This window comes from Rosa chinensis, chromosome 2 (assembly GCF_002994745.2).
Source record: "Rosa chinensis cultivar Old Blush chromosome 2, RchiOBHm-V2, whole genome shotgun sequence".
NCBI classification, from domain to species: Eukaryota; Viridiplantae; Streptophyta; class Magnoliopsida; order Rosales; family Rosaceae; genus Rosa; species Rosa chinensis.
Window position 1 is genome coordinate 24,107,083 of NC_037089.1, and position 144,179 is coordinate 24,251,261.

A 144,179-nucleotide genomic window follows, 5' to 3' on the forward strand; every position below is an offset into this window, starting at 1 on the left:
ATTATTTTTGACTAGCAGGGCTAGTCCTATTTCCCTTAACCAACAGGGTTGGCTTGTATTTACAAGGTTCTCGATTTTAAAGGCAAATGTTTTACTATTGTCGCATGCATTGAGTTTTTAAAGGAATAAATGTGGGAAAGTATAAAATCCCTTTTTGTCCACTCACGCTAACGGTTTTTATGTACTTTCCCTTGGGCCATTTGGTTTCAAATGGCCAGTTTGCAGGCGAAATTAGTTGAGGTCAGGCGTACATGGAGTTGAGGCATAGTCAACAGCATGGCTTCCGTGTTTGCCTTTGAATTAGGTTTTCCTTGTTTACCTTTCTATTAGAATTGCTCTGATTACCTGTGGGATTAATGTTATTCAAGTTGCGTTTTGTGTTATGTGAATTGGACGATGTTGTGATTTGGGGAGCAGGGTGGCTCCAGGAGAATAAGGTTGGGTGATTTAGAAGTGTAAATTTCATTTCTACATGTTTTGGGTAGTCCATTTTAGGGGAAGTTCTGCCAAATTTTTTGAAGAATTTATTCTAAGGTGGACCCCGTAGGGCCACTTCTGATTTCAGGGTGAAATCCGGGGGCGGGTCCTGTCAAGTGGCGGAAATTGGGGTGGTCCTGATGGCCCAGAGCACTTCCGGGAGTTTCTCTGCCCATAAACTCTTGGCGTCGTCGAGCTTTATTTTTAGCAGCTTCTTGATTATTTTGTTTGCTGCTTCGACTTGGCCGTTGGTTTGGGGGTGAGCGACAGATGCAAAACTCAACTTGGTGCCCAGGTTGGTGGCGAAAGATATGAGTTCCTTGTTGTTGAACTATGTGCCGTTGTCTGTGATGATTGTGTGGGGGACGCCGTAGCGGCATTAGATGTTCTTCCAGAGGAAATGACTTACCTTGGTGGTAGTTATTGCCGTTAGCGGTTTTGCCTCAATCCATTTACTGTTGTAGTCGATGGCGACAATGATGTATTTGAAGTGGCCCTTAGCGGTTGGGAATTTTCCAAGCAAGTCCAGACCCCACGTGGAGTGAATCCATGGGCCAATAATAATTGATAATGGTTCCGCTGGGGCATAGGGCAGGTCAGCATATTGTTAACATCTGTGGCAAGACCTTGACACCCTTCTAGCGTCGTGGCCGAGTGTGGGCCAAAAGTAGCCTTGCCGCATTGTGCGATTGGCTAGAGATCTGGTGCTCGAGTGGTTTCCACATTCCCCAGCGTGTATCATGGTAAGAATGACTTTTCCCTCCTCTGGGGTCAGACACCGGAGGTTGGGATGGCTGAACCCTTGGCGATAAAGCATGCCATTCTGGATGTTATAGCGGGTTGCCCTTCGCTTAAGTTGCCTTGCTTCGATCTTATCAATGGGCAGAGTTCCATTGCTCTTGTACTCTATGATTTCATCCATCCAGCTGGGATTGACCTCAATGTTGAAGATCTCCGCCAGGGTTTTGGTGAATCCCAAGGCATTCCACCCTTGTGTTCGTTGGACTTTGGTGTGGTTGGGCGATTGCTAGTCTTGCCAGTGAGTCAGTCTTGGCATTCTTTTCCCTGGGAATCTGTGTGATGGTGTGAAATTTGAATTTTTTAAGTAGTGTCTTGACATACCCTAAGTATGCCGCTAACTGCTGGTCTTTGGCCTGGAATCTGTCGTTGACCTGGTTAACGACTAGTTGAGAGTCGCTGAATATGTTGACACTGTCAGCTCCTGAGTCGATGGCGAGGAGTGAGCCGGCAATGAGCGCTTCATACTCCGTCATGTTGTTTGAGGCTTTGAAGTTGAATTTTAACGCGTATTCCACGTTTAGTCCCCCTGGTCCAGTCAAGATGACTCCGGCGCCCCAGGCCTTGGCGCAAGCGGAGCCGTCTGCTGCGGGGCTGGTTCCTCAGCGGTTACCATTTCTGTGCTGGCCTCTTGTGCCCCTAGGTTGGGTTCATCCTGACGCTCGGTGAGGCCAGCGATGAAATCTACCACTGCCTGGCCTTTCATGGCGGCCCTTGGCTTATAGTCAATGTCGAACTCGTTGAACTCGATGGCCCACTTGCTGAGGCGCCCAGAGTGCTCAGGGTTTTGCGTTACCTGCTTCAGCTGTTGGTTTGTTAAGACATGAATGGTGTGGGCCTGAAAGTATTGGCGGAGGCGTCTAGCGGAGACAATGGGTGCGAGAGCTAGCTACTCCAGGGGGGTATATCTTATCTCCGCCCCATTCATGCCCCTGCCGGTGTATAATATGGGGAGCTCCTCTTAGCCCTCTCTTCGTACAATGGCGCAACTTACCGCTGATGGGGATACCGCCAAGAAGATGTACAGTACCTCCCTGGTACAGGAATGGAAAGAATTGGGACTGATGCTAAGTATTCCTTCAAGCTCTGGAATGCCGCCTCACAATCTGGTGTCCAGTCAATTACCTTCTTGTGGGTCCTCTTCAGAAATTTGAAAAATGGGAGGCACCTGTCAGTGAGCCTGGAGATGAACCAAGAGAGGACGGTTAGTTTGCCCTAGAGGCTTTGAACGTGCACTTTCCATTCTAGAGCCTTCATATTGAGGATGGCTTGCACATTGTCAAGATTGGCCTCTGTGTCCCGTTCACTGACGACATAGCCTATAAATTTGCTAGCGGTGACGCCAAAGAAACATTTTTATGGGTTGAGGCGCATGTCATAAGCCAAGAGAATGGCGCATATGATTATGAGGTTTGCCACTTGTCCGTTGGCCTTGATGCTTTTGACTAACATGTCGTCCATGTATACCTCTATTATCTTGCCGAGATGCTCCGCGAACATGGCATTCATCAACCGCTGATAAGTTGCACCAGGTTCTTCAAACCGAAAGGCATGACATTGTAGCAGTATAGGCCCCTGTCGATGGTGAAGGTGGTCCATTCCTGCTCTCCGGGGTGCATCTTGATCTGATTATAGCAGGAGAAGGCGTCCATCATGCTGAGAGCTCATGTCCAGCGGTTGCATCGACCATTTGATCAATGCGGGGTAGCGGGAAGCTATCCTTTGGGCATGCCTTGTTAAGACCCTTGAAGTCGACACACATCCGCCACTTTCCGTTGGGCTTCTTGACCATGACCAAGTTGGAAATCCACTGAGGGTAATTAACTTGGCGGATGAACCCAATGTTCTGAAGTTTGGCGACTTCTTCCCTTATTGCAAGATATCTCTCTTCATAGAAGGCCCTTCGCCGCTGCTTGATAGGATAGAAAGACGGTTTTATGCTCAACATGTGTGTGATAATCTCAGGGGAGATGCCCGACATATCAGCGTAGGACCATGCAAAGACGGCGGCGTTGTCACGTAGAAACTGGGTGAGTTCAGTCGCTATCTCTGGGGCTAGTTGAGCGCCGATGCAGACTGTCCGCTTAGGGTGTTCGTCGGAGATGCTGATAACCTTCAAGGGTGTTTCTGGGTTGATAGGCTCCTTTTTGACGTACTTCTCCTCGTCATCCCTAGGATCCTTGAAAATACTTTCTGACGGTACTCTGTTTCCTACCGTTAGGATCTCATGGCGGCGCGTCGACAGGGCCATAGTTGTTGAGTAGCATTCTCGTGCTAGCGGCCGACTTCCTTTCACACATCCCGTCCTGTTGGGTGTGGGGAACTTTATGAGAAGCATGTATCCGGCTATGATGCATTTGAGCTTGTTGAGTGTCGGTCCACCGATGATGGCATTATATGAACTGAAGCAATCGACAACGATGAACTCTGTATGTATCTCCGCTGTGCATGGACTAGCAACGATAACTAGTCGCATGTAGTCAGAACCGAGTGGTTGCGTGACGTCACCGGAGAAGCTGAGCAGCGGCTCATGATCTTGGAGTAATTTTTGTTCCACTGGAGTTGGTTGTAGCAACCATTGAAGATGACATTGACAGCAGATCCGCTGTCAACAAGGACCCTTCCCACTGACCATTTGTCGAGTATGGCGTCGATCAAAAATGGGTCGTCGTGGGCAAATGTACTCCACGCTCCTCCTCCTCCGAGAAGGTGATGGGTTCCTAACCAGACCTTGGGAGTTTAGCGGATCTGTCATAGCGGATGTTGCAAACCTCTTTGGGGTGGTTAGCACGTGCATAGTGCTTTCTTGCCCTATGAGACATGTTGGTGATTGGAGCACCGCCGTAGATGGTGTTGATGCGGCACATGGGTTCGATGTTGGCAACCACATGTGGCAGTTGGCGCACCTTGAATTGTTCCATCTTGCCATCACGGTATAACGTTTCAATAGCCGTTTTGAGAGCATTGCAGTTGTTAGTGTTGTGACCGCTGTCTTCGTGGTATTTGTACCACTTACCGGTGTTCTTGGGTTTCCCCACCCTTGGGTATTTTCTTAGGGGTGGTGGCGGTATTTGGTATTTGCACTGGTCGTATATCTCCTCATACGAGGCTGTGAGGACTGTAAACACTGCGAACCGGTGGGAGGACTCTGTCTGTTTGTTGCGGTTATCCTCATGGGATGAGCGGTTGCCCTTGTTGTAATGCTGGTCCTTCTGCCGCTTGCTCTGGTAGTTGCCCTATTGCCACTCTCTCTTCTTATCAGTTGGCAGCGTAGCAGAGCTTTTGTTAGCAGTTTCCTGATGGCTGGAGGAGGCCTAGTGACAAATGCCTTCAATGTTTCCTTGGCGTCATGTTTGACGTTGAACAACTGACTTATGTTGTGATGTCCGGTGGCTAGCAGGATGAACGGAGAGAGGAAAGCATTTGATAGTGCATGGAATGAGTCGATGGATCCCGGTGGGCACTCAAAGAACCAACTCATCGCCTCACTATCCAATGTTTCGCTGAACAAGTGGCAGAGGGTGGCGTCATCAAATCCCTTGTTGTTGGTGACCTTTTTGAAGGTGTCCATGTGGACGAATGGGTCGGTCATGCCGTTGTAATGTGACATCTTTGGTGTCTTTGCATATGCTGGTCTGACGGCTGGCAAGATCCTGGCGGTGAATCGTCCTAGTCTGGACGCAAAGAGCGGATTTGGGATTGGCGCTGGGGCGCCTGCCTCTGCCCAGATTAGCCTTTGCTCTAATTGCTAGATCCTCTCTAGGATTAGGGTGGTTGTGTCGCCAGCGGGCCCTGCCTGGAGATTCCACTGAACCAGCTCCCACTTGGGGACAGGTGGATTGCCCTCAGTTCTAGCCCTAGCTGCCGAGCATTTGGTGTGCGGTTGTGACTCCGCTTCCTGTTCCATCATTAGGTGGGGCAGGGGAGGTGGGCCCATTTCCAATAGTTCTGGTGGATTCGGCGGTACCTACATCTGTATGATTGGTATAAGTACCAATCCGCCGGTATTGGGTCGACTACATTTGGTGCTCCGCGATTGCTCGCTCTACACTGGGTTAGCGTTTGCCTCCAGCGCCTTTTTCAATTCGTCGAATTTTGACATCAGTGGGGCCACCTGCTTTTGGGCCTCGGCCTTCTCTCTGCGCTCTTTTTCGTGCTCCCTATTTGCCTTGTGGAGGTCCGCCAATGCCAGCTCATACATAACTGCGAGATCCTGGCCTGGTGGGCGACTGCTGCCCGATCGTGCCTCTGCTGCAGTTTGGGTCAGCGGGACCTGGGATGAGCCCTGGGGTTCCACGCTAGGGTTGACTGGAGTGCTGAATAGTGCTCGGTTAACGTTAACCGTTGGGTTATTGTTAGCCGCAGGGTTGGTAGGATGAGGGTTGGCAGATTGATCCGCTTGCTCCTCAGCGTTTCCCACGCTACCGTTAGTCATGGTGATTGTCGTGGTGGGATGGCCTTTTGTCCAAGGATTCTCACAGATGGCGCCAATGTTAATGTTTAAGATTGAGTGGTGGCCCAAGTCTTGATTAACGCTTGTCCGATGGGCGGACCGCTACCTGCAACGTTCTCAGAGCTTCCGCTACCTGTCAAGTAAAATACAAAGTGGCGTCAGAGGGAGACCGCGTTGGGCGGTCTTCTCTTCTCTGATGCCTAAGTTAGTCAATGTATTTATGTTGACAAAATAATAGTACGTAAGTAGTGAAAGCGTAATTAATGAGGAGAGATGAAAGAACCTTTTATATGTGGAAAAAAGGCTAATCTCTTTCGTGTTTTCGATGTGGGACTGATATGCTTAAGTTCCCAGCTTCTAGAGCTTCTGATGCTATCTTGACGCGGCGAATGGCGGCGAGTCAGCGGTGATCTGGGCATGAGCCGGGACTCAGGCGGTAGCCTGGTTGGCTGTGCTTCCGTAGGTCACTCCGCTGGTGAGAGTTGGTACCACTGGCAGTAGCATGAGCGTGAGTCATTATAGCTAATTATGTTTGGCAAATGCTCATGTAAGTACACATGATAAAATTAATATTAGACCAAAAGATATGTAAGTACTTAGTATTGTAAAGAGGTTCTCTATTTGATAATTAATGTTCTCCATTTGATCAAAGTTGTCCAACTATGATATTTACATCTTTGACCACTAAATTACAATAACCACAATAAGTGTGGTCATAAGTCGTAATTTTAGTTCTACTAGTTGTAATTTATTATTTTGACAATATTTGTTATATATTTTTGAACAGTATTGCATATCAAGATAGAATGTGTTGTTAATATGGTAAATTTTAGTTTTTAAAATGACACATGTGAACATTTAAGTGGATAACCTGTTAACCAGTTCAATAGGTTTTCATTACATTAATTTATTAAAAATATAAAAAATAAAAAATAAAGGTATGACATACATCAAGGTACCCTAGACGACCTCTTAATATATGGTAATAAAGTAATGCTATTGATTAGATATATATAGTACTTTCGTTGAGTATCTTTGCTCTTTGCTTAAAAAAAAGAGAGAGACATAAAATACAGTATTTAACTCCGACAAGGTATGATCAGATAATCAGGACATGATTAAAATGAATAACTCATTATGATACATTGATAAATAACATGATATGGTAGTTCACTACTATTGGCCAATCATTGATATTATCTCTAACGTAACTGCTTGCATAGCACCGGATGTAGCGTTTTTTCCTTTGTTTCTTCAATGCCAAAAAAAAAAAAAAAAAAAGAGAGAGACATAAAATACGGTATTTAACTCTGGCAAGTAAGGTATGATCAGATAATCAGGACATGATACGGTAGTTCACCCGTTGAGTTGATATTATCTCTAACGTAAGAGCAAGTCCGCCTGTTGAGCTTGACGGGTCAAGACTATTCACTGCTTTTTTGCCTTGTATTTCCACTATTGAGGTTGGCTGGTCAAACACTGTTCACAAAATGTCAAGAATTGTCACTTTTACGAAAGTGACAATTCTTGACATTTTGTGAACAGTGTTTGACCAGCCAACCTCAATAGTGGAAATACAAGGCAAAAAAGCAGTGAATAGTCTTGACCCGTCAAGCTCAACAGGCGGACTTGCTCTAACTGCTTGCATAGCACCGGATGTAGCTTTTTTTCCCAAAATATTTTGATGCTAGTAGTGAAACAAATCTATACTATTATTAAGAAAAGAAGTTTTATTAGCCAAAACTGAAAATTTTAACTGGTTTAACCCTGAAAAATTAAAAAAAATTGAAAATAAAATAAATTACAAGCATAACTTGTGAATAGATTGATCACAATTTCAAGACCTCAGTTTCTGTGTAATGTGATCGAAACTTGCTTATTATCAATTAAAATAATTAGAACATAATAGCTAACCGTATTATACAAATACCTTGACTCCACGATCAAATATACTCTCCTATCACCCAATATACATGCACGTACTTAGCTAAAATCACCTTACATCATCTATTACCGATTCGTTTTAGATGGAACTCCAATATTTATTGCCCAAAGCGTAAAAACTATAAACTTAACGTGGGGAGTCCTAGACAACTTGTACATCTTTGCCAAATTGCGCGGAGTCGTAGCTTTATCACAAAATGCCCAGAAACCTACAATCCTGACCTCCGTTCGGCCCGATTCGAGCCACCGTCACCGCCTGAAACACTGCAGAAGATCGACGTCCGCACTTTAGCGAAAGTGCGGACGTCCACTTTGGAATGGGCCTCTATATATATATATATATATATATATATATATATATATATCATGCATACGTGGTCTTTTGATAGATCAATAATTCATAACAAGCATTCAAAGTACTGTTTTCTTGAATGCGTAGGAGGTGGAGAGAGGGATTATGAGATTAAGTAACCTGACTAGACAATCTCAAACATGTTATGCATGTGATGATAGAATTTAATCTTCAGAGCAGTGTAGAGTGATAGATTGAAGATTATGGAAGTCGATCACCAGTAGTTAGTGGCGGATCTAGGATCTAAAAATGGGTTGGCCTACATTTTTAGATTTTTTTTTGGGCGAAGGCCAAAATTTTTTTTTAGTACAACTATACATAAGTGTAGGAATTGAGTATGTATCATTGAAATTGGAATAGCAATCACAATCCCAATTAGTGTAGCAAGAGTAGGTTTGATTAGTGTATGTATATTGTGGAAATGATAGAAGAGTAGGATTGATTTGTCTTCTCAACCATAATTCATTTCCGCCAATACGTTAAAACTTCATACCAAATTACTCATTTTTGCTCCATCTAAATCAACCCAGATAAAGAACCAACACAACGGAAGATGAAGATGAAAGATGAAGGCTGATTCACGCATAATTTTTTTCCTTTCTCGTAGTAACCTGATTTGACTGGATATGGGATTGCACTATAGGTATACTTGAGAGATTTTTGATCGAAATTTGTTTGGGCTATAGCCCAACCAGCCCTTGACTTAGTTACGCTCTGCCGGCAGTGAGATTTAATTAATACATCTGATTATTTGAATGATGTATTATTACGACAATTAATATCGATCATATACAAACTGTTCGTCCTATTAAAGCTACATGCTAACTTGAGTTTGATTAAAGCACCACCGGTATCTGAATGTTAATGCACATCTAGGCTTAAACATCTTATCGGGAGACTATCTAATTAAGTCATCTTCTCTGTTCAGGATTTGGATCCTTCCTTTTTGTTTCTTATGGCCAAAGTTATTCTAAAAGATAAAAGACATGACCTGAAAAGCCAACATCAGGGAGATTCGACTTTCACCAGAAGCTCAGAGTTCAGCGCAAGTACGTACATATGGGAGAGCAACAGAGTTGAAAAGAGAAGCAATTAAGTATAGAACAGCCACACATTATACATATTGGTGAGGTCAAGTACAAGCCAGGGCGCCATGAGAAGCCTCAGAAGGTCTACATTTCAATAAATACATGCAGAAACGATACCTGCACCAAGCCTTTATTCATCAGAGACTTGGTATACAAATACATGATGGGGGTAAATCGAAAGAATATTTTTGCCAGTACCATGCATATAAATTAGTATAGCTATCAATAATTTGAAAATTGAAAATTGAAAATTGAAAGTATGTAACCAGTTGTGGGAGTGATCAAATATTTTTGCCCTACAATTAAGACAAATATAAATGTGGAAATGAATGTAGCAGGAAGTGCTACAATCATTATAGCAGTAAGTACGTTAATCATTGCAACATTGAGTATGGCAATGATCGTAGCCATAAGAGGTGATAATTACTGGAATAACTACAATGTTAATCGTGACTTGCCGCATAAGTTATCGATGACTTCCCATGCAAGTTTACTTGCAGCGCAAGCCGTGATGCACCTATAAACAGGGATAAGACGACCAGGTATGACATCGAACGCTAGTTGAGACTTATACACTCAACTCAAAAATATACTGACTTAGACATCGGAGAGTCTTTTACAGATACACCCATCATCGCACCGACAACGAAGAGGAGTCTCCGCTTCCTCATCAGAGCTACGGAGCAAAGAGAGGTTACAAAGTGGAGAGATTAAGTAGCGGAGAGAGGCTAGAGGAGATGAAGCAAAGCGAAGTTACGGAGCGGCGAGCGGTTACGAAAAGAGGAGACAAATCGAAGGGAGGTTACGGAACAGAGAGAGGTTACAGAGAGATGTGACGAAGCGTAGAGAGGATACAGAGCAGAGAGAGGTTGAGGAGCGAAGAGAGGTGACGAAGTGAAGGGCGGTTAAGTAGCGAAGAGAGGTTATAGAGAGAGAAGATGAAGCAAAGAGAGGTTATGGAGTGGAGAGAGGTGATGAAGCAAAGGGAGATTACGGAGAGAAGACAGGTCACGAAGCGAAGAGAGGTCTTTGCTTCGTCATCGTCAGGTCAACAACGAATCGAAACTTCTCAATTGTCCTCGGTTCAGCTCTCGATCCAGTCCGTATTAATTGTTGGATCAAATTTCTAATCGGAATTTTTCACTACCAACAAGTGGTGCCGTTTGTGGGAAAACTTTTCCCTGAAAATATTGATGGCGGGAGCTGCACCTGACGAGATTCTCTTTTTGTCACTAAGGACTGGGAGTGACGAAAACCAACCACCAAATGGACCTCCCCCAATCCCAATCAGAGACCTAAACGTGCCACCAATCGATGAGACATAAAGGTTGCGGCAAGTGGTCGAGCAACTCTGGAAGGAAAAATAGGACAGAGAGGCCCGCCGAAGCTGAAAGCTCAAAAAAATTCTACAGCTCGACGATGAGGCCCTCAACATTGTCACAAGTGCAGGCATCAGTGGAGCAACCAATGGAGGCTTTGGAAGATCTATCGCCGAGGGGGTGGTAGGCACTCTAAATGTAGGACTAAATGGAGGAACCGGTGCGAGGCAATCCAAGAGAGCACGTAATGAATTGTGGAGCGAGAAAATGGAGAAATTGATCGACGAATGCAAACGGGCCGGCCCTCGAGAGCTTGCCACTAAGACCGCACGAGATGTCGGTAAATCCCCATTCACCGATGACATCTTGAATACAGCAAAACCGCAAAGATTCACCATCCCTACGTTTCGATTATACGATGGAACCACTGACTCGGCAGATCACATTAAAGGATATAAATAGCAGATGTCAACTGAAACAACCGACGAGAAGCTGATGTGAAAAATCTTGCCGTCAAGCCTCACGGGGCCGACGTCGACGTGGTTCCAAGATCTCAAGGCTCACTCCATTCTGAACTATGACATGTTGAGCCGCGTTTTCCTTTCGCAATACTTTTGTAGCCGTAAACAGAAGAAAGATATGGCAACTTTATTCAGCACAAAGCAAAACACAGGAAAAAAGATAGGACAGTTTTTTGAGCGGTTCAAGGCCGAGATGCGACACGTTAATTGTGAGCCTCAATTTGCTATGATTGCATTTAGAGAAGGACTCCTCCCAGGCACACCTTTATACGAGAGTTTGTTGCGCGAACCCTCAAGAGACATGGATGACATCATTACAAGAGTCAAGGGTGAAATATGAATCGAAAAGGCAAAGTAGGCACAAGAGTCCCAAGTTACTGCTGTCATCGCCTCGAGAGAGGTTGAATGGAATAACACGAAGAAGGAAATCCAAAGTGAAAGCGGGGGGATACATCGAGATTGTCCCCCTGAACAATGGTTTACGATTGACCCCATGACCATATACAAAACACATAGACATGAATGAATATTTAAAAAGCCACCCCCTCAACCGGAGGCTAGTGACGAGCATGAGAGAAGTCGATATTATCCGCTCCACGAGGCAAGGGGGCACAGAATATATAAGTGTGAGGGAGTGAGACCAGCAATCCTTGCAGCAATGAAGACTGGTAAACTCCTTCAATATAAAATGACATAAATCAAAGCAACCAGAGGGGTCATAGAAATGTCCATGTGCTAAAATTTGTCTTGAGTAATGGAGAATGTACGATAATATTGCGGCTTCCTTTTGACAAAAAGATTAGTGCAGCTAGTAAAAATTAGATAAGAAAAAGGGCTAAATATTGTTTAGTACCCTGTGGTATCGTCCCAACATCGATTTAGTCCCTCGACTTTCAATTTCATCAAAAACACCCCTGGAATATCATCTTCTCGTCCAATAGGTCCCTCTGTCGGGATTCCGTTAATTTTAGACATTAAGCTGCTGATATGGCATTCCAACTCAGCAAAAGTGGGGCCCACATAGAAGTCAGATTCCCAAAATGACCCAGGCTCTTTAATAATTAATTCCCTCTATTCCTTATTCCTATAGACCAACTTCAACCCTCTCTCTCTCTACTCTGTAAGCTCTGAACCCAAACCATATCCACCATTCCTTTCCCTCTCCTTACTCATGGCGGAGGCTGCAAAGAGAGACCTCCAAACACCCAAGAGATCCTCCAAGTCTCCACCGCCGAACCTCCCTACACTTCGACGCCCTCCTTCCTCCACCTCCGACGACTACACTATTAGAAGGTCTGGCAAAGAAAACAAAGAAGACGAGGAAAACCCCCAAATCTGTTGTCGAAGACAAGAAATCGAAGCAATAAAAAATATCGAAGAAATCGAAGCACAAGGAGGAGGATAAGTTAAGTACAGCTGAAGTCGAGTTCTCACCGGAGCGATCAGAGAAGAAGAAAAGGAAGAGAGGCTATGAGAGGAAGAAGGGAGAGAAGGGGGGAAGGCGAAGACGGTGGTGAGCCAAACCAGACCTTTAAAACTTGACCCCAGAACGGTCACCGACTTTGCTAAAGCTAGGTGAGCCCAGCCATGAACGATGAGGTAGTGGCTCTTGTACTTCTCTAATGGGAGCTTGAACTCCATGTCGGTAAATAATGTGTCCGAGTCAACCCACTAGATCCACTTGGCCTCTTGAGAAATAGTCAAGGGTTCTCCACCGAGTTTCACCACCGGCTTCCCCTACTCGGCCACCATGCGCTTCACTTCATCAAGGTGACTACCTATCATTGACTCCGCGGCCGCTCCCCAATTAAGCGAGTCCAAAATAGAGAGCTCTACTTTGAGGGACTCTGTTTTGACGCAGAAATCGTCTAAAGAACCTTTTTGGATCCCATTCTGGTGGTTTCCATTCTGGGTTATGGTCTCCATGTCAGTGAGAATATAAACTAGAAGTGATAGCAGAAATGAGATATAGGTTTTGAGAGAGAAAGGGAAGATGAAAGCTTGGGAGTTGTGGACAGGAATAGAAGGAATTAATTATTAAAGAGCTAGGGTCATTTTGGGAATTTGACTTTCATGTAGGACCCACTTTTGTTGAGTTGGAACGCCATGTCAGCAGCTTAATGTCTGAAATTGACGAAATCCCGACGGAGGGACATATTGGACGAGAATATGATATTGCAGGGGTGTTTTTTGATGAAATTAAAAATTAAGGGACTGAATCGATATTGGGTTGATACCACAGGGTACTAAACAATATTTAGCTCTAAGAAAAATAAAGTGCTTAGTGATTTTTGATCATGTTAGTATCATTTAGGAGACTATCGAAAGTATGTATTTTACGTTTCTCGCGTGAATAATATCATTGGGACCGGCTTCTCCAGTAGGACATCACCTTTAATTTGTATGACTGGTTCCTTGAGTAGGACAGTTACATTTGACATGTAAGAGCTGGTTCCTCGAGTAGGACAGTTGCCTCATTGATTTGGAACTGGTTCCTCAAGTAGGACATTTGCTTTGATTGATAGGAGTTGGTTCCTCAAGTAGGATAGTTGTTTTAATGATACGAAACTGGTTCCTTGAGTAGGACAATTGCATTTGACACAGAAAAGCTGGTTCCTCAAGTAGGACAGTGTTGCCTCATTACTTCGGAATTGGTTCCTCGAGTAGGACAATTGCCTCATTGCTTCGGAACTGGCTCCTCAAGTAGGACAATTGCTTTGATTGATAGGATATGGTTCCTCGAGTAGGACAGTTGCCTTAATGCTACAAAACTGGTTCCTTGAGTAGGACAGTTGCATTTGACATGGAGAATCTAGTTCCTCGAGTAGGACAATTGCCTCATTTCTTCAGAATTGGCTCCTCGAGTAGGACAATTGCTTTGATTGATAGGAGATGGTTCCTCAAGTAGGACAGTTGCCTTAATGCTACAAAACTGGTTCCTCGCGTATGACAAATGCATTTGACATGGAGAAGATGGTTCCTCGAGTAGGACATTTGCTTTGATTCATAGGAGCTGGTTCCTCGAGTAGGACAGTTGCCTTAATTGCTTCGAAATTGGTTCCTCGAGGTTCGAGGAGAAAACCCCATTAAGGCTAAAGGAAGAAGGAGATCGTGCAGCATCAAAAGATAGGGAAACTCCAAGACGAGCCCAAGTCAGAGCTAGGCATTGAAAATTTTCTCTTATGAATATCCATAGAGAAAATTTGGGGGCATTGTGGGAGTGGTCAAATATTTTTTCCCTACAATTAAGATTCGCGACTTGCCATGCAAGTTTACTTACAGCCCAAGCCGTGATGTACCTAAAAATAGGGGCAAGACGACCATGTATGACATCGAACGCTAGTTGAGACTTATACACTCAACTCAAAACTATGCTGACTTAGGCATCGGAGGGCCTTTTGCAGGTAGCCCCCCCTCCTCCTCCTCTCACCAACGATGAAGAAGAGTCTCCGCTTCCTCATCAGAGCTACGGAGCAAAGAGAGGTTACAAAGCGGAGAGAGGCTATGGAGATAGGAGATGAAACGAAGGGAGGTTGCGGAGGGAAGAGAGGTTACGGAGAGAGGTGACGAAGCGAAGGGCGGTTACGGAGTGGAGAGATGTGATGAAGTGTAGAGAGAGATTGCGGAGCGAAGAGAGGTTATCTCATAAGAGTAGCTTTTATTACTAGTGACAGTAACTTTTGTTGCTGGTGACAGTAGTTTTTATGACCTCGCCGGAGGTTGTTGGAACTCTTACCAGAGTAGTTTTTGTTGCTAGTGACAGTAGCTTGTGTTGCTAGTGATAGTAGCTTTTGTGACCTCGCCGGAGGTTGCCGGAAATCTCATCAGAGTAGCTTTTGTTGCTAGTTACAGTAACTTTTGGTGTTAGTGACAGTAGCTTTTGTGGTCGCCGGAGGTCAGCCGAAGACACGTCGAAGTTCGCTGGAGAGGAAAGAGAGAATGACTGTTGATTTTGTACTCTAGTGGTATTTATGTAAATATATTGATTGTTAATATCCAAAATATAACACACTTTTTAATCTAGTGGCCTTATGAGAGAAAAAACTAGTTGGTGGCCTTATGGCTAAAAAAACATTCAAAAGTGCACTTATGTGTAATTAATCCAAATTGTAATAGCAATAGGCGCAATTGTAAATCCAACTACAATTAAAGTATCATCTTGACTATACAAAAAGTGAATGGCTAGGTTTTCGATAGGAAAATCATTCAATACGAGAAAAGAATTCCAAGTGAACTTGAAATAGGCCATGGACTTGGATCTACCAAATGATAAGAATGCCTCTCAGATTCAATCATGAAAAGAATTCCATCCGGCCTGTGATTTTTCGAACAAATAGACAAATAGATAGGAATCCTGGTGAGGAAATAAAGTAGCTAGAAGAGTCACTACCCTTTTATGGTGTCCGAATCATATTCTGATTGCGAGAAGGAGGAACTACGATTTCTAAAAAAAATATATGAAAATTCAAAAGCAAAGAAAGAAGAGTGAACAAGGTAGAACATTAGAAGCGAAACTATTGCAAAAGGGAGACTGGGGACTCTTTGCCCCTTCACCTACAAAAGGATTCTTTATTGGAGTGTTGAGCTTCTCAAGCTTTTAAAAAAAATTTGAAGTCCAGCCACAAGGTCTGACTATTAAGTATGGATCATAGTTCTAATACTTTAGTAATCTATAGTAATATATTTCATATATTCCATGCTCCAAATATTAAAACGAATATCCGAAAAAGTGAAACCATCTCCATCAAGATGACAGATCTATTCTCTATACTAGCCATAGGATCAATTAGAAAAGGGCGATTATGGAGCGTAGAGGAGGTTGCAGAGACAGGAGACAAAGTGAAGAGAGGTTATGGAGCATAGAGAGGTGACGAAGCGAAGGGAGATTACAGAGCGGAGAGAGGTTACGAAGCGAAGAGAGGCCTCCGCTTCATCATCGTCAGGTTCAGCTCCCCGGTTCAGCTCCTGCTTCAGTCCGCATTAATTGTTGGGTCAAATTCCTAATCGAAATTTTTCACAAACAACACCAGTCAGGCGGAGTCCTCCACAAATTTGTAATGATGGGAGGTGACCAAAGGGATTCACTGTGTAATTATACCTTCAAATTTCACAAGCTAAGTTTAGAAAAATTCTATTTTTTTTTTTAAATAAAAGATTGGTGCGGCTATCCTCAAATTTTGATAAATGAAACAACTAAATACAAAGGGGGGACATTGAGCCAAAACCCTTATTACAATAAGCATCTAGAACACATCCTAAAATGATATCAGGGATCTCTACCAAATAAATGTATCTAAACAAGTACCAACTAGGAAAGAGTGCTCTAGTAGCTACTCCATTTGCTTTGATATAGCGGTGACATAACGGAAAGATAACTCGATTACAGCGAAGCATAGTTACCAAAAGTACAGCTTTTCTACTATGTTGCTATCGGAGGATGAATCTGATGACACTTAGTTTCACCCTACCACTAAGGGGTTGCGACAATTTGACCAAGCAAGAAACTCACGGCCTACCCAGAGAAGATAAGGCACACAAGGTGTGCTTTGGACACAGCCCGCTTCACCCTACGCCCCCAACCCCAATTCAAGAAGGCCTTATTGCCGGCATAAAGCCACATTCTACTTATAAAAAACAAGAGTTAATTTGATCCAAGTTCAAAATTCACACCTCGTATTGGATGTAGTCTGGATGAATTTTTTTTGTTTAATCGCAGTCCTATGACTCAGCTGCCACATTGGATTTGTTTCCATTTCTATTTTGCTGACTCAACACTACCAATTTTCATTTTCTTGCATTCCAAATACACACTGATTAAATATCTTTAGTGTAGAAAATAATAATTTTGAATACATTGATTTGTGGGAAGAAATCAGCTGTCCCCAAATCCCCTATACCAACACTGTCACCTCCTTAAAATAGTGACATCTATTCCACTAAACAGAAGATTAACACCATTTACTTTATTTAACTTACATTGACAACAAAAATAATTTATAATACAAGTATATAACCCCTTATGCCGATCCAGTTCTACCATCATTAACACTACCATGATTCCCATTTCAACCTCCATGTATGGACCCATTTTACCCATCACCATCAACAAACCTTATATCTAAAACCCGTAAAGATGAAGATATAAGCACCGAAATTAGTCTTCTTGAAAAAGTAGTCTTCTGGACGAATTATAAAGATAAAAGATCTGAGCCTTTTTATTTCTCTGATTTGATCGTCCTCTCGAATTCATATTGAATCCCAAACCAAAATTAGTCATTACATACTAAATCTCTTTTTTTTTCTCTGACCCAGAACAATTTCACACTCATCTAGTGGTTTTGGTGATGGGAAAAACAGAAAAACAAAATTTTGGAATTGATCTGGGTATTCTGGAGGTCTTTGTTTAAAAAGAAGAAGAGAGAATAAGACATAGAAACTAGACAAGTGTCAAATTGTTCTAGGTCTTTGAAGGTTTTTGGAATTGATTTGGGTTTTTTGGAGATCCTTTCTCTCCAAAACATTATGAGATCTCAATTTCTGTGACTAGGTTTTACTGGGTTGTTACTGATTTTGACCAAATTCAAAACAAAGGCTATGCAATTGAGCTTTAATTTTGATAGGAAACAAGTTTTTTTTTATAATTGAAATAGGTTAGCCCAGTTTTATAATTTAGCAAGCAGCTTAGCTCAGTTTTATAATTCAGCAAGTAGTACCAAACAACACACCCGAATGGGGTCGACAGAAAGAGCCGTCATTTAGGACATACAGAGATTCTATTCTAGAAAATAGAACTCCGTAAATCCATAGTACACTGACCTTTTAGGAAGTCCGCGCATCATTATTTTAACAAAAATTAGATGCTCAAAAGCTAAGTAAATAAATGTTTTCAACTGAGCATTAGTGTTTGTGACTGATACAGAATTTAAATATTACTAATAGTTGAGGATGCCATATCACCCTCTGTACCTCCTCCATCATTTGGAAGCTCTTCCATGTGCACATACCCAGAGCCATCTCCAGTTTTCTCCTCCATTGGACCGGCCTTTGCATGATCTCGCCTGCATCCTCATGGGATTTCTATTTTTTTGGTTTCTTCACTTGCAGCTCCTTGTCAAGGACCCGAGCACATTTGGGTTTATTCTTGCTGCCTTTTGGACGACCCAATTTCTTATTTCTCGGTGAAATCACCAGCCTTCCATTCTTATGTTGTAGCACTAGTTGAATCCCTTCATCCACATTAAGCATAGGTTTTGATAGAGACAAGTATCTCTTCCTAGAGCTACTAAGGTGCTCCACCATTTTTCTCTTACACCCTAAGATAGAGGGTTGCAAGCTAGCAGATTGCACCACCATTAGATCATTATTGTCGACTAGTTCGACGGTGGGACAACCGCCAAAGGCAAGTCAGACCCTGTAGCAGTCTTACTAACTTGGTTTGAATGGCCTGTCGCTACCCAGTTCTTCAAGAACTCCGCCATATTGAGCCCAGTAAAAGCCAGCTTCAATGAATTGGGAGCTCCCACGATCTTGGATAGTAGCACCTCTTGAGCTTCTACTAAGGGCCATGCTCCCTCGATGCCAGAATATGATGGTCTGAAAGACTCCAGCGCATTGTTGCTTTCCTCGACACGGAAGCCTACATTCCTAGACCCATGATTAAGGTTTTGACGCTGCGCCCCAATGTCTAACGACAACCCTGCCATGGCAGCTGCCGATGGTGTAGCCAAGAGCTCCTCCTTCTCTTTTATTATCCAGAAATCGCAGCCTCCAACATCATGTTCAAAAACACCGCAGGTCCTACAAAACCCTTTGATCTTTTCATACACAAAGGTGAGCTTCGATACCACCACAGGTGAGAATTCGAACAATTTCCAAACATGGCTATGACGTCGAACACCAAAAGCCAATTGAATACACTGTTCTTCTTCCTTTCTATGCACCGCCGTCTGTTCAAACCAGATAACACGACCAAGGGTCGATCTAACTAGATTCAAGGCTGTCTTATTGTGCAAGACCAAAGGGAGCCCTTTGACAACCACCCAAGGTTCTAGTACGTTCAGAGGCACCTCCACAGTCAATCCAATTCCATCAAACTCCCCCAGAACGAGCATGGTGTTTCGATATAACCATAGACCTCCATGCAAGATCTTATTCTTTTCAGCTTCATGATCAAACTGAAAGATGAAGTGATCTGATTACACGTATTTTTATACGTGTAATTATATCTAAAATACTAGAATTAAGCTAATCCTTAAGTCAATTAATATGTAATTAATCCACTTTTATTTATTTTGTAGGAAATAAGCAGAGTCACGGAAATCAAAAGAACATGATGCGAAAATGGAGCAATTGGAGTTTCAGACAAAAGGACGAAATAGTCGATGCCGGTCAATTGTGGTTGACGCAAACAAGAGAGCAGAACTTCACTAGTCATGATGTTGTGTGAGGAAGTATTTTAATTTCGAGGAAGAAGAGAAGAAAAAGAAGTTGGATTAATTAATCATTCGTTTGATTAATTAATATTAATCAAACCATTTGCTTAATTAACCACTGCTTCCATCACGTGCAGCAATTAAGCAATGGTGGTTCAATTAGTTTGAGCTAATTACAAGCTGACATGTAGCAAAAAAAAAAATATCTTTTCTTTCTCTCCTTTCTATCCCAGCCTCACGAGACACAGACTATATTTTTTTGTTTCCTCTTCAATTGTGGCCGTCCATGCATCATCCATCTCTCCCTTCATGACTAGCACCCCCTTTAATTGAACAATTCACTCTTCCTCACTGGAGAATAGAGACACGAACAGCACCACCAAAAGCAAGGCAGCCTTTGGGCTACTCTCATACCCACTTTGGTCTTCCATGTTTTCCATATTTTCTTCTCCTCACCAAGATCCACACTTTCTCACTAAGATCCACCTCACCAAAATTCATATTCTCATCAATTCACAACATTTAAAGAGGAAGCACTTCAAGCATAAGGGGTTTAATCACCACCTGGGTAAAAGGGAGAAATTATAATTCCAAGGCTTGTTATGTTTGCTTTTTAGCATTTGTAACTTGTCTTAGTTGTTCTCCCTCTTCTATACCTTTTCCTCTTTTATTTATATGAAATTGATGGAATTGATGATGTATATATTTATGGGTAGTGAGTAGAAATTTTGTTGGGGGTTAGGGTTGTGTGCCCTAATCCAAATTTGATGTAATGGATGCTTAATTTAATTTATATATGGAACTTGTTAATTATTGGATGCTTGTGTTTTGTGATAATTGATTAGAATGCATGCTTAGGAATTGTCAACTCTTGGGTTTGTGTTTTAATAAATCTAGATTAAAATTTAGGGGATGACATCCTTAGATTTTAGAGCTAGAACCCCGATTTAATAATCGTGGGAAGTACAAGCATGGTTCACTATATGATTAGCTTGATCGCGGTTATGGTGAGCTTAGTTGCCTAATTCCTCGATCTCTAAGCCTCTTGATGTGAATTAGTGACCATTGAACCGGCTCTAATTCATGCCAAGTGAATTCCTACGGCCCTTGAACCAGAGTAGGAATATCATAAAAGGGAATTTCGGCCCTTGAGCCTTGAAAAGCCTTGGGTACGGCATCTACCATTTTTAGTAAATTGCATGTCAATTAAATTAGCATCTAGAGCGTTGCATTATGGTTAGGAATCATCCCTAACTACCAATCCCATATTTATATCATTTCTTACTTTGCTTTCTTTATCTAGTTTAGTTGTTAGTTAAAGTTTTCATTTAAATTCTTGCAATCTAGTTTCTAGAAATTCAAATTACTATTTTCGGTAGGGTTGGGCACGGTCCCAGACCGGCACCGGTTTTACAGGGACCGGGACCGACAATGTCAATTCGGGCCGGTCTTGCAATTGAGGAAAACTGGGACCGGGCTAAACCCGGACTGGCACTAGTTTTATAGGGACCGGGACCGGGACCGATAGTCAAGAACCGGACCGATCTTGCAGCTGCAGAAAACAGGGACCGGGATAAACCCGGACTGGGAAAAAACGGCCCTGTTTTTTCGGGTTTCCGGTTCCAGTCAATCTTTGCAGCACTGCTGCTTGGTTGCTTGACCTGCTTGACCTGCTTCTGTTTGGAGACTATAAAGAGTATAAATATAATGCAATCTGCAAGGCTGCAATGCTTGGGAAAACAAAAAAAAACAAAAACCATTCTGCAATCTGTTGTAAAAGTGTAAAACAAACCATTCTGCTGCAAATAACAATCAACATTTCAACAAGAGTTACAAGACTACAAGTCTACATCAATCATGAGCTGCTGTGAAACAAGCCAAGCAAGGCTGCCAAGGCAAGAAGTTTGAAATTGAAATAATGAAAGGCTGCTAGGAATTTAATTCAACATCGTCTGATCAACATATATCTGTTCTAAGTCTGCCAAGTCTCCTGCTTTTGCAACAATCCTTTTTATGAAAACAATTTGTTCTAAGTCTCCAGGTTCCTGCAAGAAAACAAGCAACAAAACCGAGTAAAAGCTCCTTGTGGCCAAGATGAGTAAGAGTTACACCATTACTCCAAGAGACTTGAGCCAATGTACGCTAAATGAACTAACCTGTGTTGGATCTCAAAATGTTACAATATCATGCAAAGCAGGGGTTCTGAAGTAATATGAGGCCTGAAAAAGTTACCGAGTTACCACAATATTAATCAAAACTATAAGTAGAAATGGTAGTTCTTGGTAGATTAACACCTTCAAATAATCAAATATATCAATGAAAGAAAAAATTGTAATAAACATATCAGATTTTTTTATGATATTCAAGCCAATAAACATAACTTTAACATATAAGTATGATTACCTACAATGTAAGTATGATTAACTATTTACCTTCAATTCAAAAGACTTAAGGTCCCTGGCAAGCTGCTCTGTATTTAATCCCTCACGAGCAAGAAGCCTGCAATGTATTGATATGGATAAGTGAACACATATACTTTATAAAAGTACTTTATAAAAGTTAATAGCAGAAACGGCAGTTCCAATATTTAAGACAGGTCTGAACCTCAAAGCAATTCAAAGTTCCAATTTACTAGTTTTGTATGTTTTGTGAGCAACCCGATGAAGTAAAGTAAAATTATCAATAACATAAGAGCTTTATTTCGTAAAGTAAATTTGAGAAGCATAAAATATTTTGAGACAGTAATCATTCTGGTACCTCGTGGCAGCAATGGATTGTTGAGGAGCCTCATTTCGAAGAGTTTTCGCCTTGAGCTTCTTAGATAATGTTTCCAACTGGTCCAAATTTCTCTGAAACACCAAATAGAAAATGAATTCAAAGATGGCCTAGATCTCTGTTTGCATGGTGAAAGAATATCATACAACACTCTTGGATGTGTTTCATCGTTTTTGGGTTCTTGGGCTGAGGAGGAGGGGTGAAGAGGTACCATGTTCTTGGGTTTTTCTTGGGTTCACGAAGAAGATGAAATCCATGGAATTTCAAAGACAGAGAGGGTTTTTGAAGGAGGAAAGAGAGGATGAGGTACCTCAGCGCCGGCGTCGGTCCAGGCTTGCTCGGACGACGGCGAGAGCCGGATCTTCCTCGGAGGTCAGGACTATCGTTGACTCGTCGTCATTGTTGAAGGCTTGAAGCTGATATCTTTCTCTTTCTCTTTCTCTGTGCGGCCGGATCTTTCTCTCTCTCTTTCTCTGTGTAGTCGGATCTTTCTCTTCCCTGCAGAAAAAGGCAAAGAATGAGAGAGAGAGACTGAAGAGACCAAGAATGAGAGACTGAGAGCTGAGAGGCCGGACCACTGGAGGCGACGTCGTGGAGAAGACTAGAGGTGAGGAATACCGATTTTTGGAGGCTGAGGAAGACCGATTGTGAGGAACAGAGGGGCTGAGGAAGATCAATTTCTGGGAGAGACTGAGAGAGTTGGAGGCGGACTGGCGGAGTCGCAGAGATCTGAGGAAGATTGACTTGGGATTTTAGATTTTAGGTCTATTAACTAATCACATGTAATGGTGTCCATACTAACACAATATACTTCTAAAACAAACCTATAATTAGACGACACGTACATAAGCTCGGGTTTTCCGGTCCACGCAGTCACCTCTAGTCAAGAACCGAACCCGGACCGCCAAGTTCAGTTTAGGAACCGAACCGGCCCGAACACACTTATTTTCAAGAACCGGGACCGGACCGCCACGCTGAGTATAGGGACCGAACTGGCCCGAAAACACTTATTTTCCTTCTAAAACCCGACCCGAACCGGCCGGTCCGGATCGGTCCCTTCCGGTCTTTCGGTCATTTTTGCCCACCCCTAATTTTCGGTGACAATTTCTATCTCATTGTAAATAGTCATCACTAGGCTCTTAGTTTTGATTAGGCTTTGGTGAGAACCAAAGCCGAGCATTGCTAAAGCTTAGTGCCTTAGAGCAACATTTTTATTTATTTTTCTTTTGTTTGCCAAGTGTCTTTATTTCCAACTATCCAAGGATTATAGGTTAGCCACTAATCCCCGTGGTACGATAACTTTGGGCATAATATTTCCTATCTTGACAACGATACGTACACTTGCGTAAATGTGTATCAAGTCATGATCCCCCCATATCATGGATAGTGAGACCAGACTTGATGAGCCAAATGGTTGAAATTGTTCCTTTGAACCCTGGAAGCTTAGCATTGGGACCAAACAATCTTCCTACCATATATGATCTTTCAGTTTGCAGTGCCTCAAGACCCATTGATCTTAGCGAGACTCATGCAGAGTCATTCAAGTGAGTCGTTGCCATAAGTTCGGCCACAGTTTCGGCCATAGTAGCCATGAATTGTTTGGAAATTTTGTCGAAGAGTTGTCAACGAGCAAACCCTAGCAGAGAGACGGCTAGGTCAACAAAGGGAAACAAGTTGTTTTCTTTTCTTTCTTCATTATATTATTTATTTTCATAAATATAATAGTTAACAATGTTAACCTTCTGTTTAGTGAAGAGACAGATGTCACTATTTTAAGGAAGTGACATGGTTGGTATAGGGGATTTGGGGACAGGAGATTTCTTCCCTTGATTTGTAGTCTTTATTAATTGCAATGTAATCGATATTTTGAGATTTTTGGAGAAACATAACATAACAATATTTGATCAAATGTTGACTTTGTTGGATGTCTTATTAATTACTTGTTTGAAATTGATAATGTAAGTACATTAGAGCATTTTTAGCAGACTCTCTATTTTGGCTCCTTAGTTATTTTGGAGAGCATGTTTAGCTTTTTATCTATTTTAGTAGCTGCACCAGACTACTAAGAGCATCTTTAGCAATGTCAGCTATTTTTGAGTCAAATTTTAGCCAAAATAGCTAAAAAGTCATTTTAGCTAGCCACTTTAGAAACACGTCTGTATCAATGCTCTCTATTTTAGCTAATTTTGAATTTATATTACTTTCTAAATCAAGATTAAATTGTTTAAATATATTTATAATTTGTATAAATAACTCAAAATGAATGTTTTAAATTATAGAGAGCCTCATCTCACTCTCTATATTTAGGAGCGAGATAGCTAAAAGTTATAATGGAGAGTCACTTAGGAGTCTGGTGCAGCTGCTAAAATAGATAAAAAGCTAAACATGCTCTCTAAAATAGCTAAGGAGCTAAAATAGGGAGTCTACTAAAGATGTTCTAAGTGGCTTTTTATTATAACTTTTAGCTATCTCGCTCCTAAATATAGAGAGCGAGATGAGGCTTTTTATAATTCAAAACATTCCTCTTAAGTTATTTTATGTAATTTATAAATACATTTAAACTATTTAATCCTCATTTAAAAAATAATATAAATTCAAAACTAGCTAAAATAGCATTGATGCAGACGTAATTCTAAAGTGGCTAGCTAAAATGACTTTTTAGCTACTTTAGCTAAAATTTGACTAAAAAATTACTAGCATTGCTAAAAATGCTCTTACAACCATCACAAACATTCATGCTTCATTCCAAAATGTAAACTTTATAATTTTTTCCATAATTAGTGATCTGCAATTATGATTTTATATATCTAATCACAACCATTGACAAAATACCTTCATGTCATGCAACATAATACACCAATTGAAAACATAAATTTTATAATTAATTCCATGATTTTTGCATCTACAATTATGATATCATTTATCTTGCGTTTCTATATACATGTAATATATGTGTTACATATGTAAACATCTCGATAAGTAAATCTTCCAAAACCTCATTCAATTTATAGTGGCTTCATCACACCTTGATTTGAGGTAATCATTCTGTGCTCTCACAATTAATATTTGTCTACCATATAGGTATGTCTTCAATGTTAACTACCTTTTGATTAGGAACAATGTTATAACCACCTTGATTTTTTTCATTACTTTGTGCGTAGATACTTTTGTAGTTTCGATACCTAATACAAAGATATATCTTAAGGAAAAGGTACGCCATGACAGTTCTTTTTTCCTACTTTTTTATTAGGAATGATGTTATAACTATATTACGCTTTTTTTATTACTTCGTGCATAAATGCATTTGCAATTTTGATACCTAGCACAAAGGTAATATTCTAGAAATGAAGAAGCATTTTTCATCTTGTGGGCAATCTGGTCATCCTTAGAGCAAGTTCAACCATTCAGTCTCTGCGGCACTAGGGCATAAGACTATTTACTTTTTTTTTTTTTTAATGTTTGCTTCCTTCCGTCCAATCAGGGTCTCTGGGGCAAGATATTGTTTATTTACTTATTCTATTAATTTATTTATTATAAATGTAATATATGTAATGTAACAAATTTATTCTATTAATATATTTGTGCTTAAATGTCCTATATAATTTTTAGATAAATATTTTATTATAAAAAATATAAGCGACACTACATCATGTGAAAAACAACTTATATAAAAAAGCTATGAAGAAGATTTTAGAGAAAAAAAAACACTAAAAATTTATTAAAATTATTGTTAGGGAGTTTTTTTTTTAATAAACAATTTTACAATAATATATATATATATATATATAGTTTTCTTTTTTTTTAATCAAAGTATTCAAATTCATTCATCTCAATGACAAATCGAGGACATAGTAAATAGGCATAATCCAAAAACAAACTAAATTCTCTCCTTGCCATCCAAACTAGGGCTAGAAGGTTTGGTCGGGTCCATGCTCCTGAATCTCAAATACGAAAACCCATAAAATTAGATCCCAATAGTTTGGTCCACACAAAGGTCCAAGTCCAAACAGTATTCTTATTTGTTTTGGGCACCAAAAGCCCATTCGATTTCAGTACCCAACCGCCGGATTTGGGCCACCAAGTTAACTTGGGGCCATATAAGTCATCCAACCGCAATTGAGTCCACCTTCTCCTGCACCGATCACCGCCGCCGCAAGCATAGGATGCCGTTCATCGACTCTTCGACATGTCAGGCGAAGAGAATCTCTTGCAGGTTGGAGTTTCCAAAAAGCTCCGGTCATCCCTTCGTGGAGTACACAGCTTCGTATTGCAGTCGCAAAGCCTGTCAATGCTACCCATTGGGCACGTGAGTCTTTCCTCTGCCGTGATCGGACCACTGGTAGATTGTCCGCCGTCGCCCAATTAGAATCCGTCCACGCCAGCAATTCCAGATCCTCACCAGCCTTGAGCCGTGCTCTGCTTGGTCAGATTCGACCTAGATCCTGGACGGAGGTTTCCTCTGTTACCAGCCTCCATCGCAAAACTCCGGCTCCTGCAAATCCATCATTCTTTCCAAAGATTGTAGAGAGAAAATTTGGTTAAGATCCCATCGAACGAAGTCGAGGTTGGATTACCTCGAGAAGACATTGAAAAGCAGAGAGAGAGAGACTTTGCGTGTTGTTTGCACCGACTGGCGTTGCTTAGATCCCCAGCCATGGCGACTAAGGTTTGACAAAAGCTGGAAGAGGATGCGCTGCATCTCTTCCCAATTATATATATAGTCAGCAAACTACCAAAGGTGGTTTAGTTCATTCTCACTCTGTTCTTTCCAATTCTATTGTCATTTCGTTGCGAGTTCAAATATGTAAATTTGCCAAAGATTTTAAAGAGAAATTCAAATCAACATTCATGTAACATGTATTGTTCTTAAAATTAATATCTCAGCATTCAATACTTTTTCTCATTTGTCAATACTAAGTTCAATAGCGAGCTTCTATTTGCATCTCCTATATACCATCCATGTCTTCAAAAGCAAAATTCTCGATTTGTCCCCTAACCAAAAGATAGCCCACAACCCATCCCACCAAGTGTCTAGCTCTCCAAGAATCCGAGTTCAGCTCAACCATCGCTCTATCTGCACCGAGGTTGTAGGACTTCTTACTTTCTTAGCATTGATAACGATGACAGCAATGGATGGGAGTATGATGAGGTTTCAAACTCGATGTGGGAGAAAAACACAAGGGAAAGAGGAGGCGAATAAGACTCCCGTATGGATCATCACCGGTGAAAACAACTTTGCTGGTCCTATATATAGGAAGGGTATAATTGGTTGTTTCTGAAAACAGTTTGAATTGAAAACAATGCATATGCTAGATCTTGAAGTGTGATAAAACTACCAAAGTTTATTAAGGTTCAACGATATTAGTTATTTGGGACCCTTATTTCTAATAGATGCCTCTAAAGTAAATCGTAGACATGTCGCAATGAGGCCTCTAAGAAAGACTAGAAATCTGATCAAAGAAAAATAGAGATCTGGTAAAAGAAGAAGACTAGAGAATTATAACCCGCAAGTGCTTCCACGAGTGCTTGTTGCAGACGTAAATACCATTGAAAGCTATATAGTATATTGCTTACTCCATACCATAAGCAGCTATTGCCTAGTTTGCTATATTGCATATAGCTCACTTGACAACTTAAAAACCATCCAGTTGTATGCATTTGCACCGATGCCTGTTAGCATAATTCGACTGTATGATTTGAATGTCAAAAACTAAAAACACAAAGAACAATCAAAGAATGATCACAGAATGCTATGGGGTACGTAGGAGAGAAGTGTTGACAGGGAATTCGACTTCCAAAGAATATATACATTGGCATTGGAAAATGTCATGGAGTTATGCACAAGGGCAATTGACATGAACATCAAATCAGGCATTGAAGATTGGACTAATATGCAGAGAAAGCCAGAGAGACAATCTAAATATTGAAAACTTGTTTATATTGCATCACTAGCACTTGGACAACTTTTGTAATAGAAAGTAAATATTGTCTTGGAAGATTTCAGACATGCTTTCTTCGAGACACTGTTACTTTAATAAACAAAAGTAAATTCACCATAAGAAGTCATCAGACCACACTTGTTGTGGTCTATATGAGTTCTCTCTTACCCTTGAGAAACTGAAAACTTGAATTTGTCACGACATAACCTTCAAGATAAGCTTCATTACAGAACCAGCTTCAGTCTGTTGAGCTTTTAGTTTATCATGTAGGTATACACGAGGCCGCTGAGAAGGCCATCCATCTTCATAAGGGAAGGATTGAGCTAAGAGTCCTTCTGTGTTTCGATGAGAAAAGCTTCCTGCCAGAGGGGAAAGGCCTTTTCATTGCCATTGGCACCATCTGCAGAGAAAGACCATTTGAAGAACTTCTCCAATGCTTGGATAGGCTAGAACTTGCACTGTCCTGCTTCGGAACAATCCCCAGCTTTGGATTCTTTACAAGTACTAATTGGGAATTCGAACTTCCTTGTTCCGGAATAGCATTGGCCACAGCATGATATATTCTTGAAGCAGACACTGAATCCACCGACACTGACCTCCTCATTGGCTGTACATCATCTTCAGTCACTCGTCTATTATCCGCCAAATCGCTCAATGCTCTTGGATCAGAACTTCCCTCAGCCAAAATAGAATTAGGCAAAACCTTTGAACTTTCAACACTCCTTCCATCAACAGAATTTGCACCGACATTCTCATCATCTGTACCTCCAACCTCACTAGTCCCTCTTCCAATCCCTTCAACACTCTCCAAATTCTCCACCCGAATGCTCTCCCCAGAACCCGAACCACTCGCAATCGAATCCGGGACACCCACTTGATCACTAGCAGCACCACAAACAATCGGAGCGCGGCAAAGAGGGCAATTCTTATGTGATCTCAACCATGTATCAATACAAGGGATGTGAAAAGCATGACTACACTTTGGCAAAAGCCTGAGACTCTCATCTTCCTCAAACTCACTCAAGCAAACAGAACAATCCGTCCCCTCAATCAAACCCTCATCTTTTCTATACCTACAAACTGTAATGGAATCGATCAAAGCCTGAGACAGACCCACAGTGTGGATGTACCAAATGGGGTGATCAAGCACAGGCCCATGATCCTCATCAAGAAAATCTTCCGCCGTAGCAAACAGAATCGGCGGGCTTCTCCTTCTGGGATTTCTCCGCCTCGAATAGTATCTCATAATTGCAAAAACAATACAGAGAAAAAGAGAAGCCCCGATCATACAGGACCCAACTATCATACTCGTTTGGATCAGATGCTTCTGGCCAGTATAGTCTGGTCTAGAATCAACCACCTCAGGCGGCGGCGGCGGCGGCGGTGGGTCAGGAAAAGCTGGTAAATTTGGAAGACTATCATTATCACCCACAGAAAATTTACAGACTGTTGGGCAGATTTTGCGGCAAGATGCATCACACAAGCCTTGTTTATTTAGATTTGGGTCACAACTAGGTTTACAGAAGGCTTCACCTGGATCCTTAAAGATGTTTCCTGGGAGGAGCTTTCTCTGAGAAAACCCCATTGGGAAAAACAGAGCAGGAACAAGAACAGAGATGTATCAAAACAGGGGAGATGGATGGAGTTTCATACCTTGTTTACGAGAAAGCGAAAGAAAGATTGTTGCTTTTGGAGATTCCTTGGTCTGCGTCGCAGACTGAGGCTATTGGACAACAAGGGGTGAGATTTTCCACAAGAAGATAATTTGGGTGTGGATTGCTTGAGGCATTTCGCTTTCGAACGGGAGACTTGGGGGGAGTTGCTTGGCAGCTTACTTGCTACCCTTCCTTCGGTGGCAGTGGGATAGTCAACAACGATAAGCTCTGATTGGGGTAATTGCGCGTATACTGTGGAGTATGGGTCAAAGCGAAGTGAGAGGTTGGAGAAATGACTGGGAGGTGAATCGTCCCTTTCATATTAAATGGGAAGTAATGACTAATGACTTAAAGATATTCTTTTCTTGGTTAGCAATCACATATGAGTTGTAATGAACTTGAATATTGTTCTCACATTTTAATTATATCAAGATTTTTATTTTGGTTATGTTGTGAGATCATTTTAATTACAAAGAGCTACGCCGCTTTATTTTAAGAAAGTCAATTTTTGATAATATTATTTAGCTTACTAAGGTCTCCTCATTTAAGAGATAGTTTCTGAGGAATTAAGAAAATCTAAGGGATGAAAATAAATAAACAGTTTTAAGTTATACATGCGACTACAAGATGCACTTGTCCCTTATAATTCTTTAAAACTGTCATTTATGTGAGCAAAACTATTAGTATAATGACATTAAGCAAGAGATTTTATAAGTTCGATGTACAGACGTGTAAGTGTTTATATATTTTCAGTTTTAATGTGATTTAAAAAAAAAGTCCATTTTTATCCATAATGATCGTTTCATATGATAATAAGTTATCATTTAATTTTTTATTTTTTTTTTAAGATAAAGATTAGGACATTAGGTCAACTAATTTTTAGAGGTCTCACTATCTAAACCCTTGTACTGGTACCAACTTTCATCTAATTCATTGCTAGAAATCTCCATAGAATTTGATGTGTGTGGTTTCGTTGGGCAGGGCTAGGTGGGGGTGTTGCTAGTAGTTAGGCCGGAGTAGGTGGTATTTTGGAATTCTTGGGAGGCTCAGGTGTAGGATGGCAAACTGAAATTGTCCTGGTTTATCTCATACCATGTTGGGCCTGAGCCCAATACTTTTTCCTTCCTTTATGGGTCAGCTAACCCCATTCTGGACCAAACTGTTTTGGTCAAACCCTTGGAGCAGTACCATCTTATAAGACATGTTGCTTCATCCAAGATATAAATTGTTGAATCTGGACCATGATTTCCCTCCTCCTCATTTGAAACAACTCATTGTAGAATGAATCATCACATGAAGCAACATCCTTTGAGTTTTTTTTTTAGTTCCATTGTGTGTTTCTTTATGTTATTTTGAAGAATTATGTGATGACTTTTTATGCTGTACCCCTTAGAAGTAGGTTATGTGTAGTTTTTACCCTATCAATAAAATTGACGTTTTCGTTAGATACAAAAGAAATTGATTATCAAAACTTCAAAAGATCTTAAAAACCATTCCAAAAAAAAATTCTATATTCAACCAATTTGGTTAAATGCTAGATGTTCATTAAGAAAAAGAACCAAAAGACTATTTCTAGTTGACCCAATAGATATACGTTGGAGAATTATTATATGGTCCTGGACCATTGGTACATTCGGTGGTTGTACCAATGGTCCGAGTTGTTGTCATTGGTCCATATAACTTGTACTTATTCATGATTGGTAGACTATCACATGGCAATGCCACGAGGTAGTCCAAGACCATAGAATAATTACTCATTATACATCTCTCTCTGATTTTGGTCATTGGTATACAGTATTTCGCCATCGCACTTCAGTGAACCGTGATTTACATTTGTTCTTGTAATTGGTACCCAATTCCCACCCTCACAAATGAACACTAACCTGAGAACTAACTGAATTTTGTTTTTTTTGGGTGAAAATGAACTAACTTACTGAATTAAATAAACGTAATGAGCATGAAGTTAAACACCAGACCTCCTGTTTTTATGTCAACTGGGTTAGTTGGTTGCAGTCGTCATGGAAATTATTTTCTATTATACTCAATGTGCTAGATTAGATAGTAAAAAAAGCAACCAAGGTGGCGATAGGCATAACAAAAAAACGTGTTTGACAAGTTGGAAAAAATTGGTTGTGCCAACTTTATATGATGAAAATGGGGTTTGATTATACCAAAAACAAACGAAAGGAAGAAAATTAGGATGTTAAGGTCTCCAAGACTATCATCCCAGTCAGCTCTTAGCTGGTTCTTCTATTAGATTAAGGATTAAACCAAGCGCTTGTAATTAATGTATATATCTATTGTCTTACTTAATCCAACTCCAACCTTTGACAAAGGAATATAAGTAATGAAAATACTAATATAAATAGTTTTAACACGTTGGCTTGAAGCCTTAAATAGACCAAGAACTGCACAGTTGACCATGGCGCTAATGCAGAGAACCAGTCCTTTGTCTTTTGTCAATAAACAAATGCGTCTTTCATATGCATTTACCAAATCCATTATGAACTTAAATGATTACAATAATGTGTTTGGAGCCATGGACAGGAATTTCCCTGTACTTTCTTAACTTGACTGGTCTTGATCTTATTGAACCCAGATGGACTATATATATGCTTCTATCCAATTCATAAGCTTCTCATTTACAAATCTCTTAAAAAAAAAATTAGGCAACTGATCCAAGAAACCATGTCAACAATCACGTCGTCCATCGATCTTGGGAGCTCGAGAAGTCGTGTACTTGTAATTCCTCAGAGAGTTCATCGGAATTTGTTTTCTATAACGGCAATAAAACCCCCCCAGCAGGGATTCACAGCCAATCCTTTGTTGTTGTCTCTCTCAATAGGCCAGAGGAGTAGTGCTCTTAGCAGAAGCGATGCCAAGATGTAAGTATCTTGTTGAATTTCTTGAGCTTTATGAATTAATGAGATAATTTCTCGAGAGGTTGGAGCAAAAACTTTTTACAATCATCTTCATTTTTCTTGATGCAGGAACAAGATTGTATGCAATGTTTCAGGAGCTCCAACTCCTTCTGGAGCACCTTCACACTCCTGGTAATTACCAATCAAAACCTTAAAATTTCCCTATATGATTTCCTTGATATTTTATCTTTTGCAATTACTATGTATTGATGATTAACACTGTGATTTCTTAATAAAGGAGGGGCTGGATGATAGGGATGTTATTAACAGTGGTTATACCCTTTTGGAGGCACAAATGGGGGCCCTTCCAAATAATTAAAAGTAACTATACTCGGAGCTTACATCATTGTCAGCTATGGATGATTTACCTCATGTCTCAAGAGTTAAGATTTGATTTATTTGATTGTGTAGATAAGGTGGACATGGTAATGAACACAGTTGAAGTAGTGGCGGAGGTGGTCGAAACGGTGGCCCATAAAGTGGAGGAGGTGGCGGATGGAATAGCTGATAAACTTCCTGAAGATGGAAAGCTTAAAGCGGCAGTTGAAACAGTTGAAGCCATAGCTAAAGAAACAGCCAAAGATGCTCACATGGTGGATAAGCTAATTGAGAATGTCAGTCTGGAAATAAACTAGTACTTATACCAAATTGAACTAAAATAATATCTCTCCTTATAATTTATCTAAGTTTTGTATGAAACATTTGTGCAGGTTGAGGCAGCGGAAGATAAGGTTGAAGACTTCTTTGAGTCGGCCATGCATGGAGCTGGAGATCAGGTGACCAAAGTCGACGACGGTGGTGGTGAACAAGGAAATGTAGAAGAAAAGAAAATCGAATGATTTTTGGGATTGATTTTTGAAAGCAGATGAACATCCTTATAAAATCCAGATGTACATCTGTAGCTGTACAAATTAAGGATCGAGTTGGATATTGTATGATTGCTTGTAAAAATTAAATTCATTGGTTTCATTCTTTTTATAATAAGAATATAATATTATTCATTTCTATAGAGTAAAACTGCAGCAACTCTGTTTCTCATTTTCCATAAGACTTAACTAATTCATTTTCTTTTTAGAATTAAACTAACAGATCCATTATAGCTGTCTGAATACTATAGACAAATTTGGGCATATTATTGTATTTTTTTTTGTCTGAACATATTATTGTACTAGATTGTTATCTTTTTACTAAAGCCGGTCAGACCAGAGTACTAGACCATGCATGAGTACGGGCAAAGTGAAGAAGTCTTTGTTGCTACAATTGTGTGGCAAAATCTGTTGGGCAAATGTGTACATGAAGTGTAAACAGCTATGGAAATTAAAGATTTGGTGAAATGGTCAAGATATGGTTAACTTGCAAAGCAAGCATGGTGGTTTGTGCATGTGGTATTGCAAAGCAAGCATGCTGGTGCTGCTGCAGCATGGCACAAATAGTCTTTTCTCATTCAATGGAGTTTAAGCTTTAAAGCATGGTGAAGCAAGACAAGGCTTTCTTATTGACTTTCTTCTATTGTAATCAGTTTAGGTAGGATTCAAGTAGTGTGAATCCTCTTAGTCTTCCTTCTTTTTCCTTTGTAGTGTGAATCCTCTTAGTCTTCTTTCTCTTTTCTTTGTCTATATATTTACTCATTCATGTAAAGGTTACAACACAATTCAATACAAATAAAAATTGCACCATCCGTTTGTGTTTTTCTACATGGTGCATGAACATTAGTATCCTGTTTTCTGTTTCTTTGCTTCTTTTCTTGTGGATTGTTTCTTTTCTTTTCTTCAAGCTATAGATGGCTGGAGAAATTTCTTCTAGTGCTGATAATGTTAATCCTTACAGTACTAATACCAATCCCAATATGTTAGGTGTTTCTGACATTGAGGGAAATCCCAATCAACATTTGAGTTCAATTTTATTAACTGAATACAATTGTAAGAGAATTATAAGGGAAACCCTTTGTCACTTTGGCACTTGGAGGAAGATCAAAGCTGGGTTATGTCAATGGAGTTATACCAATGCCTGAAATCAACTCCACCACTTATGATGCCTGGCTTTGCAAGATCAGCTTGTTATGTCCTAGTTGCTCAACTTTATGGAGCCTAAGATTGCTGAAATTTTCAGCTACTCGGAATCATCCATACATTTCTGGAAGTGTGTCAAGGAGATGTATGGAAACCAAAACAACTTAAATCGTGTTTTTTAACTCAAGAAAGACATTGCTGGTCTCTAACAAGAGGAAAAGTCATTTGTTCAATACCTTGGAAGCCTAACAAGTATGTGAAATGAGTTAGATGTATATCAACCTCACACCACAGATGCTAATGTCCTAATGAAGAGGGCTGAAGAAGACAAAATTTTCCAGCTTCTTGCAAATCTGAGCTCGGGTTATGAAGACTTAAGAAGCCACATCCTTATGAACTTTGAGCTACTTTCCTTCAAAAATGTGTGTGGCACTGTTCAGAGAGAGGAACTTCTAAGGAAAGTGATGAACTTGGAAGTCAAGACCAACATTGCAGATACAAGGGTTTATGTTTCAAATCATAAGCAATCTGAGGAAGGAGTCTACAAGGGAAAGCGTCCAGACTTGAAGTGCATTCACTGTAGTGGCATTGGTCACACAAAGGATAGGTGCTGGATACTTCATCCAGAATTGAAGCTAAAGTTTTCTAAGGAAAACAAAGACACCCTGAAGAACTGGAGTACCAATCCTCACAAGGCCAACCTTTCTTCCTCTTCTACCTCAGATGGGATGCTGGATTTCACTTCAAATCCAACGTCTCTCATCAATGAGTTTGCTGTTTACCTTCAACAGAAGTAGGAAAAAAGGGAGGATACAAATACAACTGGAGCTGAAAACCACGTCGCCTTACTTGGCAAGTTTGCAGGCTTTCTTGTAGAAGCTGACATTGTGAATCAAAGTGATATTCCAGGTATTTTGAAAGCCTTCAACACTGCATTTAATATAGGTATTGAGCATGATTATTGGATTATAGATTCAGGAGCCACAATTCACATGACAAACCAAATTACAAACCTGCATGATTTTGAAAAATTGTCATCTCAAGTATCTATTGCTAATGGCAAAGGTGCTTCTGTGTTAGGAAAAGGAAAAATAAAATTGTTATCAAACCACATCAAATCTAAAGCTTTGTATATTCCCTCCTTTCCTTTTCAATTGTTATCTATTGGAAGGATCACAAACACTCTAAACTGTCTAGCCATTTTTTCCCCTCACAATGTGATTTTTCAGGATATCATCACCAAGAGGACGATTGGTGATGGTTTTTCTCTGAATGGACTTTATTACTTATCTAAGAAGTCCAAGGTCTTTCAAGTTAGTTCGAGTATTTCTCAAGATCACCATCTTTGGCATCAATGCTTAGCTTATCCTTCAAAGAAAGTGTTATCTATTTTGTTTCCAAATTTGAACCATGACAATCAGTTATCCAAATTTGCTAGATTACCTTTTAATTCCTCTATGTCTAGAGCTAATAGTCCTTTTGAAATCATACACTTAGATATTTGGGGTCCTGTTCTAGAATCCTTTGGTGGATATAGATATTTTGTAACATTTGTGGATGATTTTACAAGGATTACTTGGTTGTATCTTTTGCAATACAAGAGTGAAGTTGTTAATGTGTTCAAAAATTTCCACAGTCTTGTTAACACTCAATTTTCATCTAAAATTCAAGTTTTGAGATCTGATAGTGGCTCTGAATATATGTCTCAATTCTTGAACTCAAATGGTATTGTGCATCAAACAAGTTGTGTTGGTACACCATAACAAAATGGGATTGCAGAAAGAAAAAACAGAGATTTACTTGAGAAAACTAGAGCCATAATGTTCATGCAAATGTACCAAAGAAGTTCTAGTCACGAGTGCTCTCTGCAACTTACCTCATCAACAGATTGCCAAGTCAAGTATTGAATTCCAAGTCTCCTTATGAAGTTTTGAAAGGCAGGAAAATTGACCTATCTCACTTAAGAGTGTTTGGTTGTGTTTGCTATGTTCACATTCAAACTATTCATCTAGACAAGCTTGATCCTAGAGCAGCAAGATGCATTTTTTTGGGGTATTCAACTACACAAAAGGGGTATAAATGTTATAATCCAGTCAGTAGGAAAGTCATTATATCAAGGGATGTGAAGTTTGAGGAGTATTTTCCTTATTTCACAAGCGAACTCGATGTTAATGGTCAGGGGGAGTCACTCCATGATCTATTCCCTCTTTCTAATCCTACTACTGATATTGAAAGGTGCTCGACTATGCCTGTTCTTACTCCTAATCAGGAACCTCATGATATTCATCATTTTCCTCATGATCATGTGTTAGAAGAAACTCATGCACAAGAAGTGCCACATGTTCCAAATGACCAGCCTGAGCCTATCCCTCAAGTGCCTCCCAGAAGAAATCCAATTCGAGAAAGAAATCCTCCTGCAAGGTTGCTTGACTATGTTGCCTACACATCCAAGTATCCCATGACTATTTAGAGGTTCTACCCCGTGGAAACACTATTTAATGAAACTTTAGCTTTAGCTGGTCGCAACTAAGAGACCCCTGGTTTCACTTGGTGGGGCGGGAATGCCCGACTTATCGATTGTATCTGGTAAACTATTGGGGGCTCATGTCGCTGATGCCAGATTAATTGTATATTCTGGGTTGGGACAATGAATCTATTTGAAGAGGCTCATTTTGTACCAACTGAGAAGCCTAAGCCTATGTATGAACAAGGATTGAGATAGGAATAGGAATATCGACATGTTGCTTATTTAGATGGAGCATGTAAGAAACTGGTTACCGCAGATGATATAAATTTGTGGTATGAACTTTTTTATCAAAGGTTAAAACCAAGAAACTATCGAGCAACAACAACTAAAAGAAGTACTTACGGACTTACCGATGCATGTAACTTTTTTTTTTAATGTAGTTTGTTTGTTATAGATGTAGGATCTTTCTTAACTTTTGGCTGGATAATTCTTAGGTTCATCCCTGGGGTGAATGAGCATATTCGCATCTATTGCGATCAATACATCTTAACTTTATAATTTTCTAATCCAACCATTCATGTCGCATAACATCATATAAAGATTAGCTCTGTAAAAAATCAATCAAAATGAAGACCTTTTAGTTATTCATTTCTATGAAATACATGGATGGTTCATCATAATAGTAGTAAGTATTGTTAGAACCATCCATTTGTTTGATTCAATTAGATAATTACACGAATTCGAATTCGATTGATTTTTTACAGGGATGATCTTTAAAGGCTAATTTAAGATATAAATCATTGGATGATAAATTTATTAACTAGAATATGTTAATTGACAATAGAGGTGAATATACTCATTCACCCAAGGGGTGAACCTAAGAATTGTCCTTTTGGTTCCTTTATCCCACAGGCCGTCTTTCCCATGTGTTATTGCATTTGCTTGCGGTGATATTAAGAGTGGCAATTTTTTTATGGAATAATATGAGAAATTTTAAATACACGCCCCCAATTTCTCAATGCACATCCTTTATATTTTGGGATAATGACCATTTACACAATTTTAGGATAAAAATTGCCCACTTACTCAAACACTCTAAGAGATTGCCCATTTACCCAAACACTCTAAGAGATCATTTCCCTAATACCCAATTAATTATTTTTTTATTCCTTTTTATTTATTTTTGGGACATTTTTGCCCTCTCCTTCTTTGTCACTTAAAGAGAAAAGTTATCGAGACCTTGCTGAACTCCAGTGATTGGACTCTGGCGACCAGTGACCGGAATCCGGATACCGTACTGGTGGCCGGATTCCGGCGTCTGAATTTATTGCCCCCTAATAATACCCAATAGCCATATTATTGCCCCCAAATAATCTTATTATTGCCCCCCAATAATATTAGGGGGCCGGACTCCGGCGACCAGTGACCGGAATCCGGATACCGTACTGGTGGCCGGATTCCGGCATCTGAATTTATTGCCCCATAATAATACCCAATAGCCATATTATTGCCCCCAAATAATCATATTATTGCCCCCCAATAATCATATTATTACTCCCAAATAATCATATTATTGTTCCTCAATAAACATATTATTACCCCCCAATAAACATATTATTCTCCCTTCCCCCTTCAGACAATAAATTTTCCTATGTTAATTACAAGTAATAAGAAGAAAAAGTTATACAATTTGATACATTAAGGAATAAAAAGAAGAAGAGCGCCACACTACAGCCATTTTCAATGGGGCCCATTGTAAAGCTAAAAGCAGCTTGCACATGAGAGTTTAATAAGCATGAGCTTTACTGTCAAAAAAAAAAGTATGAGCTTCGAATAAGAAATTACAAGTCTATGTCAATCAACTCAATACAGCACTATGTGGGCAGCTGGAAATAGTGAAACCCAGCCATAACCCAGCCACCATCTTTAGATTTGGGAATTTGGTTGCCATTCATCATCAGCTCAAGCAACGTCAAGACACCTAGTCCCTTTCTAGAGTTGAACGGAAGCGACCTTGGGTTGTCAAGACTCTAGTCGCTCATGTCAAGAACCTAGTGACTGTGCAGCAGAGCCTCACTGTCGTCTACAGTGGCCTCCTTGCGGACATCTCCGACGTGCTTCAAAAGCTAGCTGAGCGAAGGCAACGTGCCGTGTGAGGCTTGTAGGAAAAACGACGATATCGGATTCTCTGACACCGGTCGGAATTTCACCACTCCCAAATTGAGGAGGGAGAAGGAGAGATCGGGTGGGGGGGGGGGAGAGAGGGAGAGAGAGAGAGATGTGGTTAAGTGGTTTTAGCGGCAGAATGGTGGATTTGTAATTCATTAATTGAGTGTAAGATAAAATTGTAATTTTACCCTTCAATTGGGTAAGTGGGCATGGGGGGGGGAGAGAGAGAGAGAGATGTGGTTAAGTGGTTTTAGCGGCAGAATGGTGGATTTGTAATTCATTAATTGAGTGTAAGATAAAATTGTAATTTTACCCTTCAATTGGGTAAGTGGGCATATTAATCTTTTACTGGAGTAAATGGGTTCATATTAACTCAAATCTAGGTATTTGGTCAAGATCCCTTATATTTTTTGTCTCATTTTTTCATCAACCTTCTATCTATGCCCCCCATTAAATAAATAAATGTGAAAAATTTTAAAACAAAAATTAGGTCCGCTATGTATCATAAATCTTTATTTAATACATTCTTTTACTATAATTGATTAATTGTGGAATTAATTGCTAACTATTTCGGGGACATATCAATATGGTAGTTACTAATTACTTTTTTTTTTTTTTACATCAATGAAGTTGGTATATATATCGCTAGAAGATTGAATAACTTAGGGCCCATTCGGTATCATTTTGCGATACTGTTTTTTATTTTACGAATTCAAAAACTTATGTAATTTGCATTCAGTGCATTAAATTTGAAAAACAAGGTAAACAAATTTTAGGAAACAATTCAAGAACTATGAATAAATATGGGAAATGATTTTTTGACATTTTCATTGTTTCCTGAAAACAACCTGCCCTGCAATTAGAGAAAGTGATATATATTTTTTTTACTTTTAAGCACATAGATCCACAAACTCTTCTCCTCTCTTTTGATCTTTCTCTCTTTCTTTCCTACAATTTCCACTGAGACTTATCCTCTCTTCTCATGATCTCATCTGCTGTTTGAACTTTCTTCTTCCCCGTCTTTTTCAATCAATTGAAACTTGCATAATCATGCAGTAGAGAAGAATGAAGGATTTAGAAAACTTTATATGCTATTTGAACTTTCTTCTTCCCCGTCTTTTTCACTCAATTGAAACTTGCATAATCATGCAGTAGAGAAGAATGAAGGATTTAGAAAATCTCTCTTTCACATGTTAGATCTAATTTATACGGATGATTTAGGAAGAAAGCTTCGGTATTTTATGCTTCAATATAATTGGATTATCTCATGGGCAAGAGGAATTAACAACTAAGGTTGAGACATTTGATTGAATTATCTTTTTGAACTAAAGATTCAAGAGCTTGCAACTTCATATGATATATTTTACAAACAAAATTGAGAGATTTGATTCTTCTTGTTCAATCTCCTTCATAATACTCTGTTTCTTTTTTCATAACAACCAATAAATGATTCATAATCAATACAAACAAAATAGTCAATCTTTCATGATTACTGAGGAAAAACTAAATTGAGTGTTATAGATTAAAGGGTCTGCGAAGAAGGATGCTCGAGTCAAAGTGAAAGGACAAAAGCGTTTTCTGAAGCTTCTTGAGGAGGAGGAGGAGGGGAGTGATTCCTCTCCGGGAAAGGAAATAACTACTCAAGCTGATGAGGTGATGACTTCAGTTGTGGGGAAAGCTTCAAGTGAAGAGGTGATGACTTCAATTGATGTGATGAGGAAGCCTGATGGTGAGCAGGTTTCGATGGAGGAGATGGAGGTGACTCCGGCTATTAGAGAGGACCAACTTCCAGTTGGGGAGGTGAAAACCTCAACTATGGGAAGTGTGGCGGCGTTATCTTCTGCTTGAGTAGAAGGAATCGGCAAACAACAAGTGATTTCGTAGGTAGTTTTAATTAAATTCGGAGTTTATTTGTTGTTTGTTTTTGTGCTTCATGGTTAAAAGGTGGGTGTGTTAGGGGTGTACTTAGTGGTATACCTTTTGTTGGGTGTGCTTGTTGGGTGTAGTATGTGTAATGGCTTTTTCTGATGGTCCTATGGGCAGGCCATTATTGTATTGCTTGCTGAAATGCGTAATGAGATTAACCTCTTCAACTCAAAAAAAAAAACCGAGTGTTATAGATATGTTTTTTTTTTTTTAAATGATAAATATGTTTTTAATATTTCAATTTTTGAAATACTTGTACCGAACATGTATTTACATTTTAAAAACTTATAGTTTAATTCCCCGTTTTCATTCTACAATCCATTATTACAAAAATAGTTTCATAAAACGTTACAGGACACACCCTTAACTTTCTTACATTTGTTGTTCTTCAAGTTGAAAAACTTGATACCTCTAAGATTTTAAAAGATTCAATATATGTCAATATCTTCATGATCTATATAGTCATAGCCAATATTAAAATTGGTAAAGAATGAGTCATGGTTGCTGTTTTGCAAACACGCGAAGTGATTGATGATGATGTATTCATGTATCCAAGATATATTTGATGGTTTTTTAACCTATTTCGATATGTTTCAACCAATTTGGTTGCTTGCTAATTCTTCATATGGACTCAATTATTTCATTTGTAATTGATGTTCACGTATGATGTTGAAGAAATGTCGATTCTATCTCGAAGACGAAGAGAAAATTTAACCTATAAGAATATTTAATTAATAATTTGATATATAAAGCATTTAATTCTTATTTCATTTTTGTTGAATATTCTTTATTTTTATTTATTTATTTATTAATGAGGAGGGGTATAGATGGAAGTTTGATGACAAAAAAATATAAGGGATGTATATAAAACTTCTCAATAATACACATTTCTCCTTAATATTTAGGAGAAATTTGAAATACATCCCCTCAATTACTTAGTGCACATCCTTGATATTTTTTTGCCTCATTTTTTCATCAAACTTTCATCTATGCCCCTCCTCATTAAATAAATAAATGAGGAAAATTTAAGAAAAAAATAAGTCGACTATTGTTGCCTTTGAAAATCACCTTGGCCAAGATAGCCGAGAGATCAAGGAACAAACGTCATTCTTGATGAATATATTGCGGGGCGTGCCAACACAAGGCCAAAAGGCCAAGTATGCAATTGTAGATGTAGTAGATGTAGTGTGCGTGATTCTGACTTCGTCGAGCGATTGAAAGCCTAGGAAGGAACAATCTCGGCTAAGTGTTTGATGCCTTGGAGAAGAGGACTTTCGGGTTGTTCAATGGATGAGTTGCAAATAGTGATTGTTAACTGAACAATTACATTAAACTACTCCTCAGAGCCGGCCTTGGGGTAGTTCAACTGGTGCAGCCGCACAAGGCCTCCGAGTTTTGGAGGCCTCCAATCTTATAAATAATTAGTGGATATATAATAAAAGGTCCACTGATGCCGACTATCATGCTTAGTGGAATTGGCATTGCAACTTGTTGAAATGGCTCTTAATTGTGGGTTCGATTCCATACCCGAACACTCTCATCTCAACATTGCTTACTTTTTTTTTTTCTCTCTCTCCTTTTTCATCTCAACATTGTTTACTGTTTTTTTTTTCATCTCTCATTTAGTGGGCATTTATTTTCTTCTTCTTTTTTTTCCCTTTTATCATCTCTCAGTTTCAACTCAATAAAAAAAACTTTATATTCAATATATATATTTTTTTTTGGTTACAAACTTTATATTCAATACTTTAAGGTCACTTAATAAGTTATGAAATTATTTTACTTTTTCTGGGGCACCGAAGTTGTCATAGGATTTTGATGGATACACAATTAGTAAGCCTCGTTATAATTTTCGCTCCAGGCCTCCGAAATCTCAGGACCGGCCCTGCTACTCCTAGTGCATAAATGTAGAGTACTATAACAGAAGAGCTAAGAAGTGAACTCTAGATTAAAAGCAGGAAAGTAAAGAGTCTTGAAATAAAGAATTGAAAGAGCGGTAACGTAAAGAGCGAAAAGATAAATGGCTGTACTCTGACCCTTTTTTCATTTAAGTCCCTGACATTCTCATTTAATCTAAAAAGTTCCAAACATTACAATTTCTGTACGATCGGTCCTCACCGTTAAAATTCTGTCAAATCAGACCATTAAGTTGTTAATGTGGCACTCAAAGGCACACCAGCTCAGCAGTTTGCATGCCATGTAACATGCAAATTGTCCAATATACCCTCTACCTTTTCCCCCCATTCTTAACCTAATACGCCAAAAATAGACGCTCAACTTAACCCTGCAAAATTGTAGTTGTTAGTATAGAATAAGTAGTTCAAGCCGGGAATTGAGGGTACACAAGTAATTACATAATAAATAAAGAATCAAAACAAATAAAGAATCAAAGTATGAATATAAGTATATACGAAAATAATGAAAGAATGAATGAACATGAAATCATAACAAGGGGGGTTTTAGGTTTTGTAACACAGAAAATTAAAGTAAAACATAAAAACAATGCGGGATTTACAATGATATGAATGAAGATGTTAGAGATTCGGAAATCCACCACCAAAACATGCTCAAGACAAATTTTTTATCCTAGTTTCAATTACCCAGTCATGAAAAGATTTCAATCAAGAACAAACTGTGAACGTACTGCATAAGTTCTTATTATTTCCCTAGATTGCTTAAGCAAGATGAACGCACCATTACTAAGCCTTTAGAATAAACAATCAAGGTATAGAACGCTATCCTATCAACAATTTATTCTAAGCATTAATCACATGTGGAAGTTTGATCGAAACAAGTATGCAAAACTAGTGTGGAACGCCTACCTAGCATGCAATCCTTTTTATTTGGTTTCACCTATTGTCCTATAGGTTTTACTACCATTGAAATAAGCATTATTAACCGTTTAGGAGATTAAAATACATATTTCTAGCCCCACTCACATGATCTTAATATTTTATGTGCGCATTCATAAAACATAAACATGCAAGAGTTATCTGTAAACCAAAACCAAATAAACAATTTCACAACACAGTAGTTTCAAAACTAAGAATCAAAACAATGTCAAAAATATGTCTTAGGGCTTCAAACCTCACCCCTAACAAAAGTAATTTAGTTATACATTGTAGCAAAATAACATAGTATAATAAAATAGGAAAAATAAAAAAAGATGGTGGCGGAAGAACAAGAAAGAGAGGTAGAAGAGAAGGTGGAGGGTGTGGTCCTTTTCAATGTGTTGTAGAGGCTGTTTATATAGGAGATACATAACCCTAGTGTCCTTATTCAACTCTGCTTGTAATTTGATGCACAATTTAATTACTTTCATGCCAATAAAATAATTCCATGTCATCAAGATTGAGTCATCATCTCCAATTCGTGTCCAAGTATGATTGGGGAAGCCTTTGGACAACGTAGACTCTAGAATCTTCATGTAAATATAAATTTCCGTCAAAAACCAGATTCACGCGCAGCTTGACCTTCCTATACTAAATCAGCCATAACTTCTTCTAGAAAAATGATATCGACGAACCGTAAAAAGCTGTGGAAACTAGACATTTGAGGATTTCCAACAATATAAAGATCATTATCTGGTTCGTTCTGAGCTGCTCTCAATGCTCTATCGAAGTTGACTGATCTGCACAGGCAGATTTCCTTATTTCGCTTTTCATGCATCTTTTCTCCTTTATTTTCTTCTATACTCCACAGGAATCCTAAAACAATAAAATTAACAAACATTAATACTTTCTATTAACAGCAATAGCGTGACAAAATGGAAATATTAATATAAATATCGCACATTATGCTCCTATCATAACCCCAGCTCTCTCTCTCACCTTCAACTTCGCTGTGAAACCCTATCAGAGCATAAACTATTGTCCTCCTTTCAATTTTTGCTTTCAAAAATCCTTAGCACATTTGAATCCAATGTCAGGTTAAAGATTTCATTCAACCCAAATAGAAAGATTATTAGAATAGTATCAATATAACACAAGACTAATTAATTCAAAAACCCTATTTAACAACACTAATCTAGGTTTCGATCTAGGTCATCAGGAACTGAAATTTAACAACACCAATTTCAAATGGAAACTAGGACAAGAAAGAAAATTTGAGCAAAAATTTCAAAAAGAAAAAAAAAAAAAACCTTGGGGAGTTGAGTAAGAGAGGATTTTGTGGATTTTAGAGGGCAAAGTGTCGATTTGAGAACGATCAGGCGGCAGCGGCAGCCTATTGTAACTGTTGTGGGCCTCTCTATAGTTCTTGGCTCTCCGTCTAATTCCTTTACCTCCCATCTCTCTAAAACCCTAGTGCACTGCAACCAGGTCACTTTTGGGCCCTATTAAAAGCCAACTAGGTAGCTTGGCTTGGAACGGCTTCATGCTCGGGTCTGGGCAAAGACTCCCGAATCGCCAGGACGATGATCTCGTCTTCACTTAACGGTCGACGAACTCCGATTACCCCCATGGCTCACCACCGTCACCATCACCTTCGATTCAGATCGAGGACTGGTGGACGCAGAGAGCTGCTCGCCACCGTTCTCTGGGATGATGAAGCTGAACCCTTTCTGCTTGTGTTCAGGAGGTGGCCTCAGTGACGACGGAAGCGAGGGCGGATCCTCTAAGAGACGACGAAGGGAGGTGGCCTTAGCATACTCATCAATGATGCTGGTCAAGGTCACAACCGGGAGTAAAACACCTTGGTCAGCGTATAGATCCCCAACCTCCATAGCCAAGTCCTTGTAGCCTTTTGTACCCAAATTGCCGAACATCTTGAGAAAACTCTTGAAAAAGCCTTCATTGGTGTTCCTAACCTTGTCAAAAATTTCCAGCAAGTCCTCGAGTCTCTTGGTCTGAGGCAATGGTGAAATGATGGTCGTCTTGCCAAGAAGATGATGGAATGGGGGTATCAAAGACTATGTCTCTACAATGGGGGCTGTTAATCTTGATTGTGCTAATCTTGGTGTTGGATTTGGAGCTTTTGCTTGACATAGTTAAAGAAATCTCAAGTAGCGACTGGCGAGGCGAATTGGGTTGTGGAGTTTGATCGGAATGAGATTGGTGGGTAGAGGAAGGAGAAGGTAGGTTGAACAAAAACACCAAAAAAAAAAAAAAAAAAACAGTTCTTTTTAAGATCGATATGGGTCTCGATCTAGGTGTCGAGGCGGGAGGTAGCCTCATGGAGGAGGAGTATTTGGGGGTGCTCATTTGAGAGATGAGGGAGATGAACAGAAGAAGAGAGGAGGGAGATGAACAAAAGGAGGAGAGAGATGGGGAAGAAGAAGAGATAAAATTACAAAAATAAAAAAACAAAATAATATAAGGCATGGAAAGTATGGACATTTCACAAATGGAAAGGCTTACGTGTCGCCGAGTTGGCGTTGTCTTTAATGCCACGTCAGCCTACAAATAGAGCAATTGGACGAAGTGTACCGATTAGACTGAAATTGTGACATTAGGGACTTTTCAGATTAAATGAGAATGTCAGAGACTGAAACGAAGACAGCATCAGAGTACAGGGACTAAACAAAATTTAATCCAATATAAAACTATCAACTATTACCAAAAAGTAGCAAAGGAAACAATCAAAATCAGACTAGGTTACAAGGAAAATGAAGGGAAATGACTTGAACTAGTAGAGCTAATTAACAACTAAGGAATTGAAAAGATAATGAAACTAATATGGATCAAAGAAAAATAAAAGGAAACCTATGATGGAGTTTTTGACTGGAGTTGTGCGTGTGTTCTGTCGATGCTTCTTTATATAGAGGTGGACTTGTTGGACGACCAAACAGAGGCGAAGTCTTTCTCTTGAACTCAAATTGCTTGCTTCACTCTCATTAGCACTCCTAATGCATGTCAAGTAATATACTTGATATATACCAAAGCCCCACGTCATCAGCTAACATATATGCACGATATATATATGGCTTCTCAATATTTGATCATGCAATTAAGTATTGCACCATGTCATGCAGCAGAAACTCATTCCAATTCAATAAGTATTGTGCATGACTACATTGCTTTGGAGAGTTTGATGACTACCAAAATACATTGACTTTGATTAGTTCCAACGTTCTTGCTTGCTGCATGGAATTCTCTTATCATGTCAAGAAACTCAATCTCCTCTAATACTTCTAGTTGGAACATATCTCTTCTTCTTAGCCGTATCAAGATATCCGTGCTAATAATTAAATAAATCATTAGTAATTATCTTAATTTTTGTATTTTCAACAACTGCAATGATGAAATGGAGGTTAATAAACCGGGTCTAAACAACTATGTATCATAAATTTTTATTTAATACATTCTTTTTGTTTTATTGTGGAATTAATTTTGGCACATATCAATATGGTAATTACTAATTACCTTTCTTCTTTCTCACATAAATGAGGTTGATATATCGCCAGAAGATTAAATAACTTAACTTTCTTACCTTTGTTGTTTTTCAAGTTGAAAAACTTGATGCCTCTAAGATTTTTAAATATTCAATATATGTCAATATCATCGTGATCGATATAGTCATGGTCAATATTAAAATCACTAAAGAATGAGCCATGGTGGTTGTTTTGCAAACAAAGTGATTGATCATGATGTATACATGTATCCAAGATATATTTGATGGTTTTATAACTTCTTTCAATATGTTTCAACCAATTTTGTTTTTTGTTTTTTTCGATACGTCTAACCAATTTAATTGCTTGCTAATTCTTCATGTTGGCTATAATTATTATATATGTCATTTACGTTTACGTATGATCTTGAAGAGACGTCGATTGTATTATGAAGACGAGGAGAACATTTAACATATAAGAAAATATTTAATTAATATTTTGATATATAAAGCATTTATTTATTTATTTATTTTTGTGGACTCTTCTTTGTTTTTGTTTTCATTTAGGGTGATTCTAGTTGGACCTCTAAATTTGATATTTGGACGTCCAACTTTTTTCAATCATTAATAGACTTTGTCAAGTTATATAAAAAGACAAATAAGCCGTTTCAAAAAAAAATTGAAAAGACAAATAAGGACAAAGAGAGAAAAATAAATAAATAAATACTTTTTTTTTTTGAAGAATATCATGTCGATATATTAATATTACTCAAGCCAGAAAGGACCATTACATATCCTCCCTCTACCATCTCTGGGTAGATAAAGAGTTAGTGATTAAAAACCACAACGATACATAGATCAGGTCCGATCATTTGACAGTACCCATGCTCACTTATTAAAAGAAAGCCTATAAACTATGTTACCAATGACAAGTAAATAGGCACAATTCAAATGAAAATAAAATAAAATTTTCTCCTTGCCCTTAACACCAGGGCTCGGAGGTTTGCTAGGGCAGATGACATTCAGCACATCTTCAGCAGAAACTTTCTTATTCTTGGAGGGGTTTTTGTTCTTCGACCCCAGAGGCCTTCCTTTCTTCTTCTTGATAGGTTGCATGCCTTCTTTTTTGATAACTCCTTCCTTAGGAATCATGATTCCCTCCGGAGCCTCAATCAGTCCAAGAGACTTGGCAGAGAATTTGGTGTGGAATTCAGGCACCTTCAACTTCTTTTGTAGCATGGATGGACTTGTAGCCTGGCTATTCTCACCAAAAGGAGTTTTCAGTTTTTTTTTGGGGACGTGAATGGTGAGGATGGACGCCCTCTCTTGACTGTTGCCTGGTCTGGCTCAGCAGCAGGTAAAGCTAGCACAGTATTTACGCTTCAGGCCTCACATCTTCACTTCTAATGACAATGGGACATCTAGGTTTGTGCACAGATGGAGCACCAAACAGATTTCGAGCAATAGATGGCAGTATGGGGGATTGAACTCCGTGAAACCAAAAGGTCCCATTATGAAAGCGGAGATCAGAGAGGCCTGGAAAGTAAGTATGCAGAGAGGTCCCAATTGCAACCTGTGCTTCATTGTTATACTGTAACTTTGGTGCAGCCCCAAGAGGGCAGACATCCTGTTCATGGATAATCAGATTGCAGTTCCTGCACTTTTCATGTAAATTCTCAAAGAAATATGTAATCTCCTTCACCACACCAGGGATCAGTTTCAACATACGTGTCAGAAAAAAAAAGGTTGGGATATAGCATGGGCTACATGAACCCTAATCAAGCCTTTGTGATTTAAAAGCTTCTTATCAAAGTCCAAATACTTACCTGCAATGGAAGCCACATTCATAATAGTTTTCCTATCCTCTAGGGCAGGTGGAATACCTGAAATCTTGACCCAGAAGAAGAGATGATTCATGGAAACCGCAAGAGGATCCGCAAGCCCATCATATTGTTGCAGCAATACAGGAGATCTGCTAAAGTACCATGGCCCTCCACGAATAACCTTGTTTCGGTCTCTCTTCAAATCAAAGGTAAACACAAAATGGCCTTGCATGCTGGCTTGCACTTTGAAGCCTCCATCAAGGGCCCAAATTCACTGGAAATGGCGTTGAAGGTCCACAGCTTCATATTTCTTCTTCGTCAAAGGTTTGGCTAGAAGAAAAGCTTGAGAGTTGGATCTGTTGCTGCCATCGTTTAGGTGAGAGATGTCGACAACGTCAGAGCCCGCAAGAGCGAGCGAAGCAGCAAAGCTTGCAGTAACATCCTCGATGGATGCCATGCTTTCGGTGATGGGAGGTTGGGATGTCGTGAAGAGGAGGCTAGGGTTTGGAATTTGGGAATAATAAATACTCTTCTTACCTCCTCCAACCAAATATAACATTCAATTAATTTTTTTTTAAAATTTCCTTATATTGCCTATATATTTTTATAATTTACCTAAAATAATTAAGTAAAAATAATAATTTCTATACATGGCCCATCATTTTGTACAAAAGTAAATTCAAAACAATCTGATTTGGAATTTTTTTAAACTAAATTAATTGAATATTATGATATAGTTATTACTCGATCTTCCAACCCAAAAACCTTGAAATCATTCTTTTATCAAATTCAAAGAGATTCCAACAACATATCAAGATCGAGAACCAACCCTCTGATTAATTTTTCTGGAGGAGAGACTTACTCATAAAGAGCAATATAATGTGATTTTGATTCATTCTTCTTTTCAGTACTAAAAAATAGAGTCACAGATTATTGTATCTCATGTTCAAGGGAATTTTGGTAAAAATAAAGAGATCTACTTAGCTTTTCAAGTATTCTAAAGAGTAAATTAGAGGTGTACTAAGTATGGGAGGTCCAAATAGCAAATTTGGAGGTCCAACTAAAACCACCCTTTCATTTATTTATTAATGAGGAGGGGTATAGATGGAAGTTTGATGACAAAAAGATATAGGGGGTGTGCATTGAGTAATTGGGGATGTGCACACCCAGTTCTGTCTGCAATTGTCCCGTACTAGTACATAGTACCTGCATCCACACTGTTGTAGGGGTGAGCGTTCGTCCTCGCTGCTCAATAAAAGCTTCACCCTGGCTAGGTTTAAAATCGATAAATAAAATAATTCTTTCGGCTGCCCAATATGAAAACGTACTTCAACTATTTCATTAAAAGAACGAAAAACTTTAAAATATTTTCCAACTCGAAAATAGATGCATGATTCGAAAACACGTGGGATTTACTTGATAGCTTGGTTCCGTAAAACCAATAACCAATCTTACCATTCATAGAGCGCCAAACTTAACACACAAGCTACACACACAAAAAACACAAAATTGGGCTGTCAATGCGATCGAAAATACCGGCCGACCGGTGTAGCTTACCCTCCGGAGGTTTAGGGGTGGATAATACCAAAGAAGTCATCACATTGTGTAGGAAGTGCCCCTGATCTTGATCATCCGCTAACGCTTAGACCTGAAAATGGACAGGATTTTGATCCGGATCCGTGGTTATTGGACGGGTTTGGATTGAAAATTTTGATCCGTTAATGATCCGAATCAGTTAACCTGTTTATTTAACGAATTAAATACGGATTTAGGTCGATCCAATCCGTTAATGATTCGATCAGTTTTCATAATAATAAAATATTATTTTTTATTAATACATTATTATTTTTTGAAAAATATAAAATATTAGAGTTTAAAATTTCAGGAAAGAAATTAGAGTTTAAAATTTCAATGAAGCGATCTAAGGAGACTGAAACAGAGGGTCCATCGAATAGGAATGAAGAAAGACCAATAGAAGATGTAGCGGAAGGACTTGCAGAGCGTCACTATAGCAAAACTGTAGTGAATATCAAAACTCACATACAAAGTTGAACAATTGAGATAAAGATTGAATATCGGAACTGTACTTACATAGGCATTCACAAGCATAATTAGCTATAATGAGCCACGCTCATGCTACCACTAGCGGTACTAGACCTACAGAAACACAGCTAAATAGGCTATCGCCTGAGCCCTGGCTCTCCTTCAGATCGCTGCTGACGCGCCGCCACGCGCCAACGCCAAGTTGGCATCAGTAGCTGCAGAAGCTGGGGACTAAAGCACATAAGTCCCACATCAAAAAAATGGAGAAGATCAGTTCCCTCCTCACCTATAAAAGGTTCTCTCCTCTCTCCTCATTGATTTATTCAATTAATACTTACCTACTGTTACTTTGTCAACATAAATACATTGACTAACTTAGGCATCAGAGAAGAGAAGACCGCCCAGCACGGTCTCCCTCTGACGCCCTCTGTATTTTACTTGACAAGTAGCGGGAACTCTGAGTATCATTGATGGCGGTCCACCAATCGGACCAGCGTTAGTAAAGGTTTAGTTACCGCTGAACTTTAAACATTAACAAGAACTAATAAAATAAAATTGAGGACGAATAACAAAAATTTGGCAAAGAATCGATCTACGCATAAAAGGAATTACCTGAGAGCTTTCTCGTCCCCCTCATTTTCTTTTCCCCAGCTATCGTATTCTAGATGAGAAGCCTACATTGATCCTAAGTGAGAAGCTTATATCGATGAAGCAGGGAAGCAGTGGATTTTGGCAATATTTGAGAGAGCTAAAGTCTACACTTGTAGCTGAGTTGTATATTTATGAAGCGGTAGAATGTGAGGGCAAATCCGGAAAAGTACAGGAGAAACAGTGAAGGCAAAAATGTAAAGGCTCTATTCATAAGTAGAGTTATTGTTCAACGGAACAGTAAATTGGGAGGTGAGCTTTAGTATAGTGAATTCAAGGGTTTTTGTCAATTTACCCCATTTCTAGGGATTTTTTCCCCACTTATCCCATTAAGTTTTTTTTTTAGTTCTCCCTTGCCCAAAACACTCTAAGGAAGTCTTCCTTAATACCCCATTAAGTTTTTTTTTTTGTTTTTTTTTTTTTTAATACCATTTTACCTTCACCCATTTGTTACTTAGAGAGAGAGAGAGAGAGAATGGAAGAGAGAGAAACCATAGGAGACTTCGCCGGAGTCCCGGTCACCGGTAGTCGGATTTCAGTCATCGGATTCCGGCCAACTTTTTCCGGATTTCATTCACCTGCCGCCGCCCAGCGAACTTTTCTGAAAATCTCGCCAGAGGTTCCCAAAGAGGTCGTCGAAGATCCCATAAGTCGCCGGAAATGTTTATTGCCCTCAATAGTCTATTGCCCCCCAATTGATATCTATTGCTCCCCAATAGAACTTTCAGTCACCGGAATGAGAACTAATCTTCTTAAAATTAGACAAATAAAACTTGGATTAAAGAAAAAAAACGAGGAGATTACATCAATTCAAAACCTTTTTTTTCCTTTCCTTCTGCCCCATTACTTGAAAAAAAAAATGATTTGAGCACCCAGAATTGATTTACATCATCGATTTCCAGTACCACCAGAAGGCACTCGATATTGTGGCTTGGATCCCAGACCGGCAACGAACAGAGGAGCCGTGCGGCTGTCAGCGATGAACAGAAGAGTCGCGGTTGTCTTCGACTTCGAGGAGTTCTCGAGCAGCGTCTTTGGCTTCAGTTGGGGGGGGGGGGGGGGGGGGGAAGAGGAGGCGATGAGGTTAGGAGCGACTTTGAGGTGCCTCCGGCGGTGAAGCCCAGTCCCACAGCAATGACTCCGACCATTCCTCCACCTACCACTACCAAAACGTCGTCGTCAAGCACCCTATCGACAACTTCGAGTCCGACCAAATAAAGGAGAGAGAGACGCACGGGGGAGAGAGAGAGAAAGACGCGCAGAGGGGAGAGAGATGCACGGAGGAGAGAGAGTCTGAATGAGTAGCTATAATTTTTTAATTTAACACTGAATTGGGTAGATGGGAATTAAAAACTCTTGATGGTGTATGTGGGAAAGAATTGGCCAGCTGATTATGTGCTTTGGGTCAAGAACCCTTAATTAAAAGGGGTTGGGATGAATGCAAAGAAACTTAAGCAATGTTACATGGATCTGTACCATTTGCTGTTAATCAAATAAAATGACAGTGGAAAAGCTAGAAATCTCTGTCCTGTATCTGTACGTGTCATGCGCGCATATCGTGTTGAAGTTATCAAAGAATAATATTAATGTATGAAAAAATAATATTTGTCTTCACAACATTACATGATATTTTTACATTTTAATCTTTCATTTTCAGAAATTAAAATAAAAAAAAATAAAAAAACAAGAATAACAACAACGACATGAACAAAATGATATAATGAAATTCTATGATTGAAGCAAAATTTTCTATACGTGTTCTTTAATAGTCAAATCACAAATGGGTTCCACACTCACTCTTTTAAATTAAATAATGCGCCTTTCAGAATTCAGAATTCAGAATTCAGAATTCAGAATTCAGAATTTCAGATCATCATGTATCACTCAGAAGATATCGATATTCTTTGTCCAGTAGTTACTAGTTAGGTGATGTAAAATCAACATGTGTGTTTTATGTTTAATTTCTCCACGCTTATCCTTCCCACTTATATAGGTCCAAAATGACAGTAGACATTTTTGTCTCTGTTGTAAACAGTCCCTTTATGAAACCTGGTTTAGCAAAGAAAGGCCCTTTTCAGTTTGGCTCTCAGAAAGATCCCAGTTCCCAGTTGATCCATGGCAACCATCAATGGCTTCCACCTTCACATGTCCAGCCTCAGAAGCCAAGAACACAAGTCCCAAGTCCCGCATGGTACTAATTTGCTGTGTCTCCATGAGAGTACTCCTAATCCAAGATCATCATCATTCAACAAAGTTCCAAGAAAACCCAGCCATGATTACAGACTGATCACAAAGTAAGCTAGCTTCACTCCATTTACTTAATTGTATATGTTCATCTCATCGATCTTTCTCTAACTGTGAGATTTTGGCTGGATTGAAGGGCAACGTCTCATGCATCAGATAGTTCTCCACCAGAACCTCATCAAGTTCCGGCCAAATCCCCATTCTCTGCCTGGTGACTTTTTCTTCAGCATATTATTTAGCTTATTGTTCTTGAATCTTATACATCATAGTGGGCATGGGCGGATCCAAGTAGAAGCCTGGGTGGGCTGGAGCCCGTCCGAGATTTTTAGGCTTAAAAAAAAAATTAGATGTATACTTTAATTGATGTGGGTTTAAATGTTTAATTGACGTGGGTAAGTGGGTTTAATTGATTTCAAAACTTATCAAGGTCGATCAATGGGTCTTCTTTCTGCTGTGCAATTATTGTGGGTTTAATTGATTTCAATACTTATCATTTTATCAATTGTTGTGTTATCTCAATATCTCGGCCAGGAGCTTGGCCTCATTCGAATGTCGAGTAATCAATTCAAGTTTATAGAGTTAACTTTGCAGATTGGGCTTGGGTTTATTTGCTAACTATTTCGTCCTGTCCATGGCTTTATATTCAGAACAAACTTTTGGGTTGAAAAAAAAAACCATATATATGATGTATATTTTTTGTTTATATGTATGTTTGTTTAACGAAGCCACCCGAACTCTCAAATTATCGAAGTTAAACTCCTCTCTGGCTCTTCCATTCTCTCCGTCCATCATAAATTCTTATTCTTCTTCTTCGCAAAAATGCCTAAATTACGGACTAAATTCAATCTTTGAACACTTGAACTCTCAAGTTCTTATCTCCCCACTCTTGCATTCGCACACCTGTGCATTATTGTACTAAAAAACACATAAATATGTAGCCCTCCCTATTTTCAAATCCTAGATCCGCCATTGATAGTGGGCATAGACGAGAGTTGTTCTCTTATGAGATGATGATATGTTGTTACATTGCCGATCTTAATTATTGATTAGCTGGACTATTGTTCTATACCCTGACCTGCATAATGCCAATGAATTAGCTCAAGTATCTGCCTAGTTCTCAGTGAAACTGTGCTGTTTACCTTGTATGCAGGAAACATTGGATACTGGGATTAACGTTAAGCATATTAGTACCATCTTTTAGACACAAAGGGGGACCCTTCCTAGCCCTTAAAAGTACATTTTAAGTCTTCTCATTGATTTACATTGATTTAGTATTTCAATTTGTTTTTAGTTTAACATGTAACACTCGCATCTCCACATAATAAGTCACAAAGTCCTTGAATCCCGTAGAAATTGGAATTAGCCAATATATCTGACTATGTGGAGATGTGAGTTGTTACAACTTATGAACGGCCTAAAGAAAGCTTGATCATCTGATTGGAATTGGTGTTTTAGGCAAGGTGGATGTCGCAATGGAAACGGTGGAGTCCGTGACAGAGGTTGTGGAAGAGTTAGCAGAGGAAGTAGAGAAGGTGTCTGAACAAGTAGCAGACAAGCTACCTGATGATGCTAAGCTTAAGAAAGCTATGGAGTCAGTTGAACATTTGGCCGAAGAAGCAGTGGAGAAAGCTAAGTTAGCTGAGGATATCATTCACAAGGTAAAGGAAGTGGAAGAAGAGGTGGAGGAGGCACTAATTGATGGCTCAGACAAGAAGCCTTAGACGACACTTCACTAATAAATCGAGAGATTAGAAGAAAAGAGAGTGAGTGACTTCAATTGACCCATTGGGGCATGCCTATTCTGCCTTGTATTCTCTCAAATTTTTCTCCTACTATGTCACTGAAGCCAGTGATCAAATATTTGCGAATTGTAGTCGGACAAAGGCTCATGGCCTGCCAATTACGTGCTACTTTGGACATATTTCTCTTCAGATCGTTCTTTTTATGCAATGTTATTATTTTTATAACTCATAAAAAAGTAAAAGACGAGTGTAGCACTGTAGCATGATTTTTCAGAAGTGTTAGTAATAGTTATTTATTTAAAGTGTCATATCTTCGTTAAGACATAAATAATACGAAAATTACAAGATTTATAGGGATAAATGGATGCTCATGGTATTGGCAATCGAATGTGATCCAACAATTGTCATCCATCCAACAATCTCCTTTTCTCTTATCTTTCTTAAATCTCATTCATTCAAGCTCTCCTTTAACAAAGACCCAACAACTCAATTTTCTTGATTCAATGTCTCCCCTTTAAACAAAAATTTCTCAATAAAGAAATGACTAGTGGATTCTGTGAAAATGGAATTAAAATTGTGAGGAGAGAAAAAGAGGGATATTTTAAAGGAGGATATGAGGATCATCCTCCCCATTAAAGCCTTGACAGTGATGATTGACTAGTATTTTATGGTCCATTAAAACCTAATCTTTTCCCTAATATATGTATTAAACTCCTCATAACTCTGAGTTAAGAACAAAGGTGGAGACGTCAGATTCTTGGGTGGGGGAATCTCTCCCACCATAGCTATTTGTTATTTCTGTTACGTATGGTTGTCTAAGCAATCAAGCAAGGAATTCCTCTTCAACTAAAAGCAACTTCTCTACAATTCATAGACAATTTCAATCCCCCTAAACTAGTGTAAAATCCCAAGACCCCGTTTCTTGCGGTACCATCACTCTTTAGCCCCAACCACCCCACCACCATTACCAACTTTTTTTTCTTTTTTATTTTATTTTTTTTAACCTTCCGCACCTCAAATTGTACCTTCTGTATTGTTTTTTAGCAACTTCTGATCAAACCCATTTGGCCATTTGTTGGTCTGATCAAAACCCACTTGGGGTTTCTAAGCATATGATATGAATCCCGCATCAATGGCTGGGTGGATTTCAAATAACGCAAAGATGAATCTTAAAGCTGTGGATGGGAATGAAATGTTTCAGGGTCTATCCAAGTCTGCTGGTTTGGACCTTATACAGAATTGTGATCTTCCTCCACCCATGAAAGTCTTCACAGGTTCTGCAGACAAGACTGTTGTGTCATCCATGAACAGAATTTGCAGCATGATGGCCCGAGAAGATCACGAAAACAGCCACGAGTTAATCGACATGTATAGAGGAGACGGCGATCAGAATTATGGGAAGCTGGAGCTCTTGAAAGCCTTGAGGCTTTCGCAAACAAGAGCGAGGGAGGCAGAGAAGAAGGCTGAGAAGTTGGCAAAGGAAAAGGAATGTCTTTCCAATGCTCTGCTCGCTGAGGCGAAAGAGCTTTTTGCTTACCGGCAATGGGTGAGGTTGCTTGAGCTAAAAGTTTCGAAGCTGCATTCACAATTTGCAGAACAAGAACATCAGGAATGCTGTGGCTGTGAGACTTGGATTGTAGCTTTGGCACTTTGTTTGGGGATTGCTGGTGTTGGGTTTGCATTTGGCAGCAGATATTTCATTTCAGAGTCATCATAAGTTCCTAACTCTGGTTTTTGTAAAGGTAGTAAAAGGAGGTATATATTTGATAGTATTCTGTAATAGAAAGGCTCAAGCTTTCTGAAACTGCAAGCAAATTCTGCAATTTTGCAATCAGCATGTAATGAAGAACAATCGAGTAGACCGAGATTTCGACTTTTCCATGCTTATGTATATAACTATATATAACTCATGGGATTTTGCCAGATAATTTGGATCGCGAAACTGAACTTCATATACTTTAAATCCAAATTGGATTGAAAGGACATAAACTTAGCTAGCAATCACTCTCGAGTACAAGCACAAGCACTGTACAGAAAGCAGAATACTATACCTACATATATATATGCTGTGTATTACCTATATTATATTTTTCTGCTTTTACATCGACAATATAAGCTAGCCGTTATTCAAATGATTGCCAGGTGAACACTTCTCAAGTGGCCATAACATTCATCGCTGCTTCCATAATAGGCCAAACAAACCCAGCAAATATGCTTCCCGCACCGACATTCTATATGGTTGCACCCATCTATCTTCTCAATTGTATATCTGCAAACCGGGCAGCTCTTCACATGTTCTTTTCCTTTGCACCACTCCTTCAATGAAGAATCCGGATCTTCCTTGAAATTCTTGTACTGCTTGCATGACATGTAAGGATGATGTTCTAAATGGCACATGGTACACGTCTCCGCATAACATGCACCACAAACAAATGGTTCACCTTCTGTTCCAGGAGCCGCTACCTGATAGACTGAAGCACAGTCGGGAGATGGGCAAAACCTGTAGGTGCCACAACTTGAAGCAACATATGACCCCACCGAAGCCCTAAACAGATCTTCCAGCTTCTCAATTGATAAAAGAGATCTGAGATCTGTGATCAAAATTGGAGACCTGCAACCCTCATGAGTGCAGCATAATGGAAAGCTATCATGATTATTGATTGCAGACTCGCACTGCTCCACCAAACATGAACGACAAAACAAGTGACCACAGTCCTCAAGCCGGTAACCGTCTTCAACATCACACAAGCAGATTGGACAATCAGCTTCCCTATTTATCCTCTTAGTCAAACTACCAGCCATATGTGCAGTCTCATCAATAATCTCTTCAACTTTTTGCTTCAACTCCTTGCTTCCGTGGATGAGAATGGATTGACGGCGTACATTTAGAGTAAAATCAGCCCCTGGTACCTTCTCTTTGAGCCCTCGGAGGTCTGGCCCAAACCTTCTAACAACCTCTTTCATCAACTCAGGAGGTAAAGCATTACCTTGAAGGCGGATCTCAAGCACCTTGCTTTCATGGAGGTTTAAAAGGGATTCAACCAATTTCTGCTTGACCATGTCAACTTTATGTGCTTCACCAAAGACCTGTACATTGAGTTTGTGCCTGTCAAAAATGATATATGTTCCTGTCTCTCGCTGTAACGAGTTCATTAGACTGGTGCCATCTCTGGAAAACAGAAGCTGCAAAACAGTTGCAGTGAGGCTTGGGTGGTCTATAGTCTTCCCCCTCACAAGCTCCTCCACACGTCTCCTCAGATCAGCAATCGTTTTTGTAGCATTGGCTGATATCTTAACTCTGCAGGAACCATTAGGATACTCCTCGAGATTACATTCTACACCTGTAAACGAGAAAAATTAAGCCATGCAAACAATCTTAAACTCTATTTGTAACTATATTTGATAGTCTAATTGGCAGTCAAGCACAGAAAATCATGTTTTAATCTAATGGCAGTGTAGTGGACTCTCTGAATATAGCTGAAGAGAGCATTAGACTGTGAAAAGTGGTGGTCAAAGCTCCAAGTGAACCCGAAATAGGCCATGCACTTGGATGTTGGATCTACCAAACAATAAGGATGCCTCTGAGATTCAATCAGAAACCACTTTTGCCTCAATTTGCTATAAGAAGAAAGACAGGGAGAAAACTTCAGTCGAAAGAAATCCCAAAAGCATAGCTGTTCTACTACTGAGAAAGTGAGATACCTAGTTATAGAACCAAATTCTCCAAAACAGCTTCAATAATGAATCTACAGAATAGGTTTTATATTGTAAAAAAGTGATTTACAAGACAACCAAAGATGTAACTATTCCCGAAAGCCCAACAACATGCGAAAAAGACTTGATTAAATACAAAAGAATGAAAAGCAGAACCAGAAGAATCCACAAATGATTATCTAGAAAAAAAAATTCATAAATTGGAAAAGAGAATGCAACAAGATCACGAGGAGTACCTTTTAGATGCGTAAAACTTTCAAGTAAAGGATCTAGCTGCTTCTTTATTACACGATAAACAGGGCCAGGGCAGGACAGAGAGCTATGAAATAACTGCTGACACTCCATCTTTTGCCATGGAAGGAAGCCGGGCAATACTTTCCCTTCCAATTGTTCTAAAGCCTTTGCTGCCTCCAAGTGTAATCTTCCGTCAAATGTTATCAAAGCTCTCATGAAATGACTCTTTGGTTCAGGTTGGAAAACCTGAACAGTGCAGCTACTATGGGAGTACCGTTTAGGCATATAGGGTGATATTTCCTTTAGCAGTGCTTCTTCACATGCACCACATGGCGGATTTTCTACAGCATCCCCTCTCACCAGAAAAAAATCCAGGATTGTCCTACTAGTAGCAGTCCTTAACACATCAAGGATTTCTTTCTCAGAAAGATCTCTGTTTAGTCCACTAATCACAACAGAGTCCATGTATCTTTTGCTAGGCTGACAACGAATATTTCTTCCTAAAACTACAAGGTTAGAAAAATCAGCAAGCATGGGGTAAATATCATCCATGTCACATTTAACAATTGCAAACCCGTGGCTTTGCCTGCGAGGCCATAAAATTTTAGCTCTAACAGCAAGGAGTGGATAGACCTTATGATCACCTCCAACCTGTGAAGGAACAACCTTCAGTATAGAACCATTAAACTCAGAATCATTTAATTCAACAGCTTTCTGAGCAGCATCAGGAGTAAAAAATGTCAACCTGGCCCCCTTTCCTTTGTCAACATTTTCCTGCCCAGTGCCGGGGAACTTATGATGACCACAGATACTACCAGAGGCAGACTCTTCAAGCTCAGTAAGAAACTCCTTATCATCCATGTCATCCAGTTTTGAATGAAATACATCAACAGTCAAACACCTTTTATGAAGCTCCAGATGCTTGATCTCTGCACCAGCCCCAAACAATGCTACAGGAGGCAAGCCACCAGAACCATGATACAAGCATTTCTCCAAGCATTCATTACGCAGCCATCTTTTTTCACACTCCAATGCATCGGATACAAGGTTTATAACCCTATCCATGTTATGTGGGGTAGCAAACACCATAATCTCATTCTGATAATAATCGACTTTAATGCTGATAAGTTCGTCATTGCAAATTGTCCTGACGCGAGATACAAGATGAAGCAGATAACTGTTGCCCTTCCCACAAAATCTTTTAAGCAAACAACTGCCAAAACCAGTCAACACTTTCAGTTGCAACTTTCGACCTTCCATCTTGGACACATCAAACACAGGAGGGGGATCAAGGGTAGACAAAGAGTTAAAATCAATGGTAGTGACGCAGGCCAAATACTGATTAGAACTTGAGAGGAGTTCACCAAAAACAACCCAACTAGGTTTCTGGCCGAATACCAGTAATGAACAAGAAGGGTGCAGCCGAACATGCTGCCCAGTTAATGCCACCTCATAACCAACTTGATCATATCCTGAGAACATTGCTACATTTTCTGCCAGGGAAGAAAGTATAACCTTTTTCAAGTATATATCACAATCAGTTGAAACATGCGCATTCCAACGCCAGCTACAAGGAATTATCCTATTGAGCTCATGTTTAAGGCAAGACTCCAATTCCAATACAGTGTCCTGGCATCTCCTCATAGTTTTGGCATTGATGCTGTTTTCCCAACACCATGTGTTTCTCCTCTCTCGAGGCAGAGCTTCCCATATCTTGTACACTGATAGAAGGGTAAAGAGGTCACCATCACGATGGCAAAATTGCACCTTGAAGCAGTCTGACCTAAGTTTCTCCTCGTCATTACCAACTCTGCAAAATATGCTACTTGCATTTGCCATTACAGCCGCAAGAACAAGGCCCTCCTTACGCAAGTTATGGTGATAGCAGCCAAGAATTAATTTACCAAGCCTAGGCTCAACCCCCAATTTAACCAAGTCGCGACCCTCTTGAGTTAGTTCATAGACATCATTGTTTTGCTTAACAGCTCCTAACTGAACAAGATTCCTCATTGCCATGTCTATAGCTTCAGAACAAGGTGCATCAATGAATTCAAACTCTTTTAAATTCTTGACACCCAAAGCCAGAATCCTCAGAACTGCTACACCAAGATGAACTCTACGGATCTCGGGCTCCTGACATGGAGGCATCGCCTGAAAATCATATTCTGAGTAGAGTCTATAACATATTCCAGGTTCCGTTCTTCCAGCACGCCCAGTTCTTTGCTTAGCAGAACTCTGGCTGATCCTGCAAACTCTGAGAACATTCATACCACTTCCAGGTTCAAATTTGCTTTCTTTGACCATGCCAGAATCGATCACATACTTTACCCCAGGAATTGTCAGGGATGTCTCCGCCAGATTTGTGGCGAATATAATTTTTCTTTTTCCAGGGTGATTTTGAAAAACATTAGATTGTTCTTCAAAAGAAAGTTTCCCATGCAATGGCAATGCAATTGTACCAGGTGTTATAAACTTCTCACAGACCCATTCGACTTCCATCTGAGAAGTCAAAAATGCAAGAATTGTCCCTTGTTTCTCATTCTTGTGGATCTCTCTTGCTACCCTCATCACATCAGAAACATAAGAAGCAACATTACTGGCAGTTCCGTCAGTGAAAGAGGGAGCATATTTTACATCAACTGGAAAGTTCCTCCCCACTACATGAAAGATTTTACAGTTGAAAAAATAATGTGAAAGCACTTCTGCATCAGCTGTTGCAGACATTATTATAAGCCTTAACTGATGCCTTCGACCCAGTAAATCTTTGATCAATGCTAAAAGGAGATCTGTACTCAAGGTCCTTTCATGAGCCTCATCAACTATGATGCAAGAAATCATGGTCATATTTCTATCTTTCATGTAGTACTGCAGTAAACAGTGGTCTGTCATATATGTTACCTTAGAAGTCAACTGCTGTCCAGACGATGTCTGATAACTGGTAACTGTGCTTTCTCCATAGAAACACCCACTACTTTCTTCTTTGACTCTCTTTGCCAATGAATTGGCAGCAATCTTGCGAGGCTGAGTGCATACAATGGACTTATCAGCAGCGATTCCAGAATCAGCAAGAAACTGAACCAATTGTGTACTCTTCCCTGAACCAGTCTCTCCAATCAACACCATGACCTGTGAAAATTGTACTTAGTCGTCAATACCTACTAAAGTGAAGCGGCTCAAAAGTGAGCTACAACTGTTGGTTAGTGCTTGAAAGATAAAAAAACCTACAAGACCGATAAGTCTTATCTCAATTGATCCAGTTACATTACTTACATTTCTTTGCAGATTCATAAAATGTGTCACATTGATGATTGATAGAAGTGGATAAAAGCAAATCGGCTATGATTAAATTAATTCATGTGAGGTTTAACAAAGCTATTAATGTGGCTCATTCACCAGGCATTTAAACACAGTAATAAAAACGAAATACTGAGCCTTCAAATAAACAGACATGGTTGATAAACAGAACTGGTTATACCTGCTGATTAGTAATCTGCTCAAGAATTTGCTGCCTATGAGCATAAATGGGCAATCCCTCATCGAGTCGGCGACACTCCCTCACCATTAACCTCTGAATTCGACTCCAAGGCCGAATTTCGCCGAATTTAAACAGCTTCAAGCCTTCTTCACCATACTCCTCCAACTCTTTCCCTTCAACATGAGCAAGCAAGCAGTTCATAGCAGACCTGAACTCTCTGATCCTACTCTCAACCAATTCAAGCTCAACTCTGCACCTCTTCTCCTTCTCCGGTAAGTCCTCCCAATTCCTCTGAGGCCTCTTGGCCAGCTTACGAACTCGGTCGTACTCTCTGGCCAAAATTTGGCGCTTTGCTTCACACTTCTTCACCTCGTCGCCGTCGATTAACTGCTTAATTCGGCCGGCGAACAAGGCTCTCAGGCGGTCCTCCAGCTCCACGCTATCGGACGGCGTGGAGACGGAGTCGTTGGCGTCAAGCTTGGGCATGAAATTGTGAACCCGGTCGAGCCGCGACTCCCACAGCCAGACCATCGCTTCGAGCGCGTCGTACCACTGCGCGTAGAACATCGACGCGACTGTGTTGTTCTCCGGACTCACCCGGAAATTCTCCGGCTTCGCCCTGCACTGGTTGATCACCGCCTCGATGTCCGGCCGCCGGAGGTCCCGTTTGTCGGACAGAAGATAAACGATGAAATTCGGCCGCTGAATTCGAGGCAACGGCCGTCGCGGAACGGCGGCGCGTGGGTGGGACCCTGGTTGCGGATAAAATCGTCGCTGCTCAGACATTCCGGCCGGCTTTGATCCCCTCATGGCATCGAACGGAAAATCAAATCAAGAAAACCCTAGCAAGACCAGAGAGAAAAAAGAAAGAAAAAACTGCGGAATGTGAGAAATTGATGGCACACACAAATTTCAGAGGGTTTTCAACTTTCAAAAAGCCTGGGGCTCTGAGGCTTTTTTTTTCTTTTCTTCTTGTGCTCTGTGATGTGATCCCCTTACGTGGCGCCCAACGAGGGCAGGGGGCTTAGTCACTCCAGAAGACTCTCGGGTCTTGGACCAAATACCCCAGCTTTTTCCGTTGTCGTGCTATTGACGATTACAGGGGGCAAACCAGGGGTCTCTGTGACTTGAGAATCAAGTTTGGCTCTTCCTATGCTATCTTGTTTTTCACACGAGGAACCAACACTACCTACCCCCTCTTTCACAATTTATACGCACCCCGATAGAGAGAGGGCAGGTCTGGAATTATCCATGGGAATTTTGAAATTATGTTGTTTTTATGGTAACGCCATCTCGCACGAAAACTAACCGTCGAAATAGATGTGGACGATAGATTTTTTTGTGTCACAGCATTAAAGTTCTAGGAACAATGCATATGATAGTTTATGGTAGTTTACATCTCGCCTTGCGCGCGTGAGTAAATTCTCGACCGTATATAGACGAAGGGTCTTAAATGGATGCAGTTTATGGTAACACACATCTCGCCCTTGGGCGCGTAAAATAACAACAGTTACAATTCTAAGAGGAAGAATTCCACAAATGGTCACTCAACTATGACTCATTCGACACTTTAGTCACTGAAGTTTCAAATATATCACTTTGGTCACTCAAGTATTACACTGTCAGTCACTTAAGTCACCCAAAGAGTATTTTTTATAATTTTTTTTAATGAAAAAAATTAACAAAGTGACTTAAGTGATTGATAGTGTAATAGTTGAGTGACCAAAGTGATATCTTTGAAACTTCAGTGACCAAAGTGTCGAATGAGCCATAGTTGAGTGACCATTTGTGAAATTTTTCCATTCTAAGATGTATAGTTTACATCTCGTCTTGCACGCGTGAGTTATCTGTGGACTATATATAAGAATTCAACTTTTAGGATGAATGTATACAATAATTTATGATAACATACATCTTGTCTTTCTCAAATGAGATAATTATCGACCATATAAGGCCTCGTTTGGTTCACGAAAAGAAAAGTAATTCCTTAGTCTTTCCCATGGGAAGGGAAATGAAATTTCTCAAGAACTTTTCATTCCGTTGTTTGGTAATGTAAGGAAAGTTATCAAGAAAGTTGCTAAAAAGTTTGTAAATGATGTAATAAAATAATATAGTGTAAGTAATAAATGCAAGGAAAGAAGAGGGGAAAGTGATTCCTTTGAAGTTTGAAAGGAACCACTTTCCCTCTTATTTTCCCTTCCTTCAGGAAATTATTTCTTTTCCTTTTGCATCTCAAACACAAGAAAGAAATAAGTTTCATTTCCTGATGCTTACTTTCAGCAAACCAAACGTGACCTAAGTATAACCACAACAAGTGACTGATGCACTGGGTCCCCCCCACGAGAACGCTGAGTTGTGGAACCCCCACGTCATGCGTTCAAACGCTGGGTTGGTTTAGTGTTATTTACTTAATCATAGAAGTAGCCAGGGGAAGGACTGCAATGCCTTGTTGGTCGTCCAGACCCTCATTGAATTAATCTCTTGGCTTGAAAAGTATTTGGAATACCGCGAACAGTCTGAAAGAAAGGTGTCAAAAAAATATATATAAAAAATGACCATATAAGTATATCTTAGGACGGATATATCCAATAATTTATAATATTATACATTTCAAGTATAGATGTATCCGAAAAGGTAAATATGTTTAGAAAAAGACTTTTCTTTCATTCCAAAATATCTCTGACTTAGCCGTCTCCTCTGCTAGAGTCTTTTTTGTTGATTTTCTTCTTCGAGAATCAAATCTCCATGGTTGATATCATAGCTAGTCTCACTACCGCATTCCAACTATCGGACTTTGCCCGCGTCAATTTTGGCGCGAGAGAAGCGGTAGCTCTGCAAGACAACCATTCATATCTTGTGGGTCGTCTTCTTGACCCAAAATCCAAACTTCCTGAATTCCAAAGTACCATTGCAACAATTTGGAAGGTGAAATCGAAGCTTTCTATTAATGATGTGGGAGATAGGTATGTTTTCCAATTCGTAAGGGAATCAGAGAGAAATCAAATCTTTCATGGAGGTCCATGATATTACAAGAAACATAATGGTGGTTTTGGGAGAATATGATGGGGTTGGTGTTGTGGATGCGGTCCCTCTAAGATCGATGGAGACTTAGGTCTCGATTCGTGGTCTGGAAACGGTTCTGCGCAATCTAGTGGCCATTTTCTTGTTTGGATCTTCAACGGGAAGGTTATCCAATTTGATTATACTGCTTTGAATCGCAAAGAGGATGGACAAAGGATTCAGCTTGAGATTGATACCCGATGACGAATTAGGGTTTGAAAAGTGTTCTCGTTCATGCCGGAGATGGAGCTGAAATTGAAGTTTGTTTTTGAACGGATTAAGGGTTTTTGTCGGGAGTGTGGTTTGTTTATGCATGAGGCAAGTGGGTGTGATAAGATGCTTCTAAAGGAAAAAGAGGAGTTTGTTGCGCTGTTGCAGACAGCGATGCTGGCAAACCTCACTTATTCTCTACCTCCTCGACTGTAAGGTTTAGGAGGGTTTTGCATGGGAAAGAAGTCCATGTGTTGCATAGAGGCAAGAAGGCGCTAAGAATTCAAGGGGCACGGGGAGCCAAATAGACTCCAGAGGCTGATGCATCACTAGGAGCCCAATGGTTGGGTGAATCCTTGTTGCAGGGCTGCTCTAAGACACTAGGAAGTGGTTCAACTTTGGGGGACAGCTCCAAAGGTTTGGGTGACAATCCTTTGTAGGGGTGGGGCGACTCCAAAAAGCTGGGAGTTGGCTCCTCAATTTTGGGAGGCTCTAAAATTTTAAGAAGGTCTTTGTTTTCAGACCGAATTCAATCTAGTCTTAGAGTTGCTGGTCTTCTAAAAAATTTGGTGGCTCTGCCATCTATGCCACTAGAATTGCCTTATTGGCAGTGATATCGGCTCAAGCTGATGTGGAAACTAAGATGCCAAGTTATGGTGGAGGCTAGATTGTCTGGTTGTAAGCGAAGGTTGAGGATAATAGTGTTAGGGTTAGCAAAAGGTACCTAGCTTTGCCAGCGCCTTCACTGCAGGTTGAGGACTTGAGTGTTGCTTTAAAACAGAAGAATGGAAAGGTACTTATCTCTCCAAAAAAGAAGAAACTTGGTCACCCGAAAGGGAGTAAGAATAAGACTAAGATTGCTCGTGAGTTGGCTCAAGAGATAAAAGTGAAATGACCAAAAAAAAATGGAAGAGTGCTCTAAAATATACAAATGAGGCTTATGAGATTGAGGTGACAAACATGGATGAGGAATCTTTTCTGATATAGGAGGTAGCTGCTAAAAAGGCAGATGCTTTGGTTGAGGGGAAGGAGGGTGAGGTTTAACCTTCTTCTCATATTATTACCTAGTTTATTTTTCTTGGTCGCAAAGAAATTAGATACTCTATTGATTAAGTCTATTCTACTTCAGGGTACTAGTTTTTCTTAGTCTCTAGGGGTGTACTAGGGGTGCTGGGAACTTGTTCAATAGAACAAGTTTTGGTACTCTGAGGAATGACTCTTCCTAACGACCCCTTAAGTGTTTGTCATTTTTATACTGTTTGCTGAAACTTCAATATAATTCTAACATATTTCTATCAAAAATACAAAATAAAAAGTATAGATGTGTATCTTGGTTTTAAAATGTAAGATAAATGTTTCAAAGTGTAAGATACAAGTATACAAGTTCTTATACATAAATGATTTATATATTTCAAAGATCTAGTTTTTGTTAGAGAGAGAGAGAAAGAGAGAGAGAGAGAGAGAGAGAGAGAGATAGATATATATATATATATAAGCGTTCTGAAGAGGACGTCCGCACTATTGCTAAAGTGCGGACGTCCATATTGCAACCGAGTTAAGGCCACGATGAGGCGGTGGGGCTTGCTGGACAGAGTCCAGGGGTCGAGTCGGACTAGTCTGCAGTCGGATGGAGTAGCCGGAAACCGGTTTGCAGCGCTGCCCAGAACCTTGCAGTTGTAGGTGAGGTTGCTACCCAGAACCTCCAACCTCGATCGCTGCCCAAAAGTGGTCTAGGATGCCTCCGACCTCCGTCGAGCACGATTCGCCCCACTATCGCCTCTTGAAAAGCTGCAGAAGCATCGACGTCCGTACTTTAGCGATAGTGCGGACGTCCGCTCCAGAACCCGCCTGTATGGAGAGATGATTCAGTGGTAATTTTGTAATTTATTGATTGAGTATATTATAAAATGGTAATTTTACTCAATTTTTGGAATAAATGGACCGTCCGGGAGCCTGTTTCAAAGCATAATGTAAATAAGCTCTTCCTTCTAGGCTCGTCCAGCCTACTTCCTGCTCGATAAACTCTTCGTACTTCTCTGCAAAAGATATCAAGATGAGTGGGTGAGCAAAACCATGCGGTTAGTTAGATCATGTAATATGCCACTAAAGCTATATCATTTTACACACTCTGGAAAGTAGCATATCATATACAAATCAATTCATAGCAACTCATCACATCGCATTATCCATTTTTATTTGTTATCCTTCAATTTAGTGACCACCACGGGCACCCTAATGGCCTTCTCTAGCCCTATACCACCATGTGACACATCATTTCCTCAGCATAACTGTTAATGTCTAAGATTCAGCGGTAGCCGAACCTTGGTCAACGATGGTTCGATGGGCGAACTGCTACTTATGATATTCTTATAGCCTCCTCTATTTGTCAAATAAAATACACAGGGCGTCAGAGGGAGACCACGGTTAGCGGTCTTCTCTCCTCTGATGCCTAAGTTAGCCAATGAATTTGTGTTGACAAAATAACGTTAGTAAATGCGTAATTAATAAGGAGAGAGGAGTTGACCTTTTATAGGTGGGGAAGAGACTGATCTCTTCCTTGTTTTCTATGTGGGACTGATGTGCTTCTATTCCCAGCTTCTGATAGTTCAGCGAGGTGATGTTGGCGCAGCGCTTGGCGGCGTGTCAGCGGTGATCCTGGGCTTTGCCGGAGCTCAAGCGATAGCCTGCCTGGTGGTGTTTCCGTAGGTCACACCCTTGATGGCTATCTGAAACCGCTATCGATGGCATGAGTGTGGCTCATTATAGCTAATTATGCTTTAGGCAAATGCTCATGTAAGTACAAGTCCCCAGTCAAGGAGGGCAATCTTTGCTGGGGAGTTGCCTAGTGGTTTGAAGCGTTACTTCTGCTAGTCTTGCGAAAGCATAATTAGCGTCAGTGCGTTGTCAACCATGGAATTTTTTTATCAAACGCGTTATACCCTTTCGGGTGGGCCCCTGCTTAGCCCCCAGGGAGTCTCCCACTCCCCGGCTAAGATAGACCTCTGTTTGGCCAGTGTATTGTTTGTTGAAGGGAGCTGCATTGAGCAGCGGGTGCTGGGTAGCGAGCCCAATCTTTGATACCCAAGTGATGGGGGTCAACGTGCCTGATCAGGGCAGTCGAAGACTGTGTTGACATGTCCCCTTACTTTTTCCCGGAGGAACAGAGCTTGACTGCAACGCTGCGTGACGGTCGTTGTCATTATGAGGCGTTGCCTTGGGAGCCGCCACTGGCGGGAGTTTCTCGGCTGAGAGGTAATAGTAAGAAATGCCGCTAGAGCAGTGTTTCATAGCGGGGATGAAGCGGGTGGCCCGATGTCACAAACGGCGATTAATAGGGTGAAACGAGTGTTCAAGCTTCCTGGAGTAGCAAAGCTAAGGGCACCGCTGAGGAATGAGCCAGCATCGTCTCTGCTAGCGGGGTACGCAGCTGTACACAAGGCAGTGTTTCGCCAGGGGGTTCGGTTCCCGCTGTTGCTGAACCTTCAAATACTATTGTGCGAATTTGACCTTGCTTTTGGACAAATCTATCCAAACATGTGGAAGCTTTTAATGGGGTTTAATGTGCTGTAGAGGATGTCCGGTTGTGAAGGTCCGACCGTGGCCGAGGTTCTGCACTTCTACGAGTTAGTGTACGTGAAGAGGAAAGGGTGCAGCAGTCAAGTGAACCTGAGCCAGTGTACCGGGGCACCTCGGCTTGTCGAGAATCGTTCAGACTCCATGTCCCCCTGGCGGGCAACCTACTGCGTTGCGACCGAGGGTTGGAAGTACTACACGTCCCTTAATAAAGAGGGGCCAACCCATAGGATTAAGTCGAAGTTTCAACCTATCCGAGGTTGCCGCTGTTACTTTTTTTTTTTTTTTGCATTGCTTCAATTCCGCTAGCTAAAACTAACGTTTCCCTTCTTCTTGGTGTGTGTAGATGGGTTGCGCTTTGTGTTAATGCCGGAGGAAGCGTGCCGCGTGGCTAGAATCACTGGTTGTTGGAAGAATCGCAACCTTCTTGATCTGCGACTACTGGCTGGCTGGGAGTTGTTAGCGCAGCTAAACTTGACTAAGATCCCAGGTATCTACCGCTAGGTATACTTCCTTTTTTTACTTTGTTTTATTTTTGTCTGTGTCATCATTGCCCTAGGTTTAACTTGACGCTGTCTTTGTAGATCTCGTTTCTGGCAACAAGTTGAGTCGTAATGCCTTCAACAAAGCTATGGACAGCGCCGGTCTTGACAACTACCTAGAGGGCATATTCGTGGCGGCCCTGAAGGCAAAGAAGACCATTGTCGACCCCAAGACGAAGGAGGTCAGCCCTACCGATCAAGAGGTGGTCTTAGAGATGCCTCACCACTCCTATCTCCCTATCGCCAGGGAAACTGTTGTGCGATCGATCACCACCAGATAGGAGCGCCCGGTGGCCGAGGGCAAGCAGCAGGAGTAGGTCACTGAGAGGCCTGCTGGGACGCGCTGCGTGGTTCAAAAGGAGATAACCGCACTGCGAAAAGAGGTTAGCGAGCCCGAGGTAGTAACTATAGCGGGCCTAGAGCCTGATACCTCGATGAGGCTAGTTGCCGCTGATGCTGCCTCGGGTGCCGCCCTTCAGAGGAAAAGGCAGCAAAATGATGGCGAGGATGGTGACGACGCGGTGGACAATATGCCTCTTTCGCTGCTCCAGCAGCAAAAAAAGGCAAGGAAGGATGGCAAGGCGGTCTTTGCCAACGCTGGCGGGGAGGTGCCATCTAGCAGCCTTGATTCCTTCACCTCCTATGCCGAGTTCCTCACTGATGGCGAGCGGGAGCTGCTCTTCAACATCTACCAACGGTTGGGGTTCGGGGGCATAGACGGCACCGTGCGGGACACCCCTTTGCAATAGTCCCCTTCAGCTCGGCCATCTTGCCGTTGGCCTGAATGAGTTGTTCATGGTGGTCTCCAAGCCATCCGTAGCAGAGGTGCAGCTGCGCGCCGAAGATGACAGCCTGCGCGATGAGTTAGCGAATGTGAAGAGGCAGCTCCAGGATTGTGAGCAGCAACTATCCAAGGAGGAGGTCGACTTGGTGGATGCGCGGGGAAAGCTGGAGGTTGCCGTCGACCGAGACGTGCAGCACAATGCCTAGGTGGCTAAAGATTGCCTGCATCAGCGAACAGTTGGCGGCCAAGGCGAAAAGGTTGGATAATGTACAGCAGGAGGCCACCACTCGATCGAAAGAGTCAAGCGCCTTCAATGGCGGATCAAGGGCTGGGAGGCGGAGAAGGAAAAGTTGGTTGTCGCGGCTGTTGAGGTCTTCAAGCAGTCAAGGGAGTACAAGGACGAGCTGACGAATGCTGGCATAGCAGGTGCTACCGCCAATTTCAATAAGTTGGATGATAAAGGTGTGATCAATTGGGATAAGGCAGCCCAAATGCAAATGGAGCAGAGTCAGCCACAGACTGGCGAAGGTGGTCTCAACTCCTCGCAGCCCGAAGGCGTGCGGTCTGGTAACGGTGAGTCTATCCAGCGGACTAGCGAAGGTTGTCAGCAGTCGTCGGTGCCTACTGTCTCCGATGCCTCCCACGCCAGGTTTATGGCTGCCAACACCCGCGATGACGGGACGATGATTACTCCGAGCTCTACCGCCCCCGGTTCTGACCAGACAAGTCGTTCGGTGGTGCAACCTGCTCAGGTGGATGGTGTCGCAACCCCTCAAGGAGAGTCGCAGGATGCCTAGTTTTTTGTTTTTGTGTCACCGCTGAGGCGACTTATGCTTTATAATAGAACAATATTTTGGTTGGGGAGTCCCAACTTGAGTTTTCAATGAAGTAATGTTATCTCTTTCTTTGAATTTTTCTAAGTGTGGGATTGATGCCGGCAAATACTTTCTTTGTTTGAATGTTGGTATACCGCTAGAGCTTTTCTTAAACTTTTGTCTGTCAATGAAACATTAAGGGCATTAAAAATTTTCTAAGTGCACGATGTAGCAGACGTGGTCCGATGAACGGTGTTGGCGTTGCCAGTTAACTGTTTGCGCTCTGGAGAACAATGGTTTGAATAATTTCTCGTTTCATTGATAGCTGAGATATCAGCGTTTACAAAAGAAGGAGAGTACCCGCTGGGTAGCTTCCCTTAGCTAAATATTGTACAAAAATTTAGCTAAGTCAAGATGCACATGGGTCAGTAGTATGATTACTTGTAGTAATACCGGAGGCGCTTGGTATTCCAAGGGTGGGTCGTTGTGACGTCATCCTTGTCCCTTAAGCAGAAAGTGTTAGGGCTGACGACTTCTACAATTTGGTATGGTCCTTCCCAAGTGGGACGGAGTGCGGTTGGCGGTGGAATAACTTCTTTCATTACCCAATCCCCAAGTTGGAGGTTTCGGGCCTTGACTCTAGCGTTGTAGAAACACGATACCCATTGCTTGTTTTGCAAATTGTGCAAGTAGGCCTTGTGGCGTTTTTCCTCAAGGAGATCCTTGTCGAGGTCGACGCCTTTGCCGTTGGTCTCGGAGTGGTAGCCTTCGACCATAGCGGTAGGTTGGGTGACTTCGATGAGTAGGACGGCCTCGGTTTCGAACATCATGCAAAACGGTGTTTCATCGTTAGCGGAGGTTAGGGTTGTCTTGATGGTCCATAAGACCTCCGGGAGCTTCTCTACCCATAAACCCTTGGCGTCATCGAGTTTCTTTTAGCAGCTTCTTGATTATCATATTTGCCACTTCAACCTGTCTGTTGGTTTGGGGGTGCGCCACAGATGTAAAGCTCATCTTCTCGTTGTTGAACTGTGCTCCATTATCTGTGATGATGGTATGGGGGACACCGTACCAGCAATAGATGTTCTTCTAGAGGAAGTGGGTTACCTTAGCGGTAGTGATTGCCATCAGTGGTTCTGCTTCTATCCATTTGTTGTTGTAATCGATGGCGACGATGATGTACTTGAACTGGCCCCTAGCGGTTGGTAACTTGCCAACTAGGTCGAGGCCTCAAGTGGAGTGAATCCATGGGCCGATGATTATTGAGAGGGGCTCCGCCGGGGCATGGGGGAGGTCGGCGTATTGCTGACATTTGTGGCAGGACTTGGAGACTTCTCTGGCGTCGTCGCCAAGCGTGGGTCAAAAGTACCCTTGCCGCACGGTGCGATTTGCCAAAGATCTGGCGCTTGAGTGATTTCCACATTCCTCTACGTGTATCATTACTAGAACGACATTTCCCTCCTCTGGGTTCAGGCACCGGTGGTTGGGATAGGTGAACCCCTGGTGGTAAAGTTTGTCATTTTGTATGTTATAGCGGGTTGCTCTTCACTTGAGCTGCCGTGCTTCGACCTTGTCGGTTGGCAGTGTTCCATTACGCTTGTATTCGATTATTTCATCTATCCAACTAGGATTGACCTCGATGTTGAATACTTCCGCTAGGGTTTTGGTGATGCTTGGTTTGTCAAGGCATTCCACCCTTGTGTCCGCCGAACTTTGGTGTGGTTGAGCGGTTGCCAATCTTGCCAGAGAGTCTGCCTTGGCGTTCTTTTCTCTGGGAATTTGTGTGATGGTATGGAACTTGAATTTCCTGAGCAAAGTTTTGACGTACCCTAAGTACGCCACCAACTGTTTGTCTTTGGCTTGGAAACTTTTGTTGAATTAGTTGACAACTAGTTAGTAGTCGTTGAATATTTTGACACTGTCAGCGCCTGAGTCGATGGTGAAGAGCAAGCCTGCGATGAGTGACTCACACTCCGCCATGTTGTTTGAGGATGTGAAGTTGAAATTCAGTGCGTACTACACGTTCAGTGTCCCTGGCCCTATCAAGATGATTCTTGCGCCACAGGCCTTAGCACAGACCAAGCCATCTACATGGGGGTTCCATTCTGACAGCTGCTTGGGTGTTGGTTCCTCGGTGGTTGTCATGGCTGTGTCGCCCTTTTCTGCCCCTGAATTGGGTTCATCCTGACGTTCCGTGAGCTCAACGATGAAATCCGCTACCGCTTGGCCTTTCATAGCGGTTCATGGTTTGTATTTGATGTCGAACTCGCTGAGCTCGATGGCCCACTTGCTGAGGCTTCCGAAGTGTTCGGGGCTCTGCATCACTTGCTTCAGCGGTTGATTTGTCAGGACATTGATTGTATGGGCTTGGAAGTATTGGCGGAGACGTCTAGCGGCAACGATAAGTGCGAAAGCGAGCTACTCCAGCGGGGTGTATCTTGTCTCAGCGCCGTTCATACCTCTACCGGCGTAGAATACCAGGAGCTCATCTTGTCCTCTCTTCGTACTATGGCGTAGTTTACCACCGATAGGGATACCGCTAGATATATGTAAAGTATCTCCCCTTGTACGGGAATGGAGAGGAGTGGGATTGCTGCTAAATATTCCTTCAAACTTTGGAATGCCGCCTCACTATCCAGGGTCCAATCAATTTCCTTCTTGTGGGTCCTCTTCATGGCTTTGAAGAATAGGAGACCTCTGTCGATGAGTTTGGAGATAAAACGAGAAATGGCGGTCAGCTTGCCCTGGAGGCTCTGAACGTGCGCCTTCCATACTGGGGATTTCATGTTGAGGATGACTTGCACTTTGTCGGGGTTAGCCTCTATGCCTCGTTCACTGACGATGTAGCCCAAAAATTTGCTAGCGATGACGCCTAAAAAACATTTCTCTGAGTTGGGGCACATACCGTAGGCTAAGAGAATGGTGAATATGATGCGGAGGTTTTCCATGTGTCTGCTGGCCTTGATGCTTTTGACTAGCATGTCGTCCACATATACCTCTATTATTTTGCCAAGATACTCCGAGAAAATGGCGTTCATCAACCGCTGGTACATTGCTCCAGCGTTCTTCAATCCGAAAGGCATGACATTATAGCAGTATAGGCCTTTGTCGGTTGTGAAGGTGGTGTACTCTTGGTCGCCGGGGTGCATCTTGATTTGGTTCTATCCGGAGAAAGGGTCCATCACGCTGAGCAACTCCTATCCCGTTGTTGCGTCGACCAGCTAGTCAATGCGAGATAGTGGGAATCTATCCTTGGGGCATGCCTTGTAAGGCCTTTAAAGTCTACACACATTCGCCATCTTCCTCTAGGTTTTTTCACCATGACCAAGTTAGAAATCCATTGGGGATAATTAACTTGGCGGATGAACCCAATGTCTTATATCTTTGCGACCTCTTCCACTATTGCACGATATCTTTCTTCATCCAAGGCCCTTCTCTTCTGTTTGATTAGATAGAAAGATGGTTTAATACTTAACTTGTGCGTGATTATTTCAGGGGAGATGCCTGGCATGTTGGCAAAGGACCATGTGAACACAGCGGCGTTGTCTTGCAAAAATTGTGTGAGCTCCGTCGCTATCTCGGGGGCGAGTTTAGCGTCGATGCAAACCGTCCGCTCATGGTGTTCATCAGAGATGCTGATGTTCTATAAGGATGTTTCTGAGTTGACAGGTTCATTTTTTACATACTTCTCTTCAATTGCATCCGTCAGCGGCACATGATTTCCCACCGTTAAGATATCATGGCGGCGCATTGACCGCGCCACTGTTGTTGAGTAGCATTCTCGCTCTAGCTACTGGCTGCCCTTGACGCAGCCTATGCCGTTGGGTGTAGGAAACTTCATGAGAAGCATATATCTGGCAATGATGCACTTCAGCTTGTTGAGTGCTGGTCGGCGGATAATGGCATTGTAGGAACTGAAGCAGTCGACAACAATAAATTATGTGTGTATCTCTGCCGTGCATGGGCTAGCGCCACTGGATAGGCATATGTAGTCAGAACCTAGTGGTTGTGTGACGTCGCCGGAGAAGCTGAGCAGCGGCTCTTGATCTTGGAGTAGCTTTTTGTTCTGTTGGAGTTGGTTGTAGTAGCCATTGAAAATTACATTGATAGCGAATCCTCTGTCAACGAGGACCCTTCCCACTAACCATTTATCGAGCATAGCGTTGATCAAGAATGGATTGTCGTAGGGGAGATGTATTCCACGTTCTTCTTCCTCAGAGAAGGTTATGGGCTCCTGCCCAGACCTTGGTAGCTTAGCGGATCTTTCATAGCGAATATTGCAAATTTTTTTGGGGTGGTTGAGGTGTGCATAACTCTTTCTTTCCCTATGAGACATGTTGCTGATAGGAGTGCCGTCGTCGATGATGTTGATGTGGTGCATGGGCTCGATATTGGAGACAACTGGCGATGGCTGTCGCACTTTGAATTGTTCCATCTTGCCATCACGATACAAAGTCTCGATCGCCGTTTTAAGAGCGTTGCAGTTGTTGGTGTTGTGACCGCTGTCTTCGTGCTATTTGCACCATTTGCCGGTGTTTCTTGGTTTGCCCACTCTTGGGTTATTTCTTGGAGGTGGCGGTGGGATTTGGTCCTTGCATTGATCGTATATATCTTCATATAAGGCCGTGAAGACTGTGAACACGGCATACCGCTAGGAGGACTCCGCATGCTTGTTACGGCCATCCCCGTGGGATGAATGATTGCTCCTGTTGTTGTAATGTTGGTCCTTTTGCAGCTTACTCTGGTAGTTATTTTGCTGCCACTCTCTCTTTTTGTCAGTCGGCGATGTGGCAGGGGTTTTGTTAGCAGTCTCCTGCTGGCTGGAGGAAGTCTGAGTAGACTTTACTGGCGTTGGCAGAGGTGGTAGGATTTCTCCGTATGTGATGAATTCTGCCTGCGCGTGGAGGACGGCCTCACTCATGACGTGGTCATACGCGGCGTTTGGATAATTGTAGTTGAGATGATAGAGAAATGGTCCCTTTAGGAGTCTTTACTTAAAGGTTACAAGTGCCATCGTTTTGTCAAGATCACGGCACTGAGATGTCGCTACTCTCCACCTAGTGACAAACGCTTTCAATGTTTCCTCTGCGCCCTGCTTGAAGCTGAGCAATTGGCTTGTGTTGTGATATCCTGCGGCTAACATGATAAACCGTGACAGGAAAGCATTTAATAATGCATGGAATAGGTCGATGGATCCTGGTGGGCACTCGAAGAACCAACTCATTGCCTCACTATCCAATGTCTCACTGAATAAGTGGCAGAGTGTGGCGTCATCGAATCCTTTGTTGTTAGTGACCTTCTTAAAGGTGTCCATATGGACGAAGGGGTCAGTAAGGTCGCTGTACTGTGGCATCTTTGGTATTTTTGTGTGTGCTGGCCTAACGGCCTGCAGGATCTAGCTTGTGAATGGTACTAGCCTTGACGCAAAGAGCGGATTTTGGATTGGCGCTGGGTATCTGTCTCAGCCTGGATCAGTTTTTGCTCCAGCAGCTGCATCCTTTCCAAAATTAGGAGGGTTGCGTCCGCAACGGGTCCAGCCTGGAAGTTCTGCTAAGGTAACTCTCGCCTGGGGGCAGGTGGGTTGTCCTCGATTCTTGCACTGGTTGCGGAGCGATTGGTGCCCGGGACTCCCCTTCTTGTTCTATCATCAATCGTGGTGGGGGTGGATGACTCATTCCTAACAGCTCGGATGGGTTCAACGAGACCTGCATCTGTATGACTGATGCGGGTATTAATCTTTCGCTGCTGGGTCGACTATGTCTGGTACTCTGTGATTGTTCGCTCTGCGCTAGGTTAGCGTTCGCCTCCAGTGCCTTCTTTAGCTCGTCGAATTTTGACATCAGCGTGGCCACTTGCTTCTGGGCTTCGGCGTTTTCCCTGCTCTCTTGCTCGCGCTCCCTATTTACCTTGTGAAGATCCGCCAATGCCAGCTCATACATAGCGGTGAGGTCCTAGTTCGATAGGCGGCAACTGCTACCTGGACAAGCCTCAGCTATAGTTTCAGTTTGGGGGACCTGTGGGGTGCGTCCTGGGCTCCATGCTGGGGTTGATCGGAGTATTGAATAGTGCACGGTTAACATTAGCCGCTGGGTTAACGTTAGCTCCGGGGTTGGTGGGTTGGGGGTTGACAGAGTGATCCGCTTGCTCTTCTACGATTCCCCCGCTGCCGTTAGTCATGGTGATTGTTATGGTGGGGTGACCTTTTGCTCAAAGTTTCCCATAGACGGCGTCAATGTTAATGTATAAAATTCAGCGGTAGCCGAACCTTGGTCAAAGCTGGTTCGATGGGCGAACCACTACTTATGATATTCTTGTAGCCTCTACTATCTGTCAAATAAAATACACCGGGCATCAGAAGGAGACCGCGGTTGGCGGTCTTCTCTTCTCTTATGCCTAAGTCAGTCAATGTATTTGTGTTGACAGAATAACGTTAGGTAAGTAGTAAATGCGTAATTAATAAGGAGAGAGGAGTGGACCTTTTATAGGTGGGGAAGAGATTGATCTCTTCCTTGTTTTCGATGTGAGACTGATGTACTTCTATTCCCAGCTTCTGATAGTTCAGCGAGGTGATGTTGGGGCGGCGCGTCAGCAGTGATCTTGGGCTGAGCCGGAGCTCAGGCGATAACCTGCCTGGTGGTGTTTCCATCTGTCACACCCTTGATGGCTATCTGGAACCGCTATCGATGGCATGAGCATGGCTCATTGTAGCTAATTATGCTTTAGGAAAATGCTTATGTAAGTACAATAACAAATCAAGACTTCACATGTTCCATGACTTGTCAAATAATGGATCCAACTTATAATATATATAAACCCCGTATATTTCGCAAATAGACATGTTTCACTTGAAAATTGAGAAGTATTTCGTAAAATCATGTTTTCCACCATTTTTATAGTAAGTAATAATATTTGAAATATATTACACAACTCACTCACCTCGACAATATGAATCGCCTCCCTAAGTACTGATCGTAAATCGAACCTCCTAAAATGAGCCTTATAAAAATAATAGTTAGATCTAACTCAAACCTCTACGAACATAAAGAGGACATCAAAAGTTATGATCCGCCGAAGTTTTAAGGAGAGGCAATAGAGAGATAGGAGATATAAAAAGAGAAGCTAGAGAGAGAAATTTCTCTTGGAGATTTTGAAAGAAAGTTGCTGGTCTCCCTATTCATAGTCAGAAAATTGGAGAAATTCTTGCATAGAGGCTGCCGCACCATGTGGCGGTGCGGCCCTCCAATTTAAAACAAACAACTTTTCTCCCTTTTCCGAAACTGTCCCTGCTTTTTAAAGTAAAATACCCAAAACACATCCCCTGCTGGACAGTGATTGGTCAGCCGCACCACGTGTCCGTGCGGCTGCCCCACGCAAGAACTTCTCAGAAAATTGACATGTGATGACGAAGGATTAGTGGCCTTAATGCCACGTGTCAACACCACACAAAGCCACCCAAACAAAATCTAATAATGCCATGTGTCTAATGACTAATATTTTCTTCCAATTAAACTTCAAAATTCCTTAAAAATAGCTTGGGAATCCAAAAAATTCACCAAAAAATGCTGCAAACTTGTGGCAACCTTTACTTTCCACTTCTAACCTCAAAAATAAAACTTGACCAACTTCAAAATTAGAGATCTCACAAGGAGCCTGTTTTTCTTGTTTGGCTGATGGGAAGCTAGATCAGTCTCTCTTCTTTAAATTCAAAATTCAAATGAAAAAGAATTATAAATCAATTCTTCACCATGCATTAAGTTTAAGGTAGGAGCTAGATCAGTTTCTTTTCGTTTTCATAAATCATCAATAGAGATGGAAAAACGTAGCAGACGCTCTGCTAGGGTTGGGGTTGAAACCTCATATTTTCAATCTGGAACCTCATCCATGAAAGTGGATGCCTTCCCCTTCGTTTGATTTGCTATGGTGAGCTAGGACCAGTGGCATGCTAGAGTTTTCTTCTTCTTTCTCACTGGGATGAGTCAGTAAGGTGGATGGGTGGTGGCTGCTGCAAAGGGTAGGGACATCGTTAGCGATGGTAGTAGCAAGGTGGTGAGGCTTGGACAGCAGAGTGGTGGTACTAGTTGGCCAAATGGTGTTCGCTAGGCTGCGATCTCCAATCTGGTGGATGACAAGTCTTCGATAGCGGTTGGGCCTTGTTGGAAGTTAGCGACAGTGCTCTAGAACCGGATGGGCCCAGACTGAGCTGCGAGTATGACTAGAACCAATGTTGTGGCTGGTTGGCTTCCCAGCCACGATCTGCGGATCTAGCGGTTTTCTGCAGCGGTCGATGGAGGAGGTTTCAATGCTGGCACTTCGGAAAAGTTGGAGGTGTTGGCGGTGACTATAGACTGCAGCTGCTGGAATCAATTTGGGCTAAGCTCCTTCCAATTTCATGGCTCTGTTTTTTTTTTTGGAGTGGGTTGGGGTTGTTATTTTAATGCTTTACTTTTATTTTAATTTTATTAGGATTCCTTCTTAATTTAGGAAGGAATTTGTAGACTCTCAGAGTTAAGGAATTTTGCCAGAGATACCCATAAAACATGCACTGTTAGATAAAAAAATAGGTTAAATTACTTAGATAGTGACTCTATCTGATAGCCCTATGGACGGATGGTTATATGTAATTTTGCTGAACTATAATGGAGTTGACAATTTCTCTCTAAAAAAATTATAAAAAAAAAAATCAGTTTCTCTTCTTTAAATTCAAAATTCAAATGAAAAGGAATTATAAATTAGTTCCTCTCCATGCATTAAATTTAGGGATAATGACCATTTACACAATTTGAGCCTAAAAATTGCCCACTTACTCCACTAAGAGTTTTTTACTCCCATTTACCCAATTTAACATTTAATGACAGTTTTGCCCTATCAATTAAACTGAAACTTCTCTCTCTCTCTCTCTCTCTCTCTCTCTCTCTCTCTCTCTCTCTCTCTCTCTCTCTCTCTCTCTCTCTCTCGTGTGCCGACGGTGGCTGATGGTTAGAGGGACAGAGCCATCATCGTCTCTCCCTCAACTCGGATCTACAACCTGTCATCCTTTCCCTCTTCTCTCGGTTCGACGCCGTCACCAAACGCACGCACCTGAAGCTCTCATCCAGCTGGGGTGCCGGAACCTCACGCACCTGAAGCTCCGCGCCTGCTGCAAGTTGACCGACGCAAGCATGCTGGCGTCCGCGAAGAACTGCAAGGTTTGAAGAAGCTCTCCTGTGGATCATGCACCTTCAGAGCCAAAGGAATGAACGCCATGCTGGAAAATTGCTCGACGCTAGAAGAGTTATCGGTGAAGTGGCTCCGTGGTTTTCGGCCGGACGAATCTGAGGTGGAGCCCACTGGGCTGGGCATTTCTGCTTCGTTGCTCAAGACAACTTGCCTGAAAGAGCTTTACAATGGACAGTGTTTCGGGCAGAGTCACGTCTATGGTTGAAATCCATCTAGAAAAGCTTCAGGTTAGCGAGGTTGTGCTGGCCGCAATCTCCAATTGCTTGGATCTGGAAATTTTACACCTGGCTTGGAAACGTTGGCAACCAATTTCCCCAATCTGGAGAGGTTGGCATTGTGCGGGAGCAATAATATGTTTATTGGTGGCAATAATATAATTATTGTGGGGTAATAAAATATTTATTAGGGGGCAATAAAATATTGATTAGGGTCAATAATATGATTATTGGAGGGTAATATAATGTTTATTGGGGGCAATAATATGATTATTGGGGGGCAATAAAATGTTTATTTGAAGGCAATAATATGATTATTATGCATTATTAGGGGGCAATAAAATCGGACGCCAGAATCCGGTCACCAAAGTCCGCTGCCGGCCACCAGTCACTGGAGTCCCGCGAGGTCTCCGATGACTTCTCTCTCTTAGTGACAAAGAAGGAGAGGGCAAAATTGTCCTAAAAATAAATAAAAAGTAATAAAAAAATGCTTAATTGAGTATTAGGGCAAAATATATATAAAATAGGGGTTGTGACCACTTACCCAATTTTAGCCTAAAAATTGCCTATTTACTACACTAAGAGTTTTTTAACCCCATTTACCTAATCTAACATCTATTGACAGTATTACCCTCATTTTAATTAATAAATTACACACATCTCTCTCTCTCTCTCCTCCCCCTCACCAATTTCTCTCTCTCTTTCTCTCAACTCGTCTCAGACTCCCTCCCTCCCCCCCCCCCCATCGTTTTTAATTTCTCCACCAGTTTGGAGTCTCCAGCGTTGTCCGTCCGCCAAAGACCTCGGCGGTGAGCAAAGTGCTTCCAACCGACGGGATCAAAGAGTTCTTCACAACGGCCGAGAAGCAAAAGCTGTGCCGCCACGCCGTTGATCGGAATTTCGGCAAGGTGCAAAATCAATGTCGTCGTCGTCTTCTTCTTCTCAGCCTCAGCCAGCTTAGCAAGATCGAAGACATGTTGGAACTTTCTGGCGGGTTCTTGACGACGAGACCGACGAATTTCTTCCAATTGCTTGAGGCCTCCGGCGAGAGGTGCAAGTAGCTCTCCATTTCGATATTTTGGCTTGGAGGTGAAGAAGCCAAACCAGTCAACCAGGTGAAGAAGATCTGGACTCGCTCCTTTATATATGAGGTAGTTGGAATATTGAGCTATTGAAGTGTTAGGTGTCGACCATTTATTCTTTCTTCATCTACAATAATAAAAGAAGTTAGTAGACTAGTTCTCTTTACCTACTATAATAGTAAGACAAAGAAGGGCTAGAGAGATGGGCCCTGCAATAATTACACAGAGCATGCATAGCTATGCTGGTTGATATGGAAATGCATAGATGTGTTGTTTTACTTTTGGGGGGGGGGGGGGGGGGGTGGAACTTGCAATAATAAGTTTACTGGGGGGCAACAATCATATAATTAGGGGGCAGTAATGTTTCTACCGGGGGGCAATAATATGATTACAGAGTATTATTAGGGGGCAATAAAATCAGACAAAGGTATCCGGTCACTAGTCCGGTAGTTGGATTCAGGATTCCAGTGATTACTAAGAGGCAATAATATGATTATTGGGGGGCAATAATATGGTTACTGGGTATTATTAGAAGGCAATAAATTCAGACCCCGGAATCCGGTCACTAGTCCGGTAGCCGGATTCGGGATTCCGGTGGCCGGTCGCATGTGGCCGGATTTCGGTCACCGGTCGCCGGAGTCCCCGGCCGGCCACTGGTCACTGGAGTCCTGCAATGTCTCCAATGACTTCTCTCACTATGTGACAAAGAAGGAAAGGACAAAATTGTCCCAAAAATAAATAAAAAATTTAAAAAAAAATACTGAATTGGATATTAGGGAAATAATCGATTAGAGTGTTTGGGTAAGTGGATAATCTCTTAGAGTGTTTGGGTAAGTGGGCAATTTTTTAGCTAAAATTGGGTAAATGATCATTTCCCCTATAAAATATTGTATAAGTGAGCAATCTCTTATAGTGTATGGGTAAGTGGGGTTAATTAACCCTAAATTGTGTAAATGGTCATTATCCCTTAATTTAAGGTTGGTGATTACTGACTAGTTCATTCATAGTTCGGGAAATGGAAGATAACAAATAGAACTGGAAGTGATACGTATACTTATATATTGCTCATTCTCAATACATAATTTTATTTTGCCTTTCAAAATTAAAATCTGAAGTACTGATTATTTGTGATACAAAGATTTACAATATGCACATTAATGCTCATCTGCATGAATGCATGATGTGCCCCAATAATAAGTTTACTGGGGGGCAACAATCATATTATTAGGGGGCAGTAATGTTTCTACCGGGGGGCAATAATATGATTACAGAGTATTATTAGGGGGCAATAAAATCAGACAAAGGTATCCGGTCACTAGTCCGGTAGTTGGATTCAGGATTCCAGTGATTACTAAGAGGCAATAATATGATTATTGGGGGGCAATAATATGGTTACTGGGTATTATTAGAAGGCAATAAATTCAGACCCCGGAATCCGGTCACTAGTCCGGTAGCCGGATTCGGGATTCCGGTGGCCGGTCGCATGTGGCCGGATTTCGGTCACCGGTCGCCGGAGTCCCCGGCCGGCCACTGGTCACTGGAGTCCTGCAATGTCTCCAATGACTTCTCTCACTATGTGACAAAGAAGGAAAGGACAAAATTGTTCCAAAAATAAATAAAAAATTTAAAAAAAAATACTGAATTGGATATTAGGGAAATAATCGATTAGAGTGTTTGGGTAAGTGGATAATCTCTTAGAGTGTTTGGGTAAGTGGGCAATTTTTTAGCTAAAATTGGGTAAATGATCATTTCCCCTATAAAATATTGTATAAGTGAGCAATCTCTTATAGTGTATGGGTAAGTGGGGTTAATTAACCCTAAATTGTGTAAATGGTCATTATCCCTTAATTTAAGGTTGGTGATTACTGACTAGTTCATTCATAGTTCGGGAAATGGAAGATAACAAATAGAACTGGAAGTGATACGTATACTTCATATATTGCTCATTCTCAATACATAATTTTATTTTGCCTTTCAAAATTAAAATCTGAAGTACTGATTATTTGTGATACAAAGATTTACAATATGCACATTAATGCTCATCTGCATGAATGCATGATGTGCCCCAAGCTATAGTGACCCCAATGCAAATCAATTGTTCATCACGTGCATTAAAGATGATGATGATATACGATGCGAGCTAGACACGGTTAAATATGTTGGAAGTGAAAGAGAATAAAGAACGAAGCTTGTGTGAGTTAAATTCTAGCTGATTGCTTTGCTTCATCTTAATTATTAGTTTAAATTACAAATACAAGCTGATAACCAAGAGGCAAGAGTACAATCTTCAATAATCTTAGCTAATATATATATGCCCCAACATCATATCCGTCATGCATGCATTTAAGTTAAGGTAGGGGACTACTGACCAGTTCATTCATAGCTTGGGGGTTGGTCATTATTACTACATGGATACAGACTCAAAAACCGAACTGGAGATGACTGGAGATGGGTCTCCAGGTCTCCAATAACTATAACATCTGTAGTTCTCCTCACATGTATGCAATAAAGATCATGATGTTCTTGTTTCCTATAGTGATGCAAGAGATTGTACACAACAAAAGTAACCAAACATACTTGTTATTGAGAATAACAACACAAGCCTTCAAAAATCCTGGAACCAGAATAGTTAAAACTGAAACGCCTGATTTTTTTTTTTTTTTTTTTGAAGGACTTGTTCCACATCTTCTAAATCTTATCTGTCATATTGTAAATACAAAATTTGACGATAAAAAATAACAAAACAAAAAGAATTCATGTTTGTTTACCAAAAAATCCAATTAGGATTCCCATATCCTCAACCAATGATAATTAATCTGATCCAGCCTTTATATCCAATGCGCCGCAGCAGCTTCATGTAATGACTATCAATCTACAGGGCGTTAAGCACATTTTAAATGTCATATAAACGTTTAAGCTATGTCATATATTTGAATAACTGAGGCATTCAGTTACCCGCCTGAATCTACAGGCTCCAGCAGTTGAAATGGACCTGTTTATGTCTCAGAGACACCATTAGATGGGTTACCAATGCTTGAACTGCTTTCATCACTGGTGCCATCTACATGACCATTGAGATTGGAGCCATAGACATGCCCCATTTTTATTCGTTTAGTCTCCAAATATCTCTTGTTCTCCATAGTTATTGGTGTCAATAACGGGACCCTGCCAGCAACGGCCAAACCATAACCTTTGAGCCCGCTATACTTTGCAGGATTGTTTGTCATCAGCTTCATTGTACGAACACCTAGATCTCGTAGTATCTGCAATAAGCAATCAGATATTCAAATACCAAGGCAATCTATCTGCTTTGCAAAAAGAAAGGAGGTAGATATGGAACCAGTGCCTTACAGCACTACAGTCTAAGTGCTCTACAAATGTGCAAACCAAGACTACAAAGAAATATCAACATGTGATTAGAAAAGAAAAGTTTAATAGCATCATAAAAATGACCAATTAAAAAGAGCTGAAGGATAAGATGCACAGCCTGCCACACCCAAATTTTCAAACATTAATGAGCCAAAGGAACTCTAATGTGATTTTAAAGATAAAATAGAACTTGTTACTGTAACTGTATAACCCATTTCCTAGAGATGAATCCCTATCATTTTGTATTCCCAACACCTGATGAAATATAATTAGACTGCAATCGTGCTAGTTCTCCAATATCCTAACCCAAGATTGTTATATTTCAGAATAAAGAGAGGTTCATGTGCACAAGACTAATGGCCGCATGACAATACAATAACAAAAGTAGATAGTTGCATGATGATATTAACAATAAGAATGAGATCTGATTTAAAAGTTAAACAGTACCTGTGCACCAATTCCATACTCGCGAGAATCAACAGGTAGTCCGAGCTCCTCGTTGGCTTCAACAGTGTCACGCCCATCATCCTGCAGGTTATAAGCTCGGAGCTTGTGGCCTAAACCAATTCCTCTACCTTCATGTCCACGGAGATACACTAAAACACCCCTACCCGCTGCTTCAATTTGTTTCATAGCAAGTGCCAGCTGGTTTCCACAATCACATCTGGCCGACCCAAAGATGTCACCGGTGAGACACTCTGAATGTACTCTCACAAGTATATTTTGCCCATCTCCAATATCACCCTGTTCATGTCAAGCCTAAAATTAGTTACTTAAGTAATAAATAGTGATCAATTCATCAAACACTAAATTTTGTTTTGTTTGTCAGCCAACCCCAACTAAGTGAATCTCCCAAGTAATGACAAGAAAGTGAGGTGAGTGAAGTACAAAATGCAAGCAAACATTTAAATCCAACTATGGAAGATTGATGTACGGAAAAGCTTGTTGTTGTATCAATTTAAGTAGAACAAGTAGAGTAATTAGCATAGAAGAAAGGGGAGAGATGAAGATAGAATAGACGTTGAAGAGGAGATATGCAGAGACCTAATCCTAAGTTATCAAAACAATATGCCATAGTCTAAAACCCATTACAACAAAGGAAAAAAAAAAAAACAAAAATTGACAAATTGCACACTAGCCAAATTTTGAGAAGGGGCAAAACAGAAAGCTCCCAGAGCCTGAATGGCATGCCCGAACCTTACTTTCAACTCTTCTGCTAGATTACTTGAATAAAAAGTTTCCTCATTTCCATCCAATAACATAATAGGTAATTGTGTGAATGTCCGTAATGCTAAATGACAAAACCTTCAGGAAAAAAATCACAATAATAACCACAGAAATTGCATAATTAAAGATTCTATTGCATGTAATTGATTTTACCATAATGTGGACTTGGTAAATAAAGACCATCCATTTGTAATAGGACTCAACTATACAAAATTAACTACGATTACAGCCTTGAACCCACCATTCACCATTCAAAATCTTTGCACCTCCCTACAAATAAAGGCTTAAGCAAGCTAGTTCATTAAATGATAAAAATTCCATAACAAGCAATGGATCCTTATAGTATCCAAAACTTTGACCACTAAATAATCAAAATCCCCTACAAAGTCTATTAAAATTCCAATTCAAGTTCTGTTCTTTTGTACTCAGAAATCACACAAACCCGCCTGGTGGATCCAGGCTCGAACTAGGGCCTCCTGGCGCACCTTACCATGTTTAAACAACAGTAAACTCTAGCAAACAGCTTTGTAGGCACTTTCAGGCGATTCAAACTCTAATGGGAACAGACCATAGGGGTGACATTCCAGAATATGAAGCAAGCCTCAAAAGAATGAGATATGAGCTTCATCATTAATTGACATAGCCTCTAAAACAAAAGTAACATTATCCTAGTCCTTTCACTTCCGCTTTTCTATTTTCTGCATTTTCCACAAAAACACGACACATCTAATGATTTCCTAGCAATTTATATCCAAAAGTCATCCTAAGAACAAGTCGAGCACACAAAATGTCAATGCTATGCTAGTACTTGCAACTATAACAAATGCTGTAAATGAAGACAAGAAACCTCTCTTCTTCTTTTTTGTTTTTGAGAAGAGAAAGAAAGCTCCAAAACAGAGACATTGCAAATTTATGAACTGACCATTACGCCAACTGTTATATATTATTATTGTTGCATAAAGGTCAGACAGTTTGAAGTGGAGAACATTTTAGCACAATGATTTGCTTACTTTAACCATAGCAATGTGCTCAATCCCATCTAGCAATGACCTATAACAGTAGGCTTCAAATGGCCCCCACATTGTGGGTATCCGTGCAGCTCCAGCCCGCTCCACCAACTTGTCCCTTTTTCTCCTATATCTGAAAATTATAATTGATAAATATATCAGAATTATAATTTCTTCCACTAAATCAAAGGAAAGGGCAAACATGAACCTTCAATAATCACTATGATAGCAAAGGGATACCAAGAACAAATAGTAAGATTTATTCATTGCTTCATACATTATCTCATCCCCTAAAAAAATCTGGTAGGATTTCTTGACGGCTTTGGATGATCCTTAACTGAATTAAGGCAGTAGAAAAAATCATTTTTGGCGGTACATTTAATATGGCAAATAAATAGATCACACTTAGCAAATCAAGAAACTGCAGAAAAACCCATTAGATGTTTCAGAAATATGCAATGACATTCATCAAAGCTAAAGAAACAGTTTTGTAGCATCTTTAAGATCGTCAAGCGGTACGGATTTATTTGGTAAGTACATATACTACACTTCAGACTCATATTGGGAAAAAAGGAAAAAGAAAAAAAAACTGAGAACTCACAGTACCTTATCAAATCAGCAATAGAAATAATTTTCAAGTTTTCTGCCTTTGCAAATTCACGAAGCCTCGGTAATCTAGCCATAGAACCGTCATCATCCACAATTTCACACAAAACTGCTACCGGATCTAGCCCAGCCAACATTGCGAGATCAACTGAAGCTTCTGTGTGCCCAGCTCTTTTTAGAACTCCTCCCTCCCTGTACTTTAGGGGAAAGATATGACCTGGTCGGTTGAAGTCTTCAGGTTTTGAATCCCTTGATGCAAGGGCCAAGACTGTTGCAGCTCTATCGCGAGCCGAAACACCAGTTGTCGTACCATGTTTTGCATCCTATGAAATCAAAATCATTTGAGGTCACCCATGATAGTTATTATAAGTCACAGAACAGGTTAATACCATAAAGATATAGGTCAAACCTTCTATTACAAACTACATTGACATATTTATCTTCACTACCCAGGAAGAAAAGATACGGTTGAGAATACCAACTCTATTCAGCTCCACTTCCCCTCGATTATGTCGGGCAAAATACTTGCAACAAAATGTCGCATATCTACAATACCCTTTTCACTCTCTCCCTAGCTTTTAAGAATGAAATTGGATGCAGTAGCATGACTCAACCAAAATTATAAAATAACATGGACCAAGAGGCCTCATGATCAGATCAGTGTTCCCTCTTATCTCAATATGCAACTTGCTTAATTTTATCTGGGAAAACTCACTACGTACCACTGAGACAGTGAATGCTGTACAAAGTTTTTCTTCATTCTGTGTCACCATCAACGGAAGTTGTAACCTTTCTAAGTCTTCTCCTTTCATGCTCACACAAACAATTCCAGTTCCGTGCTTGACAATAAAAGCCATAGCTTCTGGTGTTGCCAGGGATGCTGCCATTATAAGATCTCCCTCGTTTTCTCTATCTTCATCATCTACAACAATTACCATCTGCAACATTTTTTAAATTAACCATCTGTAACCTTATCCACTCCCAAAAGCAATGCACGAAGAGGAGAGTAATATTTCCATTAAAAGCAAAAAACTTTAACTCAGAAGATGACAAACCTTGCCTTGACGAATATCTTCAATGGCCTCCGCAATGGAAGAAAATCCTTCAATAGGATAATCTAGATCGTATTCATCATTATCAGAAGAGAAACCGCTACTAAGAGGAGCCATATCAGCTGCAAGTGTTCCAAAACTCAATGCGTCAGGTTGTGCTTCAACCCCATTAGTGTGAGACAGGAGATCATCTTCTCCAGATATCACCATAGCCCTTGCCTGGAAATCACCCCTCAAACCAAAGCACAACTTCCGAGTCAAACTCGGTGCAACAAAATCAGATACGCACCCATTTGGCTTAACCGAAGTCCCGGGATATAAACAATTGTTCCTTCTGAAAGTAAAGAATTCGTTAGTCATTTATATAACAATTGAACAACTCTTTTCATTTCTGAATTTGGGCAAAATATCATAACCAACAAAGTTAACCAAAAAACAAAATACATTACATAGGTACTCTCACATATCATATCAATTCGGCCATATTAACCATAGCTCTTGATTCAAATACCCAATCTTAGAAACATTTCTTCACTAAACCATGGATTCTCACATATCCAGAAACCTCTCAGATTCGCAATTTCATCTCTATCATATTCATATCCATATCCAATCGACATTCCTAGTGTTTCCGAGAGATGAAGACATCCAAAATCTCAGGGTATAACAAGACCAAATCAAATCAGGAATCGAAACAGAACAGAAAAGAAAAAACAAAAGGCTTACTGAGAAGGGAAGAGAGCCATTGGGGAGCAATAGAGGTTGATAGAAGCCATTTGCTGCGTCTGCGTTGTTTCACCAAACCTCCAAAGAAGAAGAAGAAGAAGAAGAGAAAATGAAGAACGAAGAACGAAGAAGAAGACGAGTCTGTTATAGCAGCATAGGAGGCTGCGTCAGTGCTGAGGTCACAGAGCTGAGCAGATCAGCCGCCCAGGGGGTAAGGTTGGCAGCCCAAAACCTCAACTCCTTCCTGTGTGCGCGTAAAGGATATCCCACCAGCCACCATACGAGTCGTCACCTTCTTTCTTGGTCTGAATATTCCACCCCCTATATCGAGAAACAATTAGGTGGGGCCGGTAACCAACGTCGTCATACGTAACACGTCCGATCCACCAAACTATCGATTTATTTGTTTAAATAAATAATCGGTTGTATTGTGCGTTGTCACGTGAATTTAACAAGTCAGATAAACACGTTTGATCGTGCGATCCAACAACTTTCTCTAGTATAGAAATGGTTACATTGGTTTTGATCTGAATATAAATAGTTACACCTAATATTGTGAAATTCTTTGAAGAAACTATACTTTATACAAGTACAACTCAAACTTAACACGTATGTAAGATAGGGAACTATGGAAGTGAGTGGTCATTCAAAATGTCACTCGTGGTTACAAAATTTGCTAATATCTCTTCTCTTTTGGGGTGACACTTTTTACTAAACATAGTTTAAATTAATAATTTTGTCAAATTACCGTTAAAATGAGTTGACGTGTCACACTTAAACATATTTGGCACATAAGCTTGTTAATGAAATTTTTACGAACTCATATGAGACGTATGTTTGGATTGATTTATCAATGACCTTTTGACCACAAGAAAGACATTGAGAATGACTCATTACGAATGGAACTTTCCTTGAATTAGCCATGGAGCTAATGTTGTTTTACTTTTCTTTCTATGAACTCATATAAGTCGTTTGTCTGGATTGCTTTATCAATGTCCTTTTGACCACAAGAAAAACATTGAGAATGATTCGTTACTAATGGAACTTTCTTGGAATTAGCCTGGAGCTAAGGTTGTTCTACTTTTCTTCTACGAAATATACAAGAGCGATTGAATTTTTTCACATCATTTTGTCTGTATATCAATCTGTTGGCTAACTCAAATATGATATGATTTGTAATAGGTCACATCCTGACACGACTCATTGTCATCCCTAATTGTAAAAGCTTTTTCTTTTTCTTTTTTTTTTCTTTTTTTTTCTTTTTCTTTTCTTTTTCTTTTTATTTTCTTTTTTATATTAAAAATCAAGTGAATGTCTCGACCTAGCAGAGCTCTGCTAGGGTTGGGAGAGCGCCGACTTCGGGTTTGGCCTCTCTGTACCTCTCTCCGTCATGTATGGAGTACAACTATGGCGTCCCTTTTGGGATCGCCCAAATCAAGGCAGGGTTTTGCCGTGTCTTCTCTTTCGCAGGTTTCTCCTGTGCCATCGCGGCTCATAGGACTGGGGACCTGGTCTTTTCTGGAGCGATTGCCTTATGCGGTGCAGGACTGTGCAATCTCAGGGGTGCCATCAAGTTTTGGTGGCTCGTCTAGGCCACGGTGTGCGCGGCTCAAAGGATCTGAGATGCAGGCAGATCTGTTCAAGCATGGCAGCTGCGATTGATGGGTTGGGTTTTGCAGGGGTCGGGTCCGATTTTGTTCAAGTCCCTTCATGGTTGTTTTCCGGCTGACTGACGTCTACTGGTATGGGGGCAAAGTTAACTTGCGATTCCAATTCCGTTTTGCTCGTCTGTTTTCCAGGTTGACGACGTTGGGCTCAATCTTTTGGTCCCTCGTCATCGGTTGGATGGAGGCACGGTGGGGCGGCGCTTTGAAATTACAGTCAACTTCTTTCGGGATTTTGGCAGTTTCCGACGTCGGCGCAGCTTGGGTGCAGGTGTCAGGGGTGGCAAAGTCAAAGGTTCTGTTGTTTTGGTTGCCAAGGCTAACCCTAAGTGTTGTTGGGCCTTGCTTTGGTTTTCTGATTTGGGCTTGGGACTTAATGGAATGCCTAGGGCTGCAGCATGTGGTCCATGTGGGCCTCTTCAGTTTCGGATCTGGATTTGGGATCCCGGTGGCTTTTTTATAAAAATTTGGGATCCAGGACGGTTTTTGTCTAGATACCTAATTTTTTATTGGGATCAGTACCTGCGAGGAACTGACGGGATTATTGATCTGAGGTTGTCAGCGAGTCTACTAATGGATTCTGTAAAAAAAAATTATTATCAATTTCTTATTAGTTTACTCACCCCTGAGCTTCACTCAATAAGTTGTGTGATATTGCGTTTAGCGGTGTCTCTTTCTGACGGCCCCACAGGGGCGGGTCACTGTGTAATATTGCTTCTTCCATATTGAATAAAAATGTCTGACCTCCTTCAACTCAAAAAAAAAAAAGATCCTTCTAACTTAATAATTTATGGTTAATAGTAAAATCCGCATTTCTTAAATAAATAAGAAATGGTTGAAAAATAGTAAACATAAACGTTTCAGATAACTGGGAAAACACATCAGGTTTCTTTAAATGAATCGACGAACAAATAGACAATGCCTTGAAAAGTTAAAAAACACATCAACAAGGATTTTGAGTGAAAATTGTTGAACAAAGACTGAACTAGTCCCATACTTGATTAAGCTGAGAGATACTGGTCCTCTTGCATTTGTACATAACACCCACATAAACAAGAATTTCTTACTCTTATCCCATGAAATTGGTTCCATTCCCAGGAAGTACAACATTTACATTAATAATACGAGAATTTACATTTCACAAATACTTCGAAAATACTATGTAAATCACACAAAATTTGAGGAGCACTCCTAACCCTTCAACATGTAACTAAGGAACACTGAATTGTCACTGCAAACACATACAACCAACAAAATGAAGGGAGCATTCCTAATCTCCACATAAGGAACATCAAATTTAGTTGATTGTCCCTTCATAGAACCAAAATATATATACCATAATCCTTTGCAGATATATCATTTCCAGCTGATTCGAATGACCAAACATCTACACATAATTACTGACAAAGTCCGTCCACTCGCACCTCACCTCATCCAGTTCTGTCTGTGTGTAGGCATTTAGCTTCCTCCCATCCCACTGATTCAGAAAATATTCACCAATATATAAATCACAAATATTATATATAAATATATGTACGCACAACAAATTGGATAGAGCATTAAGCTCCAACATAAATAAAGCAGGTAGTAGTTGTATTTATAACCCGTCTTTACCAAGCCACTTTTAAGGAAAATACAAGGAATTCAATTTGACCAAGGGGGAGCCAAAACTTGCAGGGCAATTGATACAAAGCTGGAAGGTTTTGAAATGAGTGAAGGAAATTACATAGTTGATAAATAATCAAATTCAATCTCTACGTCCAATTAGCTATTTATATAGCTTATGACTAGCAATTCACCTCTGATGATGTACACCAGAAAAGGCAATAAGAATCCAAAACAAGAACTAAAATGTTCTAACAAAAAGAAGCATACAAACCATGTTGACCCGTGCAACTGACAACCCAACAGAACAAAAACTGTTAACTATACCTTCGTTGCAAAGGAAAGGTCATGACCTTCTATGATTTCTTTCATATATCTCATCACATAATACCCACACTCCATGTTTGAGGGTTGTTTAGGACCCTGCAGACAAGGAGATAAGTGTGACAATTCATTACCTTCAATAAATCTTAAATTCTTATTAAGTAAAGGGATATTTACCATCAATACTTTCCATAGAGGTTGTTTACGGAATCCCCTACCCGTTTCAATGTTGAATTGTCTAATCCCACTTCAGCACAAAAGAGATGGTAACGTTATAGTCTACCAAAATTACTATAATAGTTTCTTTCTAAATAAGTCAGAAGAGGAACTTACTTGTTTACAACATATTTCCATTCTTCCTCACGCATGCTTCTTCGGAGAGGGTCCATGAAATAGCGTTGAAGAGGGTCCATGAAGTAGCATACTTCTTTGTCTTCACTGATGATGGTCAGCATCCAATGATAACTACAACATGCACAAGTTTCTTTAGCAATAGTGATGCAAACAGAACATATTTGCTTGGTTGGCATAATACTTACCCAGAATTGTAAGGTACCAAAAGTATTTGGTCAGCAGACCCTTGCTGCAACCGGGTTGCGAGCACCTGTGATCTGTGGTCAGAATTGCCTTCCCCAACTGATATGCTTGAAGGGTCCATCAAACCAACCATATTGGCCATGTTGGATTGCTTTAGCATATCATAGAGGTGCCTACAGAAAACATATCTACGTAAAGATGATTTTCACTGGGCATCCTCAGATCGCATTCCATGTTTAGTTTACAAATCATATATAATTCCTCGCAGCCCGTATAAGTTCTAGTATATGACTGTCTACTTGTCCCAAATTAAGTAGACAAGAGCAAGAAGCTTCATTCAATTCCAACCAAAACACACAGACAGGCCTTATATGAAGGCCCTTCTTGAGAGGGATTCATATTTTAAGAAGCAAAAGGGATCACATTGTTGGGCAACCCCAACATGTTTAGGCACTTCATTTTAGAGTAGAGCAGAAGTATAGAGCATATGGAGGTGCCAAATAATGAACGAAACTTAGGTGTCCATAGTATTGTCAATAATAAATATATAACCAAAACAGAGATGCTATTTACTTATTTAGATTAAGTGATAAACTGTAATAAGCATTATGAGCTTACCTCATGTACACTGTTATGCACCTAGGGGGGATTTCCTTCATTTCCATAAATTGCATAACATCTTCTTTGAAAATGTTGAGAGTCTTGGCAATACCAAATATGGCTTCTTCCATAAAGACACTGATAGGCTCACCATCCGTCATGGCACGCTCAGCATAACGGTATAGGAGCTTGAGGGACTTGGGCAGGATCACATCTTGATTGGGTAAATCTCGAGGTTTTATAGAAGAATTTCCACGTTCCTATGGTTTTGGCAACACAAAAAGAAGATTTATATGAGATCAGAGAAAAAGATTATCCATACCCGAGCTAAATTAATAAACAATAAATTTTGAAGGTAAGTACATAATAAAATGAAATACCATTGTTGGAGAATGACATCTTATATCATGGTTTTTTACCTCTTCATTCATCAACTTAACAAGATGTTTCGGCCAAGCCACATGAGAGCCTACAGCTTGCCCAACAGTTGCTAATTCCCCTGTAACTGGTATGGGAAGCAGCGCTTGTTCATCTAGGGCATTATCAATAGCAACACGTATATTGCCCTCTCCCAAAGGCACACCATGGACTTTGTGGTTCGCCACATCCATTTCAATTATTGTACCATGGGAAACAACATTGTTGATTGATCCAACAGCCAACTTGCAAGATTTTCCCTGCAAAAAAAAAAAAAAACACAGAGTGACACAGAAACTTATTGCAAATATCTAATCCAACTAAAAGCCCCAACACAAACATTCCATATGATAAAACAATGCTTTAAGTTAAGCCATGAACAATTATGTTTCAAATTTTACCTTCATGAATTCTCTTCTGCCCACAAATGAGAAAGCTTCCGAATCAATTTCATTATCCTCAACGTTTGTCTTCCCAGAACACCTGCCCTTCTTTGAAGGCTTGGCAAGCAGAGGAGTTGGAAGTGTGATACTTGTGGCTGGGCAATCACCACTGATCTTTGCCTCTAACAAAGAAATCTTGGCTTCAAACCATAACCTTTGCTGCTCTATCATCTTTCTGACCTCATCCAAGACACTTTCTCGCTCCAACTGAGGAGGTGAAACATTTGGCATGAGACACTCTCCTGCACTTCTAACCCTACTAGAATGTTCTGGAGTCCCCAACCCCATTGACCTGACATCATCACTTGATCGACTGTTAGAGTTGGAAATATCCCCTTCATTGTTCATTAAAGTATCCTGCGACAAGCAATATACACGGTTAGTAGTTCCTAGTTATAAATAAATTCCATAGACATACATTATACAAGATAAAGCATACTTACCATTTCTGCAGCCTGCTCCCCTACAGTCTCATGGGAGATATTCCCATTTTTGTCCTCACGTCCTTTCTTCCAGAGGACAGCTAGATCAAGTTCATCTTCATTCATAGTTTTTTTCTACCAACCAAGTAAAAGATATGGTTAGAGCTAGATAAATAGAAATTTAGGGAATAAAAGTGCTGAAATTACATGAGCTTACTAGTTCTGCCTCTAAACCAGCATATCCTTTTCGTGACATTCTATGAGCATTCTGCAACTTCCCCCTTCTCTCTTTCTGCTCCATGTGGAGTTTCTACAATAGGCACATAAATTATAGATGATACAATTTTAGTTTTCTAACAACAGATCCTGAGTATTATATTTCATCTCCTAGGTTCTATGAACAGAGAAATGAATATCATCAACCGAGCAATAAACGCTATGTGAGGCAATGCAAACTAAACCTAACCAATAAGAAATTCATGCTTGCCTATCATTTATGTACTTGAGATGCTGAGCAAAATTCTTCTATTTTTCTTTTTTCCATATAAGATTTGACATTTCTTCATGGATAATAAAGAAAAATTAAGAAGTGTGAAGTGTTCAAGCAGTCAATTGAAAGTTCTGTTGGTAAGAAATTGACCAAGAACCACTTCCAGAGGTGACATTAGCAAGATAATTAACTTGGATACATGATAGTTGATTTATGGGACTGCTACACTATGTAATCTTAAAAAACACAGTTAGATGATTACAATCCAATCATTTAATGTATATGATGATGATAATTGGTGCTACAAAATCCAGAAAATAAAATTTAGATGATAATAATGCTAATGCTAATGGGTGCTTTGACAGAGAAGAATACAGCAAATTGAGAGCTATCTTAATCTGAGGATTTAAGACAAATTAACAAATACATAATGCACATAAACAGGATATATTCTAAAAGGAAGACCAGCTGTATTAGTGGTTAGGGTGGACCAGCTGTATTACTGCTTTGACACAGTATGAAACTGAGCAGAATTAAGTCCTCTTGCTGGGCTGTACATAGGCCCAGCTAGTAAGTAAATGAAAAAAGTTATATTATGCACTGCTAGAGGAGCTAGCTACTGAGAAGTGCTAGGGTGGACCTCTTCCTCCATAAGTTGTTTTACACTTTTGATATGCAAAGGAAGGAAGAAAAAGAAGCCCAAAATGTATATGGAAACAATCCGGAGCTCTTCCTTTAGCGGTTCCTCTCATGCACTTAAAAAAAAAAAAGCTAGGAATGGATAAAAGTCCCTCATTGTACCTGAAAATCTGTGGTTAAGCGACTCTTTACGAATTGTTCCCAATCTTGTTGCTTAATGAAATCATATTCTTCTGGTGGGTCTTTTAAAGCATCAGGCTGATCTTTATATGGCAGTACGTATTTTGTTGTCAATTCTGACTTGAATTGCCTCCACTTATTGGCTGCAGATGATAAAACCATTTTTCTGCATCTAGGAGCTAAGACGAATGCCATCTAAAATGTCATGAGGTGAGCTATTAGTTAATAACGAAGTGAAAATTGTGAACAGGACAAGAGCACAAACTTGAGTCAAATATACCTCTACGGATTTCCAAATTTCATTTTTCAGATCCTTCTCCACCTTAGGCCAGCTCTCAACAATGATGGGAACCGTGGTACGCACAATCACCCCTATGTAAGAAGCCATCTCTGCTGCTGCCTTCCCAAATGGTACGCCCTTTGGGTTAAACTCAACTACTGATTTCTTACCTCTAAGTGCTCGGTTCACTATGCGCTCCATACTTGTTCTTCCACGTTTCCTTTTTAGCCCGATTGAGGCAGTAATATTGTCATCAGTCTCCTCCGAAGCAGAGGCATTCTTGATTTTTGGTAAACCCATCCCTGAATTTTCCAAGCTGCAAAACTCAACAATGGTTGATCTCAGTGATGTGTTACATGCAGGCATGCATAAGTTATTAAGAATACAGATATTATCATTGAATTACAACACCTAAAAAGACAAAGTTATTACTCCTATGTTATTTGAGAATCTTAGTGGGAAATAATTGCTTTATTTTAATAATTTTACAGCCAGGAAATAACCATGCTGTAAGGACACTCTGATATCCTTAGGCTCGTGATTTAAAATTTAAGGATGTTAGGCACTTAAAGTGTATCTTGTCTTGAAATTTATGGTAGGCGATAAATCATTGGAAGATTGGAAAGGACCGCCCCTGGAATGGAATTAGTTGTGAACAAAAGCTTCAGAGTTACTTGTCTCTGTTTTCTGATTGAGTAATGTCTCTAGAACCAAGCATATACTGCATGGTCTAAACATGGTATGGGAAGATGTTCTCTCAAGTTAGAAATCACATTCATGCAAGAATCACTAAGAAATAATTCATTTGATAAAACCAATGAAATCCATAAGCAAGTAACAATCAACTCACTCCAGATGAAGATATATATTAATTTTTGGAGTCAGAAAGGCGATCGATTATCTATGTTATCGATTCTACTGTAAAGCTGGAAAAATGAAAATAATCCCAAGCCACCATCCATTTTTGACAAAATGAACTGTAAAAACTCACAGCTTAAAAATAAGGCCACTCTATAAACCACCAATTCAAATGAGGCAAACATACAAACTTCCAATTACTTTAGCACCCCTTGAAAGAGGCCAACTTTATAAACCTTCTCCAACCCCTCGAAAGAGGCCAACTTTTATAAACCTTCTCCAGAACAAAACAGACATTAAGGAGACTAAACAACAACACTTATCTAAAACCCAAATCCCACACTGTTCAAATCTCATCCATACACATTTAACAAAGAAGTGTCCAAAGAGTAAAATCCAGTGTTCAGATGATACCCAAAATGGGTACTTCAAAAAGTGAACAGACACAAAATCAAGATCAATTCTTTATACAGAAAAATGGGTTCTCTTGGTCTAAAAATGAGAATAGAAAAAAAACCCATATCAGTAAATGCATGGAATTAGAGTTTAGCCCTGTAAATATTGAAGTGGGATCAAGTATACCTGACACTTTGGCTGAGATGTCTCACAACGGAAATGCTCCGGTGACCAGAGTAATGGGTTAACGGCGAATAGGTTCAATGGTGGTCGAAAGCCCTCAGCGATCAAAGCTCGAAACGGCTGGAGTTGACTGAGCAAGGAAAGAGAGAGCGGGAAAGTTAGGGCTTTTGGGTCGGAAAGTGGGAAAGCGAAGAAGAAACAGTGAAGCGTTGTTATTTTCACATCTACTGCGCTAAATTCTAAAGATGATGATGGAATTTGAAATATCCCCCTCTGAAAGTGAAAACGGACAACGTTGTGAAAATGGCGCCGTCTATTTGGTGTTGCCTATAATTTTGATCCAATGTGTCAAATTGGATGTTATACTATGAAAATGACGAAACTTCTGTAATGGTGCTACTAAAGGTTGCCTAAAGTCTTTTCTGCTAGAGTGCTGGAGACCGGCCGGTGCTGGTCGGACCGGTGTTTAGGTCGAAATCGGATACCAAATCAGCCCATTTAGTTGTAGTTTTAAAAATCACAATATCAAAATCAATAATTAGGTTGACTGATTTTAGATCTGCAACCTCAAACGCTACTTTAAATTTGCAATCCACTAATTTACTTCATCGCTGCAATAATCGTGCCTAAACTTTATTTGAAAGCGTTCAAATTCAATCACATTACGTAAATTTACCCGCAGCGCAGTGCTTCACTTCGCTAGCATCTTTTTTTCACTATTAACAATAATTTTTAACTAATCCATTAAAGATATTGTATCTAATCTTTTTTTTTTTTTTTTAAATCAATCGATCAATGATTGTAATATTCATCACAAGCCAGAATAGGCCGTTACATACTCTTCCGCTGTCATTTAAGGGCATAGGCAGACAATAAGATAATGGTAGTACCCATAGTGGTACATAGAAATAGACCTACTCATTATACAGTCAAATACATAGAGATAGCGGAATCCTCCTTTGGTACTACTCCAAAGGCGCTAGAGGTACATAGAATGCATAGAAATGCGTAGCTTCCTAATACAAGGAAATTATTGTAAATAGATAAACTAAAAACATAGGAAGGGCCTAGAGCAAAACACCCCAGCCCAAAATTAGAGCCCAAGAAAGCAGCCCCAAGAACATGGGCCCAGCTCAAGGCCCAGCAGTATAGGGATGACCCAAGCCCACCACACCATCCTCAACCTCCAGCCGTCAACCACGCCGCTCGATCCACAACTGCCATGACCTCCCCCACGGAACCCGCAGATACCCCCAGTCACGCCGCCGCCACGATCCAAACATATTCACCATAGCCACGCTGCTCCAGTCGGCCCAGAACACCAAAGCCTCGTCGCTACACCAAACCGCCCGAAACCTCCATAGCCACACGGCCACAGATCCTGGAAATTCCATGCCGAGGATGCCCACCGCTACATCCTGGAAGCTGTTGACAGCCATCATACCTGCACAATCCGGCTAACCCGGACTCCATCATAACCCATTCTGCTCAAAACCTCGATCCACAGGCACCACACTCATGAGACTGCGGGCATAGCTTTCAAATACCCGCCCGGCAGCCACCCAATACCTGCATGGTGAACCAAAGCCGATCTCGAGCGCCGCCGGACGAGAATAAAATTGCAAAACTGAGGCACCGAGTCTGAGTTTTTTGGAGAGAGAGAGAAAACCCTTTTTTATTGTATCTAATCTTTTGATCATATTTCAAACAAAATTATTTGAATGATATGCATATATATATATATATATATATATATATATATATATAAATATATATATATATATATATATATATATATACGGATCCGTTCGAGAGCGGACGTCCGCAACCCAGAAAAAGTGCGGACGTCGCTGCTCCGGCCTCGATCAAGCGGTGCCGGAGGGATGCTGGGGGTCGTGCGGAGGGGTCTGCGGTCCGATGGAGTCGCCGGCGACGGTTCTGCTGTGCTGCACAGAACCTGCAACTGCAGGTGAGGTGGCTGCCCAGAAACCGGCAAGCCCGACCTCCTCCGACCTCGAACTCCGCCCAGAAGAGGTCTGGGACGCCTCCGGCCTCCCTCCGGCCAGCCCGCGCTGCCGCCGCCGCCTGGAAGCTGCCTGCTGCATCGACGTCCGCACTTTAGCGACAGTGCGGACGTCCGCCCTTGATCGGGCCTCTATATATATATATATATATATTTGAATTCATATATATTTTATATTTGATCGTATTTTATATGATTCTACTTTCTTTTATCAAAATAATTTTTAAAAGGGTGGGAGAAGTATCAAATCATAGAGTAAAGAAACAGTTCTCGTCAAGATTCTACTTTCCCTTACTTTTGAACTTAGCCCTTGGACTGCATTTGCAAATGAGAAAAAGAAAGCCATAAAGAAGCTTGCCCACCATTTCGGGGTCTAGTACACCCTACAAAACTTACAAAGCCACCCACCTAATTTTTGTCTTGATTTTCTACCTTTATTTCTTTTTCTTTCTTTAATTTCTTTGTTTTACACTTGTGTCAGTTTCTATGGCACCGCACACTCATTCATAGGCAATTAGCCTTTGGAATTAGACGCCTCAAAACAAAAAGTGTTCTTCCTTTCTTACGCCCTAAGTCTAAGCGTAACAACACGTGTGTGAAAACGTTGCTTATTTTGTCTAGTGTTTTCGTTGGCCCAAAACATCTACTATTTTAGATTTCAATTATTTAAAAAAAGAATTATTAAAAAAAAATCTACTATCCATATACAAAATTCTTTTGTAAGTGGAAGATCTTGAGTTCAACTCACATAAAACTAGTAGTCATAATTATGAGTAATGATGAGATTAAAAAATAAATAATAAAACCTCATTTCAACATACATCAGCTACTAAAGCCCAAGCCCACAAAAAAATAGTTCAGTTTCAAAAATGTATTATTCATCGAGAAGAATTTGTAGTAATTTATCAGGTTCAACACCGTTCAACTATAATCTTTAGTCGTAGATACTTACTATCATTTGCTGACGAAGTTGTTGTTGTTAAAAGCCTTCTATAAAAAAAATTAAAAATAAAAATATATATAAAAATGAGACACATCTATGAGTACGAATTCTTCGTTAACGAAATTCTTCGATAAAAAATTTAAAATATATGCGGACACATCTTCGCTAATGAATGTTTCGTCAACAAAATTTATCCATTAAAATGGACATACTTTTGTCAGCAAATTATCCATTAATTGATTAATCCTCCAATTAAAAAAGCGTCTCATAAAAATATATAAAAGGGTCAAAACTTCGGCATTTAGCATGCGGCAATCCACCACTTAGCTTTGTTGCAGAACGTTTGTAGTGCTCTCTCACACCCACGTTTTCACCGTTTAGGCTCCTTCCTTTTCACTAGCTGCTAAAAGGTAAACCTTTATAAACAAAAGAGAATGATTAGTAGCAACCCTAATTAACCCTAGGGTTAATTTCATTTTACCTTCCAAACATTTACACCTTAAATCAGTTTTGGCCTTACACTTTTAATATCATAAGACATATACATGCTTTCTCCAATTTAATCAATCGTGTCCAAACATAAGGGTTTTCTTCAAATATTTGTAAATTGAAAATATGGCTCAAATGGGCTTCCTTGTATGATGATGATTAAATAAAGTGGTATGCAAAGTTATATCGTAAGTGACTAAATCTGAAAATATTTCACACAATATTTGGCAAAAAAAACTAAGGGTGAACAAGAATGATTGAAAATAGGTAAGTACATAAACACATGTGATGAAAATAAAAGTGTAGGGGCACAAATGATTTAATCTGTAAACCTCAGGGAGGAGGTAAAATGAAATTTTCTCGTTCTCTTATCTTCTTTATTAGTCGATATTGAAGTTTCTTCATAGGTAATTATATTGCTAAATACATCTTATAAATTTGATTTTTTATTGATGGTCTTTCATAATCTAATCTTAGTTCTCAATTGCAAAAAAAAAAAAATGATTTGAATGCATTCATATACAGTGTTATGCAATCATTTTAGGGGGGTTCTATTTATACCTCTCAAGATTTTTATATAATTTTAATTCTTGTCATACTCTAACAAAAAATAGACACAACCCTTGCCGATCAAAAATTGAGATTATTTTATGAATAATATGGGTGTTTTCATTGGCTTAACAAACTAGATGTATATATCCATTCAAATATCTAAAAGGTAAAATTTCTCCACAATTTGATGAAGTTGGCAACGAGCACGATAAGATTGTAATCCATGTTCTCTCTATATATGAATCTGAAAAAAGGGGATATTAGAAGAGAATATATTTGTATGAAAAACTGAGTGCAATCTTCATATAATGTGGTAATGAATTCAGTTCAAACTTGCTCTTGTAGCCAAGTGGTATGCTTGTAACCTCCTTCATGTCATGGGATTGAATCTAAGTATTAGGTGGTTGAATTCATACGAAATCAAATCCTAAATGGTGATAAGTTCTTTGCGAAAGTTAGGGCGCGCAATCCCGTTTACAACACTAATGAAAGAGAAACCAGATCCATGCGCACGGGCTCTAGTATGCAAACAATTTTTATTATTATTTGGTTGAATGATATGTCAATTAGTACTTGGCTTCTCAGTCCAACATGAACGTTGCTGGGCAAGAAGTTATTCTACGGCGCATGCACGATTGGGTACTCGGTTTTTTTTTTCCTATTTATTTTGGAGGGTATTATGGGAATTAAAATTATTCAAAAATCATTAGAAGTCCAAATGCCCTTTTTAGAGGTACAAATAGAACCACTCATCTTTTTGTTTTATGTTCTTTTATGAAAAAAAAAAATTATATTAGTTAGTTAAAACAAATAATTCATATTTGAGTCTTGTTGTGAAATTTTAATTAAAACTCACAAGCGCACGAATCGTCGTTAGTATAGTGTGCAAGTACGAGGTCGTTTCAACTGAGAATTGATAATTAATTTAAATCCTAACCTAATTAATCCAAACACAAAAATACATAAACAATCAAACTAAAGAAGATATGGTTTTAAGGTTTTCAACTAAAAAAATAATGTGAAAATTAAAGAAAGAAACAAACAAACAAACAAATAATGATAAAACCAACCACTAACAATCCTATTTATGTTTCGATGCAATTAACAGATTCTTTTATTTCTTTTGATGATAATTCCCTTAGACACTTAGACCATAGTTTTCCTTAAGTGTATGATTCTCTCCAGGTACGGCAGAGGTTGTATATCCTAACATGCAGTTTATCCAAGTACAACATAAATTTAATACTTAGGACTCATTACTTATTAGAAAACAAGAGAATCATGCAAACCATTACTTCAGGTACGACAATAATGTAATTCACAACTCTTAATCACAAGAAGCTAATTTGAATTATATTGCAGGTAAGCCTCAAATTCATCTTCTAATTACTAGATGGAAAGCCCTAAGGTGATCAATCAAAGAACTTAAACATAAAGCATCAATTCAAATAGTGACTAAGAATGCATCATAAAGAAACTATAAATTCATCAATAAATCATCAAAGTACATAAACAATCATGCTAAGGCATCATCCTAACCCTAGAAAAAGGTTTAGCAAAAGATAACTAAATAAAACATAGGAAAAACATAAAAAAGAATGGAAGGAGAAAAGAAGGGAAAGATTGATGAGCTATCTCCGCTCCTTAGGCGTCTTCAATGTGCTCTAGAGACCCCCATTTTCATGTAAAATTTGTGCTCCCTTATATAGGGAAGATTTATGCTCATCTTTGGCTTCATGTTTCCTTGTAAAACTTGGGTTTAGATTCCTTTCTTCATTTGGAATGGGAAAACCTTGATATATCTCTTGTAGAAGTAGGAATAAGCTCATCATTGAATCCTCATCTAAATCAACTTCCTTGAAACATTAGGATTGATGATCTTGTGCCACGGAACTTGAGTTCTCCACGAATGGTTGTAAATTCCCGTGCAGATTTCCTGTCTGACCTATCTTCACTCAAATAATCATAACTTTCTCCAAAAGTATCAAAATCAAGATCCATAAAATTCTACAGACAATAGACATCCGTAGCTTTCCAATGATATAAGGCTCATTGTCTGATTCTATCCGAACATTTCCCAGTAATTTGGAGAAATTGGATGTTCTGCACAGACAGATTCTGGAACGTGGTATTGCAATCGCCTTTCAATCCTACTTAGCTCATTTTAGCTTCTTTTCTTCTTTATATGAATCAAACCTACAAAAACATTAAAAGATGTAAATGAATCATAAATAAAGAGAACTAAACATAAAAATCAAGATTACGAGGCATAACAATATAGGATAATATGAGCACATCAAGTCTCTATATTATTAAATGTACTAAAAGGTCTCAAGCGTCTTGAATTTATGTTGTCTTGAGCTCCCGAATTTTTTATGTTGTGCATTTGCATATATTTTTCTTCAACCGGTTAAATCAAGTGATTTCATGAGTTACATTACTATGTGTGGTGTTCTTTTGTATTTTAGAAATGACTTCTTATTTTGGACTCGGAACATAAAAATAAGTAATGGTGAGGGTTTACCGTAGTCACAGACTTTTCTAGTTGGCAAATTACTGACTGCTCGGGCTTTCAACAAGAGATCCTTCATAGGAATGTTTAGATGTACATGGAGGCTGAATGGTAAGGTATAGTGTGCAGGAACACAACGATCGGTTCACCCTGATGAACCCGTTAGATCGGAATCATATTTTACGTGGCAACCCGTGGGGTTTGACCTCGTTCTAGTGGTTTTGGCTCCATATGATGGAGTTAGTCCGATCAGTGGGGTGTCGTTGTCCTCACTCACTTTCTGGATCAATATTAGAGGCATTTCTCCAACATTCCATACCGACCAGTGTCTCCATCAAGTGGGAAGAGCGTTAGAGCGTTACATTCAAAAGGACTTGGTGGAGTTTGAGGCAGCTGGTGTTTTCAGGTATTGCTTCACTGTGGAAGATGACTTGGATATAGATCTCGAGTTTTTCTTCAAAAACTTGTATAAATGTTGTTGTGACTGTAGTATGTTGGGATACCATGTGTTGGACCACCATTGGCGGAGCCATTGGGGGCAGAGACTTCATTTACACAGCGCAATCTTGAGAGCGCGTTGGCCCGAGTCGAGAAGACTCATTCTGTTGGGTCGGGGTTAGTTTTTAGAGCTTAGGTTGTTGTTGTGGATGCCTTGGGGCTAGCCAGGTTTGTTACAACACTGGTGCATCAACCTAAGACATGCAGTGTGATCCACATCAGGCCTGCGTAGACAGGTGTTGTTGTAGCAGACAATGCACATGTGGCGGAGGATGCTGGGGGCAGTGTGCTAGTGAACTAGTTGAGGGATGAGAATATGTTGGTTAGTGGTGGTAGTACTGATGATGACACTAGCGTACAGGCTAGAGAGGTCAAGGCAGTTACAAAGGTTGCGCATGCCACCAATGAAGAGCAAGGCAGTGGTTCCAAGGCTGTGCAAGTTGCAAGAGTGCCCAGAAAACACTTTGATGTTGATGGAGTTTCGCCTAAGAAACCTAGACTTAGTCTTATCATGGGCAGGACTAATGTTGATGCTGTGTCTATGGTTTTGGCTATTGTGAAGCCTCCACAAGTTGCTCCAAAGAAATTGGAGAGACCAAGAGGTGATCGAAAAGAACAAGAACAAGGTTGAAGTCAAGGTTTTCAAGAGATCACCAATGAAATTGGTCAAAGCTATAAAGAAAGTGTAAATCACTTACCGAAGTTTTCTATTTCGCCTGATGTGGACAGCTCTACCCTTTGGCATGCCTAGTTTGCTTTAGTTAGAATAATGTCTATGCTAGTAGAAAATCCTTGTTAAAAGTATTTGGCTTTATCGTACCACAATGGCATGCTTGACGTTTAGAGTCAGATAGAATAGTGTGCTTGCGGGGCGAGTTGATGTTATTAGCATAAACTACTTTGAGCTTTCATTGTTTAAACGGAGTAGTCTTTTTTGTACTATTCTATCACAAATTTACAAATTCTTTATCTCAAAACGTTTGATAATTGTTTTTAAAATATAAAAATGTAAGGGAGTTATGGACACACCGATAGACATCCCCTCCTTTGATATTTTTGTCACAAGCATCAATTTGTGCATTGAATTTTCGGGAGATTAGGCTATGGGTCATCATTTGGCCCGCAGGCCCAAAAGCCCATGGGCGCCCGCTCGACCCCTTGGGCAAAAGCCTGGCCCAGCCCACAGCAAAACCCATCTCGGCCCTGCCCATTGGGCATGAGGTAAGGCTAGGGCAGAGGGTTCAAAGCCCAGGCCCGGCCCATTAATGCCCGCCCGGTCCAGCCTTATAAGCTCAGCCCGAAAGCCCATTTAATTATAGTATTAATATTTTTTGTATAGTTATATTGAACCAATTATTGCAGTAGGCTATATTTTCCTTTAATTTTGTATTTTATTTGGTTCAATCATTAACATGTCATAATTTTTTCATAGCTTTTTGTTTTTTTTTAACAAAAGAACATGATATATAAATGTAATGGGTTTGGCCCTGCCTACCCAAAAAGCCTGACCCGACCCGTAAAACCTTGGACCCATAGGCCTTTAAGAAAAGCCGGACACCCGAAAAATAAAAAATATATATGTTGTGGCTTTGCCCGACCCAACCCGAGCTCATTAATTTTGGGCAGGAGGGCTGGCTCAGTCCTGCCCATTGACGATCCCTAGATTAGGCTATTAATTTGCTCCAAAATTAAATGGTGATTGTGTTGTGGGCCTTTCCTCCATAGCTGTCTTCCAATGGAAAGTTGGAACACTGTAGTCTCAAATATGTACATGAAGTCATATACGTACAGAGAGATTATGAAAGGCTTGACTACTCACCAATAGCTAGGTGTGAAAATTGACTAGCAAGTGTTAAAAGACGAAGACTAATTAGTGATATATAAATTGAAAAAGGGTATTCAATCTTCTAATCAAGTTGGCTTTTTACCCTATTTTAAACCAATCATCTTGTGTTCTTCATTGAAACACATCACTAATTAGCAAGTCAAGATCCATCTCACCAATTTGGTGGCTTGACCTTCGATTTGTAAATTTCCCCGTATGCTAAAAACTAAGCTATGGCAATGATCAAAGTCCTTTTGTACCAAGCACTTTGGGAAGAAGAAGAAGACGGCTAAAAATTCTGACCTGGCCAGACCCCATATGCATAGTTAGCTTATATTTTGATAGGTTGCAATGTCCGTTTCAATGATTTTTGTGTAGGCAGGAAAATTATCCTTTTTGGATGTTTCGTGGGAGTTATCATTACCCAAATCTAGCAGCTAACGTGCTTTTGAAGCTGTGTGCTGCTTGTGCTTATATCTGTTCATACAGGAAATGATGAATCAAAGAAATATAGATGTACAAATCCTAACACGTAGTACTGAAGAAGTAGATGCTTATTGTGCTTGTCAACGACACCAATAAACATGTCCCTGCCCTTACTCAATCACCATACAAACCTAGCAATAGTCTTCCCCATAATCCAGTCTAGTCTACCCTTTACCACCAATCTTGATTTCACGATGTCGCACGCCAATGCGATTCTAAATGTTGGTAAAAATCTTTTAAAATGATAATTGTTAAAGGCACTTTATGCGAATTTATCAATGCATAACCATGAGTTTTATTTTTGAATAACGTAATTTACAATTTACTTAAAAATTAATTATTTGAGATGTTTTATCTAACAATTTTATTTCAAATTATCACAGAGATATCAAATAATTAAGGAAAAATAATCAACAGTTGGTGAGGGAAAAATAGCTTAATTAACGAGGTCAACTGATTCCTCCACGCATGCAACCCTAAAGTAAAGTACACGAATATGAATTCACGCACGGTGAACCATATAGGTTATAGGATTAATTGATTATATTGAATGAACACATTGTACAATTCTTATAAATGCTTCAAATTTCTAGCTTAGTAATGCCTTCGTAGTGATAAATTCTAGTTTTCTACCTCTACTCAAATTTATACAGATCTGCATCAGTCTTCAAGTTGTCACATTCATAACTATACAAAATGATGGAACAGTATAACAAGTACTATAAATTGGTGTTGTGATGTGGCTACACATAATATATAGAACAATTTCTCTTCCTCTTTCTCCTTGAATGCGTAGGCCCTCTTCATCAATTTGAAACTTTTGTGCAAGGATTTGGGATTTCCCACATGCCCACAACTCATCTGGCTTTCCCTTAATGTCTTTCTTTTCTCTGTGTGGGGTTATATTTGTTGAAATTTGGGATCAACCCAACTCACCCGTGTTGTTGTCTCTAAAATTGATCAATAATGCAAGAGGGCTCCATCTTATACCTCTCAAGCAAACCATAGATCATGGTGGTGGGATCTCATCCATATACATGATCATCGTGAGCATACTACAGCTCAAATCCCACTTGTGCTTTGCTTATCACAGTTTTTGGGACTGCTTATAAGTTATAACCATTGTAGTTTCAGATAAAATTATTATACTTTTCTTCATTCCCTAGATTTGTGGATGTAGTGGAGTAAGTGGACAGTCCAGTCATGTAGTTAAAATTGACTGTACGCAGGATTTTGCTATGGCGCGCAGCAAGGTTAATAACTCTTCTACACCACAAGCTTTGGGCAGAAAATTGTGTAGATTAGATATATTAGATTCTCATCAATTTTGCTTGACCTAATTGTATAATTTGAGGACTTTAACGTCGTTTTCTCTGTGCAGTGAACTGGCTAGTGATGAAATGTTTGAAGTTTTTATGCCTAGCTAGGTAGCTTAGATCGATCTAGGTGGGTCAACTTTCCAAGGCCTATCTTGTCTTTGGCTGGACACCACAAATGCTGCAACATCTTCATATCATTCCTGGTGACTGGTAAAGTTTAGATACAACATTTACGTGAAACCTTTCTTAGTATGAAAGAATGTTTGCCTGCACTTATTTCGATTGTGCATGAAGAATAATAGGAAGGAAAACATGTGCAATAATGCAACTCACTCAATCATCCATGTCGTATTTGTTCGTTTTTTTTTTTTTTTGTCAACCTTGCAAGAAAATGTCGAAGCAGAAGTAATGGCCTAAAAAGAGAGTTACAGATCTTTGGGAATATCTGCAAGTTCCTTTGCACGATTATTTTGCTTTTCGATCAATGTTAAAGAGGGCGAGGGGCACAAGGCGAAATGATTGAAATTATTGATTCTTCCCAATATTTGCTGTGCTCAGAAAATGTCCAACCCATGTATATACTAGTTCATAATATTGTTAAATTTTATGCCACCCCATGCAGTACGTAAGTGAGCGCTTTGATATTTCAATAACACGAGACCCGTCATTCTGCAAAAGTTCCTGAGAAGTAAATTTAATCTGAGGGTTAAAGTACTCGAGAGAAAAGAAAACCCTAGAAGAACAGAAATAAAAAATAAAAAAAACAGTTTTGAGTATGATTATCGATTTGCTGTACTTAATGCTGAATATTGAATGAGTCATCGTTTGGGTTTAAGGGGTATATATATATATATATATATATATATATATATATATATATATATATATAATATATAAAGATAAGCTTTGCTGAGAAAGCTGCAGAGAACAAAACAGAGGATCAGTTTGTGTGTGCGCATGCAGCAAGCTTCCTGAGCGATAGATAAACTTCAAATGGCATTAGTTTATACTTTATACTGCATAGGGTTTGCTAATGAAGTTGGTATACTTGATGTACTATAGGCGAACCATCAAAATCGATCAAGGACAAATAACAAATTTTACAAGTTATACTGATACGGAGACAAAATGGATCATCATGTGCAGTCTCTAGATGGGAAAAAGTTTTAGAGGCAATATGCGGAATACAGAAGAAAATATTTAATCTCTACTTTCTACAATCACGAACAAGGTGCGACTAATATTATGATTTCCATCCTCTAAATTAACCCGACCTAATTTTGGGTTAGAGGGTGATGGAAATTCATAGTGTTGTGAATGTTTATCATTGTTGTGAATGTTTAGTCCCTATACTTGGTCTCCAATATCGTTTTAGTCACTGACATTTTAATTTAATCCATAAAGTCTCTAGCCTCACAATTTTCTTCCAATTAGTCCACTCCATTAAGGTTCCATCAAAATCTGTCATTAAGTTGCTAACGAGACCATCCATTCCACACCACCTCAGCTATTTGCATGTCACGTCATTGGGAAATTGTCCAATGTACCCTCTTGAATTTTCCCCCATTTTTCTTCTTCTTCACACCCAAAATCTAAAGCATAAGAGAGTCACCACCACTACCACCATAACCACCCATGAGCTCTCTCTTTGAGCCCAACCACCACCACGAACCTTAATTCTCTTGTCCTTTCCTGCTCTGCTCACCAAAACCTAGATCCAACACTGTTATCCCTTCTTCTGTGTTCTAAATTCTCATAGCAGTCACAAGTCTCCAACATCACCACATCCAATCTAACCCTGCAAGCAGCATAATCAAATTTTCGATCAACTCCAAAATTCCATTCCGACTAAAAAATTCTAAAACTCTCCACCACCATCAAGCTCACCACCCAAACTTCCTCGGATTTGCAAATTCATGAGGATGTGGTTGCTAATCGCTCTGCAACAGAAGGTGGAACTCTTAGTACGAATTGCTCCTCCATCATACAAAATCAAAAGACCCCGTCTTTTAAACCACAAATAGCAAATGCACAAAACCAAACCCTAATCTCTTTGGAACACCAAAAGAAAACTCTAAAGGCGAACCAAATGTAAAATTGATCGAGAAATTGACCTCCGAATGTAAAATAGATTCAAAAACTGAAATCTTCAGTGGCCGCGAGGACCCAAAGTAGAACACCAGAATCTCCATCCTCAACTACAAGATCACCTCAGACCTCATTCCGGTCAAGTCCACCTTCAGACCACCTGTTCTTTCTTGTCTTGAACCTCTCCTCAAACCTCGTCTTGGTCTCCTTCAAGGTTGGTGACCTTCTTGTCCTTGCTAGTGAGCACGTCGAGGTGACGACCTCCATATCCACATCGTGAGTGTAGCGCGTAGGCATCAGATGCTGGTAGTGCGGCGCCGTAGCGACCTTGGAGGAGTATCACGGCCTTGTTTGGCTTCAAAAACTTGACCATGGTGACATCGCTCTTCTCTCTCTCTAAGCTGTCGAAGCCCTTGGATCTGATGTGAGGAAGAAGAGGTTGTAGTAAGAAGAAAATAGAGAAGAACAAACAAAAAATTAAAAAATTAAAGGGGAAGTCAGGGCTATTGTTGACATTTGACCATCCATCGCGCTTACATACCGCTGAGTTGGTGTCTAAATTTGTGCCACGTCAGCCAGTTAATGGAGCAATTAGACGAAGTTGACTAATTGGAAGGAAATTGTGAGGTCGGGGACTTTATAGATTAAATTGAAATGTCAGGGACTGAAAAGATATTGGAAGCAAAGTACAAGGACTAAACAGAATTCAACCCAAAAATAAAATAAAAGATCAAGCGTATGTATGAGGGTTAACGGTTACAGCATCTTAATGTTAACGTATTGCGTCCAAAAATCTCAAAATATATAGGCCTTAAGCTTGGCTCTTTTTTTGGTATTCTATGATCTAAGGATTTGGTGTTGACCCTCCAGTTCTTCCTCAATTTATAGCTCTGCTATATTTTTTTTATTTGGATGGATTTTATTGTGTGGACACGTGTTAATATGTTATTGTTTTAACCAAAATAAAAATAAAAATGATGATATGTTTTGTTGATGTAAGAAGTGCAGTACTCATATTTACTTGCTAGCAAAGTTTTTTACAATCATATTTAGTCACGAGATGATGGATTAGAACTTTACTTATTAATGACAAAACAAAAAAGTAAAAGTTAAAAAAACACCACCAACTTTTACAAAAGAGATTGGCCTACTTTAAAAACTAGAGTGGTAAATGATCTACCTTTTTCGATATGGAAAAAACAACTCAAAAAGGTGATAATTTGATCGAAAATAGTTCCCCAATTAACCTTTGCTCTAAGGAATCCTTAAACCCTAAAGCCTCATCAGCCCGTATAAAAGTTGACAGAATTGCTCATATTAGCCTATACTAAATATCATCCGGCTACTCCAGTTATATTTTTTTTCCAAAAACTAAACGCAGAATTTGTTCCTTTCCCTGTGGCCAGAGGAAAATAGGAAACGATCCCGATTAATCGCACCGACCACGCGCCGTAGTGACTTTCACTATTCGCTGACGCCAGCCTAATCTGGGGAGTGGAGCCGAGCCGAGCCGAGCCGTGCGGACTTATACCAGACACACCGCTTTCCGCAGACAACGGTAAAATCTCTCCCTCCAAAAAAAAAACCGGAAGGTCAGGTAGCCGGTGGAGCCGAAAGGAAACTGCATTTGAATCGAATTTGCGTTCAATTTCATTTGTGACTGCAGTGGTGTACCCAACCCCAGTCAGATTCTAACCCCATATCTGACCCAAGTAGGTTTTATTTAAAGAGAGAGAGAGTGTAAGGCCAGCTGGGTTGTGAACTGGTTCACTCACCTCTCTCTCTCTCTCTCTCTCTCTGATTTCCCATTGTAGATGAACAGTCATAGACTTAGAGTCTTCAGAGCTATGTTTAGTTGATTGGGTAATGATGTAAAGAGAGAGACTTGGGTTGCTTTGCCTTGTTAAAAACTCTTTCTTGCTGGTTGGGTTTGCTTTGTTTTTGTGGGTTGGGTTGTGTTGGGGTGTTTTTATCTTTAATTTTTTTTTTATATTTCTTTTGATGGGTACTGAGGGGGAAGAAGTAGTACTGAAAGAGAAGAAAGATGGGGCAGAGAACAGAGCAAATGGGTTGTTGTGCCATACTTGTATACACAACTGTACTACAAGTTGGTCTTGTTTCAGATATGGAACTATTTGTGCTTCTTCCATTGCTTCCTTTAAGTAAAACATCTTGCTCTCAACACTGATTTGAGCTAGTGCTAAAGATCCACCGCTAAAATTTGAAAAAGAGAAAAAAGAAAGAAAGGGGCTTGCTATCTAGTAAGATCTCTGATCAAAAAAGTTCGTTTCCCCTTAAGCTCTCACTTGTAGTCATCATCATGAAGAGGCTTGGCAGCTCAGATTCTATGGGTGCTTTGATTTCCATCTGCCCAACAACAACAGGTTGATTTCTAATAAAGAAACCCTTTTTTGATCTAGTGCTGTTTTCCCAAGATTCACACACCGTGTCTTTGTTCTTTTGTCTCTTACTATTTTCATGATCATTTCATTAAGAAAAATTGAACCTTGTGACAGTACTACTTTGTGATTTGAATTTTTGTCATCTTGAATTGAAACCATGAATCCCTCTCTTCCTGTTTGGAATCTGATCTAGCTAAATTCTGTGGACAATTCACTAAATTCTCTGTTTGTTTTTGCTTGGTTTAGCAGATGAACACAGTCCAAGAAACAACCATGTTTACAGCAGAGACTTCCAGTCCATGCTGGACGGCCTAGACGAAGAAGGGTGCGTGGAAGAGGCCGGCCATGTCGCCGAGAAGAAGCGCCGGCTAAGCGTTGAGCAAGTGAAGGCCTTGGAGAAGAATTTCGAGGTGGAGAACAAGCTTGAGCCAGAGAGAAAAGTGAAGCTTGCCCAAGAGCTTGGTCTTCAACCAAGACAAGTTGCGGTGTGGTTCCAAAACCGCCGAGCTCGTTGGAAAACTAAGCAATTGGAACGCGACTACGGCGTTCTCAAGGCCAACTATGACTCTCTCAAGATCAGCTATGATTCTCTCCAACATGACAATCAAGCTCTTCACAAAGAGGTATATATGACAACACTAGTGCGACGTTTTAGATTCACAATCTGACAACATAACATGTCAAATTATTACGAAGTTGGGTCTAAAATTTTGGATCGACTTTTTGTGTTGCAGATAAAGGAATTGAAAGCGAAGGTCCAAGAAGAGAACACAGAGAGCAATCACTCAGTGAAGGAGGAGCAAATGGTTCTGGCAAAAGAGTCCAGTTACAAAGTGGTAATGGAGCAGAGCAAGCCACAATCTCCTGATACGTCAGGTCCAGTTTCAGAGTCCAAAGAGCTAAACTTTGAGAGCTTCAACAATACCAACTCCAATGGAGCAGTGGGAGTAGAAGTGTCATTGTTCCCTGACTTCAAAGACGGCTCATCGGACAGTGACTCAAGCGCAATCCTAAACGAGGATCATAACAGTCCCAACGGGACTATAAACCACCACCACCAGCTCATGTCAGCCTCCAATTCACTCAAATTCAACTGCTCTGCCTCATCGTCCTCGCCTTCCTCGTCGTCAATGAATTGCTTCCAGTTCCAGAAGAGTAGTTATCAGCCTCAGTTTGTGAAGATAGAGGAGCACAATTTCTTTAGTAGTGAGGAGGCTTGTAACTTCTTTTCAGATGAGCAAGCTCCCTCACTTCAGTGGTACTGCCCTGATCAATGGAACTAAGTCAAATTACAAATCCACCCCTCCCCTCAAAAAAGGAAAAAAAGAAAAGAAAAAAAAATGGTATCCAAGTGAGAACCTCCAAGAATTTTGTAAAATAGGGAAGTGGAGTTGTGTATAAAATGTCCTACTTTGATCTCCATTGTAAGAGCAAGAAGGGAATATAGTTGAAACAGTTCGAGCAGAGGGACCTGAAGCAGCCGAGAGGGAGAGAGAGAGAGAGAGAGGAAGAATAAGAGAGAAGGGTTCACGTGGGGATGGGAGGAAGGTGATGATCGAGTAAGTCTAAGGTAAGTCTACTAAAGCCGTGCGGGGGTATGCATGATTGGGTCGTAATTGAAATCTCAGTTGTAAAAAAAGAAATCTCGGAAACCTTGAGGAGGAGGAAGGAGGTAGAATTCATGTAATGGAGAAAATAATCATTGTGCCTTACTTTTTCCTTCCATCCATGCTTCGCGTTTTCAATTCAAAGGTTGATGGACAATTTATTTCTTTTGCCATGGTCTTGCCATCTTTTAGAAAGAGAATAATTCATTATAATTACCAATAAATAAAAAATTCATTCACTCTGCATTCTCAATTTGAAAAGCATTCAAATGAAACTCAACCTATTGAATTTTGAAGATTATGGATAGTTTAATTACTTAATATATCGAACATGCTCATATTCTCATATCTTAATTAGAATCGTGATTTTAGTGTGGGAGTAAAAAAGTACAGCAAGTTGTTCGTTCGGTTTCTTTCAGGTACAACGTGAAACACCAACTTTTTAAATACGCACTACTTTTTTATAACTGGTGTTACCGTATGTCATGTGTATTTTGAAATTTCAACGTAGATCTGATCATATTACCATTCAACTTTACTTCAATTTTCTCTAGTGTCCCTTCTCTCTTAATTTTCTCGTCCTAATCTTTTCTATCAGACTCACAATTTTGAATTGGAATGTCAGTCAAGAACTTGAAAAAATTGTAAGACAAACACAACCTAAGACATGATTATGCTGTTGTTGGCCATGTCATATGCTATATTAGAGTTGAGATTTTGAGATGGAGGTGAAGTGGGCATTGCCAAGGTATTGAGATGTGGCATCTAAGGCTGTACATATTGCTAAAGGAAACCTCGTTTTCTAAACCAAGACAACAATGATAGTTTGTTTTCGGTTCCACAATTAAATATCAACGAAACTTAAGTAAATTAATAATAAAGTAAATCTAGGATTCACATCCAAAATCAATTTGCAATGGATGAAGTGGCCAAAATCCTTATAAACTCATAGGCAATGTCCCTTTTTTCCCATATGGGATCTATATTCTCAATACGTCATCACACATGTGACTAATTTTCAAGCCATACACGTGGACAACTGATGCAGGAGCTATATGTGACGATGAACCAAGGACCAAGAGGATCCCACAAACACCAGATTATCTCAAGGACTATGTCTGGGAGGTTTTACCGTATATGTTTGCTTCCCTTTAAAGTCTAGGTTTTATTCTCTATCTAAAGGATTGTATTGACTCATTTTGGGGTCTTTGATCATACATGATAATATATGATACTGGCAGCCGCCAATGCATTGCTAACTTCTTATCTAGTTGTCTATAGCGTTTGAGTCCAGAGAGGCTTTGAGTTGGTGTGGATCACTGATCCGCATGAGTTGGTATCAGAGCAGTGGTTCATATCAAGCGTGTTAGTCGGGGAGGCTTCCCAATGGGGCGTCTTAACAACTGCAATAACAACATGGAAGAAATTAGAAGATTGATGCAACAACTCAATGATCGCGTTGCTCGTGTCGAGACCCGAGGCCGAAATGGTGTGGGCTCTAATGAAGAGGAGGATGTGAACCCTTTTCATAATCGCGCTTTGTTGAGTGAGCCAGGTGGAGAGGGACAAGGTAACCGATATTTTGACATGAAGGTTGAGATTCCTGAGTTTGAAGGTAGAAATCGATCGGATGAGTTTGTTGATGGGCTCAATTCAGTTCAGTGGATCTTTGATTTCAAAGAGGTACCAGAGAACAAGAAAGTAAAGGTTGTGGCTATCAAACTAACAAAATTTGCATTGGCCTGGTGGGAACAACTAAAAGGTCGGAGGGAGTGTTTGGGAAAGCCAAAGATTACTTCTTGGGAGAAGATGAAGAAAGAAATGAAGAAGAGATTCTTACCAGAGAATTACATACAGATCAATTATCTGAAGTTGCATAGCCTACGATAAGGAGCCCGATTAGTTGATGAATTCACTGAGAAATTTGACCTCTTAACTATTAGGAGTGGCTTGATTGAAGATGAAGAACACACAATAGCCCGCTATCTTGGGGGGCTACGACTTGAGATTCATGATATGGTTGTACTGCAACCTTATTGGAGTAATAATGATGTGTACAAGCTAACTATCCAAGTAGAGAAGCAACAGAGACAACGCCAAAGGTGACCTGCCAGTGGGGAGTAAAATAGTTGGTAAGTTTACAAAACTGATGCAGAGAAGCAAAAATCACAACCACATGAGCCTCAAAAGAACTCCAACCCAAGTGAAAAACATAAAGTTGTGGAGTGTTTCAAATGCTCAGGTATTGGCCACGTATTATCTGAATTTCCTAACCAAAGGGTAGTCAATCTCATTGAAGAATTTAGAGAGTCGTTTGAATTGAAGATGGTGGATTCCCCTCTTTGAAGGTGATGAGATTACATGGAGTTACCAGGGAGAAGCACTAGTCATACAACGAGCAATGAATGCTTCAAAGGTAGAGGAAGGTCCGGAATGGTTGCGACATAATATCTTCCACACAAGATGCACTTCAAATGGAAAGATATGTAACCTTATTATAGATAGTGGTAGTTGTGAGAATGTGTTTGCCCAAGTAATGGTAGACAAACTTAATTTGAAGACCGAGAGGAGACCTACATCCTACAAGCTTGCTTAGTTCAAAAAAGGGAATGAGGTAACTATCAATCGACGTTGCTTAGTGACATTCTCCATTGGTAAAAATTACCTTAATAGTGTGATGTGGTACCAATGGATGCTTGCCATTTATTATTGGGTCGACCGTGGCAATATGATCGGAAGGTTGTTCATGACGGATATAAAAACACTTACACTTTTCACTTTTCACTTTTCACAAAGAGGGTGTCAAAGTAATTTTAGGTCCCTCAAAGGTGGGAATCATTCCTAAGCGTACCCAAAAAGGTGAAGGAAATAACTTTTTATTATTCTAGAGGAAGTGAAAACTAAAGATAATGTGTATCTACTTATGGTCTAGAGGAAGTGAAAACCGAAGAAAATGTGTATCTACTTATGGTGAAAGGGACAGATTCTGAAAATTCTCTCACTTCTCAACTTAAGCCTATGTTGGAAGAGTTTGCTGATATTATTCCAGATGAAATTCCTGCGGGTTTACCACCAATGAGGGATATACAGCACCATATTTACCTTGTCCCAAGTTCAACTTTGCCAAATAGACCACATTATCGTATGAGTCCTCAAAAGCATAAGGAGCTTAATAGGCAGGTCACAGAGTTTTTACATAAGGGGGTGATTCATGAAAGTATGAGTCCTTATGCCGTTCCAGCCTTGCTCACTTAAAAGAAAGATGGTACTTGGTGGATGTGTGTGGATAGCCTGGCAAGTAATAAAATCACAGTGAAGTATAGGTTTCCCGTTCCGCATCTAGATGACATGCTAGGCCATTTGTCAGGTTCAAACATCTTTTCTAAGATTGATCTTCGATGCGGATATCATAAAATTAGAATGCGACCGGGTGATGAATGGAAGACAGCATTCAAGACACGTGATGATTGTTTGAGTGGATGGTGATGCCATTTGGATTATCGAATGCGCCAAGTACATTCATGCGGCTTATGAACCATATCTTTCGTCCATATATTGAGAAGTTTGTAGTAGTGTATTTTGATGACATCTTTGATTTTAATTGCAATGCCAGGTGTCACGGGCCGACTTTATACGCAGCGGAATTAGCCCGTGAGGCGCTAAGGTTCCTCTTGAACCGAGGCCAGCCTACTTCCTTACTTCCTTGATACTCCATTTTTCTTTCTCTTTCTGTGTGCTTCTCTTGTCAACTTGACCCTTTCGACATCGTCCCCTTACTTGTTGGGGTTTACCAACGAAAGCTACTCACGCAAGAGTCTCACAACTTGTGACTAATCGATCGCTTCCTTGTGTCATGGTTGTCTTCCAAGACACTCGCCCAACCGATAGGCTTTCATGTCATCTCGGCTTGCGTCAACCCATTACTGACCCACGTGCATCCCGCACGCCGATAGCAAGTAGCATGACCGTGTACCGAGACTAAGTTGGCATTCACATTTCTTCCATTAGTCCTTCGTTAGTAGCTTGCACACCTTCATCACTTCATGGGCATCCCTCGCACCACCCACACAGCTCCAAGACAACACATGTCTTGCATGTTTCACCTCATGGGCATCACTTATGCGCCCCACTCGGTCTTCAGCTCATGGACAACCCATGCCCGCGTACCTTAACCTTGTGCGCGTCACCTACACACCTTGCTTGACAGCACGTGCCCGCATACTTTGTCTAGTGCATAACTGGCACAACCCTATGAACTCATAGGCAACACTTGTTTTCATCCTGCACCTCATGAGCGCCACTTGTGCAACTCACTCGGCTCGCGGACACCACCTGTCGTTGTATCTTGCCTCGTGAGCATCTCTTGTACAACCCACTTGGCTATTAGGCAACACATGCCTTCATACTTCGCCTCATGGACATCACCTAGACAGCCCACTCGGCTCATGGGTAACACTTGCCCGTCTACTCAAGCCTTCAGTACCAACCAGACAAGCCATCGAGGCCTTGTGGCCTTTCCCATCTAACAAGGCTACCATGTTCTCTTCTTGATGACTGACATGGCTCCACGGCATATCCTAGCCCGCAGGCCAATCCTCAAGAAGGCATACCGTCTTGCTTGTTGGCACGACGCTTGAGTGAGCAACTCATCATTGATGCCCCTCTTAAGCTTCCTTCAGTCTAGCACGAGGTCGCCCTTCTCGTGCTTGCTGGCATCACTTTGCTTTGGGCAAGGTCGAACCCTAACACATGCCCACGTCGCTTGCGCCGTGGCCAATGAGCACCACGAGGTCCCGACATATCTTCTGTAAGCCCACATGTTTGTCTAACGCCGATGGCATAAGGATCGCCCTCATCCGAACCTCGTCCCCGACGTCGACCCGCAATATCGGCCTTTCGGCCAATACCGTCCACGAGACTTCCTGACTCGTGGAAACACATGCCGCCCCTTTCTGACAACACATGCCCGGTCCCCTAGGCCCCCACAGGTGCCCGGGAGAAGCTCACTTAGTGCCCCATGAAGGCCAGCACCGGGGGTGGTGGAGAGTTTGACACCATGTCTCCCCCTATAGAGCATATCTTGCTTACATGAACTTGGCAGGAGGAAACATCAAAATAGCCGAGGAGACTAATTGTCCATAACTAATTCATAGAAAATCCAAATGACATGCCGTCAAGTGCGTTGAACTCGTTTCGACGTCCCAGACATTTCTCGTGTTTTGAGTTTTCCCAAATTCCAAGCCGAAGTACCTTGAACCCGAACTTCCACTTAATTACGACAATGCCACTCGTCCTCACTTTAGCTTCAAGCTCGCCCTTGGGCTTCCAAGGCTCGACCCTCTTGGCTTCTCCTTGTCCCAAGGCTCGCCCCTCTCGGCATCTTCTCGCCTCAAGGTTCGCCCCTCTCGGCATCTCCCTTACAAAGTGTCACGGTAGCACTACTCCTAAGTGCGGCTCGTGACACCAGGCAACATATAGATCACCTGCGAAAACTTTTTGAAGTGTTAAGAGAACAAAGGTTGTATGCCAATTTGAAGAAGTGTGAGTTTATGACGGAAGGTTTGATTTTTTTTGGGCTATGTTATCTCTGCTGAAGGAGTCAAGGTGGACCCAAAAAAAGTTGAAGCAATTTTGGAGTGGCCAACACCTATGTCCATCCACGACATTCGAAGCTTCCATGGGTTAGCCTCATTTTACCGCAAGTTTATTCGTAATTTCAGTTAAGTTGTGGCACCTATAACTGATTACTTGAAATCTAGTGTATTTAAGTGGACAGATGCAGCTGAAAGTAGTTTTCAAGCAATAAAAAAAAAAAAAAGCTATGACAGAAACGTCGGTTTTGACACTACCAGACTATGAGAAAGTCTTTGAAGCTGATTGTGTTGCTTCCCGAATTGGAATTGGGGCTATTTTGAGCCAAGAGGGTAAGCCGGTAGCCTTTTTTAGTGGAAAGCTTAGTGATACAAGGCGAAAGTACTCCACTTATGATATAGAATTTTATGCCATCATGCAAGCTTTGCGAAGGTGGAAACAATACCTCATATACAAGGAATTCATCCTTTATTTTGATCATGAAGCATTGAAATATATCAATGGTCAACAAAAACTTAACCGACGTCATGCAAAGTGGGTGGAGGAACTTCAAGAGTACAACTTTATCATTCGTCACAAAGCCGGGATCCAAAACAAGGTGGATGATGCCCTAAGTCGACGGAATGCTATATTGACAACAATGGAGATAAAGGTTGTTGGGTTTGAGAAATTGAGAGACCTGTACAAAGATGATGTGGACTCTAGACATATATGGGAAAGATGTGAGGGCCGATGACCCTTCAAAGATTTTCATATGAATGATGGCTTTTTATTTAAAGAGAGCAGGTTGTGCATTCCTAATTGTTCAATGAGGCAATAGATAATTGAAGAGCAACATGGTGGTGATCTTGGTGGGCATTTTGGACAAGACAAAACAATTGCTCTAGTTAGGGAAACATTTTATTAGCCAAAACTGAATAAAGATGTGACGAAGTATGTTCAATGGTGTAGAGTCTATCACGTTGCTAAAGGACATTCTCAAAATACGGGTTTGGTACTCCACTGCCCGAACTGAAGGCCATGTGGGAGGATGTGAGCATGGACTTTGTGTGTTGGGGCTCCCTCGTACTAAGGGTGACCATGACTCCATACTTGTTGTGGTGGATAGATTTTCAAAGATGGCACATTTTGTACCATGTCACAAAACCATGGATGTTAGTCACATTGCAAACCTCTATTTTCGAGAGAAGTTGCATGAACAGTTTCGTCAGAAACTTGAAGCAAGTAAGAAAAAGTACAAGGAGAAGGCTGACAAGCATAGAAGACTTGCTGAGTTCAAAGAGGGAGATCTTGTGTGGATAAATATGAGTAAAGAAAGGTTTCCGCGTGGAAAACATGAGAAATTGCATGATTGGGCAGATGGACCATTCCGGGTATTGAAATGCAATTGTGAGAATGCTTATCTTCTTGATCTTCCTAGCAATATGAATGTCTCACCTACTTTTAATGTAGCTGATTTGCAAGCTTACCAAGGGAGCAACAATGATGGTCATTCAGACTCGAGCACGAGTCTCTTTCAACCTGGGGAGTCTGATGCAGGAGCTATATGTGATGATGAACCAAGGACCAAGAAGATCCCACAGACACCAGATTATCTCATGGACTATGTCTAGTCCAAAAGATGATTCCTTATTTTATTACTTCTACTTTGATTGTTTACTTAATAACTTTAAGAGGTTTTAACGTATATGTTTGCTTCCTTTTTAAAGTATAGGTATTCTTCTCTATTTAAAGAATTGTATTGACTCGTTTTGGGGTCTTTGATCATACATAATAATATATGATATTGGCAGCCACCAGTGCATTGCTATCTTCTTCTCCAGTTGTCTAGTGTGTGTGAGTTCAGAGAGGCTTTGAGTTGTTGTGGATCGCTAATCCGCATCAACAACTTATATTAGGTGAAGTGAAGCCCGTGTGGCCCTGAGACATGCACACGTGAGATAACTTGGATATGATATTATGATTAAGTAATATGAGGTTCACATCCAAAATCAATTGGCAATAGATGAAGTGGTCCAAACCTTTATAAACTCATAGGCAATGTTCCATTTTTTTTCATGTGAGATTTATATTCTCGACAACCAATTGTGTATAATTTTTATTCTAATCTAGTTTGAGGATTAATTATTTTATGATTCTGGAGTACTACATGTGTCATATGTCATGTAATGGTTTAGGCCAATTGAAGTATGATGTTTTAGAGGAGCCCACGGCAGAGGGTGAAAGAAAAGAAAATATTATATTAAATGGACCTGTCAAAAGTAAATTTTTTGTAAAAAAAAAAAAAAAAAAAAAAAAAAAAAAAACATTTTACATATCGACCCAACCAGTACATGTAACAGTTCAAAAATATACAACAATATTTCTAGTTTGGGTGATGAGGATTCCCAAACCCCCAATATAAGGAGTGTTTTAAAATTCAATTTTCTTTCAACCTTCTCTAGTAAATAAAAGATTCTAGTTGAGGTAGAAGGATGTAAATTTCAAAAGCCTAGCCTAACATAATGATAATTGTTCACAAAATATATGTAAAGATTATGTACAAACAGATGTCATAACTATGGTCTAAAAATAAAAAGACACAAATGTCATAACTAGGTACCATGACAGATTTTCTGTACTTGCAAGTTGGACCCATTTTCTGCTTCCCATGCGAGTTTTAATTTGCACATGGTTCTTTTAAGTTATTTGGGTGAGGAGAAAACTCTCTAGCTTGGAGAATTCGTACCTTGTAACCCTTTCAATTTCCTATGGAGACAGTACCACAACTGCTTATAGTCCTGTTATTTTGGGTACACTATCCGAGTTACATAATTATATGCCCTCATATATGGGACTCAATTTTTATGAGCTCTAACATGCTTAAGGGTATCGAGTATTGCAGCTAAAAAAAGGCAAGAGACTACTATTTGCCAATACAATTTTGGGTACACTATCCGAGTTAACTGAGTTGAACTCGAAGACCAAGTCATTTAAAAAGCAACGTGGGATTTATTTCTATGAATGCGATTGATAACTATTAACAAGCATGCTTCTTTAAGAGGGAAGCCATTCATGCCTAATATTGTTCGTTCAACTCTTATTTTGCAAGTTATAATTAGGTCGTCTTTTCTTACTTGGCATAATACTTTGAATTCTATTGTGTAATATTTAGATTTTATATATCGTAAACGAGATTTTTGTTTAGAGATTCTCAATAAGTAGAAAATACACACACTAATTTAATTTGCTTGTATCATTTGCTCATATCTCGAAGAAATAAAGGTGATTAGTTGAATTACACGGAAATCCTAAACATCGCTTTTAAATTTTTATTTAGAGATATTCAATAAGTGAAAAATACACACATTAATTTGGTTTGTTTGTGTCTTCTCGAAGAAATTAAAATGATTCATGGAATATTTCACCCATATCATTTCTTTGAGATAATTTTATCAACATCTTATGTGCATTCTCAATACACAATCAAAAAGAAGCATTTGAAGCGGTAATCATCATCGTCCTTGCTCTGTTCTAGAATGTTCAACTAAACTTCATCTGATCTTAACCAGAGCGACGTTTGTAACGGCTACCTGAAAGCCTCGATCCCGATATGATGAAAATCCAAAAGAGCACTGAAATCGCGAGCAAACCCAGCACGAACGACAGCAAAGGATTTAAAACTTCAAGAAAGCAAAAATGGGGAATAGATCGTACCAAACCACATAATCGCTAGCTTTACCACAAAATCAAATGCCAGAAAGGAAAAGGGGGAAAGAGTGATGATTAAAGAAAGAAAGCCCTAAAAAGATGCGCCACATGATTGATGATTGGATCCCAATATACGTGTCCTTCATTTGCTAGCCGCAGCTTTTTGCTCGCAAGGCTTTGATGGAACTTTTCGTTTTCCATTCCAGCTTAAACAAACCCTTTTTAATCTTACTACCATATCACCACTGAACACAGTGAAAGAGGCAGGACTGTGACTTTTCCGAGAGCACTATCTTCTAAGATGGGTAAGTTTAATTAACGCTAGTATTCATACCTAAGGACATTTCATTAATACTTGTTCATCTGAAGAAAACTTCGATGCCACTTTGACAAGGCTCTTGTGGTTTTGGCTCCCTAAGATGGTGTCCAAGACATCACAACTGGCCCTCTCCAAACCCTAAGTTTTTGGGTCAAGGTAGAAAGAGTTTTTCCAATGTCCCGCTCTCCGAGACTAATCCGACTTGTGCGCGGTTTATTGGGCCGCTATATTGATATTGTCCAGACTAAATTACGTATGGGTCAAATCCGGATAAGAGTTGTAAACTTGTAATCCATATGAATCAACCGTTGTCACTTAAATGCAGCTTTATTGTGGAAGATGGAGTCGTATTCAATTTAGAGTTCAACTTCGAGAATTGATGGAGCAGTGTTCGACGTGCTATATTTAGTCATACTCAATCAAAAGCATACTGAAACTCGCTTTTTAACCAGCCTATAAACTACTAGAACAACTTTTTCTAAGCACGCCAGAAAAGCGAAACTGTTCTAATAATCTATAGACTTATCTAAAAGTGAGCTTCAGTATGTTTTTTAATGACTATTATTTGTTAATAGTAGAGTCTACTTGAAATACTATATAATAAGTTCCACTTTATATATATATAATATCATTTGGCTTTGATTATTATTAGTATGATGCTACATTTTCAAGAGGACCAAATTCAGTTTAGTTCCTCGAACTTTATGGCTAAAATCAGTTTGGTCTCTGACTTATTTTTTTAATCACGATAGTCCCTGCACTTCCAAATTGCATCATCCTAGTCCAAAATTTGACTTTAACTCGAAACATGACGTCATATATTGAGGTGGAACAGACATGAGGCCCCACTTTTCAACATTTGACCCTTAATTTAGACAAAATATCCAAACTACCCTCCTCTCCTCTCCGAAATCCCACAACCTCGTCTCTTTCTAGTCCCTCACCTAATTCTTCCTCGTCCTTCTTCTTCTTCTTCCTCATCTTCTTAAATCCCCAAAACCCAAAAATCAGAAACGGATAAACAACAATGGGTACATTCCAATTGTCGTACGATGTTAGCACCACATTCTCTTTCCTCCACTTCTTGTACAACAATAATTCATCCAATTTTATCAAATCTTACTAACCCAGAAATTGAAAAACTAAACACCCCTTCAACTCGGAGTCGCCACTCAACCGGCGCATGGACCACGACTTCATCACTTCGGTCCCACTCCACTACGTCCGCAACCACGGCGTCGTCCCCAAGGCCACGTGGCACAATTGGACCATCGAGGTCACCGACTTTGTCAAGAGGCCCACCCGGTTCACCATGGATTACCTCACCACCAAGTTTCATGCCCGCGAGCTCCCCGTCACCCTCTATTAATGTTTAAGATTGAGCGGTGGCCCAAGTCTTGATTAACACTGGTCCGATAGGCGGACCGCTACTTGCAACGTTCTGAGAGCTTCCGCTACCTGTCAAATAAAATACAAAGCGGCGTCAAAGGGAGACCGCGTTGGGCAGTCTTCTCTTCTCTGATACCTAAGTTAGTCAATGTATTTATGTTGACAGAATAACAGTAGGTAAATAGTGAATGCGTAATTAATGAGGAAAGAGGAGAGAACCTTTTATAGGTAGGCAAGAGGCTGATCTCTTCCATGTTTTCGATGTGAGACTGATATGCTTCAGTTCCCAACTTCTAGAGCTTCTGATGCCATCTTGACGCGGCGAGTGGCGGTGAGTCAGCGGTGATCTGGGGGTGACCCGGGACTCGGGCGGTAGCCTGCTTGGCTGTGTTTCCGTAGGTCACTCCGCTTATGGGAGTTGGTACCGCTGGCGGTAGCATGAGCGTGGCTCATTAGAGCTAATTATGCTTGGCAAATGCTCATGTAAGTACAAGTCCCCCAAGTTCCCAGTCAAGGAGGGCGATCTTGGTTGGGGAGTTGCCTAGCAGTTTGAAGCGTTACTTCCGCTAGACTTGCAAAAACATAATTAGCGTCAGTGCGTTATCAACCATGGACTTACTGAGCAAATGCTTTATGCCCTTTCTGGTGGGCCCCTACTAGGCCCCCCCAGGGAGTCCCCCACTCCCCGGCTAAGATAGACTTCCGTTTGGTCGGTATATTGTTTGTTGAGGGGAGCTGCACTGAGCAGAGGGTGTTGGGTAGTGAGCCCAATCTTTGGTACCCGAGTGGCGGGGGTCAACGTGCCTAATCAGGGTCGTCGTAGACTATTGACGTGTCCCCGTGTCCTGGAGGGATGTGGCTGGACTGTGACGTCGCGTGGCGGTCGTCTTCAGGATGAGGCGTTGCCTCGGGAATCGCCATTGGTCGTATATCTCTTCATACGTGGCTATGAGGACTGTAAACACTGCGTACCGCTGGGAGGACTCCGTCTGTTTGTTACGGTTATCCCCATGGGATGAGCGGTTGCCCTTGTTGTAATGTTGGTCCTTCTGCCGCTTGCTCTGGTAGTTGGTTTGTTGCCACTCTCTCTTCTTGTCAGTTGTAGGCGTGGCAGAGGTTTTGTTAGCGGTCTCCTGATGGCTGGAGGAGGGTTGAGTGGACTTTACCGGTGTTGGCGGTGATGGTGGGGTTTCTCCATATGTGATGAATTCTGCCTGTGCATGGATGACTGTCTCGCCCATAACGTGGTCATACGTGGCATTTGGGTGATTGTAATTGAGGTCATAGAGAAATGGCCCCTTGAGGAGTCCTTGCTTGAAGGCTGCTAATGCCATTGTTTTGTCAAAATTGCGGCACTGAGATGCTGCCGCCCGCCACCTGGTGACAAATGCCTTCAAAGTTTCCTAGGTGCCTTGTTTGACGTTGAACAACTGACTTGTGTTGTGATGTCTGGCGGCTAGCAGGATGAACCGAGAAAGGAAAGCATTTGATAGTGCATGGAATGAGTCGATGGATCCCGGTGAGCACTCAAAGAACCAACTCATTGCCTCACTAACCAATGTTTGGCTGAACAAGTGGCAGAGGGTGGCATCATCAAATCTCTTGTTGTTAGTGACTTTTTTGAAGGTGTCCATGTGGACTAAGGGGTTGGTCATGCCCCTGTAATGTGACATCTTTAGTGTCTTTGCATATGCTGGTCTGACGGCTTGCAAGATCATGGCGATGAATGGTCTTGGTCTGGATGCAAAGAGTGGATTTGGGATTGGTGCTGGGGCGCCTGCCTCTGCCCGGATAAGCCTTTGCTCTAATTGCTGCATCCTCTATAGGATTAGGGCGGTTGTGTCGCCAATGGGCCCTGCCTAGAGATTCAGTTGAACCAGCTCCCGCCTGGGGATAGGTGGATTGCTCTCAGTTCTAGCCCTAGTAGTCGAGCGGTTGGTGTGCGGATGTGACTCCGCTTCCTGTTCCACCATTAGGTGGGGTAGGGGAGGTGGGCCCATTCCCAATAATTTGGGTGGATTTGGCGGTACCTGCATCTGTATGATTGGTACGGGTACCAATCCACGTGTATTGGGTCGACTACGTCTGGTGCTCCTCGATTGCTCTCTCTGCGCTGGGTTAGCATTTGCCTCCAACGCCTTTTTCAGTTCATCGAATTTTGACATCAGCGTGGCCACCTGCTTTTGGGCCTCGACCTTCTCTCTACACTCTTGTTCGCGCTCCCTATTTTCCTTATGGAGGTCCGCCAATGCTAGCTCATACATAGAGGCGAGATCCTGGCCTGGTTGGCGACTGCTGCCCGGTCGTGCCTCCGCTGCAGTTTGGATCAGCGGGACATGGGATGAGTCCTGGGGTTCTACGCTAGGGTTGACCAGAATGTTGAATAGTGCTCGATTAACGTTAACCGCAAGGTTAATGTTAGCCGCGGGGTTAGTGGGATGGGGGTTGGCAGATTGATCCGCTTACTCCTCAGTGTTAACCCAGCTACCGATAGTCATGGTGATTGTTGTGGTGGGATGGCATTTTGTTCAAGGATTCCCACAGATGGTGCCAATGTTAATGTTTAAGATTGAGCGGTGGCCCAAGTGTTGATTAACGCTGGTTCGATGGGCGGACCGCTACTTGCAACGTTCTCAGAGCTTCCGCTACCTGTCAAGTAAAATACAAAGCGGCGTTAGAGGGAGACAGCGTTGGGCGGTCTTCTCTTCTCCGATGCCTAAGTTAATCAATGTATTTATGTTGACAAAATAACAGTAGGTAAGTAGTGAATGCGTAATTAATGAGGAGAGAGGAGAGAACCTTTTATAAGTGAGGAAGAGGCTGATCTCTTCCATGTTTTCGATGTGGGACTGATATGCTTCAGTTTCCAGCTTCTGGAGCTTTTGATGCCATCTTGACGACGTGGCGCGTCAGGGGTGATCTGGGGCTGAGCCGGGGCTCGGGTGGTAGCCGGCGTCGCTGTGTTTCTGTAGGTCACTCCGCTGATAGGAGTTGGTACCCCTGGCGGTAGCATGTGGGTGGGTCATTAGAGCTAATTATGCTTGACAAATGCTCATGTAAGTACACCCTCGTTTTCACGACAAGGAGCAGAACATGGTGAAGCAGACCATCAACTTCAACTGGGGCGCCATCGGCATCTTCACCTTCGTCTGGAGCGACGTACGCCTCAGCGACATCCTCAAGCATAGTGTGAAATCAATTGTGGGTCATGATGGCGTCGGCGCGTGAGCAAACTTCTAGGCATCACCAGACGATGTGGAGGCTGGGTCTAACTAGTCGGAGACCGGGAAGCATGATAGTGGTGGAGGTGAGCGCAGTGGTGCTTAGAGACCAGCAGTGGAAGAGAGAGAATTCTAGATTTACTTTCTCTCTCCTCGAACTCTCTCTCATACAAAAACCCAGCAAAAGTTGCTTCACAATCTCTTCTCTTCCGATTATGCTCCCGCTTCCCGGTGCATCTTTTGGGGGTCGTAGATGCTGTGCCCACCTACTTGAAGACAAGACCGGAATCAGTCCACCATGTCTTTCCATCTTTTGGACTTCGTTTGTTATGCCAGTACTTGACAATGGTCGATGCAATAGACATGGTTTTGGTTTTCCGGTAAAGGGAGGTGAGATTTGGTAAAATGAAGGTGGAAAGTTCTTCGGAGGTTGAACTGGGCTTATATATGAGGCGGGGTTGAACTGATTACCAAGGTTCCATTGGGGTGGTCGGTCAGAATCGGAGGGGTAGAGAGAAAAGAGAGGAGGGTCAAAGCGGCGATAGTGGTAGTTTAAGGTTTGGAATTGCAGACCAAAAAAAAAAAGGTTTGGAATTGGGTGTGGTGGAGTAAATGTTCATTTTACCCTTATTGAATGGTCAAATGTTGAAAAGTGGGCCCCATGTCGGTTCCACCTCAGCGTATAACGTCATGTTTCGAGTCGAAGTCAAATTTTAGATTTGGGTGATACAATTTGAAAGTACAGAGACCATCGTGATTAAAAAAAAAAAAGTCAGAAAGCAAATTAATTTTAACCCTAAAGTTTGATGGACTAGACTAAATGCAGTCCTTTTGAAGAAGAAAAAAAAAATCTAGTAATTATCTTATATCATTTTCGTACTCGTATAAAGCTCAAATCATTTTATCTTGAATGTTTAATATAACTATTAAATTATAAACGGTTATTTTGGCAAATCAAAGATGGTACTGCTTCAGCAAAAAATTCCATTTACATTGATATTCTTTCCATCGGATCCATTGAATCCAAGAAGCACCAGCATGACTAACTGGAGAGTAGATTAGATAGTGGCAGAAGACCTTGTGCTTTCTCCAACTTTTTTACACTTTGGGTTCCAGCAATGACTTTTTACGAGTACGGCTTTTGGCAAATAGCGCAAGACCCGCTTACTTGCCTCCTCCTCTGAATCTCTCTGACCTGCACATGGCGTTGGCTCCCTCTGCCCTTGCAACTCCCTCCCCCTCTCTCTGTTCTCATATTCAGCTCCAACTTTTTGTGATTGTGCGTACGATTCTCCTTTGGATTCATTTCCTACACGTGTACGGTGATGGGACCCCTTCCGACGTATCTTTTGGCTCCAATCGCAGATCAGATCTCACATTTATTATTCCCAACAAATTCATAGCCCTAGCAAACCCCATGACTTCACAAAATTACACTCCGTTTTACCGCAATCCGTACATGAATTTTTGGGATTTTCAATTTGCGTGATATTTCGGTATAACAGATTTAGAAAACACAATGTTTATTGCTCAATTTTAATTCCGGTATTCACTTTAGTACCTCCTCTGTAAGGTACCAATGTGATACTTTTCAAATATTAGGTACTAAATTGTTGAATGACTGAAATAGATAATTAAGTGTCTAGTGTACTCTTTTTGACTAGTAATTGCTCTTGGTCGAAATTTGGCTATGTGTGTGAGTCAAAACTCAAAAGTGAGTCCATAGTATTGAAGGGGTTAGGAGAGTTAAACTCTGAATTTCTTCATTTTTAGGCTTTGAAATCACGGTTATGTTTAAAAAATTGACTCTAAAAGAGTGTAGCTAGATTATACGAACTTGTTCATCATATTCGACTACTACGAATAGAGACAATCCAATTCAATGTGTCATCAAATTCCAACATCTCTTTTTAGTATGTCATGGGGTTCCCCAAGTCGGACCATGCCCATTGTTTATACAACACACTTTGTTCATCCAGACGTATAATTAGCACAACCGCATAGTACTTAGTGTTGCTAATCATAATTAATTAACAATCCAAAATGCTGCTAATTTTAATTCTTGTACGCTGTACAGGGCGTGGGAAACAGAGGAGATTCCAACAACCCCATGCGGTTGCTTTTGCTCCCGTTTTCCTCTTCCTCCAAGCCACGTGGCCCTATTAGCGTCAGCTCTAGCTAGCTGGCTAGGCTAGGCTAGCTAGCTAAGCCTGGCTTTTAGCTCTGGCTCCATGTGGTCACCACCACCGGGAAAAAAGCATGAGGTCCCCCTTCTGCATTTTTGGTGGGTCCCGCCGCTCTTTTCTTTCGTAAGGTAGGTATTGGTAGAGCCATGTGAGGTGGGCCCCGGGGTGGGGGGCGCAATATATTAAATGAAGGAAACGAAGTCGTTTTCATGGGTGTCGCAATCACGTAGATAGAAGTTGCGAGAGAAAAGTTTTTCGGTCTCGGATTGGTGACAGCTCATCTCGTACGCGCTGCGTATCGCAGGGGAATAGAAACGCACGTCACACGTTTCGTTTTGGGAAATTTACGGTGGTAAGAATTTTTTTGGAACAACGTATGGGAATAGTTTGGTAAATTTTGAGAAAATTTCAGATTTTTGGAATTAATTGTCGGCAGCAAATGGTTACTATCATATGATTCAATAGAACCAGTCTCCTATTCATAAGCGAGAGAAGTCCTCACAGAGCTCTTATACTCTCAGTTGTTATGTGATTAAAAAAAAAAATGTACTATCGATCAACACAGATGATGTTAACTATTAGAGCATGTAAGGTACCTATCATGAGAAATAAGAACACGTGTACACGCAAGAAAACGATCATGAATAATCACTACAAACTTTAATGGATCAAAAACAAAGTCGGGAAATGATGTTGTAGCTAGCTATACACTTGAATGGTACTATTGTAATTGTTGGTTTCATGCCAATCGACTTTGCTTCTGTATGCAAGCGAGTGGAGGGTGACTCAACTCTAGGAAGGAATATATATAGGTACCCCGACGAATTGCAATAATTATTCAAGACGTGTCAAGTATCTAAGTTCGAGTTTCATCCAAATCAGTATTGATCATGCTTTTGAAGAATCAAATATGGTAGCTGATGAAATTTACTAATTATCAGCACCAGTTTCAACGATTAGTGTTTGGATTAATTTCAAAAAAAAAAAATTTCTCTTAAACTAGATGTTGTCTAATTAGAACCCACAAGAATTTTCTTTGTAGTAAAAAAAAAAAAATAAATAAATACAAAACATATGAATGGAAACTGTTGGGGCGATTGCTTTCACTCATCTGACCGTCCGGGAACAAATCCGGCCTCAGGTCAAGAGGTAACCAACAACCCCTTGAAAGCAAAACCTAGTGATGAATGGACTGAGTAGAGTCCTCTACAATGATGTAGCCATAAATAGCTGCCTGGTATAAAGAAGAATGTACATGGGAAGCATTATACTGAAGCTTTCCGCGTGTACAACATCTGGGCACAAACTTTTGAAATTTTGTTAAAGGCAGAATCTCTTTGTTGTTGCCTCTTTTTCCCACTTCAGGTGCTTCACGTTGCCCTCTATTTTATTACTCTGCTTTCATCTTTCCGCTTCCACTCTCAATATACAAAGAGTAATATGCAAACTTTCCTCACCTCGCAATTTGTTTTTCCCCTGATTTTTAATCCTCCTGATTGTTTAACTTAATTTTTCAATTAGGGTTTTTCTGCAGGCAGCTTACACATAGGGTGGCATGCTCCAATTTGTTATCACAACAATTGTCTTACACTTCATACACGTGCAACCAAAAAGCTTCCATCTTTTTCTTTTGGTTTTGCTTTTCTTCCTAGTTTTGTTCTTTTTTAATTGGTTTTGTTATATCGGGGAAACTAAAATTGTGGTTAATGTATCGACACACTGATTTCAAGCAACTCACATTGTCTATTATTACTGCAAGAAGATCATTAAAGAAATTAGTTATAATAAGTTAACACATACACCTAAACAAGACCGTGGATAGACATGATTTGAATTTACGCTTCGGGCCAAATTAGTACGTGGAGGAAGGTATGAATAGACGATTGAAAGAGGCACAACATTCATATATACTTTCCATCCCCAGCTCAATGTTAAAACACCTCCAAATATGTGGCAAAGAACGTAGCTACTGTTCTCAAAGAATTTGATGGAGACATGAGATGGGGTGGGTATCATCCAGTTAGTTTACGTTTATCCTATAACATGAGGAAGATAACCACCAAAGGGACCCCATACGCATCTCACCCATGACATCCTTCACATCTTTCCCCACAGATATAAATAAAGATAGAGAGGTTTTACAAATTGATGATGCACAAATGGTCAGTAAAACAGTTGATTGTATGCTAAAAAGATACACATCCACATATCACAACAATTTTGTGTATGGTATGTGTACATAAAGTTATATAAGCATCACCATCACATATACAATGACTCAAATAAAGACTAGCTTTGATAATGAAGCTGGTGAGTGACATAGCAAGGTGTCTGGTGGGAGGGGTTTTCCTTTATGATTAAGTTAGAAAAATCAAGGATTTGATGTTGTCATTGGGTATTTGGAATCCTAATTCCTAAGATGTGCTCTAGCTAGCTAGCACCCTATAAGTTTGGGGTTAATCAACTTTAAAGGCCATTAGGTAGTTATCAATCGACGTATACCTTCTTGATCAAATGGTTAAAGGCACCCATCAGAATCCAAGTGCAAGAGAACCCCAGACAATACAAAGCAATAGTTAATTGGCTTTGTATATTTTAAGCAAATTTTTAAGAGTTTATGAGATTGAGAATCTTGTCATCTTTGTTATTATACTCTGATGAGAGAGATTACGCTTAATTTGTTTTAAAACCTGATTGTGACTCTAAACACGTTATATCACTACAAGAACAACAGAACAACATTACGGAGCGTTTGTCAAAATTGTTGCGGAAAGTCTTCGTAAACAGTTGTGTTGTTCGTCCCCAATCCAAAGCGCGTATAATAGGGTTATGAGGAACCCGGAATAAGCATGCACTCAAACTTTGAGCCTCAAAAGCATGCATGTTCTTGCCCGTAATTTCTTTACCTGGAGTGTAAGAGGTTAAAGCAGACACCCTTGCCTTTCATGACAAGAACTAGGCCTCCTCCTCCTGCATCACACCTTCATTCAATCTAAATTTTTAGTAAGCTATATTTCAAAATCAAAACAATATAAAGCTTGTTCATAACTATAAATCCAACCTTATTGGTCGGTCACCGAGTGACTGTGACTGTGATTGTGAGAACAGTTACGATACATCATAATCAAACACATAAGTAAACTAGGGCTACACAAGGTAATCATACAAAAGAAAACCTAACAAGGGTCTAGAAATTCTTTGAAACTCAATTTCTTTTTGCAATAAACTCGGTTGTGAGACCCAATTACGACTTTCAAGTTTCAACAATATCAGCTACAGTATGGATCAGTAAGCAGTGGCAGTTTCACGGAGAGACGACTACTGGAATTGAGCAAGGGCAACTATATCTATGTACGAACAAAACGCCAAAGATATCAACGGTCAATTTTCAAAATGGGGTGGCGTGGAAGGACATGCAACGTCCGATAGCGACAGTATGGTAGATGGATTCGGAAAGTTGAATGAGACGGCGCCGTCCAGGACAAAACTCCATTAGAGTGACGGACATCGTTTGCTGTATTAAAAAAGAAAGTGGAAACGAAACGAGGAAGAAGAAGACTGGAATTTAGAACGAGGTTACATTAGCAATGTCTTTAAAAGCATCTTTTAGTGGAGGACTAACCATGTTAATAACCTAGCTAGGGGTCATCATTTGGCCCTTCGGCCCTAAGTTCGCCCGGCCCATAGGGCCGAAGCCCTACCCGGCCCTTGCATTAGGGCGGGCCGGCCCGACCCTTTGTCAAATAGGGTAGGGTAAGGGCCATGCAATTGAAACCCGGCCCGGCCCTTCGACCCTACCCGTTTGAACTCGTTAGGGCCAAGCTCGGCCAGACCCTCTAGGCCGGCCCGTTTATGCCCTAATATTTTCTATTTTTTCTGTTTTAAAAATAAATTTCTCTTTTTTCTATAGCATACAATTTATCTCTTTTTTGGTAATTGATTTCCTAAGCTTTATTTTCTTTAATTCTTGTTTCCTTTGTTAAATAAAAATTAATTTAGAGATTTAGAGAGATAGTTAATTAAATATAACCTCATTAACTAATATATTAAATATGATCAACAAAAAACAATGAGTTTTATATTGCCTATATGACCATGGAGCCACATTTTAAGGAAAAAAGAATAATGTATTTATTTTTGTTAAACAAATTAAAGCCCTTTAAGGCCCATTTCGGCCCTATTTGGAAGGCCGGCCCGACCCGGCCCTTTTGGCCCTAGCGACTCGGGCTTTTCGAGAGGGTAAGGGTTAGCATATTTAAGCCTCGGCCCTACCCTACCCAGCCCTAAATTTTGTTAACTTTGACTAGGCCCGACCCGGCCCTACCATAAGCCCTAAAATTTAGGGTAGGGCCGGCCCGGCCCATGATGACCCCTAAACCTAGCTAGAATGCCAGTAACTTATTTGGGGACCATTCATTGACTAAGATGTGGATATATATGTTATAAAATATCTCAGATTTCCAGTATGAAATATACACGACCTGTCACAAGAGTAATTATTCTATCATCTCCAATAACAGATGACATTCATGTTGTGGTCCGGACCAATAATATTCCTGAATTTGGTGAGAACCTTGCATGGGGGTGAAAAAAATTAAATTAAAAGACCAATAAGAAATAAGTATAGTTATATGGATTAATAACATCAACTTGGACCACAGGGCCACCACGTGCAATATGATCCGAAACCATAATATAATTTTCCATGTAACAGAATTTAAATTAAATCCATGATAATTGAATCTAGCTAACTAGGATCTCTACGTACCTTTAATGTTCTACCATCTATTTCACTAGAGCTAGAAATTCCAAACGTAGAAAATATAAAAACATGACTTGACCAGGTGCATGACCCGCAAAAGAAAACTCACTGAACATCGAGACAGACATTAATCTTCGGATTTCGTTTAACAGCTTTTAGAAAGATTTACATGCAAGATCGATCGAGGAACATCCCTACTGTATAATCACATCAAATATCCACCAACTTACTTTAGCTGCGGCATTCAATTATGCAAAGGTAAAAGCAGACGCTTTTACGTTGGTAACAAAATCCCGAAAAAAGCGTGTTCATTTTTTCATACATTGCCTGGCACAATGTTGTCCCCAACGACATGTCCCATGCCAAGTTGTGCTGTTCATGAATTGGATCTCATACCTGCTAGTGTGCTGCATTTGGCCATTTGCAAATATGATAAACGTAACAAATTAAGAATGGTACAACAGAAAGGTAAATGGCTTTTGAAATAGTTCGAGTCATATACGTTATTCTTTCTGAAATTTGTTATACATGAAGAATCCATATTTATTAGGTTCTCTGTATTAATTAGGGTTAGGTGAGGGAAGGACTTTGATCATCCTCTAGGCCTTGTTTGATTTGTGGAAAAAAAAAAATTGGTTCCTTGGCCTACATGAATTTCTCATTAGTTTCCCTACCTTGGCCAAAATAAATTTCTCATTAGTTTCCCTACCAATATTTGGGAATGTCGGGAAAGTAATCTGAAAATGTGTTTTACTTTCCTTTCCAATGTTTGATTTGTGCATGAATAGGAAAGTAAGCAACATCAAATTTCCAATAGGATCCTTAATATCAAAACATAAACAATTCAAGATTCAAAATTTTTTTGGATAAATTGGTAATAATAATCTTTAAAATGGTATTTAAAGTAGGCAATTCATGTAGGGAAAGTAGGAAGGAAAATGAATCTCATGGGGTGTGGGAGGATCTACTTTCCCCCCAATTTTCACTTCATATAGGAAAGTTGTTCATTTCTTTGGGTGTGCCAAACAGAGGAAATGATAAAGTTTTTCTTTCCAAGTTTTTCATTCCATGAACTAAACGAGGCCAAGTATAACCAAATGAAACTGATTTTTTATTTTTTTTTCCATATCTTGCATTCACCACTACACCCACTCAAGTAGTGATAGCATATGTGTTATGTAGAACTTACTAATCTTGGTAACGAACAATGAAAGTTATGAACTCACGGATCATTCTAACTTCGAAGGAGTTCACCTCCTAATTTTATCGAAATTGTCATTCTTACTAAAAAAAAAAAAACTGGACCTAGACATCGCCGGTCCCAGTACAATCCATATAAAGATTTTATTAAATACAAGAGCGCGATAAAGAAATTTCCAGAATAAAAAAGAAAGAAGCAGATTGATTCACAGGGAAGAGTCAATGATACAAATTAACTTCCTTTGTGTCTTGTGCGAGAGAGAATGGAGAGTGCACGCAATTTCTATGCTTCTCACGTCCTTTAATTTACTACTAGTATCTTGACACACATTCCGTTCATGTCATTTCTCCTATCATTTTCTCTTAGAGAAATGTAAAGCAATAAATTACATCAAAAATACAGATTAAAAAAAAAACAATTTTTTAAAACAAAAATGTAGTTTTTTGTTCACTTTTTTGTGGTTTATAACCGTTCTTCCTAGAGTGTGGCTATTTCCACTCTACTAATTTCTTAGTTCACCCTACGTATGAATTTTTACTCATACACGTACACTTTTACCATATTAAGTATTTGAAACAATAAAAATAAAAAGACACAAAACTAGAAAATAAAAAGAAAGAAGATACCCAACAGGGAAGTTCACCACCATCGGCAACAACCCACTCCCCCTTAATCAGCGGCAAGATATGGTCACGTAGTTGCATTTGAACCCAACCCCAATATGCTACCGGAACTAAAGTCACATTCAAAGGTAAAAATTGTTCTTTCTTTACCAAAGCTCAATTAGAATATGGCATCAAAAGTGAAATTTCATCCGTTTGTTCCTAATCCTCCTCTTTTTCATAAGTTTAAAACCACAATTCGTTAGTTTTTTGTTTGCAAAAGAGTGAGGAAGGAAACTAAGGAAGAGAACGGAGAAGAATAATCACCAAGAAAATACAATAAAAAAATGGGATGAAGAGACTAAGAGAGAGGAAGAGACAACAATGGTGCACTGGGTATTGTAGGCTGTTGCGCCATGGCAATACGTACGTTTTTGTTCCCCCCCCCCCCCCCCTTCAGTTTATGTATACTAGTCTTTCTCCACACATACTTTGCATGTGCAAGTTATTATTATTTTTTTTCAGAAAATAAAATTATTGCAGAGAAAAGATAATGAGGAGAGAAAAGTGAGATGTGGATACTTTATTTATTTAATAAAAATATATTTTGTAAATGACTTAATTATCCTTCTGATTTAATTAATTCTCAAAGTTTATTAATCTTCTAAGGTCATTTCTGTCAAAATTCTAGATTTTGGCTAACAAAACCTCTTATCTTAATAGTACTAGCTAGCATTTTTCATACATACTCTGCGTGTGTAGTTTTTTTTTTTTAAATAAAAAAATAAATGAAAAAAAACAGTTATTGCAGAGAGAAAAGTAGGGCTTGTGGGTTAATTTTTTTTATAATTTTATTAATAAAATCTATTTTATAATTGTCATATTTACCCTTGTGATTTAATTAATTCTCAAAGTTTATCAATCTTCTAGGGTCAATTATGTCAAAATTTTAGATTTTGGTTAACAAAGCATCTTCTCTTAATAATAGTGTATATATATAATTTTTTTTTTGAGGTTTTGTGTTAAATTTAATGGGGGCAATTGTGAAAATCTAGGATTAAAATTTCATCAGTAGGGTGGTGTAAAGAGGAATTGATAGGGTGGAAGTAGCAAGACCTTTCTTACTATTTTACCCATTTTTGACATATTAATAAATCATGGGCATAAGAGGTAGTTCAAAAATTTAGTCATTCTCCTTAAGAATTGGCTTAATATGTAACATTGTTCACACACACACAAACACATAGAGGGCCCTTCTAGTGAGATTTTTTTTTTTTTTTTTTAGGCTATATATTTTAAGGGATTGTTTATTAGACCAACTTTTCAGTCACATATCGACATCTTCACCGTTCCATTTTTAGGTTCTTATGAGTAAATCACATCTACAAATTTACAGCCAAATTGATAATCGTTAAGGTAAAAGTAACTAGATCGAATCAATGAACAAACCGTATCTGTCCAATCTGAACCATTCATGTTCATAATTAGTAAATCACAATTATGATTATCCAAATGATCATCAATTTGGCTGAAAATTTGCAGAATTGATATACTCATAGGAACCTAAAAACCGAATGGTAGAGATGTCGATATTTGACTGAAAAGTTAGTCTAATAAGTTATCCCTTAAAAATACCAAAAAAAGAGATCCTTCACTAAAACGGCCATATAATATATATATATATATATATATATATACAGGCCAGATCAGAGGTGGACGTCCGCAAATATGCGAAAGTACGGACGTCATCTCTCAGAACAACTCCGGGCGGCTCGGATCTTGCCAGCGCCTAACCAGGCCTCCATCTTGAGATTTTTCTTGCCGGTGGACTCCTCAGTGGCGAGTTCGAAGTCGAAATTGATTTACTCATAGTTTCTGTTGAACTTCTAGCGCATATCTGGTCTCCGAGGACAGAACCAGAGTTGCCATCAGCACCGCCTCGAGCCTCCATGAGCCTCGTTTGCACTTTTGCATCATGTGCAGAGGTCCACTTCTGATCCTCTCCGTATGTGTGTGTGTATATATATATTAATGAAATTTAAAAAATACACCGTCAAATTATAATCTTACATGTATATGGAAATGAATAAAGATAGAATCAAAAGAGAAACAGATAATTAAAATTAGCTGGTAAAAAATTATGTGTAAACTATGAATTGATTTCTTACAGCTGGTTGCATTGTTTGCAATCATAAACGAAACAAATAATTATATACCAAAAAGGTAAATGGCTTTTGAAATTCTAGCCATGTTCGTTTCAGAAATATTTTATATGGAAAAGCTTGAAAAAAAACATCAATTCACGCATGCGCACGACATAGCTTATACAGACCCGGTTCTTATAACTTTCAGAAACCTATAAAGCCTCGCAGGTTATCAAGCATTGTTAAATTTTTATTTTTGGATTTTTGTCGTGTTACACTTCCAATCGGCATAAAGTAATAAACTTTTGAAACCATAGGGAGCATAATTTCTTATTAAATACGCGTATAGCCAATTAGCCATATTAATATGAAATTTTCAAAATTACACCGTCTAAATTACAGTTTTAAGCAACACTCCATTCAATCCCAACAATTACTTACAAATTGTATAAACAATAATCTTACATCACCTCATATGTGTGGAATTGTGGGTGCGCCCCTTGCCGCATGCTCTAATTAACTAAACACTAGCTTCATACTCTTGCATTTGCAATGCATGTATTATTAAATGAACTAATAAAGAATGTGGAACTGTGGAAGTTTCCCTCACTTTTTCAATTTTTTCTATCTATACTTTTTTATGTCTATTTTTTACTTTTACCATAATAATGTAATCCTTTTGGAAAATTTTATTTCAGTTTTTACTTTTATTAGGAAATGCATTTTAGTCATTTTAAAATTTGGTGAAGTCTGTGATTCCAAACTCGAGATTTAATTCCCTACACATAGACTTATAGAGATCTATAAATTCCATGCATTGAGTATTGCATTGGTCGGCTGTGCCAATCTTTGATCCTTGAATGCCCAAATTTGATATATATGGACCTAAATATGACGGTTCATTATCAATGTAAACAGGGCACGGTGTTGATAGTGCATGCAGTGGTCCAGGAGTTAGCTCTTTCCCATAGTGATATGATCCCAGGTTTGTATAGTAGCAAGTACCAACTCCATCAAAAAAGCTCATTTGAACATTTTTGCCATTTTTTCTCTGATAGCATGCTCTATACAAGAACTATAATGAAGAAGAAGAAGAGCGGAGATTATGGCCCGTTGTTTCCATTTCTCAGAATGTTTCTTGACCTCATGCATGTAATGTGATCAGAAAAGGGAAATCATTGCTCATACAGAATATCATTATAGATACCATCTTTATTGTTGGAGGTAAAGAGTTCTTGCACAAGGGGTCCTGAAATTCAGGTAAAAAATTGAGAACCTCTTGCTTAAGGACAATTGCTATACACTTCGTAAAGAATATAGAACAATTTATGCTGCTTTCTTCACACATTCTCAGTTTTGTCGTCTAAGGAGAACTACAGCATGAAGATTGCTACAAGAGCAATTAACAAAGGGGGGAAACCTTACTAGCCTGTCATCAGTGGAGCCCTTCATGAGTTGGGTGGAGAAAATTTTCAAAATATATAAACCATTTTTGGGTTAGATGAAAACTACAATCTTTTTCCTGCATTTGGATCGGCAAGCCCTTCCAGAATGAAATGGGTGAAAATGACCTCTTTTAAAAAAGAGGCTATTTTCTAATATGAGTTGGGATGGGGGTCCTCTTTCTCTTCCAACTTTCTTGAAATTTTTATTGGGTATGGTTCTTATATCCATATTTAGTGGGGATCATGACAATGAGAGGCTATGGCTCTAGGCAAATAAACTTGATATTTTTATCAAAGCTATGTTTGAAAAAATGGGATTGCTTCGGTCATTTGAAAAGAAAGGATCACTCAGGTCACTATCCAAGCTGTCTTACATCAATTCATTAACTAAGAAGAATTAGCTCGATTAGATTCAGCTAATTAAGCGGCTAAAGCCACTTAGTCTCTTAGTCAAGCTCCTTGTAAAAGATTGGTTCATAAGATAAAAAAATGTTTGTTTCTCCTTACATGCATGTAAAATGTTTTCTTACTAAATAAATAACAATTCATTCTCAATTCTACTCATACTCATCCCGACGGGACAATCCTACCAGATTTACGAGTAATTAATTTGAAAAGTTATGCTAGTAAAATCGCATGAGTTTAGTTCTTAGTAGGAGTGCTCCTTAAATTGTCATTTCCACCGAAAAAAAAAATAGGTGTTTTTGAATACATATTTTAACATTTTTCATTACATGACATTACACCTCTTCGAATCTATCCATTACAGATATTTTCTTTTTTCCCTTAAAAATACTTTTTGCTAGTGTTCTATTGTTTAATTGTTATTCCAGTTGTTCTAACCAATGTTTATAGGTCTCACCTCCT

The 144,179-nt window shown here is 40.2% G+C and overlaps 8 protein-coding genes across 11 annotated transcripts; 4 read left to right on the forward strand and 4 right to left on the reverse strand.

Annotated features, from left to right (window-relative positions):
- Positions 1–28,067: 28,067 nt before the first annotated feature.
- On the reverse strand, positions 28,068–29,990 carry LOC112187163 (RING-H2 finger protein ATL52). Its single transcript, XM_024325836.2, has one exon. It carries the CDS (start codon positions 29,681–29,683, stop codon positions 28,403–28,405), a length of 1,281 nt encoding a protein of 426 aa, XP_024181604.1. The 5' UTR covers positions 29,684–29,990; the 3' UTR covers positions 28,068–28,402.
- A 2,305-nt stretch (positions 29,991–32,295) lies between these two features.
- LOC112189074 lies at positions 32,296–33,691 on the forward strand. Of its 2 annotated transcripts, none has more exons than XM_024328345.2 (5): positions 32,296–32,638; positions 32,744–32,806; positions 32,916–32,995; positions 33,086–33,288; positions 33,385–33,691. In XM_024328345.2, the coding sequence occupies exons 1-5, from the start codon at positions 32,442–32,444 to the stop codon at positions 33,511–33,513; spliced, it is 672 nt and encodes a 223-aa protein (XP_024184113.1). In that variant the 5' UTR covers positions 32,296–32,441; the 3' UTR covers positions 33,514–33,691. The 2 variants fall into 2 exon arrangements, with proteins under 2 accessions (XP_024184113.1, XP_024184112.1); XM_024328344.2 differs by having other exon boundaries at positions 32,306–32,638; positions 32,913–32,995.
- A 20,352-nt stretch (positions 33,692–54,043) lies between these two features.
- LOC112187706 lies at positions 54,044–56,292 on the forward strand. Its single transcript, XM_024326594.2, has 4 exons — positions 54,044–54,380; positions 54,467–54,541; positions 55,481–55,563; positions 55,786–56,292. Exons 1-4 carry the CDS (start codon positions 54,202–54,204, stop codon positions 56,049–56,051), a joined length of 603 nt encoding a protein of 200 aa, XP_024182362.1. The 5' UTR covers positions 54,044–54,201; the 3' UTR covers positions 56,052–56,292.
- A 774-nt stretch (positions 56,293–57,066) lies between these two features.
- LOC112183964 lies at positions 57,067–58,000 on the forward strand. The gene has a single exon (XM_024322279.2). The coding sequence runs from the start codon at positions 57,190–57,192 to the stop codon at positions 57,787–57,789; it is 600 nt and encodes a 199-aa protein (XP_024178047.2). The 5' UTR covers positions 57,067–57,189; the 3' UTR covers positions 57,790–58,000.
- On the reverse strand, positions 57,998–64,679 carry LOC112187705 (ATP-dependent RNA helicase DEAH12, chloroplastic). The gene is made up of 3 exons (XM_024326593.2): positions 63,496–64,679; positions 60,023–63,146; positions 57,998–59,413 (listed from the first exon to the last, which is right to left on the reverse strand). The coding sequence occupies exons 1-3, from the start codon at positions 64,303–64,305 to the stop codon at positions 58,200–58,202; spliced, it is 5,148 nt and encodes a 1,715-aa protein (XP_024182361.1). The 5' UTR covers positions 64,306–64,679; the 3' UTR covers positions 57,998–58,199.
- A 20,961-nt stretch (positions 64,680–85,640) lies between these two features.
- On the reverse strand, positions 85,641–91,277 carry LOC112186149 (bifunctional riboflavin biosynthesis protein RIBA 1, chloroplastic). Of its 2 annotated transcripts, XM_024324500.2 has the most exons (8): positions 90,980–91,277; positions 90,257–90,587; positions 89,924–90,139; positions 89,202–89,524; positions 88,599–88,728; positions 86,809–87,105; positions 85,952–86,255; positions 85,641–85,864 (listed from the first exon to the last, which is right to left on the reverse strand). In XM_024324500.2, the coding sequence occupies exons 1-7, from the start codon at positions 91,027–91,029 to the stop codon at positions 85,989–85,991; spliced, it is 1,614 nt and encodes a 537-aa protein (XP_024180268.1). In that variant the 5' UTR covers positions 91,030–91,277; the 3' UTR covers positions 85,641–85,864; positions 85,952–85,988. The 2 variants fall into 2 exon arrangements, with proteins under 2 accessions (XP_024180268.1, XP_040370621.1); XM_040514687.1 differs by having other exon boundaries at positions 85,641–86,255.
- A 2,415-nt stretch (positions 91,278–93,692) lies between these two features.
- Positions 93,693–100,456, reverse strand: LOC112190477. Its single transcript, XM_024329909.2, has 13 exons — positions 100,021–100,456; positions 98,581–98,896; positions 98,283–98,495; positions 97,209–97,301; positions 97,013–97,126; positions 96,528–96,926; positions 96,129–96,386; positions 95,728–95,969; positions 95,112–95,282; positions 94,906–95,037; positions 94,750–94,819; positions 94,576–94,671; positions 93,693–94,120 (listed from the first exon to the last, which is right to left on the reverse strand). The coding sequence occupies exons 2-13, from the start codon at positions 98,878–98,880 to the stop codon at positions 94,031–94,033; spliced, it is 2,178 nt and encodes a 725-aa protein (XP_024185677.1). The 5' UTR covers positions 98,881–98,896; positions 100,021–100,456; the 3' UTR covers positions 93,693–94,030.
- A 14,036-nt stretch (positions 100,457–114,492) lies between these two features.
- On the forward strand, positions 114,493–116,934 carry LOC112187330 (homeobox-leucine zipper protein ATHB-6). 2 transcript variants are annotated; one of them, XM_024326083.2, is made up of 3 exons: positions 114,493–115,136; positions 115,401–115,777; positions 115,889–116,934. In XM_024326083.2, exons 1-3 carry the CDS (start codon positions 115,073–115,075, stop codon positions 116,435–116,437), a joined length of 990 nt encoding a protein of 329 aa, XP_024181851.1. In that variant the 5' UTR covers positions 114,493–115,072; the 3' UTR covers positions 116,438–116,934. The 2 variants fall into 2 exon arrangements, with proteins under 2 accessions (XP_024181851.1, XP_024181852.1); XM_024326084.2 differs by having other exon boundaries at positions 115,404–115,777.
- Positions 116,935–144,179: the final 27,245 nt, after the last annotated feature.

Coding starts and splice junctions, on each gene's coding strand:
- LOC112190477 (XM_024329909.2), bottom strand. CDS start 98,880: ATGGGTTTACCAAAAATCAAGAATGCCTCTGCTTCGGAGGAGACTGAT. Junction 94,820..94,905: donor TGGAAATATGTTGTAAACAA/GTAAGTTCCTCT, acceptor TTTGTGCTGAAG/TGGGATTAGACAATTCAACA. Junction 94,121..94,575: donor ACCTTTCCTTTGCAACGAAG/GTATAGTTAACA, acceptor TTTCTGAATCAG/TGGGATGGGAGGAAGCTAAA.
- LOC112187705 (XM_024326593.2), bottom strand. CDS start 64,305: ATGAGGGGATCAAAGCCGGCCGGAATGTCTGAGCAGCGACGATTTTAT. Junction 63,147..63,495: donor AGCAGATTACTAATCAGCAG/GTATAACCAGTT, acceptor CAATTTTCACAG/GTCATGGTGTTGATTGGAGA. Junction 59,414..60,022: donor AAGTTTTACGCATCTAAAAG/GTACTCCTCGTG, acceptor TCTCGTTTACAG/GTGTAGAATGTAATCTCGAG.
- LOC112186149 (XM_024324500.2), bottom strand. CDS start 91,029: ATGGCTTCTATCAACCTCTATTGCTCCCCAATGGCTCTCTTCCCTTCT. Junction 89,525..89,923: donor CAGCATTCACTGTCTCAGTG/GTACGTAGTGAG, acceptor TTGATTTCATAG/GATGCAAAACATGGTACGAC. Junction 87,106..88,598: donor AGCACATTGCTATGGTTAAA/GTAAGCAAATCA, acceptor TGACATGAACAG/GGTGATATTGGAGATGGGCA.
- LOC112189074 (XM_024328344.2), top strand. CDS start 32,442: ATGTCAACAATCACGTCGTCCATCGATCTTGGGAGCTCGAGAAGTCGT. Junction 32,996..33,085: donor GCCCTTCCAAATAATTAAAA/GTAACTATACTC, acceptor TTGATTGTGTAG/ATAAGGTGGACATGGTAATG. Junction 33,289..33,384: donor TGGATAAGCTAATTGAGAAT/GTCAGTCTGGAA, acceptor ACATTTGTGCAG/GTTGAGGCAGCGGAAGATAA.
- LOC112187163 (XM_024325836.2), bottom strand. CDS start 29,683: ATGGGGTTTTCTCAGAGAAAGCTCCTCCCAGGAAACATCTTTAAGGAT.
- LOC112187330 (XM_024326083.2), top strand. CDS start 115,073: ATGAAGAGGCTTGGCAGCTCAGATTCTATGGGTGCTTTGATTTCCATC. Junction 115,137..115,400: donor CATCTGCCCAACAACAACAG/GTTGATTTCTAA, acceptor TGCTTGGTTTAG/CAGATGAACACAGTCCAAGA. Junction 115,778..115,888: donor ATCAAGCTCTTCACAAAGAG/GTATATATGACA, acceptor TTTGTGTTGCAG/ATAAAGGAATTGAAAGCGAA.
- LOC112187706 (XM_024326594.2), top strand. CDS start 54,202: ATGGCAACCATCAATGGCTTCCACCTTCACATGTCCAGCCTCAGAAGC. Junction 54,381..54,466: donor GATTACAGACTGATCACAAA/GTAAGCTAGCTT, acceptor GCTGGATTGAAG/GGCAACGTCTCATGCATCAG. Junction 54,542..55,480: donor AAATCCCCATTCTCTGCCTG/GTGACTTTTTCT, acceptor CCTTGTATGCAG/GAAACATTGGATACTGGGAT.
- LOC112183964 (XM_024322279.2), top strand. CDS start 57,190: ATGAATCCCGCATCAATGGCTGGGTGGATTTCAAATAACGCAAAGATG.